Raw genomic sequence first — 144,179 nt, forward strand, 5'->3', positions numbered from 1 at the left:
TAATAATAATAATAATAATTGAAACCTTATCTTTACTTCAAATTCTGCTGGTTATACACCTACCTCATTTACTGCTACTGCTTGTGGTCTCATTTAAACATTCAAACACACAAATCTGTGACTAAGTATTAATAGACATTTTGGTGCTTTACTTATATTTATGTTGTCTCTAGTGATTTGAACGGGTCGTTAGGTATCATTATTATTGATGATGCACAGTGAACTAAAGAACTGACTTTTGTTTTAAAACACATACACATACACACACACATACACATACACACATACACATACACACATACACACACACACATACACATACACACATACACATACACACACACATACACACATACACACACACACATACACATACACACATACACATACACACATACACATACACACATACACACACACATACATACACATACACACATACACACACACACATACATACATACACACATACATACATACATACACACACATACACACATACACATCCACCCGCGCGCGCGCGGTGCGGAAGTTGTAATCCGGAAGTTAAAAAAATTACCACCCATGTATGTGGTTTGATATATTTTCTTGAGCTCTTTGGCTAAGTAGCAGCATTTATCCTGTCTGTAAGTTTCACATTGTCATGTACAGTTGATGTAACATATAGTTTCCTTTCTGAGAGATTTAAACGAAAGCGATAATTGACGTTACATCCATTGAACTTAGCTTGAACTCAGGCACTAGATCTGGCTCGATAGTTTAGCCTTTAGCTTGCTAGCATGAGTGACATCAAGCTGTTTTAATCTCATATCAATCAGTTTTTGTTTTAGTTTTGTTGGTTTGTTGAAACCATGTCTTTACTCGCTAGTTTATTAAACGTCTGAGTTGTTACTATATCATGAATGAACGCGATTTGTGAGAAGCGAAATTGCCTTTAACGTGTAAGTTGTTTCCTTTGCTTTAGCTTTTAAGGGAGCAGATGTTTGCTCTCCTTTCCAAAAGAACATGTTTCCGAGGTCTCCAGGCTTCCCTCTCAAGCAAGGGCAAGTTAATGGGTTATTCCCCCATTGCATTGTACCCCATAACTTCTCACAACAACAAACTGAAGCCAATCTGAACATCATAAAGTGAGACTGTGATTTCTTGTTCATCTTCGTTATTGCTTCAATATATTACACAGAACCACATGTCCTTATTTTACAGAAGTGTTTAGTTTAAAATCTTGCTTCCCTTAGCTTGCTTGGCCAACCTTTGAATGTATTCCCTCATATACCAAAATATCAGTGGAAAGCTGCACCAGAAATTTCTCACAACAGTCAAAATGGATCCAGAAAGTAAGCCTGGCTCTTCATATATATGATCGTTTTGCGGATATATTATATATTCGTGTACATTATTGTTTCGCAGTCAGCCTTTAATGACTTTCGATATGTAATTCATATAGGAGGAAAAGTGACGGAAACATGCAGCATGACCTCAAGAAGCAGCGCTTTGGTTCTTCTCATCCATATGGACACCCAGCCAAAAGCGGCACTTACAGCCCAGTGCCTCGGGGTGAGCAGGGGCAAACCAGTGGGTTTGTGAGGGAGGTCTGTTCTCCTACTCACTCCCCTATACGCCATCTGGTCAGCTCTAAACCACAGTGCAGCGTTCCATTTGTCAGAGAGGAGTACAGTCAGAATTCCTTGCCATCACACGTAATCAAAGATAAGGTATACTCTGACTCACCTTGCTTGTTTTTCACCAAGCCATTTTATGTGATCTTTATTAAAAGCACTGAATTAATGTTTCAGCTGAGCCAGCAGATTCTGGATCTGTTCCACACTTGCGAACAGAAGGTTGAGGACTTGGAGAAGAAGGAATTCTGTCGTGCGAGGTTGCAGACTGACATTCAGAGGCTCTTCCCGTGTATGTTTGCTTCAAACCTCCATCCACTGTGTTGAGCTGCACTGTAAAGACATCATTTTAAATGATGCTGTCTCTCATACAGGTGCGAGGATCTTCCTGGCAGGGTCGACCCTGAACGGTTTCGGTAGTCGAACCAGTGATGCTGATTTATGTCTTGTTGTTCAGGAGCGTCCAGTAAGTTCATTTATTTGTGAGTAGTAACATATCATATTAAGACGACTAATTCGACTTTCCGTTCTTTCATTGCTTCATTATAAAGATTGCCTATGTATTTTGCCTTTTATAGATTAACCAGAAAACAGATGCAGTGTACATACTCAGTCTTGTGCAGAAGCTGTTATACAAACTGTGTAAGTCTATTGAAGTTATAAAGCAGAGCCGGAATATGAGCAAGGATGAAATTTGACATAATGTGCTTCGGTCCACAGCTTACATTGAGAGACCTCAGCTCATCCGAGCAAAAGTGCCAATACTGAAGTTCAAGGACAGAGTCAGGTAGGAAGTCAAACAGCACAGAAACACAAGATCCTAGGGGTCATTAATGCATGTTGTACTTGTTACATTGTAGTAGTCTGCTTGTGACTCTTTTGGATAAGTAATTACAGTTCCGAACAATACTATGACATTTTTGGAATTTACTTAAAGAAGAATCTGTTTTTCGTCACAAATCCTTTTCTTTGCGTATCCCAGCTTGTTTGGAAGCCAGGATAAAAGTGCAGGGTCAGCAATGATACATCACTCCTATAGCAGAGAGGGTTAAGGGCCTTGTTCAAGAGCCCTAGGGCTTGAACTCTTGAACTTCTGATCAGTAACCCAAAGCCTTGAGTGTTGATCCACCACTTGCACCCCAGACCTTAGTGTGTGCCACAGATTACATTGTTGTAGATTACATTATTGTAGTCTATTAATTATGCATCCAGGTAATGCACAACGCCTACTTTGTGCTTGCACACACTGGATCCTTATTAAAGGACAGTTCTCAGCATCACAGTGTGTGCATGGCACTGACATATATGCTTCCTCACGTAGCTTCACAGTTAAACAGTATAGCCCCTGTTTTTAACATCCAGTTTGCATCACTCAAACTCTTCAGTTTTGTTGTCAGCTGGATATGTTTATATTTGTTGTTTACACTGTTCTCAATCTGTACTGACTTGACCTACTTAGTCTACACCTCGGTATAAATGGAAATGATGATGACCAATTAACTGAGCTTTCATACAATGGCAGTTAATTATTTAATATTTTAAAATTGTCTTCACTAGTAATTTTGATGATTGGAAACAAATCCATTATCTTCATCCTACCTACTTCTGTCTAACTGCAGTGGCGTGGAGTTTGATTTGAATGTTAACAACATCGTGGGAATCAGGAACACTTTCCTACTGCGGACGTACGCATACCGTAAGTGCACGTCGAGTTCTCAGAGTGGGTTCTGTGATTGGATCTTTGTTTTTAAATGATGTGTTGAGAATAGAGATCACTTTTTACTGCTGTCTAAAAATATTAACAAATAATAACAATAAGCATTGTGGACCTGTTGGAATAAATTTTATTTGATTCTTGACAACTTTTAAAACCAGGTTTAAAGATCGTCAACTTAACTATAATTAAAATAATCGTTTAATAATTCATTGAAAATGATACATGAATGATTCAAATGTATTAACATGGTGTAACTAGTTTGGGTCCACAGCTCTGATACAAGTCCCCTTTTTTTTTCTCTCCAGCAAAAAATGTTTGTTTTTACTTTCCTGGATTTCATGTTAGTGATCACACAAAGTAATTACATGAGTCTGCACTGTGAATAGATGAGAGTCCTGAAGAGTCCTGTTCAAGTAGGGAAAAAATAAAAAAGAATTTCTTCTTTATCCTATTCACAGTTACAATGCATTTGAATCAGAAATGCCTTTGGCTGAACACACACATCTTAGGACAAGTCTGCACAAAATATGTGGTAATTTTAAACAATTGCAAGCTACTGCAAATTCTGCAATGAGGAAAACATGAATTCCAGGAAAGACTATGACACGGTTCATATTTGCTTAACGGACTTTTAGCACATTAAATAAAATGTGCTGTGATTTTTAAGGCTGTCTGTGAATGACTTCAGTTCTGTAACATAGAATTATAACATATAGAATTATAGTACTGTAAAAATGGTTAAAATAATTCTAAACAGAAATGTGCTTTACTGAACTATCAGCTTCCGTATATTTATTCTGTTCATTTATCTGCATCTGTGGCTCCTGTCATTTAGTGGAGAAGCGCGTTCGCCCCATCATCCTTGTGATCAAGAAGTGGGCTGGTCATCACAGGATCAACGATGCCAGCCGTGGAACCCTGAGCAGCTACTCACTGGTCCTAATGGTCCTACATTACCTCCAGAGTAAGTACCAGTCACAGAAATGTACACAAAAAGCCAATAGTGTGAGGGGACTAGTAGCTATAAACTGAAGATTGATCATCACAAGTCATCACACCTGTCTTCGGTGTATAGCAAAAACAAAAGAGGCATTATGATGAGGCATACTATTCTGCCTTTTTGACGGTTGTGGTCACATTCCGTACTGTATCCTTCACATGTGTTTGTTTATGCAATCCTGGACAGATTTGAATGTTTAATGTCTTTTTTTTAAGCTCTTCCAGAACCTGTCATTCCTTGCCTTCAAAAGGATTATCCAGTAAGCATTTCATCCACATTTGTGTTCTTGTTAAACATAAGGGTCAGATTTACTTGAACTTAAACTAACATGATGGCAAAATGTCTGCAGGAGTGTTTCAGCCCTGTAATGGATATTCATCTAGTTCCAGACGGCCCCAAGAGCATTCCTCCATTTCTGTCGAAGAACCAGTCTTCTCTTGGAGACTTGCTCCTCGGCTTCCTGAAATACTATGCCACAGTTTTCAGGTCAGTACTATTTTTTGTTTTCATGCACCTCTTTAAGGTACCTTTTAACCTTTTTCATATGTAAGTTATCGTAGTGGTATTCGATTTCCAAAATGATTCATATTCAGAGCTCCTGGATTCAAACAGCAGAAATGTTACCACATAAATTTTCTCTTTATTGATAGTCAGTGCAACTTTCATATTGTGACCCAACATCAGGTTTAGTCCTGGCCTTATTAGTTTTTTTTACCTATGTAACTAGCTATTTACTACTTACTTCCCGAATACTTCAATATTCATTTTCATTTAGTTCAACACTCATTTAGTTCACACATGTGTGTTAAAGCTTTTCTTAGTCCTTCATTAGACTGCATGTCCTGCAAATCTGCCAGGCTCTTGTTTCATTGAACTGTTTGACTGACAGTAACAGGTCTGACATTTCCCCCTTTTTATGGCCCTGGCTGAGCCTCTGACATGGCTTACTTTATCATGTTCAGAATAAACAATGCACATGACAAAATAAAGAAATGTATATACCTGCCTGTCATGGTGGCAGGTTTAAATTCCATGCATTACTGTTTGTGTTACAGATGGGACAAGTACGTCATCTCAGTCCGTGAAGCAAAAGCTCTGCCCAAGTCAAACTGCTGGGAATGGAGAAGCAATTTCCTTTATGTTGAGGGTGACTTCACATTTCTTCTTTCTGAGTCATTTTTAGACAGCAAATAAACCCCCTTTGATGGCTGTCCTTTCAGCTCTGTGCAGTTTTGTCTTGGGTACGCTCAATGGGCACTTTTTTAGGAACACCCGTACATCTACTCATTCATGTAATTGTCTAATCAGCCAGTCGTGTGATGCATCAAAACTTTGGTTCTGTCTGACCAAAAGGCTAGAGTAACTTAGATTAACAGATATCAGCAGAACATCTTTAAGATGTGATAGAGTGTGAGATTCGCAGTCAGAAAGATCACTTGTAAAATCTGCAGGAATTCAGTGATTCAGTCGTATCAGCATGGTGCAGAAGCTCAAAGGAAAGTTTCCAAGATCTTGTGGAATCCATGCCACAAAGAATTCAGGCTAAGATCAAAGTTAGGCCCTAGCCAGTGTTGATTAAAGTGTTCCTAGTAAAGTGCTCAGTGAGTGTAATTCTGACAATTTGTGGAATTGACTACAAATTAGAATATTAGCTAATTCAAATTTTTATTTACCATTATATTGATATAATCACTTGTTTCTGTTTTTTAGAACCATTTGACAGCTCGAACACAGCAAGAGCAGTTCATGAGAAAATGAAGTTTGATGCCATCAAAGCAGTGTTTACAGAGGTATTTGTCAGTTAAAGTACTTAGAAGACTGCTAAATACATTTTTCCGTGCACTACTGTTTTTAAATAATTCTAATACTTGTTTAAATGGTCTGTTCTTACTGTGCAACTCTTTACAGTCTTGGCAGGTCCTGCAAGTGAGGAAAGATCTGAACTACATTTTACCCATTAGATAGACCCAAGCCCAGACTGAAGTTATGAACCTTGTTTTATGAAGACAGCTGAACCATTTTCATGATCTTCGAGTTTGGTGGTCATCTTGAACCACTTTTCTTGCAAACCCCATCACCTCTACACTGCAACCTGTTTAAGTTAAAAATAGTGTTGAATAATTATCTTGTCTTTGTTTTCTTGGTTAGTTTTGGGATTTGGGCAGCACTGCGATGCTAGCCACAAGTTCCTTAAGATTCAAGACTAAAAAGCTGTAGTCTCATATGAGCTTCAAACGTGCAGACGAGGTAGTGACAATTGCACAATGTTTGTAGGTAGCTCTTCAGGTTCCCTTCCCAAACAGGTCATTGATCTGTTCTGTATTTCCTTACTGAAATATAATTAGCATCTGGTCTCTCATTCAACACATGATTTTTGACACTTTAATTAATGCCTTAGAAAATAACAGCATTAGAAAATCACTGGTGTATGTTGCCGTTTCTTGCTTTATTGTCACTTTTTGTACCTTCTGTACAGTCTTTTTAATGTTTATTTAATGAATTAAAATTTCTATATTTAAATGTCTTGTTGGCCATCTTGATTAAAATGCATTTCATAAACAAGGACAAGAAAAACACTGATTAAAAGAAACTTAAGGCTAGACACTTGAGATTAACGTAGACGAGTGATATCAGAATTAATCTCATTAATTCTGATATCACTTGTCTATGGTTCAACTCTAGTGTCTAGCCTTAAGACAGCAAGTGAACAGTCAGTTTTTAATGTTACTGACCAAAACAGCAGGCTTCTGGGGTGTTGAAGACTTTTTAAATGGATGTGGGGAGGCTTGTCCATACAGTCCATAAGATCTAATGCAGTGCACGTTGCTAAAAAGGTTAATGCTGTGTATGACATAAAGGTGTCAGAACAGTGAATTACAGCTTGATGCATATAGGCTGCATAGCAGTAGACTGGTCAGCATGACCATGCTAACCAAACATGACAACAGTGTGCACATGAACAACAAGAAGGCAAGCAGCAACAAACAGTGAGATGCTCTGGACAATGTTCTACTTTAAAATGTAAAATGTTTTTGAAAATGTACCACCTATCTAAACACTAAACAAGTGGTATTCTCTAATGCCAGTGGTCACTTCTTTCAGCAGGATGTTGACTTGCTCAGAGCTGCTTTGGTGGCACTTAATATATAATAATAAGCAGGTGGTTAAATAAATGGGGGAACGTATTAGACAGTATTAGATAGATAGTAAGAAAGAAAGATAGAAAGAAAGAAAGAAAGAAAGAAAGAACGAACAAACCTTATTGTCATTTCATAGTACAGATACACAGCAACGAATTGCAGTTTGGCATCTACCAGAAGTACAAAGAGTAGCAAAAGTGCAAATAGACAAGTGCAGATAAATATGTAGCATATGTACAGCATGTAATATATATAGACATAGATGTAAACATATGTACAGTGAATAAATATAAATAAATATATAGCAGTGCAGAGATGTGTGGACATGGCAGTGATGTGTAAAGTGTTACGGTTAAAGTGATGGTTGTGTGTGTGTGACATATGTCCACGCAGGTGGCTAGGACTACTTACTAAGTCCTTAGCTCTAGCACTGAATTTAACTAGCTTGTACAGTTTTTTTTTTTTTTATGCTTGCGTTATGTCCTGAGTTCATCATGAAGCATTTGAGTGAAGAGGTTGTGGTGTAAAATTAGCTCTGAGCTTCAGGCCTCACAAAACATGGAGGTGTCCAACTGGTGTCATATTACACACCATAGCGCGGTTATAGTTTATCATATAAACACGGCTGGACTTCATTTATCTTCTTTTGCTGTCTTAAAAAAAAAGAGAAAGAAGAAACAGTCTTGTAAAGGCTGCAAACTCTCCTGAAAAGGAAAAGAAACTGTTTTTTTCTGGTTTTCTCACTGCGTGCGAGAGCAGAGCTCGACAATCATTTGCATTCTATTTCGAGCGCGCTGAGTAAGACGAACCGAGCGCACTTGCGATGGTCCCGACACGAAGCTGCACTGCTTTCAATAAAAAAATTTAAATCACTTCCACGGTTTAAGACGAACAAAATGGAGTCTCATGCGCAGGAAGAAACTGAGAGTACTTTGCCGGAGATTCAGGACGACGGGACTGAGGCAACCAACATTGACGACGACGAAGTTGAAGAACTTCATAACAGGTGGCTGGGTGTAGAGTTAATGCTCTTTGTAAAGGTTACATGACTAATGCATGCTGATAGTTTATTAAAACTTGTAAAACTAGGAGTATTTACCAAGACCACCAAACAATACCTGGGTTTTTACCCTAGATTTTTATTAATGCATATGGCACAGGTTGGTTTTTTATTTTATTTTATTTATTAAAAAGAAATTCAGTTTATTTCTTATTAAAAAGTTCTCCATAATAAATCCATTTTTGTCCTAGGATATATTTTCCTGCTAGGATAATATCTGTTGCGCTCGAAGAGCTACAAATCTTAGTGTCCCAACAACTTTAGTGTCCCAACTCGTCACGCCTAAGATGTTCTCAAGTTGCTCTACCACGTAGACTCACATACCTTTTCTCTTTATAACTCCTGCTTTGCTTTTTTAAATGTGTTTGAACAGTTTAAAGGAAGTAGTTGACGATCCGGCCGTAAAGCCCAAGTTCCAGTGCCTGATGGTGGACCCGTCGTTTTCCATGGTGACTGTACAGAGCGAGGACAGTGGGATTGTGTGGGAGACTGCGTCAAGCAGGTGCTCAACCCCATGGGCATCAGAAGCCAGCTCTCCATCAGATTCATACAGCCTGGAGGGTTCAGGGACACAGGGTAATATAGTCATCATTATGGATGAAGATAAGGTGAAAAGAAGGAAAAAAACAAGCAGTAAAGGGAAGTTGGGTGACAGGTTTCGCAGACCAGGCTCCAGATTGTCAGGCCCTGCAATAGGAGAGGAGAGACCTGCAATGATTGAAGTCTCTGTGCCAAATATAAGATGTGAAGATTCAGAGAATGGTCAAACAGCAGAGGGAAAACCAGACAAGGATCAAGAGCTATTTAACTTGATTTCTGAGGGTTTTGAAATCCTCAATATTGTAGTACCATCAAAACTTCCTACAGTGGATGAGGAATGCAGTACAGAATTGCCAGACAATTTGTCCTACTTGGAGGACACTCCAAAGATCAAAACAAAGTGCACACATGAAAGCTTAGCTCCCACCACCATTCCTAAGGACACAGACATAGAAATTCAGAACGTAAAAGAAGACAGTCCCACAGACTTATCTCAGACTTCTGCTAATGAGCAGCTCAAGACAGATGAACATGATATGGACTACTTAGAGAAATTCACACTGCTAGATCAACATGCACCAGATGATGAGTCTGAGAAGCCTGGGCCTACACAGGATATCCAGCAAGAGGAGCCTAAGGTGCCAGAACAAAAGGTGGAGGACACAGTTGATGAGAGTTCCTTTGTCATTGTCACTGAGGTTGAATTCGCAGATGATCATCTAGATGAAGTGTTTTATGGAGGAAGTTGCAATGCAGAACCATCAAACCATAAAGAAAACAAAGCACCTGCAAGTGGGAGCTTTAAAATACTCAAAGAGTGTGGTTCAACTTTATTTGGCAGCCAGGAGACTATCCTTACTCCGATTTTCCTTCCCCCTGGCCCACCCAAGATCATAGATCAAGTACTCCTAGATGAGCCACGAGCATTGTCGTTCCATTACTCAGATCTTTATGAAGATGCTCTTGGTGATAGAAAAAATGAGGATGACACCTCAGACATCGAAAGTGTTGTTTCAGAAAAGTCATTTAAAAGACGTTATTCTGATTCAGATGAAGGAGATGGCTACCTGGAGAAATTCATATTGAAAGATGACACTCCAGTGGTTGAAGATGTACAAGAGGTTGACACTGCACCCAGTGACAGAGTGATATGGCCAGAAAGTAAATTTGAAATGACTGGATGTTTAATTCGTGTTAAGGATGATGCTCCCCAAGAAGAGGATGTTGGTGCCGATCAAGCCGAGTTAGAGAGTGAACATGATGTTAAAGATGAATGTCAGCCTTCATATTCGTCAAAGGACTGTGAGGATTGTGATGGGCTGCAAACTGGCTGTGTAACTGTTAAGAGTGTTTCAGAGAATTTAAAGGGATGTGAAGATTGTGATATGAAAACTGGTTGTGCGTCCCAAAAAACTGTCTCATCTGATAAACTTCCTTTAATAAAAGAGCTGCATAAAACAGCAAATCAAGAAGTAGATAAAATGTTATTGATAGAAGATGGAAAACAAAGTGAAGTTCGGGTATTAAAACACAATGACAAACAGGTTTCCGGTGATTTAATAGAAGAAAATGTAACTGGACTGAATGATAAAGTTGAGATTCAAGAAACCATTAGTATTACCAAGGAAGAAGCATTGGGCAAGGGTCAGCAAGTTACAACTACAACACAAGAATTAGGTATAACTAATTTAGTGAAAGATTTTGATATAAAAGATACATCACCAAAAAGTACAGCTGAAGAAATAGGAAGCCAACTTCAAGAAGAAATCAGTCAAAAAAAGCTCTGTGAATCAGAGAAATGTGAAGATGAGACCATGAATTTTGGTGAAAAAATTATAGAATGCCATGTAATAAAAGAGATACCTGCTTTAGAGGAAGTCCTGAAAGATACTGCAGGGAAGCAGGAGCAAGTCACTGACAAAACTCTGGTCCCAGAAGTGGAAGATGTAAACAGTGAAATCAAAACTACGCAGAAACAGAAACGTTTATATGAAGCAGGTACGACTGAAGAGAAAGTTGAAGAATCCAAGGTTGAGGTTACAGAAAAGCAAAAAGAACTGATTGAGACAGACACAATGACAGTGTTTGATAGAAAGACTTCAGGTACAGACAGTGTAACAACAGAGAAGAAAGAATCTGTCTTTACACATGGGAAGAAAGATGAGGAGACATACTTAGAGTTACCAACAGGTGATGATCTCAGAGAGATCTCGACTGATACCAAAGAGCCTGAAAGTGATGTTATGTGTCCTCCTGCTCCTGAGATCACTGAACGGGATCTAGCATCAGAAGTGGTTGATGAGGAAGGTGGCAGGGACGAGAGCCAAGCGTTAGCAGATGTTTTAAGTGATTCACATGCTGAGATTGAGATGATTTCACTCATTCCTGCTAAGGAACCAGATGCCTCATCCAAAATTACTGTGTCAGCCACTGCAACTAAGGAAGAGATACTGGATGTAGTTATAGACAGAAGTAAGTTAGAGACCACTTGTGAGGCCCATAAGCCTGTACACCAAGTAGATATGAACAAAGTAGATGGTGTCTCTAAAGTGTCAGTACAGCAAGTGGAAGGAGAAAGTAAAAGTAAAACCAAAAAAATACTTCTAAAGGATACACACAAAGAAGAGTTCTGGAGAACTCTGGAACCTGCAAGTCCTTCTTCTCCAATGGAGATGCTGGACTCAACAATGAGGGTTTCACCTTTAGAAGATGTAGATTATATTAAAGAAAATGATAAATTTGCCATGGATCGAAACATAAAAAGAGACAAAGTCCCCTTTTCAACTTTACGTAGTTTCAGCCCACTGGAAGACCTTTCTGGCTTTGGCCGTGATTTGACAGAGCCTGATTTGCAAAAGGAAATTTATGAGGAGCTAGATTATGAGATGGTCACTGAGCACGATGCAAGGCAGTCAGAGACCGAAGTAACTGTAGCTAAAGAAGAATATCTGGAACATGGCCAGGATCAATCTCAAGAGCCTACATTTGAGGCAGACTATGAATTTATTGAGGACTTGGATAGTACCCAAATGTCAGAGCTCAGTCAAATGAAGGAAAAAGTAGAAATTCAGCCAATGGATGCATTTTGCCTTGTCTGTCGTTGCCCAATCTTATTGAGTGATGGTGGGCATGGAATTCATGAGGTGTCAACGTTGGAAAAAGCATTTGTAGACATTAAGGTAAGTTCATCTTTATTTTAAACAGTCCTACCTATAAACTCTATAATATTCATTGTGATACGATTATACTGTTGTGGAAATTATGGAGTATATAGGTAGGAATGTTCCTCTATGGTCCCCCATGACATCTTTTCCCAGCAGCCTGATATCTGATCTACATCAAGATTCTCTTAGGAAAACTTGGATCATGAAGTCACCAATGGTTCATTTCTTTTTATGCAGAGCCAATGACTGCTGGCATTTATAACCTTGTATAATGTGACTTTACTGCTTACTTTTAGTTTCAGTGCCTGTTGATAGTTAATATGCATAGAGAAATATGCATATGCTAGAAATCATATATAATGCATGATTGATGTTGTATTCATTTCCTAAACAACAGATCAGTCCTGATTTTGAAGAGTTTGATCTGTAAAAAAAAACATGCACAGAAATGAATAGGTAAAAAATGTAAACGTTAATATGAAAATTAGTAATTATTCTAACATGGAAAGTTTTAAAAACATGATCTATTTTGTGGTTCTATCTTTAGAATCAGTTGAGTAACTGCATATCAGTTCTACAAGAAAGATCAGAAAACATTGAGGATATGGTTTCCGAACTTGAGATGGCGTACAACTCTGTGGAGGTATACTCTGATTTAAATGTAGAATTTGCATTTAATAGCTTTTAATTTTGCCTTGAATTTCATCCAAGATCTACAAAATTACATCTGATTTTGTCCTTGTCTGGCATCACACAGGAGCAATGCGAGGACGGTGAGAAAGCCCTGGATGAGCAAAACAAGGAGATGATGAAGCTGGTGATGGAGAGGTATAATGAAATGTCTCAGGCAATGGAGGAGGAGAAAAAGGCCAAACTTGAGCAGCTTTACGATCAAATAGTGTCTTTCCAAAAGAGCATTGACTCAGCCAAGGAGACGATGGAAGTGACCACAAAAGAGACGGAAGAGACGGATGAGTTAGCATTTCTGTTGGTGAGTTTGGCTTTACTGAGACTTTGTATTCTTTCTAATTTCATATGCTCAAAGCCATCAAAGCCATGCTCAAATGTATCATCAATTATACCAATATTTAATGTATCTGAGGGTGTTATATAAAGAGGCCCATGTTAACACAAAGAACTATGAATAGCTGGTGTCAGCCACATAATACACTTGTACTCAGGCTATGGCTAAAACAATTATTTTTCATTTTAGCAATGACATAAGTCATTGTAATGTGTTATGGTACAAACTATAAATCATGTACTAGTCATAATATAATAAAAATAAAAAACTGTCTAAAAGAATAACATTGAATTAATCTGTGTGAATAAATCATCTTGATCATTACTATCATCACATATGTAAAATTCATTCTTCAGAAGTAACTGTGTTCAATCAGATGTCTTTTTCTTCCATCTACAGTCATACAAAGACATTGATACAAGGTAATAATGAGTGTGTTGCACACGGTGTGACCTTAGTTAACACTCACACAGTTACAGTGCCTGATATATTTTGAATACAATTATGTAAGGTTTGCAGTGAAGAAGATGAAGTGTGTACTGATGTCTTTGCTGCTGCTTTTTTGAAGTGTATAATTATTCGCAAGTTTTTAACAAGTCTGCATGTGGATAAAGCACCGAAGCTAAAATGAATGCGGGGGTTTGCGTTGCAGTTCAGAAATGGAAATGAATGCATATAGGAGCTATAGTGTATAATATACCTATACAATATATAAAATACATTTCATTCCATATCTTATACTCTATGTTTGTGCTATTGATTAATGGCAGGTTAAAAACAGCTTTAGACTCAGTCATGCCTCTAGAGCTTGGCCCACGAGGTTTGCTTGTATTTGAAGATTATGCCAAAGGTACCACAGGAAATGGGAAGAGAAACCGGGAGGTGATTCCAGGTATGTCGTTAATACACCAGGTGTGTAAAGGACCCCTCTTGAATTATTATCTAATTTGAGTAAGATTAAGAAGAAAGCCAAGAATCATTACATGTAAGAAGAAAGAAAGCTAAAGGTCTAGGTTTGGTCTAGGTCTAGGTTTGACCCTACAATCAGTTTATTTGTTCTAAATAGTCATTTCATTTCTGCTGTTAATAGTGCCCCAGCAACCCCATCTTCAGCCGCAGGAAGTTAATTCTGGCACAAGCGCCTCTGTCACTGTGTACTGGACAGTGAATGAAGGAGACATCATTGACTGTTTTCAGGTCTACTGCATGGAAGAACCTCAAGGAGGTAAGACAGGATCATCAGAATCAGATTTATAGGGTTGCACAGTCTGTCATTCACAGATGAAGTGTTCCCAGTGATGTCCGTAAATAATGATGTCCTTTACTACTTTGTTCTGGTCTGGAGAAAGTTAAGTTGGAATTGTACAATGACTAATGTTTCTATTCACTAACACTTCAGTATACAGTACTGTATGTGTGGAGGGTCACATACTGGACATATTACAGGTACGTTTGAATTGAATGTAAAGTGTTACCAGTATATTTCAGGGTTTGAGAACTATTCATACAGTATGAAACCTATTCATAGGTCTCTGTTAAGTTTTAATCATTAAAAGTTCTAATCTGCTATTTTTATTATACTTGGGATTGATTATGTAACAGCTCAGTTATTCTGGTTGCAAGGCAAATCACAGGTTTATATTAATGTGTCCATTCTAATGCGTACAAGGATACAAAGACTCGCGTTATTGATGTTCCACATAAACTGATTTTTAAATGTGTGTAATTGATAATATGGTGAAGTTAGCAGGTTAACATAAGGCTGCTCCTTTATATTTTTCAACACTGCAGAGCCAATAATTTCACTCAGGCTGGTGAGGGAACAGCGGTTTATAGCTTTTATAAAATGAGTAATGTTTCTGGATGAAATGAATCACATGTAACTATAAATGGATAAAAATGATTGTTAGCATTGGTAAACTAAACACATTGTTCTTATTGGAAAATGCAAGATTTTACCTGTGGTGTTTTGTTCCATGTTTTTATTTGATTAAACTAAAGTAGATGGTTTCTTTTAATGTCACTTTTTTATCTGTAGCCATCTCAGAGGAGTACAGAGTGACAGTGAAGGAGAGTCACTGTAATCTGGAAGAGCTGGAGCCAGATAAGTGCTATAAAGTATGGGTGATGGCAGTGAACTACACTGGCTGCAGTCTGCCCAGTGAGAGACTTCCTTTTAGAACAGGTCAGTGTGATGTATAGTGCGGTGCCAAGTTTCACACAATCCTTGAGGATTATATTTTCCAGAGAATTATCTGGATGTTAAGTGTACACGTGTTCAAATAATATATGCCATTTAGATAAATGTAGTCTTAACAAACACAAACACTGTGAAAAGTGCTCTTATCGTAACAGCCAAATCCTTATGGGACATAAAGAAATGTAGTCAAATATTTGTGCTGTGTCTGACAGAGTCATCTGGCAGCAAAGTAAATGCTTTGAGACTAGAAGCACTTATAAAAATGGCCTTGTATGGCATATTTCAGTTAAGAAATCATTTTTCATCATTTTTCAAATGGTAAAAAGCCAGAGAGACCATAAAACATGAAGCAATAACTACAGGGAGACAGTCTTACGGATAACTGAGTCCAAATAAGAGATTCATCGTCAAAGGTACCAGAGGAAAGGCTGATGAGAAGCACACTGATGCCTGTCTGCATGTTTCAGTAAACAATTTATCACAGTGTTTCTGAAGCCAATCTGGGAATACTGGCGGAGAAGCAAGTATACACACTGGGTGGGACACGAGTTATATTCAGGTCACGATGCACACACATTAACCAGCTCATCCACACTAAGAGGACATACAGTACAGTATAGCCAGTCCTCCTAACAGCATTCTTGGGAGGATGTGGGAGGAAACCGGAGAACATGGAGGAAACTTTCTGTCATATTCTGGAGAGTAATATCAACCATGCAGAGTAGAGGATGTAGAATAAATGTACATAGTTATAACAGAAATATAAACATTTTGTTTAAGTTGGACAGGATTACTGAATACATATTTTTATATAGAATATTATATCCATTTTAATGTGTGCATGTGAATTAGAGATACTATGTATCAGGATTAATACGATTTAACCTTGGTATTAAGATTAATCTACCCACTTATTTACAGTACACTTAATCCTTTACTGTGTCTGTTTGTACAGCCCCATCTGTTCCAGTGATTAACCCAGAAGCCTGCACAGTTTTGTGGGAATCTGCTACAATCCGCTGGAGCTTGTCTCAGCCCAGCGCTGCCGAGAGCTTCACTCTAGAGTACTGCCGCCAATACGCCTTGGAGGGAGAGGGCCTCAGGTACATGTCAAATACTGCACTCTCTAGAGATTCTGCCATTCCCATGGGGTCTTTTTAAAGCAATATGTCAGTCTTTTTCAACCTATTCTCTATCTGCTCAATCTGGACAATGTGATACAATGGATAAAAAATTGTTATGCAGGACTGTTATGCAGTTATTGAATTTCATTAACAAATGCATTCATTAAAATATGTGATTGTGTAACGTGTATCTAAAACTCACTGCTGCGGAGGATGATACATGTGATTACTGTGAATGGTAGCACTTAGAAACCATGGAAATGACTTGGCACTGCGATTGATATGAACAGCTTAGCTCTCGAGTCCCCGTCAGTGAAAAGGTGATACGTTTAACAAAATAGACCTCGTGTTTAAACAGGAATGGATTTCCTGGTTACATATTTGCACTTTTTGACCATATAGTACACAATTATGGAAGGGAAATAATTCATAATCACGCTTTCTGGTTTCCCAAGAAAAGGATGGCTGCCCCTTTGAGTCCGATTCCTCTCAAGGTTTTTTCTAATATTGTCTCAGGGAGGTTTTCCTCAGCACCATCACCTCTTGCTCATTAGGAATACATTTATAAAGTTATATCCTGAATTAATATATTTCTGTAAAGCTGCTTTGTAACAAAATGTACAAATTGCATTGAATTAAAACTACAGTACCCTCAATACCACTCTAACTGTAAGTCTTAGTATGAAACTTAAATGAGAAAATGCTTACTAAAGCTGTTTCTACAGGGGTTTTTTTCATCTTTCCAAGGAAAATTTTTTTTACTGAAGCTGCATACACTTTTCCTTATTTGTGATATCAGTAGAGGGTCAGGTTTTGAGCTGTGTTGTAATGCTTAACTACAAACCTTCTGGTTTCTCTGTAACATGACAAGCATATTTTTTTTATCCTATTAACTATAAGAGAGAGAAGAAAGTTGGTATGAGAACATCTGTTCATGACTGCTGTAACGTAAATGATAAAAGAAACTTATGCTACAACATAATATGCAACTATAAACAATTAAAAAGTGTCATTTATTAATAATTAATAAATGAACAATTCCAATCGTTATTAAATCACAGTTGCATAAGAGGATTAAAAGACTTCTGGAAATGCTGTTAGAGAAAAATGGTACATAAACTTTAGATAGAAATACATGAATTTTCCTTTCACGTCATCTATGTTTTATATCGCATTAGGATATAACAGAAATGACACATCTTATTAGCTTATGTATTGCCCATATACATTTCATTTATGGCATATACCAGCATTTTTATACAACTGAGCAATTGAGGGTTAAGGGCTTTGCTTAGGGGTCAAGCAGTGGCAGCTTGGTAGATCTGGGATTTGAACTTATGGCCTTCCGTTTGACCCCTTACCATATATAATGTAATTGACAGTCTGATCTAACAATCTCAAGCAAAACTGTATGACATCTACAATGCATTATTCTCAATGCACTGAACAAGCAGCTACTATTTGCCCTCATGCTCCAAAAATGCAGCGTACAGCACTTAGAGGCTGTATAATAAGATAAAACTGACTAATGCAGGTATCTTTCCTTACAGGTCTGTGTCTGGGATAAAAGGCTGTGAGCATAAGGTCCTCCTTCAATCCAATGAGAACTTCCTCTTTTACATCAAATCAGTGAACAGTGCAGGAGCCAGTGATCAGAGCGAGGCAGCTCTTATCTCCACACGAGGTCAGAGCCAAGACCATCTCAGTATTTCATTACAGCTAGAGAATTGTATCATCTAGGTAATATCTGCATGTGTATTATGTAATAGACAGATAGTATAAACTGTTGTCCCAGGAGTCTCTGTGTTGATGCAGTTGTTTCAGTCTGTATTTTGAACTGTTCAGGTACCAGGTTCCACTTACTGAGTGAAACAGCTAATATAGCGCTGAAGGTTTCTGAAGACAAGAGCTCTGTGCAGTATCCTGTGGAAACCTACAATAAGATGTCCACACTTATAGAGTAAGAGCTTAAATCACAGTAATTTTATTATTTCATTCAGCCACACTTAATTGTCCCTTTAATGGCACACCACTTCACCATGCACTTAAATGAGCACAAACTTGTAACCTTGACTTGTATGATTTTACTGTACAAACTCAAACTGATTTCTCACTGGCAGAGTTTTAGCTCACCAGTATTCTTAGTCCCTGAACTATTTATACTAGCATGAAGATCTAAACTTCTGTGCAGAGCACTTCTGTAAGTCACTCTACATATGGATGTCTGCTGAATACAGTAAATGTAAAATTAGCATGAGTGATTAACAGGGAGAGAAATTTAATGCGTTTTCCTAAAACAGACCTACTGTATATTGCAAATGTTATTATCTAAACGTTTATGCAAAATGCTAATTCGGGTATACTATAATTAAGAGCTACATCTGTAGTCCTAAAGAAAATCTTTCAAGGATGGCACTTTTTTCAGGAGAAAGAACTTGTCCTTATGTTTACCAGTGTAGACAGAAAGATTATTAAAGCTGAATAAAAATATATAATAACAAACTTTTCATCCTAAGCCTTTATTTTGCTATATTTCTACTGTTGTTTAATCCTGTTTTAGGAGAAAAAGCAGCTCTTAGATTTCAGTTATATATTAGATTCAAGGTTACTAGGTGAATGAGAATGTGTGCTTTTAGTGGAAGTTGTTGTCCTTGATAATTACACATGACTACAGATGCACAGGATAGAGAGTACATTGAAAGTGTTGGAGCATTTCCCTCTTTCTTTTTTTTTAGTTGACTGCTGTTTTCTAATTCTAATTCATACACATTTCTTGGCAGATGTCCAGCAGTTAGAGGCGAGCTTCTACCGCGAGTTGGATATCATTACTGGGAAACGGTGGTAACTGGCTGTAAAGCCTACCGCATTGGTGTTGCCTATCAGACAGAACCACAGGACAGCACAGTGGGTGACAGCAGCACCTCCTGGTGTCTGCACTGTGTACCCACCTCCATCAGGTTGGATACTATCACTGTAGTCTAGCATTCATGCCATCTTTATTAACTGTATTTCCATCACCCTCATTCCATGTCACTGTTGACTGTCACAGCTGTAGGTTCGAGCTACTTCACGACAGCGTGGAATCGGACATTTTTGTTACGGACGTTCCTGCTCGAATTGGCGCTCTTCTGGACTTCATACAGGGCCGCTTGGTCTTCTTCAACGCTCAGAATGGCCAGTGTCTGGGCTCTTTCCAACAAGCCTTCATCCAGCCCTGCTACCCCATATTCACCCTGGAGAGACCTGGGAACCTAGAGCTTAAGATGACCACAGAGGTCCCAGAGTTTGCCAAGCAGTGGTAGCTCTAGGATTTCTGGAGAATCTGTCTTTATTTTATTGCCCTTGAGATTGCAATCTATCAGACTTTGTAAATGTGTGTCATATTTTTTAGGTATTTAAAAAATAATTTGACATTTCAGGCTCAAAGGTTTAAACATAAAGTATTTTGTTAAAGGGATACTGCAGCATTTTAATTCATCTCTGTCTAGCATATAGAATTACCGTACTGGGACAAAAATGGGAAAATATATGGCTGGAACTAACAATAATTTAAAGCCTTTTTTTTTTTAAATAAATAAATAAATAAATAAATAAGAAACTCGATTATACTAGAAACTCACTTTTATTTCCTTCCACACAAGTGGAAAGTGAGGCATAGACCACAAATAATGTTCTATACAGATTAATAAGTCACCAGAAAGGTGTGCAAAAAGTTTGCTGATAAATTACAGTAACTGCCCTTAAAACTTGTCACACACACACACATTACACAGGCAGGTACTGAGAATGAGTTACAGAAGTAATACAGGACAGTATTCTCTTAAAGTAAAGATGTCATTTAAAAGAGAATTGCTATTTGAAAGTGTTTTTCCATTTTGTTTTGGTGGTTAATGCGGTTTATGGGTGTATTGATTTATTTACTTTTTGTAAATATTGAAATTGTGAATGCATCAGGTAATAACCAGTAGTGTAATGTACTAAAAGATATGAGATGGAGTAAAGAATGTATACAATGAGAATACTCTGTTGGAGTATAGTGCTGTAATATATAGTATAGTCTTATACTTAGTACAGTAGTGTGAACTTCACCCAGATTTTGAGAAAATGTTACTGCAGTGTTGATCATGTTTACTTTTATCACTCGTTATCATTTCCCTCTACTGTTCACATCATAGCTGACCAGTAGATGCTGCTGTAAGTCTTGTGCAGTTTTCTGCTATCTCATTTATTCTTTCCTTCTGCTCTGTTCAGGGGAAAACCTCTAGATTTTTATAGATACATTAAATACTTAATCTTATCATTGTTATTATTATATTAATCTCGGCCCTGAATAATTACAATCTGTTGATCTTCATTATCTGTAGTTATAGCCCCTCTGATAGAGTGTCACTGAAGGTCATGAAGTGAAAAGCAAATTATTTGGCATTTCAAGTCATTTATTTAAATGCTATTTAGCTTATGGGTTCAACTTTAGTCATCTTATTTTTTAAAAGCTCACTTCAGATCAAGAAAGAATTATCTATATGCTATACTGTTCTTAAAACTGAAATGTAATTGAAAGGTTTATGCTTGGTGATGCCTACTATGCCAAAAGTCAGTCACAGCCTGCGTTTTTTTTTTTTTCCACTTTATATCTCTATACAGTGATTTAATCAAAGATGACTTTATGGATTTACAGAAAACATAATGTCTAAAATGTCAGTATATTTACAACATACAAGAATTTTATCATATTCTTTTTAGTGGTCATCTTTGACCGTTTTGATATATATATTTCTTTGCATACACAATGTATTATATTGTTTATAAACCAAACATTTTTGTCTTTTCTTGTAACCAGCAGTTATTTATCTTCAGTTTGTAAAGGTCTTTTCCTTTGTGTTTAATTATGCTGTTTTTTTGTTGTTGTTTTTTTTGTATGAAGCAAAACCAGACTCAAAGTGATCACTACTGACAGCTTGAGAAAGAGTAGAAATAAATAACAATTGAAATATTATTATAATTGTTTTATATAGATTGTAGATTTAAATATTGTTTGTCACTTAGTGAGCTGCATTCAGAGCCAGTCTGTAGGACCCTTTTTCTAGGTTTTTTCAGGTTTACAGAATTAAAATACACATTTTTCTACCACAAGGGGTACAGTAATGTGAGCCCTTGACTTGCTTTAGTTCACTGTATTTTGTGGACAAACTTTGGATTTCAAATTGTTTGGACTAATTAATATAAGCTCATGTCATATGTGAGCAGAAATTTGAGTTCGCAGCTTAGAGAGCTGTTTACTGGTTTAAAAAGTATTTGAATTTAAAGCATAGTTGGATTTACTCAATGATAGCCTCGCGTAAAATGTGCACCTGAAGCTAAACAGAATAAATCCACACACGCTAATTCTCTTCTTCTTTCTGTTCTTTGTGAATGCCGTTACGCAAGCCCCAGAAATGTACGAAATGTGTTTTTCGAAGGCTGCTACACTGAACCACGGTTATATATTGTTTAAAAGAAGAAAATTCTAATGAAAGGAAAAATTAGACATCTGTTTTACAGTGAAAAACAGTTTGTCCTGCATTTCCAAAACACTGCCAGGCTTTTGAGTAGACAAAGAAATTCCTAACGGTAATCATCTCAGTACTTCCAAAGAGCAGGTCTTCTTGTTTTTTTTTTTCCTTAGAATTGTTTGTACCTTCACTAGATTTACTAGTTTGTTAAATATAAAAATATTCACTGACTCCGTAAATGTAAGGATGCAGTTTAGTTTCCCAGAATCAGTTCACTGCTCTGAGAACCATTTAGTGATTGTTCTGACTGTCTGTTTGTACCTGTCCTTAATGCCTCAATTCTGGTAAAGAACTAAGTTTGTATAAATAATAGAAAAAATGGTTCACAAAGAAAAGCACTGTGGAAGAAAAGCATTTTGTTCTCCAGACAATGCAGTTTCAATTACTGACATTTCAGTGCTGCCCTGAACAGTGGCAAAATACTAGAAACTCTATTTTATTACATTTGTGTTTGAACACTTGACATTCCTCTGACAAATCTTTTCATAACTGATGAAGCTGAGATGCTTTAAAATACATCAGGAATTCAAGACACGCCATTTCATTAATCAGCAATGAATTAGCAGACTTGTATAGTACATGAGCATACAAAGGCATTTAAAGTGCTAACATTGTGAAAAAAAGGAAAAACTGAAGCCACTGGCATGTATGTGGTGAGGTGAGTGCAGCTAATTATGATTAGGATGCGATAACATATGTAATGCATCTCCTGAGCACTTCTGGCATGCTTACAATGTGAAATTATTTTCATTTAAGGTTGAGCATGTTCATAGTCAGGAAATTACACTTGGATACAGAAGGGAAGGCACATGTACGGAAAACATCAACAGAGATCCATTTGCTTTTAAAGGCAGGAGTTTAAACATCATAAAACAGAAAGTGTTATGGGTAAAAATAATCCCCAGAATGATCCATATATTTTTACGTGTTCAGGAGACCAAGCAGAACAATACATTAACCTGAATGAAGATGGTATAATGAGTTATACTACTGAGCTTGGTGTTCACTGATGATTTCCGACTGTCACACACTGACTTGTTGATTAACTGAACGATGTGGTGCAAGCTGTTTAAGCCAAACCTTAATATATATCACACAATTGTGCCACAATTGAAAACGAAAACACAATCAAGATGTTCAACAAAATGAAGCATGATTTAGGTTCAGCACGAACTAACAGCTCCAAAAGAATCTCTATTTTTACACTGCTAATGGAGAGAGATTCAGACAGAGATTGTGTGTGTGTGTGTGTACACAGTGAATGTTATAAAATATCATTTCCCTATGGTGAAGGTCGTTCAGAATGGCAACAGTCATTTTATATATTTAATTGCTGTCTTTAGTATTTGGATAAGCATAATTTTTTATACTATTTGATATGTAAATACAATCTTGTAGATTATGAAAATAATCTAAATCAGTACGAGACATGAAAAACAGAGCTTTCAATAACGGCCACATTTGTTCAACCACAAAAACATTTGTTCAAGAAACACTGATCAGCCATAACATTAAACGCACCGAGAGGTGAAGTGAAGAATTAGTTTATTTGTTGTCTCATTAAAGAGCACCTGTCAAGGGGTGTGGGGTATATTAGGCAGCAAGTGAACGGTCAGTTCTTAAAGGTGATGTGTTGGAAATAGGAAAAATGGGCAAGTGTAAGGATCTGAGTGGCTTTTGAGTGATCTAAGATAGACGACTGGGTTAATGTGGTCTTGTGAGGTGTTCTTAATATGCAGGGGTTAGTACCTACCAAAAGTGGTCTAAAGAAGGACAACCACTGGACCGGTGACAGGATCATGGATACAAAGGCTAATGGTTTGAGGAACATGACAAAGAGTTCAAGGGCCTTATATGGCCTTCAAATTTCCCAGATCTCAATCTGACAAACTAGTCTGATCCATAGAGGCCCCTCCTCACAACTTAGGACTCATCTTAGTTAGGATCTGCTGCTAACTTGGTGCCAGATACCACAACAAACATTCAAAGGTCTTGTGTAGTCCATTCCTCGATGACTCAGAGCTGTTTTGGTGGCACAAGGGAAAAAGTAGGCAGGTGGTTTTAATGTTATGGCTGATCGAAGTAAATATACTGTGTGTGAGAAAACTTGTGACTCCTCCTGCAGTCATGCCCATTTTATTATTTCTTGGATAATATACGCATAAATAAAAAGGTAAGGAACGATACCACTGTGTTGTGTGGGTGAGATTATTAGGTGGGGGACAAGTTCCTATCAGTGGCCAGAGACGAAGATTTGGCTTCAGTTTTATGGGGTCGGCTGGGTCTGTGTTGAGGGCTACTGCGCAGATTATCATCCATCTGTCGAACACACAAAGCCGTCAGTTACAGCAAGACAAGCATGGTGATGTTCAAACAGTCATGTCTGAGTAGTTCAGGTGTGTGTACATCCAGTTGCCACTTTATTAGTACACCTAATACTTTCACTGTTCATTTAATGAAGTGTAACAATAATTAAATAATAAATAAATAAATAAATATGTCCCTTCTGCTGCCAAGATGTTACTTCATTATGTTTATATTATATTTATAGCATTTGGCAGACACACTCATCCAGAGTGACTATACAACTGAGCAACTGAGGGTTAATGGCCTTGCGCAGGGGCCCAGCGGTGGCGGCTTGGTAGACCCGGGATTTGAACTCGCAGCATTCTGACTGGTATTTCAGCACCGCAATATGTCACCTTCTGTAAAAGGTGTGTAACACCATGCACCTCTAACATTCAAACACTTCATTAGCATTATTTTTTTAAATCTGGAAAAGATTTAGCATTAAAATGCATTCAAATCATTTCAGACTGAGATGCCAAACATACATATAATGTGTTTGCATTGTATAAAAGCGAGGCAAATTATGAACGTTTTTACAGTCGCGATATTTAGATTTGCTAAGTTTCTTTTCAATGTGTATTAAATTAGTGTTTAGTTTCTGATTTTTTTTCTATTATTCAAACCATACTGTTTTTGCTGATATTTAGCTGCATCATAAAATCTTAAGTAAAGCAAGAAACCTCCACCATCTTGAAGTTGACTACATAGGGTATTACATGAACCCATGTGATCGACTATAATGCGGAACAGAACTACAGAATACCAACAATTCTGATAAATGTCTGATGGAAATGCACTGTATTATTTATCAATGTCAATAATTATTTGCAAACCTTTACTTATAGGTGACTAATCATGGCCTCTTAAATATTATAGATTGTGGATTTTTTTTGCCCTTGAAAATGTAAATATTCTAAATAGTGTGACCATCATTGTGACAGCTTTAACACGCACATGCATGCACACGCGCACACATACATATATACACACATATATACACACACATATACACACAGTGGTGTACAGACAGTAGGTTGCATCTTTTAAGATAGAAACTCGAAATCTCAGAGAAAACTGCAAGCAGGATTAAAAGCAAGACCTTTTCAATAAGGTTGGATTCTTTGTTAACAAGCTGCGTCAGTTTCTGGAGGTTTGCATCAACTGCGTCCTGGCTAGTGGGAGGAGAGCCTAGCAAGAGGAAGGACATGGGAAGAGAAGACGAAAGAGTAACAGACTGTATACGCTTTATTCACATGGAAGAAATGTTAGTACAAAGAATTCCTAAACAGAGACAACAGCATAAATACCTCAGGCTGGTGTGCTTCGCTAAGCCACAGATAATATTGATCAGTGTTAAAATCAAGTAAAGGATTAGAAGTCAATGGTTTATGGAATGAAGGGAGTGATTTGTGAAAAGCTGATGATCGTTGTGGTTTTTAGTGCTGATGGTTGAGATTGAACAATTTCTTTTCTTTTTTTTTTCTTTTCCCAATGAACACAGATATCTTCCAGAAGACCAGTCCAAAACATAAGATTGTTAAAAAAAGTTATATATATTTTTTTAGTCATTATGCTTCTGAACTAGACTATATATTTTTTGTACTTCTACTAGTTCACTATTTGACCAATTTACTTTATTACAGTTAATGTCCTTATTGTTAGAACTATAAATAATTAGAAAACAAATGGTGATTGGATTTTTAAGCCCAAAAGCTACTGTTTTAAAGATATGATTTGTTTGCAAATGATTCGTTTTTCCTCACCATTTCCCACCAGTTTGTTCACTTGTCATTTCCCACCCACCAGTCAGCTCTCCCTATAATAACAGATGCCAACCATGAGGGTGAAAAACTGGGGCTTCCTCTGAGACACATGAAGTCAGCCAAACATCTCACAGACGTGCTGTTCAGGCTACATGACAGGTCAGTGTCACACGCTTGGGGGGAAAGTGCATGCTATCTGCCCCCGCTCACATACATGAGCTCACAGACAGCAATTTTGTTCCCTTGTCATCTATGGATGCCAGTGGAATAATCAGGTTTTTAACTCACGATTTAATGACCAGAGGGCAATAACTTGGTCTTCTTGAAGAAGTCCCTTATTTGAATTTACATTTACAGCATTTGGCAGACGCTCTTATCCAGAGCGACTTACATTTATCTCATTTATACAGCTGAGCAATTGAGGGTTTGGGGCCTTGCTCAGTGGCCCAGGAGTGGCAGCTTGGTGGCCCTGGGATTCAAACTCACAAACTTCCGACCTGTAGTCCAACACTTTAACCACTGAGCTACCACATGATTCTACAACATGATGCTGTATCAGTCTCTGCTATGCATTGAGTCATTCCTTCTCACGGCTTTCATAACTGACATGAATTATTGACATATTCATGATTGCAATACAGAATCTTTACGCAGGTTTATGTTTCTCTTGTTCTCTGACTCTGTGTGTTCAGTGAATCCTCATCCTCATTTAATCAGATCGTGAAATTAGCTAGCAGTGATTATAAGCTATTGTTACATTACTCAATCTGGCTGCTTTTAGATGGCAAAGTGAATCAGTGAACAAATCTGAATGAATCGTTTAATTGAATTCAAACGATTCAAATCACTGCAGAGACACAACATTTAATAAGTAAAGCTTTTCACAAAATTTGGTGGAGTGTTGACTAAACTGACTGTATGCCTGTCTGATAAAGTGTAAAAGTACCAGCACTAAACCACAGTTTGTTGTCTTACCAGAGGCAGCTTCAGAAAAGTAGTTTTTGATGATGTTAGTGCAGAACTGGCAGAGATTGTGAAGCTGTTTTAGGTGCTGCTGGAGCTGAACACTGGGTAAACTGGCTTTATGGAGCGGTGCAAGGTAGCCAAAAACAAAGGCATCCAGACTTGTAGGCCTACGGCACATAAAACACAAGAGTAATGTGCCAGAACAGCATGTTCTTCTTATTTCAGTAGTTACCACTGACTGCACAAGTCACAGTAAGATGTAAAACTATACGTTAAACTCACGAACACTTTATTAGGAACACCTGTACATTCATGCAATTATCAAATCAGTCAATCAAGTGGCAGCAGTGCAAGGCATAAAATCATGGAGACGTAGACCTGCAGCTTCTACATATCAACCAGCAGAATGTGATTGCAATGATTTTGACTGTGGCATGATTGTGTGAGCCAAATGGGCTGGTTTGAGTATTTCTATTAATGCTGATATCCTGGGATAATACAAACAACAGTCTCTAGAGTCAGAAAAGAAAAAAACATCAAGTGATTGACTGTTCTACAAATGGTAACACCTTGTTGGTGTGAGAAATTAACAGGGAATGGCCAGACTGCTTCAAGCTGACAGAAAGGCTAGAGTAACACAGATAACCACTCTGTACAATTGTGGTGAGCAAAAAAGCATCTCAGGATGCACAACCCATCAAACCTCGAGGCAGATGAGCCACGACAGCAGAACAGAACATCTGGTTGTAGTGGTACCACATACCATAGACAGCTGAGGCTGCAGCAGGAACAGGTTCACCCAAACCTGGAAAAACTTAGCCTGTGCTAATGAGTCTTGATTTCTGCTGAGGCACACAGGTGGTAAGGGTCAGAATTTGGTGCCAGCAGCTTGAATCCATAGACCTGATCTGTCTCGTGTCACAGTCCAGGAAATGTCTTTTTGACACACTTTGGGCTTTAATAAAAATCAATCATCACCTCAATGGGAATGTCCTAAGCCCATAAAGAGTAGTGTTGCTGAGCATGTGCATCTTTTCATGGCAACAATTTACCACCTTCTAATAGCTACTTTCAGCATGATAATGCACCATGTCACATAGTCATCACAGACTGGATTAATAAGTATGACAGTGAGCTCAGTCTTCCTCAGTAGCCTCAGTCACCAGCTCTAAATCTAATAAATCACCTATGGGATGTGGTAGAGAGAGATTCACTGCTGAAGGTGCACCTGAAAAATCTGTAGGATGCAATCAACACGTCAACATGGACCAGAATCTCAAAAAGAAAAGTTTCCAACATCTTGTGGAATCCAGGCCACCAAGACTTGAGGCTGTTTTCAGAGCAAAGACATACCCTAGCCTGTATGACTATAGTCTTCCTAATAAAGTGCTCAATAAGCATATATTAATGAACATTTCAGTCAAAAATAAATAAATAAATAAATAGATAGATAGATAGATAGATAAATAAATAACATGAGAAGTGACGTTAATGGAAAGTTATTTCAATAGAATCTCGCACAGATTACATAAACTCTGTCTAAAGTCTAAAAGCAGATCTGCAGCTGGATTTAAATACTGGCTCGGAACTGAACTTACGTGTTTCCGAAGAAGAAGTGTGAGGACCCCAATCTGTGAGAGAGCAAATTCAGACACTCCTTGGCTTCACTGTAGATCTGCATATAAAATGACATCACTGACAAACCAGACATAATTAACCGAAGAAATACACAGACTGCTGGACTTGTATCAGAATGTGCTCTACAGTCATATGAAGCTGGCAGGTTTTTAGACATGCAAAAAATTTGGGAGCTTTGAGCTCACTGCAGCAGTAGCTAATGGTGATAAACTATTTTCCATCTGCATCCTAAAAAAACGCAGACAGAGCGCAGACAGCCCGGGAGACTGGTTAACAGCAGCCAGCCATCAAAACTTAATGTCACTCGTTTAACAGAGTACATTTAGAACGGAGCCGTTTGCACATTTTTTGTCTCTTTTGCTAATTCATTAAATGACTTTTTAAGCTGTGATTTTACAATCATATTAATATAGTTATCAATCATTAGCGAATTGGACACATGACGGTATTTATAATAAACACTACCTTTCCTTCCACCTCTGTGACTGAATGTAGTGGAGCTTCCGCTTTGGTCAGGAGAATCCTGGACAGAGCCACACTGGCCTGGCGGCTTGGTACAATGAAGTTGAGAGGGAACGGAGAGTGAGAAGCAAACCAAGGCCTTGTCAGGTTGGCGTAGTTCTCAGCGTCCACCCAAAATGTATGGAGCTGTAAACAAACAAACAAAGACACACACACACACGCACACACACATACACACACACATACACACACATACACACACATACACACACATACACACACATACACACACATACACACACACACATACATACACACACACACATACACACACACTCTCTAAAGTCTAAAGACAACAGAATAAAGTTAGGTTTGTCAAATTGTTTCAGATAACTGAACTGACCAAAGCTGGCTTCAGTTTCTCCTCCAGGAGAGCAATGTAGGCCATGGTGTCAGCTCCCTGCTTAGCAGACAGCTCATAATCTGCATTGAATCTCTGTTCGGTGCATAAAGAATACTTAGTGTTAATAAGTTCTTATGAATATGTTATTCACACAGTATCAGTGGCCAAAAACACAATCCTACACACTGTCCTGTGTTTATCCCAGGACTTTTATACACAATATACTCACAGTGTACATCATTTCAACAAATTTAGTGCTATTTAACTTTATATTAGACAATAAGTAGAAGATAAACAAGGTTTTCCTTACCACTGTCCACATCCAGATTTCTGTCTAGCTCTTTTTCACAATTTCTATATTAGCTTTTTTTTTTTTTACCAGAAGCCAAAGAAATTTGTATTTGTTTTCTTGTGCCCATGTCCAGTTGAATTTTTTTTAATATCACTCCACAGTAGTGGTTAGTGTTTCCTATAAAAGTAGAGACTCAGGACTTCAGAATATGGCCCAAGTCTACTGGGGCAATATATTCATAGAAAGTTTCCAAACAAATGTTTCTATTTCTGCTCTCTGAGATGCCCAAAGTGCTTGATCCTAATCATTTAAAGTTTGAAGGTGTTATCTTCATCGGTGTAATTAACATGTCATGCTAACAGCTAACAGAGTCCTGTCTCGTTTAATATCAGCTGAAATAAAATAATTCATTTGTTTATACTGATTGAAAATGCTGGTGGAATGGAAAAACAGTATACTGGTTTAAAAAAAAGGTTTTAAACCTGCTAATCAAATAAATGCACTGAATAGAAGGGATAGCAGGCAGTTTTCCATTTCCAACAACATCTCTTTAACACAAACTGGAAGCAAATGCGTCTGTTCTAAGCAAGTGCTGTTTCAATCACTTTCACATGTGTGCAAATTGTTTTAATCCACACACAATGGTTTGTTTGTTTATTTTTTACAGCTGTTTTGCCCATTTCTGGAGATTTTCCCCCCCAAATAAAATTTGATTAATAAAATCTGTGGAAAGTGATCAAGACAATAAAGATTTAGCTCAAAGGTCTAAATGACACATTGTGCTAATTATGTGACCAAACCCACTGCGATCAATTATTATTAGCTTTATTAAAAACAACAACAACAAAAAACAATAAAATTAATGATTAATGATTTTTATGAATATGTCAGTTTCTGCTTCAACTTACATTCTGCCTGAGAAAGTTGAGAATCTGTGTAGGTTCTGTTACTGAAGATCCCTCATGGTGCAGTTGTGGAACTGTGGCTGTCAAAAAAAAAAGAAAAAAAAAGAAAGAAAGAAAGGAAAAGAGAAAAGAAAAGAGAAAAAAGAGAAAAAAAAGTTTCATAAACACACAAAATACATGGGACATCTTCAGCACACAATATATAATCTCTACCTTTAAGTACATAATTTCAGAAAACAAAGGCAATGTAATGGCAACAATTATTATTAATGAGAAAGAATACACTTTTATACAATATGGTTGATATGCTGAGCAAAATATGAAATGAGTTACTCTGATATTAATAGTTACAAGCAACGGATGTGCAAGATGGTAACAGAAAGAACAAGGAGGTACAAACAACAATAAATTATGGTGTAAATGATACAGTGCATAATATATTACTACTGCAACCCAATCACAATTGACTTGTAATAGTGTGCTAAATAGAAATCCTACTGACGGGTAACACAGCTACATAAAATAGCTGTCAGACTAAGTATGCTTCAACATCACCACTTAGACTGCACCTCAATCACATTCAGATTAATGCTAATAATTAACTTAATGTGATCTTCAACACAACCAAGATTTATTTTGTTGTACTAGTTTTGTAGTACTTATTTCAGAGTTTACACCAGTGTGACCTAGTGTGGCTCTCACTTTATCTTTCTCTGAAGAGAACGATGCAGCAGCATCACTCTCAGCATTACTCTTTTAGTCTGTCCTTCTCTCTCACTTCCCCTTCTATACATGCATCTTCCACATATTCAATGTTCAAGCAATTGACATGTGTAACACCTCACTATGTGTGCTTTCGTTTATCTGTGATCACTCACTAGACACGCTGTGTCTCAGCAACTGTGTTGTGCATTTGAAATTTTTATTTCAATGATTGTCATCTCCACAAACTCTACAGTGGATTTCTTAGTAATATGATGTTTAAGTTCTCCCTTACATACTGTTCATAATCTATATCTTCACAGTAAGCTGGAAAGAATCTCTTCACCCCAGATAGATTTAAAATGTATATATAACCTTTCAGAGAATGTGTTCAGACAGTGCTTTTTAGGTTTTACACTAATTTATAGAGAAAAAAACTACTATATCGACTATCAGACAATATCCAAACATGTCCTATTTTACCTTCGACATGAAAACATAACAAATTTAATGATTTAAATAAAGGTTTTTGAATTCAAAATAAAAATATCAAGAACATCCTGTCATTGTTTAGACTATTGAGCCCTGTCCTCACTGCCATATCTATAAAAAATTCTCTCTGCCCTTCCTCTTTCGTTTGTAAAAATGACAGCAAAACCCGAGCATTATAACTTATGTTTGAGATTTGTGATGATTCTGGTTTTCTTCTGCTTAACTCTGTTGTAACCTCTTAGACTAAAATGCAGCCAACCAGTTAGAACCAGAATTGCAGAATGCACATAAGAAATTTTTCAATCCGAACAAAAAATTAAACATACTTTAAGGTACAATTTTCCTCTCATCATCCAAGCATAAATAATCAGTTACCTGTGATAGTCCTCCACGTCCAGTCCACTAGCTTGACTGTAAGTTTGGCGCCAGCAAATTTTGCATATGCCTGGAGTTCAACAATGATACCAGAGAAATGTCAGATGAAAGGTACACTATAAGGTTCTGACACTATTTAATCAACACCAATCTGACTAAAACTACTAAAAGTATGCACACTGAAATGATTACTGTTTTTAAACAGAACTGGACGTCTGTCTGCATTTCTACTTCCCTACAAGACAGCAAAGCCAAGAAACACAAGCCAAGAAAATCTAATATTAATCTAAACAAATATTCATAAGTCTAATGAATGAAAGTTTAAACCTACCAAGTCTTCAGCCAGCCATTATTATCTGACCTTGATCAGAGAAAAGCTGTACAAAAGGTTTTATTTATACCATAACCTAGTAAAAACTTCGGTAAAACAATACCTAAGGTGTCAAAAGCCCGTCTTTGAGTTATTTACATTCATATCATGGAAGACTCGATATTACAGACCTGTTCAGAAAGAATGATAATAAGGTGATTGTTATTGTAGGTTAGCTATCCAGCTAGCTAAGTAGCAATCTAGCTGAAATCTCCCAAAATAAAATCCAAACTGGGTTGTCGCTAACTGCTCTTTTGCAAATACAAACGTCAGATTTCATAGATAGTAAGTCAGTTACCAGCACTATTAAAGATTCCGTGTGTACAGACGGCAAGTCCCAGTCGCCTCCCCAGCACAGCAGCTCCATGGGTGCCGCCATGTTTGTTTGGCTGGAACACCAATGACAACAAGCGGAGCCCCGCCCCCCTTTTTTCTGCCTCAGAGAATTATATATGAAATATTATACAGATATATTAGTACAATTATACAGATTATTATATTAAAGTTAATATAAACAATATGTGTTAAACAATATAGTGACGTATTCACAGATAAATACTTTAAAATGAAACATTTCTTAAATGAATCCCTACATTACACAATGGACAGTTTTGTCTATTTAACCTTCATTTTCATTACTTTTTTCATACATATCTTTTTGTTTTATATTCTTTTACCTTTTTTCCACTTTAATTTATGGTTATTGACCTCCTTTCTCTTTCCCCTTTTCCTGGAGTAATCCTGTGTACTCAAACTTTTAGGTAGAAAAAGTCATCCCATGAACCCAACCCATATAGATAGCTTATTGAATTCAGTTTAATTTTATTTGCATAGTGCTTTTTTCCCCTGTACTCTGTAGGCACATGGCACGGTAATCCTTATTTCTTGCTCATGTTGAGTTACTCTCATCTACAATCAGAGCATTCTGATGATCAGAGAATGTGCTGCCAAGCTGGTATAAGGCTTCCACGGTGAAATTAACGGTGGATCATCCACAAAACACAACAAACTGAATGCCGAACCTACTTCTGGAAATTTGAGCAGCGGTAAAGGGGAGCTTACTGTCTAGCTTTGCCAGATATGCTTTATAGTGAGTTCAAGTAATTCTCATGATGAGAATGGACACAAGACAAACATCACATAACAGGGACATTTTCACAGCTTTCCAAAGCACACTAATGCAAAGGAAACAACTCTGGTAGTGCACTTTATCCCAGAACCAAGGTTACACACACTCACACACACACACACACACACACACACACACACACACACACACACACACACACACACACACACACACACACACACACACACACACACACACAAACATTAAAAAAAAAAATGTTTTGATGTTTTGAATTAAAAGATATTCAATTCAAATTGAAAGAACATCAAATAATATCTTTCTTTCTTTGTTGTTTTACTATTATAGAATAACAATAATAAATTAAAGCTGCAAGCAGCATTTCCCGGGTTCAAGCGTTTAAGGCCTTAACCCGTTTAAGCGTTTAAGGCCTTTAGGGAGTTTAAGGCCTTAAAGGATTTTCACATACACAAAGTGACAAATAAACAAAGTCATATCGGTGAGTCTACAATCCTCGTGCGAAGCAAAACGAAGTATGAAAACATACTTGGCAATAAAGACCATTCTGATTCTGATTCTGATTCTGAGACTTTGCCTTACGAGTCAGCACAAAATTGGGTTTTTGGACCTATGGGCACAAACGCATTTTGGGGTGCTGACGCGCCCCAGATTGTCCGATTCCGCTGAGATTTTGGCCCTGAGTAAGTGACCAATACTGTCTCATTGACCAGTATTACCATCTGACCAAGTTTGAGCTCTCTATGCCTTACGGTTTGGGCTGCACGACCGTTTCTAGGGCGGAAGAATAATAATAATAATAATATAATAATAATAATAATAATAATAATAATAATAATAATAATAATAATAATAGGGGGGGCACGGTGGCTTAGTGGTTAGCACGTTCGCCTCACACCTCCAGGGTCGGGGTTCGATTCCCGCCTCCACCTTGTGTGTGTGGAGTTTGCATGTTCTCCCCGTGCCTCGGGGGTTTCCTCCGGGTACTCCGGTTTCCTCCCCCGGTCCAAAGACATGCATGGTAGGTTGATTGGCATCTCTGGAAAATTGTCCCTAGTGTGTGAGTGCGTGAGTGAATGAGAGTGTGTGTGTGCCCTGCGATGGGTTGGCACTCCGTCCAGGGTGTATCCTGCCTTGATGCCCGATGACGCCTGAGATAGGCACAGGCTCCCCGTGACCCGAAGTAGTTCGGATAAGCGGTAGAAGATGAATGAATGAATAATAATAATAAAAATCCTAACAAAAACAATAGGTTTCCAGCGCTTCGCGCTTGAACCCTAATGAAAATAGGAGACCTGAACATAGATAATTACACACATTTTTATGTAATTAAAACACATAATTATACACATTTCTTTCTCTTGGGCTAAGTAGAAATCCCACTTCTCTCAGTGAGTCTCCACACTTATCTGTTTGTAACCACAAAGTAATGAGCATCTGTTCCATTAAAAAAGATTCACAGTAGGGGATTTCTCTGAAGCCAGTGTTTTGTAACTTTGCTTGCTCACTGCTATAAAAAAAACTTTATGAGCTAGGCTTTACTTTTACCTGCTAAATGGTACAGAGGGGTAAATCTAACTGTAATATTAGGGGGAAAAAATATTTAAAACCAAAAGGACAAATTAACAGGAAAAAGGGACACATCTGTAATATGCCAGTGTGATCCAAAAATATTGTTTAATATTCTCTCAGGCAACAATACTTTAAGATATAAATGAATTTTAACTTAATGCTTGACTATTAATGCTTTTTATAGTGTGTTAAGTTGGTGATGCCTGCAAGAATAATTCACCTCTTTTAAGCTGAAATGAATTTTCCACCTCCAGGCACACTTTAAATGAAACTTTTAACCCACATTTCATTTGGTGCTAAAAGGAAGACAGACTACAGAGACAAAGAGAGAGAGAGAGCGGGAGAGAGAGAGAGTGAGTGAGAGAGAGAGAGAGAGAGAGAGAGAGAGAGCGCGATCCACCTTTTGAGGTCATTATGCATTTTTTTGTAAGTACCCTAAGTATTATAAGTATTTCCTGTAAGTTGACAGCATATTCATCAACAGAATTACACCATCAAATTAAACTAGTATTACTCACATTTTGATAGCCACTCACTCAACTGCAAATAATAAAAACTGCTCACTGGTTTAGAGACGGCCCTGGAATTGAAGTCCAACTCATATCTGGGTCATCTCTAGCCAACAGTCCTCAAAGTCCTCAAATTTCCATGTTCACATTGTTTCTGTGTTTGCTTGTGCAATGTGGCTGGTGTTTTATTCAAATGAAGGACTATATTTTATACGAAACAACAGAGATGGGTCTTCACATACAAAATAAAATCTAACTGTTACACTGGACTAAAGTAAGCAATAATAGATACCACATGTACCACATGTCAAGTGACAAGACCACAACAATTATTCGGAGATTTCTGTTATATTATCCTGCTTAATATGGTTAGCTGAAACAGAAACAGTGTACAAGGCACATAGTTACCCGATTCCAGTAAATGTGATCCAGAATCCAAGATAGTTTTATACTCAAAAAAATCATCATGCAACACTTTAAGAGAAAAAATTACTTTAATGATCGAATTGTAAAACTATAAGGCCGTCTAGTAAGGGAGCAGCAACATACAGACTTGGCCTCTTCTTTTGCTGTGCTCTAGATAGCATAACCATTATATTCAATTAACCAAGATTGTTCAGATAAATCATGTGTAACTGATAATAACTCTTGTTTTTTGTTTTATAAATAACATTAAGTGATGGTGTACACAAACCAGTAAACAAATTTACATATAACCCGATAGTCATGTGGTACAATTCACAAGTTTATCCAGTTAAAATCCTTTTTCAGGATGCAACTCTTACAGTAAAATGGTTATATTCTGGGAAGAGAGCTGGAGGAGGTACTTGGTCACACCTTCCATGTTGAATGACATCTGAAAAGCATAAATCTCGCAGGCACCTATCTGGTTCTCATTCAGCAGCTGGGCTGCAGTGATCCAAAGGAAAAAACACGACTGTTTTGACTGCTACTCCACATATGCGGATGCTGCTGTAGAGACTTCTGCAGGATCTGCATTTAACAGGTCTAGAGATACAACATTTCTTCTGTTTCTTCTACGTGAAGCATCAAAATGGTCGTATGGGCAAGAGTTGTGTTCAGTTTACATGTGGTTATGCAGCTAACCTATATGGTGACCTCCCAAGGAATTGGTAAGTGAATAACTTTGGCATGGTTACTAAGGCACTGAAATAATTTGTGATTGAAAATAACTGAAAGCGCAGTGGAAAGTTATAGAACAGTCTTAATAACAGTAAATGGCATTAAGAATGACATAATAAAAAAAGCTGTGCTATTTTCTGACCAGAAAATATTTTCTAATGCATGAGTCTAATATTGAATGTCTTGTGCAAATATAGGACAAAAGGGTCTAATCATTACTAGGGAAATGTACAAAAACTTCAGCCTAAATTATAAACATCTCACCTGGCTCTGATTAGTGTCATACTATCTCTGAAAGCAAACCTGGATATGAGGAGTGGTGTTATCTTTTAGCAGTTCTTATGAAAGTAAAATATATTTTTTTTATTTAAAAAAGTCTAACAACTAAAAGATAGTCACTTCAGTGGTGTAAGTATTACTTTATGATTTTCTACTGGAGATTAATCAGCTCTCTGTGTTTGCAGTCTATGATCTCCTGGCATCACCAGATTGTTTGCCTGATCTCCTGCAAGGAGGACTGAAGAATAAGAACGTGAATGACGTTTATATTCTGACGAGCGTTCAGATCCAGAATAAAGCTCCAGTGCGTGTTTTCCGCATCTACAACCCTAAAGACAACACAGATTATTTAGATTTCACTGTACATGGGAAGCTCAACAAAGGTAACTTTGCTCTATTCAAGTTTCTAAAGAAAAGTTGGGAATAGCTAATTGAGTCATTCAGACTGAGATGTTTTCAGAATTGGACTCAATTCCAAAAAATACTTTGATAAGTCCAGATGTCTAGACGCATTCAAACCTCTCTCTCTCTCTCTCTCTCTCTCTCTCTCTCTCAGTCTCTTTGAGGTATCTGAAAAGCAATGGAAAGACAGGCACAAGCACCTTCAGTAATGTGCCGTTGGCTGACGGCCAGCCACACAATGTCTTGCTGCACTTCAGTGGACTGACCCATGGCACACCTCGCATGGCTCTGTATGTGGACTGTAGGCTTGTGGAGATAGTGGAGGAACTTCCAGCTGCCTTTAAAACACTTCCTTCTGGCCCTAATCAAGTCGCACTAAAAACCATGCCCACTACATCAGAGGTATGTGTACACTCTAAGCCAGTGTTTTTCCAAATATTATTGTTGCTAATGACTTATTTGACCTGGTATTAGATTTCTAACAATGTGAAATTATTTCAGGATAGTGTGTCAGACCTCAAGCTAGTTTTAGGTGAATCGATAGAGAATGTTGTGGAGCTCCAAGACTGTTCTCTTCAGCAGGGTGAATCCCTGCAATTAATGGGTGAGTTTTTTTATGGTGCCATTAGTTTCTGATTTGTTGTTATAGCACGGAGAAAAAAAACATTATTATAAGCCAATCATTCGTATAGGCATCTCATCAAAACTGGAGCCAGGCCCCATGTTTGAACTTGTACAGATGATCCATGAACTGAAAGAGAAAATGGAGAAGCAGGTACCAGAAATGTTTTTCAGAAATATATTTTATGACCCTGAATTAAAGAATTCCATAGGAAAGAGGATTTTTCCTAGATCACTTCTAGTAATATTATCTTAACAGATCCAGGAGACTGCAAATTTAAGGAGAATAATTATGGAGTGTGTTCCATGTGGTAAGTCTTTCAGTCACTCACCCACTCAGGCCTGATAGAAACATATGCTCAACTGCATTTACTCAGGCTTAATAATGAGGACAATGAATTATCCAGGCAGGCTAACTGATGTGTCTGGTTGATATATAGATGGGCAAGACAAGAGGACAGACACTCAAACCAAGTGTGCTCCAGGAGTGTGCTTCCAGCAGAGCATGTGTACTGAGACAGAGCAAGGTGTCCAGTGCGCACCGTGCCCTGAAGGCTATGAAGGAAATGGATTCTACTGTGAGGATGTGGATGAGGTAAAACTTACAAACATCAACTTGAAAAAAAAAAAGAAGACATGTTAGCAAGGGTTAATGTCATTTCTACTGTAGCTTCTGTGGATGTTCGGAGGTATCTCCTCAAAGCTTCTTTCTTTCTTTTTTTTAACATAATTTGTTGTGGCCTAGCTGTGCTAATACCTTGGTGTGTTGCTCCTTATCCACTAGCGATGATATGAATATGTTGCTCAGAACGAACAGATAATGTGTTTTAAACTGAAACAAATGCAAGATGCTCTATTTAGGGAATTAAAGGTTCACATGGCATTCTACATGAGTGGGAGGTGTTTACTTTTATGCAGGTGAGTAGTTGGATATGAAGTTTGTGGGAGCAAATTATCAACCTGAATGAGTCAATTTAATACATCTATATTAACAGCCTGTGGTGGTTTAAATTAGGCTGCAAATTTGTTAAAGGTTATATTTTGGGACTATTCATATCCCAGGCATGAAATATCACAGGCATATTTTGAAACAAAATATAACTGCTCACATTTGTATATTAAATAAAAAACCTTCTGGTTTAGGCCACACCTAGTATCAGCCTAGGTCGTCGTACCCACAAACCGTTGGCTGAATGTCTGATGCATACGACATACAAAATTGGAACACTTCAGAGTCTTGGAGTCATCATCTGATTGGTTGGATTTTTCAGAAAATGCATGTGTCGCATTTTTTAACGGTTTAATGGAAACAAATTTGTCATGATGCTCAATTTCCCTCATGGAAGAAGGAAGCCATTGTGTTTACAGCTGCCACAATGAGCACTTATGAAGACCAGGATTTTCCAAATGATGTGAAAGTTAAAGTATAGACTTATTCATTTGCCTGACTTTCTTAAAGGAATGATCTATGATTGCACGTCGGTCTGTTTTTGTATGGACATCGACTTGATATTTTCATGACTCTAAACCTGCTTTAAGTGTCAATAAGATGCCATCTTGAGCGGTCCTTGGCCAAAAAAAGCTGCTGTGGAGTCCAGACCTTCTGTTGCCAGTCCGAGGTCTGGCTAAGCGAGACTAAGTCACATTTATTCGGGTTTAAATTCAAATCCAGATATCATTATTTGAAGCGCCACATAGATACAGATACCGATACAGTGGCATTGTGTTCAACACCTATTATCTACAAATTTGCCAAATCAAATCCATCTTTTAAACAGACGTGGAGAGATCATGCAGTCATAACACACCATTTTCCTTACCTCAAGTTGTAAATGATCAAAAGGTGATTTTCTATTCTTTCCATTACACACAGCAACATGTTCTGCTAGCTCTCAGGGCTCTGTTTTAGTAGGACAAACAAATACTTCAATAAAACCAGTGTAATTGCATTTTATCATGACTTTGTTTGTGCCTCCCTCAGACAGCCATTGTTTTGAGTGGAACAATTTGGTTATAAAAGAGATTTTATGAAGGACTGAGGTAATCCCTCACCATGAGAGCAAATCATTTCCAAACCCAGTCATTCAAATGCTGGCATAATATTATGAAATGGAAATATGCAGAGATTTTTTTTGTGGTGTGTTGTGATTTTTGTGCTTGTAGTGTCAGTTCAACCCATGTTTCCCTGGTGTGCGATGCATTAACACAGCCCCAGGGTTCCGGTGTGAGAGATGCCCCAGAGGGTATAGTGGGCCGGAGCTGCAGGGTGTAGGCATCGCCTCAGCTCAGTTACGTAAGCAGGTGAGGAAATTATTGCTATCTGTTTCTTACATTTGTCTGTACTGATCTCGGTCCTCTGCGGGATATTTTGATATCCTGGTGGTGAAGCAAGGTCTCATAGTGGTGAAGCATAGCAGAAAACTCACATTTCTCAACTGAAACCTTTTGAAGAGTGATGATTATTAAATTGACTAAATTAGTAAAGGATAAATTAGTTGTTTAGTTAGGTTATATTCAATTCACTGTCTATCAGATATCCTGTTCTATTACCCAAATCTTTGCATATTAGGTCTGTGCCGACATAGATGAATGTCTAAGTGTGGACAACGGAGGCTGCACTCCTAATTCCTATTGCCACAACACAAAGGTAAGAGACTTAGATATTTTCTCACTGATTATGATGGTGTCTATATTTTGTTAATAAAAGGAACAAGCTACTTTCAGGGTTCATTCTACTGTGGAGAGTGTAAACCTGGTTTCACTGGAGATCAAACAAGCGGCTGCAAACAGATATCTGATCCCGGACCTGGTCTTGATCCTGCTGGGCTCTCTAATAGGCTGTGTGGAAACGGTCAGCGCAACCCATGCGACCTCAATGCTGAGTGTATCGTGGAGCGAGATGGAAGCCTCAGCTGTTCGGTAAGATGTGCAGATAAATGCATGTCATGGGTTAAGATGGGTTAGAGCATGCTTGATGTAAAACCTTCTTCCTCAATCAGTGCAACATTGGCTGGGCCGGTAACGGCTACGTGTGTGGGAAGGACACGGACATTGATGCTTACCCTGACAGAAAGCTTCCGTGCCAGGATACTTTCTGCAAAAAGGTGACCCATATTTATAATTTTCATTTCATACCACTAAATGTTTATATCACCACTTAGCCTTTTCTTTATCTTTAGCTATTTGATTGATCGCATGCATGTTGCTTCCAGGACAACTGCATGTTTGTACCTAATTCAGGCCAGGAAGATGCAGACGGAGATGGAAAAGGTGATGCCTGTGATGACGATGCAGACAGCGATGGTATCCGCAATGAGAAGGTATACACCATCAATCATCTCACCCTAATACAGGAGATTTTAAAGCACTTCAAATAATGTTCCTTGTACATGTGTAATTAAAAAAAAAAAAAACAGGACAATTGCTGGTTGATACCAAACATAGACCAGAAGAACAGTGACGAAGATATTCATGGTGACGCGTGTGACAACTGCCTACACTTAAACAACCCAGACCAACGAGACACAGATCAGGATGGACTGGGAGATGAATGTGATGATGACATGGATGACGATGGTAATAGCTGCACAATGTGATATTTAGACATTTTAGCTATTTGTAAGAGTTTTTGTGAAACTATACTATGTAGACAGATCAAAAAAGTGTAAGCAGCCTCTTTAAAAGTCAGTTAAATAAATATGGCAGTGAATGCAGACAAAGGTCTTCCCAAGTGGGACAATTTCCATTTCTAATCATATACTAGCTCTTACAATTTCTGCAATGCCTGCAATGATTTATTGATTTAATATTGTTGCTATAATTGTTCTTGTGCATCAGATACATACAAAGATAGTTCAGTTCAGAGTAGAACATTTTCAAGTCGACCTTTGTAGAGGCTGCTACTGAAACACACCTCCTTCTAATTTATTCCAAACATATTTGTTTTGTCTGAGACACAGAATGGTGTTTTATGTGATGATATTTGTTTTGGCCCATTTTTGAACAGATTTGCACTTCCTTGTCATTTCCTATGGAGGAAAAATAGAGGAAATGGTGCAACAGTTCAGCCGTACTTAATACTTCAGTAATTAAAAGCAGCTTTCTTTTTTAAAGGGGCTCCTTGTTAGGTTTTTAGTTGGCCTGAAGGGTGTTCTTACTGGCAACCTCTTTGAAGTGCCATATCGACAGAGCTCCTCTAAAGCACAGTGATGTGTTCCAGTCTGAGAGACATAAAAAACAATCCCAGGCAGAGCTCGACATTTATAGTCTGTTCGTAAAGGCATGACTCCAGACACTTGACTCAATCATTCACATGCTGGTCATGTCTCTGAGGGCAAAACCACATTTCCACCATGAAGCTTAGCCAGGAGCTAATGACCAGTGGAAACTATTTTGCAAGAGTCTAACTGAAACACTGCCACCTTGTGACGCATGGCTTCAAATATGCAACACATACACAAAGGCATTATTGTATTGTGTACATCAAAATTCTTAAATGCCTGAATCCATTTGCCTCACCAGTTAATTTGAGGCTATATAGGAAAAGTTGATCATATTTAACTGTGCTTATGGGTTTACGTAATGACTTTTGCCAGTTACTCATCATGTCCATTCTGTTCTATTGATCAGGAGTGAAAAATATTTTGGATAACTGCCCCAAAGTTCCCAACCGTGACCAGGTTGATACTGATAATGATGGTGTTGGAAATGCTTGTGACAGCTGCCCTGATGTGCCAAACCCTAGCCAGGTACAATACAGCTTAAACAGTGACATTATAAAGAATTCCTAGAAAACTACTGATCTTAAAAGATCTAAATTTGGAAGAAAAGGCAAAACAACTGCTCTGGTCCTACCAGTTTTGCTGCAGGTTTTCAGACATGCTAAGTGACCTGTAGTGATTCAATTCAACAAAACAGTTTTTAACAATAGATATTCCAGCAGTTCCAGTTGTACATTTCAAATTTAAGTGTGCAAAGCAAGAGGCAGCAATAGACTTGAAAAGCTCCCAGAGAACACAGAAGCCTTGAGGGGACCCTCATCTGGGTGACACCAAACAGTTGGATTAAATCGTTATTCTTCTATAACCTGAAAGTACTAATAGTGTTGAGAAGGTGTTCAGTAGGAGCATCGCAAGTTGCAGTTCTAAATACAGCAACGGTTCTTAGATCAAGACAAGTTTATTGATCATTTGCACAGTATACCAGGACATATGGACTTTGAAATGTAAGCAAGGACAGAATAGGCTGCTCATCTAACAACATATGAGGCACGTGAATAGAGTTAGTGTTGAGGGGAGGTAGAGTTTATATAACTCTCTATGTCCATAAAGCCCCATATCTACATACATTTACATTAAGAGAAAAGCAAAAAAAAAAAAGAAACACTCACAGCTGAGGGCTTTGTAAGAAGAAAGTTACACATGCTGCTTTGCTTGCCACCCAGAGTCATTGCATGCGTTTGCTTGGTCTTCTAGTCAGATGTCGATGATGACCTTGTAGGAGACACTTGTGATACCAACACTGACAGGTACATGCATGTCACGCTTCACTTTTGGCTATTGACTCATTCATCCACTGTTCCTAACACTTAATGTGATTGCAGTGATGGGGATGGACACCAGAACACCAAAGATAATTGCCCTACAGTGATCAACAGCTCTCAGTTAGACACAGACAAAGACGGGCTTGGTGATGAATGTGATGATGATGATGATAACGACGGAATCCCAGATAACAAAGACAACTGCAGACTGGTGCCCAATCCGGACCAAGCAGATAAAGACAGTACATATCAGACAATATGGCTTATACGGTATATGGAAATGTGTATATATATATTATACGTTTGTCTTAATACATAGTTCTATTTTTCTGTATGCTGGCTAGACGACAATGTAGGAGATGCTTGTGCTGGAGACTTTGACCAGGACCGGGTGATTGACAAGATCGACACTTGTCCTGAAAATGCAGAGATCACGCTAACGGACTTTAGAGCATATCAGACTGTGGTGCTGGACCCAGAGGGCGAGGCTCAGATTGACCCCAACTGGGTCGTCCTCAATCAGGGCATGGAGATCGTTCAGACGATGAACAGCGATCCAGGGCTTGCAGTGGGTAGGTCTGGATGGTTCAAACCCAAGAACAATGTGAACCACATCAGAGACATTTTATATTAAGCAAAATGGAATAGTGAGGATAGTCAATAGTCTCTAGAAAATGGTGGTAGAATTTAAGCTTTTGCCAATGTTTAATCATAATCTAAACGGTGCATGATACTCGTCACAGGTTATACAGCTTTCAATGGTGTAGATTTCGAGGGAACCTTCCATGTGAACACAGTGACTGATGACGACTATGCTGGATTCATCTTCGGCTACCAGGACTCTTCCAGTTTCTACGTGGTTATGTGGAAGCAGACAGAGCAGACATACTGGCAGGCTGTGCCTTTCAGGGCCGTGGCTGAACCTGGCATCCAGCTCAAGGTTTCACAGCAGTCCATTACTATTACTTCTGTTAGGTTGCGATAAATAATGCAATTATCATTCTGCTGCTGTGGTGTTCATTAGTCTCTGTGATCATCATCATTCTGCTCTTCATGGTATTTTCAGAGCTTGCAGGAACAAGTTGGAGTGAACAATAAGTTTTTACTTGGTTTGTCAATGTGAATGGGCGTAAATTAGCTTAGTGTGTCATCTTTTTTTTACTTGAGGCTGTGAAATCCGTGACGGGGCCTGGTGAGTTTCTGAGGAATTCTTTATGGCACACGGGGAACACAAAGGATCAAGTGCAGCTGCTGTGGAAAGATCCTCGCAATGTGGGCTGGAAGGACAAGGTCTCATACCGCTGGAACCTGCAGCATCGGCCTCAAGTCGGATACATCAGGTGAGAGGGCTCAGGCATTGAGTTGATGGTCAATGATGTGATAAAGATATTTGTGGCAGATGCCAATAAAATAGCTGTTCAAATAAAAATGTCTGCTTTCCGTTAAAAAAAGAATTAAAACCAGCACTCGACCTATTATGTTTAATTGTCAGCCTGTCAGTCATTTTTGTCCATCAATCAGAAAGCTCTGCCTCTTTAAACAAGCATTCAGGTGTTCTAACCCAGCACATGTGTATCTGTTGACTGTTGACTGTAAAACAGCTAGCCTGATGCCAAAATGCAAATATTCGGAAATTAAAAACGCTATTTCTCATCGATGGCTGGTTGTGATGTTAGATGTAAAAGCTAAAATCAAATATCAGAACATAGCATGACAGTGAAATTATCATGGTTTAGCAATGGATTATATAATAAATAAATGTACAGTCTGCACTATAAAGAAATCAGCCTCAGCTTTGCTCCTTGTAGCATTCTGTATATTTTTCAAGACCTTTAGAGGCATTTATGCACTTAGTTCCTTAAGATACTTGTTAACAGAAATGAATCTAACATGAATGCCAAAAAAATTCAATCATATATTGCTGTCTATTTCCTGCTCTCTACTAACACAATAAATGGAACATTGAAAAGCTTTTACATATAGTTTGCTAAAGATTATACATCTTTTATGTACCATTCCTTCGATTGGCTTGGAAAGGGTCCGTTTTTATGAAGGCACCATCCTGGTGGCAGACTCCGGCATGGTCATCGACACGAGCATGAGGGGAGGCCGTCTCGGTGTGTTCTGCTTCTCCCAGGAAAACATCATCTGGTCCAATTTGAAATATCGCTGCAATGGTGAGTGAACTGAACTTGATTAATTCAGCACCACTGATTTCCGGAAGGAATTGAATCTTTCATTTTTTTTTCATTAAATATGTGTTACATTTACAGACACAATACCTGAAGACTACCAGAAGAATGTTGCACAGGATTCACAGGATAACAATACACAGTAACATAAAGGAACACAGTGCCTAGAAATGCCTCACATATTCAATCATTTGAAGGAGAAAGAAGGGAATGGTAATATTTAAAGAAAAAAAAAACCATATTATTGTCCCTTAACATGAGGTAGGATTAAAATGGACCACTATCATATCCCAACTCCACTTGCTTTGTTTGGGTAAAAGTCTGCTTTTATGTAGGTCACAAAATAGTCAGATTCTGAAGGTAGAATGCAGAAGTGCAGAAATGCTTCTTTAGGCTTTACTTTATGTATTCAGTGTTGTAGAAAAACAGTCAGCAAACCCGATAGTAACTAATGACTAACTTTAAGGCCTGACTTGGCTTCTCCTATTTAGTCTTGTTCACAAAATCCCTATTAGTTTCACTGTGAATCATAAGAATACTACATCATTCCTAATGCTTACCGAATAACATGCTTTAAGATGAATAATTAAATAATAAGCCAGAGGTTGAAGATTATAGCTACTGTTAAGCTGCAAATAGCTACGCTTACTAGGAGAAAGGTCTGAAATTGGACAACATGGTTTGGTTTGTGATTTTTTTTTTTCTTTAAGGATTGGAAAGCTTTAAAAATGTCAAGTGTCATAGAATCTTTTCCTAGCTTTTTCCAAAATGCAATTAAAAGCCAACTTCTTTTTCCACGTAAAATGAACACAACATTTATTTCTGCAATGTCTCTCTCGCTTTTTTTTTATTTATTATTTAAAGGTCAAACAAACAAAAGTACAGGATTTCTCTTGCACAATTAAACTTGGGTCTGTAACAATTTTCTCCAAATATTTACCTAAATATTTAAGTAAGAAAACAACATAAAAAGGCCTTTTTTTTTTAAATGAAGCTCATACTTTTTGTAAACATATGTACAAAAAAGTAAGTCCATGCCATGCAAAATTGAATATAAACACAGGAACATGAGAGCATTGTAAATAGCGTAAAGTGGTCCTATTTGAACAATAAAAGAAATCGGATATCGTTTCACAAAAGATCTAGTTTTCATCTTTAGCATATTCTGTTTCATTTCATCTACATACCATGTGACAATATAGAGCACCAAATAGTTCACAGATATACATGTAGACAGAGAATAAAGCAGGTCTGCATTTATCTTGATAGTCAGAAATTGTGTATATTTTTAAATTAAATTAGGTTTGAAACTAAAACCTAAAATGTGCTTTTAATTAAAAATAATTGAAAACGACTCATTTAGACTGTTAAAAAGCAAAGCATCAATATATGTTTAAGTTCCATGTGAACTTTCGGCTCATTTGTTTATACCTCAGTAAGAGATATATTGAATACAGTGTTCATATAGTGGTAACTCAGAGAAGCTCACATGTTGACTGCTTTGCATTTTCAGCTGTACTGATACTTCGTATTTAAGAAAAGCAACACAGGATCACAAATTTTTACTTCCTTTTAATTGTTAGAGGTAATGCCAATGTTCAAATCCAAACCAATATGCAACGTGTGGAACATAAATACAACAACAAAAGAATGAAAAAAAAAATTCCAGTTCAATATTTTGTTTCACGCATGTCCTTCTCACTAGTGACATACACATATACACACACGTCATAAACACACGTGTCAAACAGATAAAGCGAATGCAAACACAACCCTTACAGGGTACTGTTAAGCTGTAAGCTTAAACTAACAAAACACTTCAGTATCCTTCATTAAACAATTTCTGACTAATTAAACAAATTTGGAGCATTTTGCATAAAATGACTTTACATGTAGTGCAGAGTGAAAAATGGATCTTATTTACACTGGGAGGAATCCATGCAAGTCTTGAGCATGAGTACGGCTCTAATATGGTCAAATAATTTAGAGCATCCAAGGCACATTTGGATGTAATGCTAAAGAATAAAGCAATGGAATGACCATGATCACCACCAAGCTAGCTGTACCTGTGAGAACCTTTATCATTTTAGCACACAGAGCCAGTCTGACAATCAATACAAGCCGCTCATCATCATTAGTGAATTAAATGTTCAGAAGCCTAAACTTAAAGGGAGAATGCCCCAGGAATGTTTGCGTTCCCAAACAATTATTTTATTCTGTTAGGCTATTAAAACATATATAATACACTTGGAAATAATGTTCTTCATAGCTATCTAGCATTTTGGTATGAATAGTATATAAAAATGAAAATGGCATATAAAGACAAACATGAACACACAAAATGGATGGAGATTGGAATTAAACACATGCTCTTGGTTGACTTGCATAGAATACTTTATCTATCAAAAGATGCAAATGTAACCCACAAGACAGTAACAGTGAAGAGAGCCTGAGCAATTGGCTTTGCTTTCATACCCTCATGGTTTCTATTTCCTTATCAAAAAAAAAAGAAAACACAATGTCCTCCTGAATACCAAGAAAGCAAAAGAACATCAAAACCCAAACATGTAACAAATCTCCATTGGTCTGTCTTTAAGGTTTCAGGCAGTTTAGAGTACAAGTAAAAACATTTAGATGGAACCTTTAAGGAGAGGTAACAGAAGATAAACAGAGCGCTTTAGTGGTAGGACATATGTGCTGCGGAGCTGGAGACTGCCTTTATGCTTCAAACCTCTTTGGGAAGAGCATAGGGGCCACCAGGGTCCACATGTAGAGGAAGAGACAAACCCAGCAAGATGCCATCTTGATCCAGAACACTGACCAGCTGCCTTCCAACAATCTCTCTATCTTAGCATTGTCATAACTGCAAAGCAACACACACAGGAAGCACAGGAAATCAGTTCAGGTGTGTCAGTGAGGTATAGGCAAGAACTGATTTCGTTATATCGAGAACTAAATCTGTTCGGATTGATTAATAATGCAAACACGACTTTCTGGACAATACATTTGCCCCTTTCTTAAGTCGAACGCTTGATGATTCTTAGAATTCTTAGAAATGTGAAGGTTTTCCCCTTAAAATTAGATGATCCCAGTAAATGTTATTCACAATGCATCTTAACCCTTAAAAGAGCGCTTAAGGTCAAAGTCTTAGGAGTAGTGAGGAGGACTTAAGAGGCTTTTAGCAGATTAGAAAATGGCCAAAAAAAAGTGAAGAGAAGAAATGTACTGTATAATGTACAATATTTAATAATGACAGTGAGTTAATAAGATGCTACAGATTAGATCATGTAGGGATTATTTTTGTGATCCATCATCAAATCAATTAGAAATAACATCTCTGAAACAGAGCTGAAATGCCATAGCAGCAGAAATGATAGAATATGGCTCTATGACATTTCGGCTCGGTGTCGGAGATGTTTTCATTTACATTACATTTGTTATATTTGTAACATACTGATGTCAGCGCATCTTTAAAACACTCGTCTCAAACGTAATCCCTACACGATACAGCCACAAATATCTTCGCATAGAAACAAAGTTAAGGCTTATAACACATTTTAAAAGCACTCTTATTTATGTATATTTTTTTAATCACAGTCTTCAAAAGAACTTGTCATACCTAGCAAGGGAGTCAGCCTCGCCTCCTCTATAAGATCAGAAGTACAACCCCTGGCAAAAAGTATGGAATCACCCCTCTCAGAAGATGTTCATTCAAATGTTTAATTGTGTAGAAAAAAAACACAAGCACATATATGCCACAAAACAATTTTCACTCAACAATCCAAACTTCTGGCTGTATAAAACACTTAAAAAACCAAAGAAAGACAACTATAATCAATTACAACTGTTTTTACAGATCAAACAGAGGCAAAAAAAATGGAATCACACAAATCTGAGGAAAATTATATGGAATCACCAAATAAAAACACTACTAGTACTTTGTTGCACCACCTCTGGCTTTTATAACAGCTTGAATTCTCTGAGGCATGGATTTAACTAATGACAAACAGTATACTTCATCAGTCTGTCTCCAGCTTTGTCTTATTGCAGTTGCCAGATCAGCTTTGCAGGTTGGAGCCTTGTCGTGGACCATTTTCTTTAATTTCCACCACAGATTTTCAATTGGATTGAGGTCCGGACTATTTGCAGGCCATGCCATTGACATTATATGTCTTTCCTGTAGGAATGTTTTCACAGATTTTGCCCTATGGCACGATGCATTATCATCCTCAAAAATGATGCTACCATCACCAAACATCCTTTCAATTGATGGACTAAGAAAGTGTCCAAAATCTCAACATAAACTTGTGCATTTATAGAAGATGTAATGACTGTCATCTCTCCCATACCTTTACCTGACATACAACCCCATATCATTAATGATTGTGGAAATTTGCATGTTTTCTTCAGGCAGTTATCTTTATAAATTTCATTGGAACGGCACCAAACAAATGTTCCAGCATCATCACCCTGCCCAATGCAGATTCGTGATTCATCACTGAATATAACTCTCATCCAGTCATCCACAGTCCAAGATTGTCTTTCTTTAGCCCACTGAAACCTTGTTTTTTTTCTGTTTAGATGTTAATGATGGTTTTCGTTTGCCTTTTCTGTATGTAAATCCCATTTCTTATAGGCGATTTCTTACAGTCCAGTCACAGACATTGACTCCACTTTCTGCCCATTTGTTCCTCATTTGTTTTGTTGTGCATTTTCTGTTTTCAAGGCATATTGCTTTAAGTTTTCTGTCTTGGCACTTTGATGTCTTTCTTGGTCTACCAGTACGCTTCCCTTTTACAACCTTTCCATTTGATATGTACTTGGTCCAGACTTTAGACACAGCTGACTGGGAACAACCAACATCTTTTGCAACATTCCATGAAGATTTACCTTCTTCGAGAAGTTTGATAATCCTCTCCTTTGTTTCAACTGACATCTCTTGTGTTGGAGCCATGTGTTATGTCAATCATCTTGGTTCAACACATCACTAATGTATGCAAGCACTCTTTTTTAACTGCAGACAAATTAGCAGTTGTAATCAGATATAGGTGTTTGTTTTGCAAATGCAAAGTGCATGGTGATTCCATATAATGTTCCTCAGATTTGTGTGATTCCATATTTTTTTGCCTCTGTTTGATCTGTAAAAACAGTTGTAATTGACTATTGTTATCTTTCTTTGTTTTTTTAAGTGTTTTATACAGCCAGAAGTTTGGATTGTTGAGTGAAAATTGTTTTGTGGCATATATGTGCTTGTGTTTTTTTTCTACACAATTAAACATTTGAATGAACATCTTCTGAGAGGGGTGATTCCATACTTTTTGCCTGGGGTTGTAGTTGTCTTTACCTTGCTCAGAGTTAATCCGTCACTGGTCCTGAATTACTCTTAAACGAAGATTCCTAGCTAGAATTTTTTAAAGCTGAATCAGGAGCTCTCTGAGATCATCCATCTGACATGGTGTTTCATTTGAGATGAAACTTAAAACTTATAAAGTCTTTTTCTCTTATTGTTAAAAAAAGTCGCAAACATTTGGGATAATCGGTTTGTAGTAAAATTCCTTGTGTGGAAATGACTTACTGGAACCAGTTTGTGACCGTCATCATGACGTAGAGAGAGCCAAGGAAGAAGACAAAATGGAAGTAGGCATAGCTGTAGACAGTACCCTCTTTCTCATCATAAAAGACATTCTGTCCACCTGCAGCCTTCTCCTCCTCCTCATAGTCATCTGCAACAAATCCACAGTTCCATCAGCACTGACTGTAGAGTAAAGTGGTTAGAGGATCAGGGTTCAAGCCCCAGCACTGCCAAGCTGCCACTATTGGGGCCCTTGAGTGAGGACCTTAACCCTCACTGCTCCAGCAGTGCTGTATCATGGCTGACCCTGTGCACTGACCCAAATCTCCAAATTTGGGATAAGCGAAGAAAGAATCTCATTGTGCTGTAATGTATATATAACACAATAAAGGCTTCTTCTTCTTCCAAGTGTCTGTGTCCTGCATGACCACAGGGAGGCACCATCAAGCTTTCTAGCACAGGCCTTGGCTCAGATTATTTTAAACACAAAACAATTTTTTCTCAATCAGAAACAATCTCTCTATCTATCTATATAATCTGTGCTATTTTTATGTATGTATAAAAATAAAAATAAAATAAGTGAATAAAGTGAGGATAAATTCATTCTTACCTGCAAAGTCAGTGCAGCAGAAGCAGCAACGTGCTCTCTGAAAGGATGATGACAGATTACTTTATCATATATTTCATCTTTTTTTGAAACTTTAGTAATGAAACCAAAGCAGATCATTATTGTATTCAACATACAAACTATTTCAAGGTAAAGAACTCAGACCTCATTTTCTTGCATGGAGTTTCGGTACACTCGTAATGCTGCTGAGCTCCTCTTTGTAGTGGAGGTCAAACTGTACAAAGAAAGAAGTAAATAAACCTGTCACCTTCACCTCAGACCTGCTCGTTTGGGAAGTATATATTTGGTTTCTATAGAGCTAATGTCTACGATTAAAAATAGTCTACACATAAAACTGAACAGAACAATCTCATTTGGTCTTTTAGCAGAACCTTTCTTCGGAATTTAGACCTTTTATGCTAAAGAAACTAAAATATCATTAGCTGAAAGTACCCTTTCTTTTAAGTATATTTCCTACTGCATTCTGTGGGTGGGGGAAAAAAACCAACAAAAAAAAACAACTTGAAACTATGGAAAAATCATTTCAAGTCGAGCTGAGAATATACGCATGTCTCCACCAGTACCGGCTGTGTGTAAATAGAACCTCAGGCCTTAGAGACATCTTGAATAGACATGTCTGCTTTTAATGTGAAACACATGTGAGTCTCCTCCATTTTGTACGAGCTAAATGAAGAAGGCTTTAATCTGTGCTTTGGCTTCAGCAGGGATACCTGTTTTTATGTCCAAATGAACACAGTCTTAACCAGATAATTGCATGTTTTTGGTACTTTTGAGACTGGTCTCTCTACACACCCTTTTAAATGATCTGTTATTTCTTTGAGGGGATTTGCTTTAATGGCTAAACTACATGGGAGTTACTATGGGTGAAAAAAGCTCAAAGGAGACAAAAACATGAGCACAAAATTGTAAAAATGAATGAATGAAATTAAAGGTTAATACCATGAATAAAGCACGCAGCCGAATAAAATTGCCGTTCCTACACCCGTCGCTACATTTCTGTCCACATCTGATCCAGATATTTTAAAGACACAGACAGTTTCGTTCTTTCCATTGTGCTCCACCACTGAGAGAGAGAGGGGGGGGGGGGAGAGAGAGAGTTGAGATGGAAGAATGCGGTAACAACGTCTATAAAACTACATTTGGGACTCCATTTCTGCAACCACACAAACCTGTGAAACAATACCAATACATACACATAGGCACAATGAAAAAGACACAGATACACACACACAAAAACACAAAGACAGATACACACACAAAAACACAAAGACAGATACACACAAACACACAGACAGATACACACACAGACAGATACACACACAAAAACACACAGACAGATACACACAAACACACACACAGATACACACAGACAGATACACACACAGACAGATACACACACAGACAGATACACACACAAAAACACACAGACAGATACACACAAACACACACAGAGATACACACAGACCCACACAGAGATACACAGACACAGTTACTTACTTTCAATGGGCTTGCTGGACAGTGCTGAGAAGGTGAGGTACATGACATAGACACTGATGATTGCAGGCTGGAGCAGGCCTGAGGTTGGCTGGACTGTGAGGACAGCACATGAAACATGTTTGCTTCACATTAGCACCAGACACAAACTAACAGCATACACAATAGTCAGCTACGAAAGAAAGAAATCTACGAAAGCTATGAAAGCTATGAAAGAAAGAAAGCTACAAAAGAAAGAAAGAAAGAAATATATATCTTCTTTCCTTTGTTTTTGAAGGGTATGGAACAGAAGAGAAGCCGCCATTATTTCAGTGTGTTTACAGCACATACAGTATCAGTTTGTTTTCAATCTTAATTGAAAAACTCCTGTAACTATAGAAACATACTGTACATTATTTAATTAACTGTAGCTGCTGCTAATCTATTGCTTGCATTATAATACATGATGTAATACAGTATGTTTCTATAGTTACAGGAGACGTTTTTCAACCAAATAAGGGTAGGAGGGGGAAGGCACACAACCACTTTCATTTTAACACCAAGTGCACCAAACAGATATCATCTGACTGTCTTTATTAGTCATATGGATGTGTGTATTTCTGTCTTCAGCCTTAAAAATTCTCCATTTCTGCTCTGTGCTGTCCCTCTCCACAATGCTATGCAGTCTCAAAACTGTTCATGTGTATGAAATGGTGATCAGTCGCCAGGGTGCTGGTGCATTTCCACCATGGAAACCCATGTGACCTTTACATGTCATCAGATATAACCCAGCAATTAGGTAGACTTTGAAATAACATTGAAAGTTTTTTACCCTAAAAAGTAACAACTTAAGACATCATGGGGCACAAAAACACATCCAACACTAGAAGGACCACTGTAATCTGATCATATATCTGTAAGGATGACAGTTTGCGTGTTTGCGACCCATAACCCTTTGCTACTTCTGGAAGACCTGTAATAAAAGTACTATAAACATAAATCTAGACAAAACTGATCATATGGCAGATATCATTCTTCCTGAGAACAAGGCAGCTGGCCCACGTCTATTTAAATTCCAAAAACAGAAGAAAAAAAAGAAGAAGTGAATGCTGGGACTTCCTGTCACGCTGACTCACATGTCTGAATGCAGGGTGAAATGGCCAGTAGTGAGACGATGATGCATAAACCTGAGTTCACCCCCAGGAAGACCTTGTTGAGGAAGCAGGCCTCAGGGTGTGTGTAGTACATGATCATAAAGATCAGAGCACCCACTGCCACAGAGAAGAGCACCAACGTGGCCAGGGCCAGCGCTGCGTACCACAACTTGTTGTGATCTACACCTGAACTCCTGCAGAGGAACAGGAAGGGGAAAAAAACAATGTTTAATTAACTGGCCATGAAACCCTACAGTAGCAAATCTCACTTTTTTTAGTGAAGGAAAAAAACTTTTTAGAATTAAGAACTAAGGTTCATTTTATGAACATAAAATTTGTCAATGATATTTGTTTACTGAAGCCATTAAAGCTTTTTTTAGTCAGTCAGCTTTAGGGAAGCTGTGGCTACAAGAATGAATTTTAGTGGAGTTATAGTGATTTCTGTTTTCTGTACCCCTCACCAGTGCCATCTTTATGTCATAGCACATCCACAAACTCGTTTCTGACATGATGACACTGATGACACAGTATAGTAGAGCCTTCCTTTACCACAGTGCTTACTGTGAACAGGAAATGAGGAAATGATTCTGCCTTTTGGTTCTACCATGTGCTTCCTCTGGATTGTTTCTCTGGATTGTTTCGGTTTTTACTTGCAAAAAACTAAGCACAGGTGATGCATAAGCATGTGACGCTGCAAAAATCTCCCAACAGAATACTGTGCTTCGGGGGACAGAAATGAAAAGTCTGTTCACGTGATTGAATCACTCTAGTTGTCTTGCCACTTCTCTAAAGCAAACAGGAAACAGAGGAACATGCCATCTGAGTAACGTGGTTCATTTACAGTAACGTGGTTCATTTACAATTATTTATATGGTTGTACTGCTCGTATATGAAAGCACAGTTTAGAACATTCAGAGTTTCTGAAATATAACAATGGACTGAAGGTGTGGATGAATTGTAAATCCATTAGCTTGTGTGCTGTGCCACTGAAAGCTCCAGTGTGTCACCCAGCCCCATGTTTTTGTTTCCTGGAAACCTAAACTAAGCCACAAAGCAAAGCTAATGTGTGCATTTGTTTCCAGAAATGACCATCCTGAACCTTACATGCTAAAAGCTTTAGAAGGCCACACCTACAGCACCATATTATTAAACTCAATGTTCTGAATGCTCAGTTTACAAATGGTTTTCTTTCCATTTATTACCGCTGTACATATTCTATATTACAAACATACAGTGTATAAAAACCAGACCACCCAGACAGACAACTACGCAGCCTCCCTTACTATGGAAATTACAGCTGGACAGAGTACAATACCCTCCCTCTACACTGTGTAATGAATTCCAGTTGTGCTTATGTTTTCCTAAAAAAATTTGGGATGCAGAGATGGGAACCACTTTCCCAGTGAATGATTTTCCGTCGCTGATATAGCATGTCTGAGAGAGGATCAGAAGAACAATGGCAAGAGATTCATTTTACCAGTTCTGGTTCCATCTGTGAGCAAACTGAACCAGGAGCATGAGCTGGATTACTAGGAATAGGAAGCCTCCGGCAGCTCCCACATAACGCCACACTGTAGAGGGAGGGAGATGAGGGAAGGAGAGAGAGAGAAAGAGAGAGAGAACATTGAGCTGTCAGTCTCAACACTTCTTTTATTTCTGTGACTCCCACTTTCTGTGCTGATGGCAGCTTTCCAGACTGCTGCTCGCTTCTACTGACAACAACTACATAACTCACAAAGAAACATGTGAAGGACACTTTTTGCTTTTTACACCATGTAGGATCATAGGACTGTAACAAAAGTGCTGTTGGTTTGATTATCAAACAATCTGGACAAACTTATATAGAAAAAAACTTGAAACCATGAAGCCCTTCACACTATGAAGACTTTCCTGTGTCTGTCGTCTCTGACTGTTACAGAATGCTGATACTTTACATGCCATCCAACATATTGCAAAATAAACATCTTGGAGAAAAAAAGTCCCTGTGTATTAGATAAAGTTTTAGAACCAGTGCTTCAATATAAACCTGGATCTTGAAGATCAAATTATTGTTCAAGTACAAAAATCTTAACCCCCTTCTGACCAATCAGAAATCAAGAATTCAACAGCGTTGAGGTAAATCATCACCACAGTCCTAGGTAACATCATATACTACAAAGACAAGTAAACATAAAACAAACATTTGCTTTCATGCACTCTTCAAGGACATTTCCGAAGTTTCTGCAACTCAGGATCTCAGTTCAGGAAAATGAAGAGTCACCTGCTAAGTCATTACATAGCAGGTTCAAAGCTCATGAAAGGTACAAGTGGTAGCCAATAGCTACGACAAACAGGGAGTGAATAAGAGTGAGAGAGAACAAAAATAATAAAAAGCAGCAATACAATACCTTCGAGAAACTTCTCTTCACCAGGTATGAAGAAGCCTCCTGCACAGCAGGCTAGCAAAGTCAAAAACTTCAAGAACCAGAATCTGGATGGAGATAAAGAGAGTTAGTTAGTTGCTATAATTTACTGCCATGTCAGCTATTGAGGCTATCTTCATGGCAAGAACGGTTAATAAAAACTAAAATACCCTAAAATCACAAAGAAATAAACATAGACAAATATAGACAACTTAGATGAAATTTTTTTACATTAATATATGACAGAAACTCAAACTTTTTCTGATGAAACCTCATAAAATAGCTCTTTAAATGAATTGGCCTCATAAAATAACCTTCTGTGGTCATTATGCGCAGGACAGTGCAACAAAATATGCTTGACAGTAAGGGGAATGCTGCAGTACAAGCACTGAATGGGGTCTTCTCCTTTCAGCAAGTATTCATGAGATAAAGAGATGATGATGCTAAAAGTAATCAGGGCACAACCACATGCTAGTGGACATGGATTATTGAAGGCAAAAAAAAACATTCAGGGTAAAATATTTCCAAAACTTAGCTGCATGGCTTATCATACACAAATATTACTTCTCCATGAAAACCTGTCTGATTCTGAACATTTCTCTTACTTGTTTACTATGGCATGTATTTTAGAAAAGTGTTTAGAAAGACAGGGTTCTATTCTGGATTTATTGTTTGAAGACAGCAGGCATTTACTCTGTTCTTTCCTGCATGCCTTTGACCTCAAGCCACTTCATCTTCTCCTTCACACCATTTGCATACAACACAAAGGTCCAATTATTGCAAAGTGTAGAGCTCTTGTCAGGACCCAAGCCATTGCGTATGAGGAGAATAAAGCTCGCCTCCTAATGAAATTTCCTCCGGACGGGCGTTTAATTAATACCACTATTCAGTGCAGTGGGAGTGGGCGAGTAATGGAGTTGAAGGAGGAGCGTGAAACAGAACATGTGGAGTGAATGAAAAAGCCAGCCAAATGAGACATGGCCTTGTGGACCTCCGGTGACTCTGAGATGGCTGCAGAGGGTGACAGAGAAGGCAAGGCTAGCTTGTAAGGTAAATAAACTATACTTCTTACCCGTTGTGTACAGCCGCCCGACACCCTACGCTGCTCTGTATTCGGATGGTGAACATGGAGAAGAAGAAGAAGAAGCACGCCATGCCAAAACAGACTTTGTAGACGGCGGAGTAGCCGACCAGAGCGCTGCAGTTCTCTCCAGCATTCAGCTTTTTACAAATCTCTTGATAAAAGGGAATCTATAACAGATTGATACAGAATTACTGCTTGTGCGGAAAATAAACATTGTAGATAAGAAAACTACTCTGTATGGAGAAGCCAATCACTTTACTTATGGAATTACATGAAATACTGTTTCAATTTTTTAAATCTTAAAAAAAAAAAAAAATGAATCTCAAATATCAAAATCTTTCAAATATCCATAAGATTGTACAGAAGGAATACCGAGTAATGCTACACAAAAAAGCACAATTCCCATTTGTGTCAAAATGCTAACAAACCAGTGACTAATGTGGCACGTACATATCAGTATTACCTTTTAAATATTCATTTACATTATTTGATAATGAAATGAATTGGATGAGGACAAAAAGCTTTATCTGGCTCCCAAAAGCAATTGTTCTTTGCACAGCAACCACACAGGACAGAGATGTTCACTTGAAGACAGTGAATGATAAATGAATAATGGATGAGCATGAATAAATAATCCTCTTCCCTTTGATCACATGCTTACATTAAAACTGGTTCAGGGTAAATGAAAAAGTTAGACACAACCACACAACTGGCATTTTTTTAGTGTCTGGTCTTTAGAGAGAGCAAGTACAACCATAAACGGTTTTGTCTAGAAGAATGCTAAACTGGGTGCAAGCCCTATATTTTTGCTCCTTGCTTGTGGTCTGTGAAATAAAACATTCTCTAAAAAAGAAGAAAGGTGTTCAATCCTAAGTTTCCATCACATAAAACAAGCAGTTCTGTGATATTTTACTGTTTAGATCTGAACAGTTAAGGGAAAAAACACATTCAGAAGATCCATTTCTCTTTCTTTCATCACTCTAAGCTCATTTAATGCTTTTCACAACAGGCAGCCTTGGGTTGAGCTCGACTTTTACAGGCTCTTGTTCTTGCTTGGCATTTACACAGCGGGCATGCAAAGGGCGAGTGGAAGGACAAAAAGAAAGGTTTGGCCAGAACATAATGGCTGGGTCCACACTACACAGTGTTACAACATTCCTGTTTGACCATCTCTCTGGATCGCATGGATTCATCCCAATTTCAGTGAGGAGAAGAAAATAATAAGCAGTCTGTTTTGTGCACTTTGTAAAGTCTAAAAAATCCTGCTAGGGTTGTTACGTAGACGGCACAGCAAGCGTCACCATGCCTATTATTCTCCCGCGGTGCTGCACTGTTCTCTGTATGGCTGTGGTTTGGACTAGTGTGCTGGCTGACTGTAGATAGAGACTTCACATTTCTAAAGCTAGTCTTCCTCATGAGTAAGTGTCTGAAAGACCACAGCAACAGTGCTTGTTGTTTTGTTGTGGTTAAAAGATCTTTTTCTGAAGAAGGGCTGTAATCTTTGCTTTTGGACAGATTTTCCCACTTGCAGATCCACGAGTATGTGAGAGAGGAAACTTGCAGTTAATTCAAACAGTTTCATATATATGTCACAATATAGAGATGAAGAGATAAAAGGAGCACTTTGAAGGACAGGTTACCTTTAGCTCTGTCAACTGTCATGAGCTGTTTTCTCCGACATGGGAGAACACAAGGACTGATGTGTACGAGGTGAGTAAAAGAAGGCCGTATGACAACGGTAACAAATATTACATCATACTGTCACTTTATGACTTATCAGCAATAAGGTGCCCAGGTGACTGACAGTCAGCAGTTAGCTCATTTTAGTCTTGTCTACTGTTACATTAAGAGATGAGAAAACAAATTTAACTCGATTAAAAGATACTGAAAACCCAGCTGTGTTTATCTGAGACTAATGTAAGCCTTTCTAATAACAACTAGTAAATACATATGGTGGAATGATGGAAGGACATGAGGAGAGGTGCAATTTCATATTCATGTATATTTCATCCAACTTAGGGGGAAAAAAGGTTGTCACTAGGAAAGCAGGTGATATTTCAAAAGCTTGCAGTAATCATGGGTAAGGCTACTACATGATGAGAAAGTGATGAGTGGCATTATGAAGTAGGCAGAAGACCTGAAAAATCTCACATTATTGCGCATTTGCATCTCCACGGTGGGTGACATCATGATCACGCAGATGACTGTGACCAGCATGAAGTAGAGAGCGTACATGAAGCGTGTCCCTGTCGACTGCTTGATCTTGGGACAACAGGAGCAGCACAGTGAGCAGGCAGCTGAACCGCAGCAGCAGGCCAACTATGGGAGGAAAGGAACAAGACAACATTTCAACATGGTCAGCTTTATATATACAAATGTATAATGGCTGTTTTTGTTACAGGGACTCTTTATGACTTAAGCCATTTTGATTTTAATTGTCATAACAGTTAGATCTGCTTAGAGTTAAAAAAAAACTAATGAGAAATGTATAGTCTAGTCTAGGATAGTCCATGTCTTTGGGTATATTTTGCTCTCAAAAGACAGACTATTACATTTCTTGTCAGCTAAACCAGTGAGCAAATTCAGCAGAGGAATTACATGCTGCAACTACAGGCGCGCGCGCACACACACACACACACACCTCATTGGTTGATTTCGCTCCTAGCAGCAGAAATGATGAGCTGCTATTGGACAGCTGAGCTACTCTAGGACAAGGCTGTTACTATGAATCTGAGCTCATCAGCACAGAGAGTTTCACGCACAACCGTGAATGCCTTCAACACCATTAAACACCCTAAGCGCACATATGAGCAGTACACACGGTCTGGGAGAGTCTTTATCTTTTTCATTTCCTGTCTGCAGACAGGGAGGGGTGCAGATAAAGCAGCTACATGCTGTTTAGGGGCTGATGAAAGCAATGTTAGTTAGCCATAATGTTGTGTAGAAATGTAGTTAGGAATGAATTTAAAATAAAAAAAAATGCTTGAAAGTCTTACAAATGCTTCAAATAATTCCTGCTTTATTTTCAAGGTTTGAAATTCAGAATTTCAATGAACAGCTGAAAGCTATTTTATTAAGATTTACACCTAATAATTTAGTCACGGTTGATTTGTAGACACTAATTTATTCACTTATTATTCAACATGAGGAAAACAGACCATCCGGTTATTCCGCTGAGACACGTGAACTCCAGCATAGCACCTCTGTTTGATCTGCTGTTCATGTTACATCACAGGGCAGCACAAATCTCTCAGTAAAAACCTCTAACCACACTGTTTACAGGGGCCTGTGATTGGCTGGCACCGCTGAGATTAATACGCAAACACACCAAGTCAACAGAAAAATATTTCACTTTTTAACAAAAAAGCAAAAGGAAACTGTGACATTAAATGCTATATGCACAACTTAAATAAAATCCACCTATGACACGTCCTGTTATCATCTAAATGTTCATGAATATATATACAGTTGTTCCAGCATCAGATTTTTTCATGACTTGAATTAATAAAAAAAAAAAATGCAGCAATGCTTATGTCGTGGACTAACAAAGTATAAAGTCCTTTCCTAAAAGTGGAAAGCTTAAACTCGACCTGAATCCAACTGACTCACACGGAATCATTTAATGGAGATGTGCATTTTATCTTCTGAAACAGATTCACACGGTTAACATTGACTGTGTTTTCTGACGGATTGTGCTTTCATTGTTACTTTCCTGCAGACCTGCACCTAACCTCTAAAAGACCTGCTGCTAGGAGACTTTACTGCAGAAATATTCCCATTTACATTGAATTTGATAGAAAAGTCATGTATGTGATTAACAGGTTTCTGTATGGATTGTGTTTTGCCACACTTGTAAAGTCCAACACTGTAGATGAATCAACAAAGGGATCGAAATGAAATTAGAACAAGTGTTTGTGCTCAGAAAGGCTAGAAAAGTATTTGTCTGTGACTTGTGAGCTCTTTTTTGCATAAACAATTACAGGTTTATTTGTGTGGTAAAGGTCTAACCCATGTGAGACAGAAATCTACAGAGTGACACAAAGGACAAAAGAAATTCCAGTAATGTGATCTAGACAGTGGTAGAAAAGCTGATAGTGACTCGTTCTGCTAAAGATGACAGGTGGCTGGTCTGAAAGCCTTCATTTCTCTGTGGCCTTTCAACATGCAGGTGCTTGGGTTCATGCTTGTAAGAAGCTCCTTCGTCCTTGAGAAAGCCCATCCCCCACTACCTCCAACTGAGACAGTAATAAAACCCTTCCAAAGCCCTTTCCCAAAGCCTCCTTTTTGTGCTTTCCAGCTGTCCAAAGAGGTCTGGGTTAAAGGTGATGTGGACACTAACCTGCACCATGAATCCAACACAATAAAGCTTGAGAGCTTCTCAAGTCCAGAAGTCCTCTTGGCTTTGTATCGTTCACTTGTATTGTTGGGAAACTCCCCCAGAGTGGAAAACGCAGTGGATGAGAATTTTTACAACTACATGGAAAAGTTTCAGCTTGAGAAACAACAGTAATTTCCACACTGAGACCAGGATTCCACAGTAAAGCTTTCATTTGAACAATTTCCTACTCTGATCTTTCTGCTTTGAAGGATTACATTTGTTGTTCTTTTTCTCAATCAGCTCACATGTGCTTATTTTCAAAAGCAGTACCATGTTTATGATCCATAATCCAACACAAAAAAATCCATCTTGCTGGAACAATTCATCGATAAACAGAATGGAATGAAAACGAAAGCACAAAGCTGACCTTCTCTGGAAGCTCATCAGCTGTTTAGCACCACACTGCGATGGCAGATTCAGATGTTTTGCAGCTATTAATGACACTTTTACCCTGAGAAAGCTGCTACTGGCACGTTGTTGATGAGGCTGATGGCAACTACTGTATTTAGGGGACAGAGAAATCAAAAATTCACTGAGATGGCAAGTACAGGCCCCAGTGTGCTGTTCAGACCCATGTTTAACTCAGTCAGGATCATAACTGAGGAAGCCAAAAAGTGGGAGCTGACAATATAATATTATGATGTATGGCAATCTAAATAAGTCCCTTAATGTTGTATTAGGTAATCAAACTAACATGACTTAATACCACTGTATTGTAGAGTTAATAAAACACTATCAGAGAAAAATTCCCATAAAATGCGACAGTGGTTACAAAAAAACAACAACGATGAAACGTGATTTTTTTGTTTATTTAATATTCATTGTGATTTCAGTAGACACAAATTTGTTATTTAACCTAAAATCCATTTGTTTATTGTAGCACTTTTCCCACACAGGCTCACAAGAAAGCTGGAGTCTACCCCAGGGCAGCCCCCCATGTACAGGATGCCACCACACACACACTACAGACAATTTGGGTATCAAACCACCAACCCAAGAGGTGTGAGGCAATCATTCTAAACACCATCACCTTGCCGTCAAACAATCTTTGCATATGAATCACGGCACCTTGAAATGCATTTTATCTTATGCCTGGAAACAACAATACTGACAAACCTCTTCCAAATTCTTCAAAACAGTCACTTACTGTTTACTGAAAGAATGGCCTGAAGACAAACCACATAAATACTAAATATCTTTATTAGTAACGGTCCACAAATACACCATTCTCCCTGTAGAAACGTGGAAAAATTTTACCTAGTGCTGAAACAAACCCTTCTCTGACATGTTCTCTGGGAAAGTGCACGGCTTGGCTTGGTATTACTGCACTGTTTACACACACACACACACACTTTTCTTTCTTTCAGAGACCATAGTTACACTAAACATTCAAACGGTCACCTTCAGGCCCGGATCAATGGGTTAAAGACGTTGATGGATGGATGGAGATTGTTCTGCAATCATTTGTCTGATGAGCGAAATGTCTTTTTCAGTTGCAAATGGGGAGCATTAGGGGGAAAAGACAGTAAAAGAGTAAACGATTTTCCTTCAGCAGTAGAGTTCAGTCTGTGGCCTCTCACATACATGAGATGAGATGAGATGTGATGGCGTGTGTGAAATCCAAAACAGCCTGACAACAGATAGCACTTCCCACAATGCTTTCCCACACCACTGCTTGAAGAGGTGCTACTACTACTACTGCAAAAGTGTGGATCATTCAGTCACAACCTCATCATCCTGATAACGACTCTGATACCTAACTTAAATATGTTACATACACAAACCAGTGACAAATGGTCATACAATACACTACAAACTATGTGTTAAGGTTGTGATATAATAATAAAATGTAATGCTGCCACCAGCCCTGCTCTCTTATATAAAAGTGCTGAGGAGTTTAATCAAGTGCTGAGATCTCAGCTGTGACAAGGTATCAAAACAATCTGCTGTTTAACTAAAGGGAGGATCCGCTCACTGTGCTAAAAGTCTGGGTGTATGGGAAAAAAACTGGCCTTAGTTCAACTTTGCAAAGTGTGCATTTGAATGAGACAACATTTCTCCAGGACAATGGTGCTACAAAAAAAACACAAAGCTACATAAAACAACACAGAGCCAAGGACTTAATTGCTAGCCACATTCAGGCCTTTTACTCCCATTGTAAACAAGAAGTTTTCAATAAATTTCCCTACTCTAGATAATTCATACAGTAATACATGCTATCTTTATCTACAACAATTATTACACTATAACTATAAATGTAAAAAAAAAAATCTCTCGTAAATTCACGGATTTCACATGCCAGTGAGGTCTCCTAGTTGCACACAGATTACATCACTCTGTCTGAATCATGAAGCAGTCACCAACTTATCACCAGCAAAGCACTACTCAGACACAACCCAGTCAGGCTGCTTACTTTATTTAGATAAAAATACCCTCCAAAGGACAACAAGAAATGTTTCTTTGTTCTAGATACCGGAAAATGCGCATCTCAGAGGCTGTAATGTCTCAGTCTAATCTAAACGACCCACATCCTAATCTCTGATGTATGGGGTGTTTTTCTTGTTCCTGTTGTTTTTGGCTTTAAACATAGGCATTCATCTGATTCCAAATCAGTATGCGTGCCTTTTAACAGTCCTGAAAAGCTTTTTCTGGATCTGAAAGACACCTCTAGACTTGTTTTCTCCTGATTCTACAAAAGAAAGTGATCAGGTGAATGGGCACAAAAGGTGCGGGTGATCCGATCATGCCCTGTGGAGAGGTTGTCTCCGGCGCCTGTGGGCCAGTGACTCCTGACAGACTTATCCTTTAATGAGCCAGGCCTGCCAGCCTGCCGTTCTCCACAGCTAATCTTATGCAAACAAGCAGCCTCATGGACCCAACAAGGAAATGAAAAGACCACCCGTGGATCACGCAACACACAAAAGGGGGCTACAAGGAAATGTGGGCCACTTGAGGCAGAAATTAGCACACTGAGAATGTGTTAGAGATCATGTTGACAAATGTTTTGTTCTCCTTTTCCACAGATCAGCTACATTCTACTTTAACTGTTGCCTAATTGTGCTACCTGTGACTAAATTTGGTCAGTTTGGACTCGTTTTGTGCTGGAACAAGGTTCCAATTTCTGTAAAGGATGAAATAGGGAAGAATATCACATCTAATCAATGATGATTTCATGGCACAGTAATTAGGTCTGAACCTAAAAGTCGTGTTCGTCTAATCAGTGACATGCAAGTTTATGGTTTTGTGACTGGTGTGAAAGAGATTATTCCTTTATATTAAAGCTAATGATGCTTTACGGTGGTGTATTTTGGGACAACAGCAGTCACAGCTGGCTGTAAAGACGTACATTCAGTTTAACGGTGTTGACTGAACTCGAACTCTTATTGTAGCTTATCAAAAGTTCCCACACCATGAATTTAACAAAATTAAAATAAATTGAATACAAAGTCAGTGTAAATATATATATATGATGATCTTTGATCTTTGAGCACTGATATCTTTCCATTAGCCTGTTTGCTAACAACCGAATAAACCCGTCGCTTCTTTTTACACACGGACAAAAGATTCGTGAGACAAGATAACTTACGAAGAATAAGGTTTGTTTTGACGTTTTTAGATTTTATCCGTATTTACAACACCTAAGCAGTTACTTAGCGATAGTTTTGTAAAAAAAAAAACAACAAAAAAAAAACGTCCAAAACAAAACCAGCCAAATAAGACAGTCGAGTAAAAGCTACAGCTCTTTACCTCAAATCTCTCCCTCACACGTTTAAACGTCTCCGACACTCACCTGAGATAAACAGCAAGGGGAACACATCTTTAAAAACCCGTCCGAAAAATCCGTATTTACATGAACAGCTCCGAACAGATGTTTTCCTCAGAAAGAGGAGGAAGAAAATCCCTGCCACACTGCACCGTTCCCCCGCGCGTGTCCAATACACAATAAACGACGGTCTCGATTCCACTCTGTGTTCCCTCTATAGGCGCCCTCGATAACATGGCTCCTGCACCCTATCTAGGAAGCTACACACCAAAACAAGGACACAATCGGAACAACCACCACAGAGCTCGTGCTACATAAATGCTAATTTGATACTATAGCTTACTAGACATTGTTAGCGGCTAACAATATACGCAAATGTTAACTACATACTAAGGACCGTTTGCCTTCGTAATGTGAGAAACAAGATCGATTGCTAGGAGAATCTTGTGCATTTGTGCGACATTTAGTGCAACAGGCTGTGTTTTAGAGAGACATAGGAATCGCCTGAAAAAAAAAATATAGAGAGAGCTATGAATATATGGTTTGTCCTGTAGCCTATAACCAGAGTTATTGGGGAAAATAATTCCTGTTCGGGAACCAGAATGAACTTTATTGCGAGGTTCAGTAGCGTCTATCTGCATGTACAGTCTGGGTGTGACGTCATAATAATAATAATAATAATAACTAGATTTATAAAGTTCATCGCAACAAACTTTGATGTTGGCTTTGACGAGGCAAGTATTCGCAAAGGCTGGTGCTTTTTGGAGGCAAGTGGACATAAACCTTGTGAAATCTAGTGGAGCGCTAGGGTGCCAAAACATTTGGAGGCAAGTGGAGACGAGCAGGTGACGTCATCCGAAAACCTGTGACGCAATTCCACTCCTTGAGCTGAGTGTTTTGATATGCCACATGTCCATTTTGTGCTAATGTTTTTTGTTTTCACGTGACGTCATCAGAATACCCGTGAGGTAGGTCCCCTTATTGTGCTGAGTGTTTTGATAAGTCACATGCCCATGTTGTGCAAATTTGTTATTTTCACGTGACATCACGTGACGTCATCAGAATACCCGTGAGGAAGTTCCCCTCATTGTTCTGAGTGTTTTGATGTGTCACATGTCTATGTTGTAAAAAGTTTTTTGATTCTGTATATTTGGGTGCGGGGCTGCGGCACAACCGGAAGGCCAGTCGGTACACCAATTTAAAAGTTTGTTCAGAGTATCACCGTAAAGGAGCTGGCCGAGTTTGGTGTAGACAGTTCAAAAGCTTGCCGAGTTTTAAACCTCCAAATTTTATAATGGGAGTCTATGGGAAAAAAGGCCACTTTGAGACCCGGTAACGGAAGTACCGGTACTCGGATCGCCGCGCAGATGGTCTAAAGAACCTTAAGGTTAAGGTGTTGGACCAATCGGAAGGTTGAGAGTTCTATCTCAGGTCCACCAAGCTGCCACTGTTGGGCTCCTGAGCAAGGCCCTTAACCCTCAGTTGTACAAAAATGAGATAATGTAAGTCGCTGTGGATAAGGGCGTATGCTAAATGCTGTAAATGTAAATCTGACAGTCGGCTCTTATTTAGAGAAAAGTATAGTATAGTTATCTACTGTGACAGAGTGTACCATGTACCTATATGTTAACTATATTAAATCATAATTTAAGCTTTAAATTGAGGTACAGTAAGCTAAGATTAAGGACTAAGATGTCGTTTCGAGTTGTTATGCACATGTAACTGAGCTGTTCTCCATTAGTCCTAAAGTGGACCCGTATTATTTTAGTCACACACCCATTTCAGATCTAGTGCCCTTCAAAAAAAAAAAAAAAGTAACGCTGGCATGGCTGGATGCCAGCCACAATAGCGTGTACTTTTTGGATGCCCTTCACACCAGAATGTGATGAATAATTGCGTCAAGCACAACACTTACCTGCAAACAAGCTTGTGTAAAACAGCACCTCCTTCCCAGCTTGATTGCCAAGAAATGAATCAGTGTAAAAACGTTTACATGAGAAGTAGTGCGACAAACATTTCAGACATTTCTCAGTTTCCAGAGAAAAAATTCCAACAGAGCTTGAAGCTCAATTCATACTTGTAATAACTAGTGTTGACTTACCGTCATGCTGTACACTTGTACCTAAGGACAGATGTTGTGATCATGATCTCATAAGACTCATTGGCCATATACTCATTATCCTTTCAACACACTTCAGAGCAGGTAGAAGAGTACTGATTTATAATCCTATCTTGTCCAACCAGAAAAGTGTGGGTACAATTTTGAGTCCAGATCTTCTCAAGGCTTCTTTTTAATATAGTCTCAAGGTGTCTTTCCTCACCACTGCCACCTTTGGTTTATTCATCAGGGTCCAAAACTACATCAGGAAGCTTTGTCACAATGCCTGCTACTAAAATTCCTGTACAGCATGATTGAATTGGAGTCAAAATTCTAGAAATCCATTATTAAAGTTAAGGAAAAATGATTACAGACATGGACATCATGAAACAATGGACGTGTCTTTTGGTGAAAAACTTCAGAAGTTCTTGGGCTGCTGATCGGACAGCTGAGAGTTCTTTTTCCCAAGCAATGTTAACGTGTCTACATGTTTTAAAAAATAAAAAGAAGGTTTCTTGAAAGGTTGGATATTAAATCTGCCAAATGAAGGAAGCAACTGAATTTTCTTTGACCTGAACTTTGAGTCTAAATGAACGTGTGCTCTAAAAGTTTGAAATTCAATCAGTACACAAATTTAGCATTTTTTCACTATAATTTAATTACATACCATGTGTATAAAAATAACTGAAAAAATATGATTGATCGAATCAACATAAATATGCCCGTTCCAGCAGTCACAATTAGTTACTTGAAAGGCTGACCAATGTATTTATTAGAGGACGTCTGCAGCAGCACTAGAGGCCGTACGGCTCAAAAGCAGACGAATGTCTCCAAACCACATGACCTAAAACACCAGCTTTTTCTTCAGAGTGCCTAAAGAGTAAATAACACAAAAATCTATAATCAGTCTAAATCATAGTCCAAGCAAACATTTACTGAGTTCTAAAGATGACTGAAAGTTGGACAGACATAGATCACACTTGGCATGTACCCGGTTCACCCCTGCAGTTATTCTGCTTGCTGTCTCACTTGATTCTATCAGAACCCCGGTGTATGTGTTCATCTTACATCACAAACGCACATAGAGAACACAACCAAATAGACTGACCATAATTTATTTATTTATTTTTCTTTTACTATTTTGGCGCTATTAAGGCAGTTCCCTTGCCACTTTAAATTAGTTTGTGGGAACTAATGATGACACTGGTTAAATCTTATGCACAGGTTACTTAACTTACTGAATAAATGCAGACCTGAGTACAGCTTTCAGAACAGTGAGTTTCAGGAAAGTGTGAAAGCCTCCTTAATGACCATTATAAGTGCTCACCCTGAAATTTGCTTCTTGAAATGTTACATAAACCTTCACTAGATAAATGATCTTGGGTTGGTTTTTTTAATTAATTAAACAAAAATTTTTTTTGTGCTAGAAAGTTGATAAACAGCCACTGACCAATCAGATTTAAGAATTCAAAGGTAAATGTCAAACACACTAAATTGCACTACAGCTGCTTCAGTCCTTCTTTACATTACATTATGTTTTGTACATACTGAATGTTTTGTATGGAAACAAACCTTTTAAACCGTTACACGTGTTCTCACCTTGTTCGATAGTGTCCCGTTTTCTTTTAATGCCGATGGTGAGATTTTCTTTTTCTTTTAGAGCTTCTGCTGAACAGTTTGGTCGGGGAAGCTGAGGGCCTGGGGTAGGTGCTGGCTTCTGGCTGAAATACTGCATCTTCAAAGCCTACAATAAACAAACATGTAATTGTGAAATCTTCTAGAGTGAAAAGAAACACACACACACGCAGACACACACACGCAGATGCGAACACACACATGCAGACGCACGCACACGCGCAGACACGCGCGCAGACAGACACGCGCAGACACGCGCGCGCGCAGACACACGCGCGCGCAGACAGACACGCGCAGACACGCGCACGCGCAGACAGACACGCGCAGACACGCGCGCGCGCAGACACACACGCGCGCAGACACACACGCGCGCAGACACACACGCGCGCAGACACACGCGCGCAGACACACGCGCGCAGACACACGCGCGCAGACACACGCGCGCGCGCAGACACACACGCAGACACACACGCGCGCGCAGACACACACGCGCGCGCAGACACACACGCGCGCAGACACACACGCGCGCAGACACACACGCGCGCAGACACACACGCGCGCAGACACACACGCGCGCAGACACGCACGCGCGCAGACACGCACGCGCAGGCACACGCACGCGCAGGCACACGCACGCGCGCGGACACGCACGCGCAGACACGCACACACACGCAGACACGCACACACACGCAGACACGCACAGACACACACGCAGACACGCTCACACGCAGAGACATTCATGAGACTTGTTTCACAGTTTAGATGTGAAGGTGCTGAACAAGCAGGATGTAACTGCAAATCGACTGCATAATGATGCAGGATAAAGAGGTTTCCATTTTCAATTTGGATGAAACTCTTCATTCCTCCAGGGTAAGAGAGAGCTCTGGTGTGAACTCAACCCTGTTAGTATCACTTTCGCTCGCTGTGACTAGTAATTGACTTCTTCCTGCACCATTTAGTTCTGATAGTCATTAAACTTTTTTTTTAATCTCACCATCCAGAGAAGCATCTTCACACGGTGAACATTTCACATAGCATATAAATATGAACCGTCAGAGGTTCGCTCAGTATATTAAACGGTTCACAATAGGGTCAATGTTCCCAACACATCTTATCTGGGAATTTCTCCCAAATGGCACTAAAACCTGCTATCTGTCTGTTTCAACACAAAACTACTGAGAGGAACTCCAATACAACCTATTGAAAATATTCGCTTGTTTCTTCAATATATACTTTCAATACGATGATTAAATAGACTTCAAATAATTAGAAAAAAAATAATTAGAGAAATAGATTTGACTTCAAATAATTGAGAAAGCATAACAAAAAATGTTTTGCTGATTCACATCCAAAATGTGGAATTTCATAAATATCTTGCAATGCCATTAGATCTGTTTATAATCTGATTATACATGTTTACTACACTTTTCTATGATTTGCAATAACTTTCTTTAGGAACAGCCCAAAAAAAGGGCAACATTATTCCATTATTAGACCTAATCCAGTTCTCTTTGCAAAACAACCGATTCTCATCACCTGCATTTTCCCAACCAATATTTCCACAACAGTGTTTATTTCCTTGAGAAAGTGTGATTTGGTGATCGAGCACAGGGATCGGTCGGAATCTCTCAAGTGAAAAATTGTACGAAGGTTTTCCGAAATGGTTTCACTGGAAAGCGAGTGTGGGTCATTAATCCTGTGATTGTAAAGGCTGTGTAGTCTGCACTCAAGGTCACTAGACACTAGAAACTATAATTTAGAGTTTGAATTGATCTTAGTTAAGGAAAGCAGCTGTGTGTTGGTTACCCCTGATGCGGTTAGGCGGGTGCAGGGGTTATAGGTAAACAAGCCCTTCAGGAGCTCCAGGAGGTCATCGCTCGCTGCGCTGAAAATGTGCTCTAAAGGTGTACCAGGAAACGGTTTAAAGGAGACGTAATCTGGGAGATTGGTCATGCCCTAAAAACAAACCAACACAAGCAGTTAGCCTCTGATTTATATCAGTCACTGATAAAAAAAAAAAAAAAAAAAGAATTATAAAAGTTTGTGGATATCTGACCATCACACTCGTATGTCCTGACTGAACAAGAGTCAGTGACCCAATTGATCCAAAATCCCACTTGGATTCTTCCGTTCCAACATTGACAACAATGGAGCTCGTTTTGTACACAGATGCATTGTCATGCTGGAACAAGTTTGGGCCTCGTGGCTCCGGTGAAGAAAAACTGCAATGCCACAAGATAGTAGAACATCCTACACCCCAATTGTATGCTTCCAACTTTGTAACAACACTTTATGGAGGAACCACATATGAGGGTGATGGTCATGTGCCCATAAACATTTGGCCATATAGTGTAACACAGTGAGGTCTAAATGCATTTACAGGCCAAGTTTCTTCTGTTGGAGTCCCAAGAGCTTCAAAAATCTTTGTCAGCTGATCCAGGTCAGAGTCTCCAGCCAGAAAAGGGACCTTAAAACATCAAGGTCATCAAAGATCATTTTAATACACTGAATAAAACATGTTAAACACATTTAGCTGCACATACACACAAAAGTGCATCTAATGACATGAGTAGCATCATTAAATGCCTTGTAGGATAAACTAATGGTACAGCTAAAGTTCTTGAATCATACATTATGTAACAATTAGCCTTATAATGACAATGTTACACGTAGGTCCAGATGTAGTTATATAAACTTTAAGGAAAAAAACAGGCTGTGATACAAGGATCCATCATGCCAATGCTTAATATGTTGTAATTTGGTTTCTACTAAAAACTATTATACACTGATCATGTGAGCACTGAGATGGAACATTTATTGAATTGGGGAACCTCTGTAGGTTTAATACTTGTCTGTTTCGCTTAAGTAATAGAGCCACCATGAGCCACATGGATAAAGCAGTTAATGTCCATAAATGCATTGTGACTTACTCGGAGTAAGAGTTCTGCGAGGATGCAGCCCACTGCCCACATGTCCACACCCACCCCATACATCCTGGCTCCGAAGAGCAGCTCGGGGGCACGGTACCATCTGAAACAATATTAAATGCAATTCCATAAAACACTCTTTACACATCTGTGTGGAAGTAAAGATGGAATTTTGCATAAAATAAATAAGAAATGTTGTAGTTAGTCTGTAAACCTGACTTGGTCAGATGAATACCTGGTCACAACTTGATGTGTATAAACTCTGTTAGGACTCCCAAAGGCTTTGGCCAATCCAAAATCAGCTAGTTTCAGAACCCCATATTCATCAAGCAGTAAATTATTTGGCTTCAAATCCTAGAAGAACAGACAGGAATGGTTACAAAAGTGATTCATTGTAAAGTGTAAGGTATAAGTGAGAGCTCATAACTGAAGAATAAGCAAGTAAGTAATGTTGTGGTGGTGTGAAGAGTCCTGACATGAAGCAGCGTGAACTAGCAGCCTGAAGCTGATCGTTACTGTAGAACACACCTCATGGTGTACATTATTCTCATGCAGAATCATACATTTTATTGAGTTACAGTTACATTATCATGTAGAGCATCTACAAAATAAGTTAGTCTTTTATTCCTCTTCCCTGCCCTTTCTCTCTCTCAAAGAAAAACCAAAAATCACAAGATCCTCTCTGCTGAAGACCTTCCGCTGGTGGGAAATGTCATGGAAGAGCTGTACATCTGACTCACAAACGTGACACCGGAGACGAACAACAGTGTGTAGAAGCAGTTAGTAGAGAAATGACAATGTATTAGAACGAGCGCTTTAATATTAACCTGTTGTTCATGTTACAGCCAGAACTACCTGTGTCTCAGATTTGAGCATTCAAGCATGCTGTGTTATAAACGATTACATGGAATATAATAACGGTTTTATTTGTCTTAGGAAGTAGGATTGTCTTGTGTGCAGCGTTTACTACTGTCAGAAAATTAATCAATAACTTCTGGCAATGGTGACATGGTATATAACGGAGCTTGAATCAACTTTTGTGCTGACCCTGTGTAGGATCCAGTGATGGTGCAAGTACTCCAGACCCTGCAGCGTCATCAGGATGTAGGCTTTAATGTTGGCTGGCGTCAGTACAAGACTTGTATCCTTTATGATAACCTGAAACAGAAAAGCATTTGATGATATTCTGCACGTGCGTCATTAAAGCAGACAGAAAACCACAGTTTGTTGAAAAGCATTAGAACCAGCTAAAGTCTTCTTTATTATGAAGTAGTAGAACACAGTAAGGGAAAGTTTCAGAATTTACCCAGCAACTACCAAGATTTATGATTAGTAACCATTATATATGAAAACATTTTGAACAATAGAACGATACGACCAATGTGTAATTGATAATTAATAATAATTCAGCGGACGATCAGAAATAGGTATCGCACAAACCATTACTTTCATAAAAACAAAAGATCTAACAAGTGAGGAGAAGATAACAGTCCATTAAAGAAAAAACCCTCTCTAAATAATACATGACCAAATGAATAAATGAATATTGTCCTCACACTATTTTCCTATGAACAACAGGTTAAAAAAACTAACTAAAAAAAGCAACACTTCATATTTTGCAATCACATCACATGGTTTAGTCTTTTGGTTCAGTTTGTCCTCTAGAGTCATAATAAGGACTTAGCTGAAGTGATAAAGGTGGCTACATTGATTTTTAAAGTGCTATTAGGAAACTCTGCTTGCCCGTGCAGCCAAAATTCAATTAGTTCTCAGGCTGACGTCTGAGAAGGTCGCGTTCCGATAAGTTTATAGCAGACCCAGAGATCTTGAGGATGGGAAACTGGCTATATTGTTTACCTCCAAGTCAGTCTCCATGTAGTCAAACACGAGGCTGATGTTGGATTTATGTCCAAAGGCATCGAGGAGCTGCAGAAATGGCAAAAGATTATAAAGGTTTATAACATGATGTATACTGTACAAAAATACATCCTTAAAAACCCAGGAGCTTTGAGATGACCGAGTTACACACAACAGTGGTTGATTCTCTAACAGCACAGCTTGAGGAATAAGTCTGACTGTAACACCGAAGGTTCACATTAATGATTAATGCAGTTGTTCTAACCTTATTAGTTTTAGTCATTATTATTTCTATAGTAACTATTATTCAGAGGGACTGTGTCTGATGCTACAGATAATTAAACCAATTTAAAAAGTGTTTTTATTTTTAACAAAACTTATCACTGATATTGCAAAGCTTTCTGTTAGGAGGCATTGTGTAACTTTTACAGAGGAAGACTGATTTCCAACGATTGATGTGAAAAAGCTGGAAAGTTGCTTTGTGACATTCATTTTTTAAAGTTCTACACAAATAAATTTGAACTGAATGAAGTCTGCCTCATGTCAGTCTGTATTCCTGATAAACTTTGGTTAAAGCCACTGAACAATTCTACATGCACTTACTCCAATAATATTTGGATGACTCAACTCCTGCAGCAGCTTGATTTCTCTCAGGGCTGTTCTGTTGATTCCTGAAACGACACAAATGAGATCAAATTTAGGAGGAATAAACAATAAAAGATTTTTTAAAAGGTTTTTCTTATCTATTAATTATATTAACCATGAGATTGTTCTTTCAAGCAAATAAGCTAGCTTTGGGTACAAACCGTCTTTTGCCTCTGTTCTGTGTCCGACTTTAATCTGTTTGGGAATAAAAACAAAGAAAAAAAGGAAAGACAATGAAATGATCACAATAATCATTTCACTATGCTCACAGATTACTTACTAGATTAATTACTAATTCTAGTACACACTGCAGGGGGGCACGGTGGCTTAGTGGTTAGCACGTTCGCCTCACACCTCCAGGGTTGGGGGTTCGATTCCCGCCTCCGCCTTGTGTGTGTGGAGTTTGCATGTTCTCCCCGTGCCTCGGGGGTTTCCTCCGGGTACTCCGGTTTCCTCCCCCGGTCCAAAGACATGCATGGTAGGTTGATTGGCATCTCTGGAAAATTGTTCGTAGTGTGTGATTGCGTGAGTGAATGAGAGTGTGTGTGTGCCCTGCGATGGGTTGGCACTCCATCCAGGGTGTATCCTGCCTTGATGCCCGATGACGCCTGAGATAGGCACAGGCTCCCCGTGACCCGAGGTAGTTCGGATAAGCGGTAGAAGATGAATGAGAGAGAGTGAGTACACACTGCACATGCTACTTTAATTCAGGACAATATTCAAGATGCAGGGATCATTTGCTGAAAGCTTATGAGTCTTTGATTAATCACAGTCGGGACTTTTATCATCAGTGATAAGTTGTGTGAAAAAGTTTGCATACCATTACTCCAAAATGATAAAGGCAACAAAGCAGGTAAGGTTTTTGTACAAGCTGCTGCATTATCATGAACTAAAAAAAATTGCCTAATCTTCAGGTTAAAATATTACAAATATATTAAATTGATCAACAATAAAAAGAATGTTTATGGTTGTAGATTTTTAAGAAAATAATTTTCGCCTAGTTATATTTCTTCCACAATTTGTACTTTCTTGCTATCCTACAAAACTAGGGAATATTCCACACTATCGTTTCTTGTGAAATGCTGTGACCTGCTTTAACAGGACACTAAAAGGCCACGTTCTTCCTCTTTCCTGCTCTCATATTGTTAAGAATTAGGATTCAAAGAAAAAGATCTGATTCCTTGTTGCTTGCTAATTTCCTTATTGTTAAAGCAGCTCCATCAGAAGAGTGCGTCTTGACAGTGACAGTAATTATGAGCTTCATTATTCTCTTGCTCTTGATGTTTGACTGTCATTAGAACAGTCACGTGGCTTATTGTTTGTATCAGCATGCAGCAGTGTAGGAACTGTAGATAAACAATAACCGGACTCATTCAGGGCAGGATGTTCCGGTATATTTCAGGAACCTAAAGAGTTGTGGACATGACGTGATCAGTGCCAACATCGGTTATGACCGTAACATCTTTAACAAGCACTAACAGCAAGGCGTGATGTGCACATCTCAGACTGTTGGACTCAGCACGGCTGACTGTTCATCATCCTTCCTCTAACACAGGTGCAGAAGTAGCCACGGTGGCAGACTTCTCTGTGGCCCACAGCCACCCCATCCCACAATACCCATAATGCAATTACTATGCAGTTATACACACACACACACACACACACACACACACACACACACATATATATATATATATATATATATATATATATATATATATATATATATATATATATATATATATATATATATATATATATATATATTCATATTCATATTCAACAATAACACTGGATTTAGCAATATAATATGTAGAGATTATTGTTGTATCACATCAAGGAATCGTTAAAAAAGTGAATCATGAAGTGAATTATCAGAGAGTCAGCTGACTTCTCTGTAACTTAGCAACACTGAGCTGTGCCTCACTTTTGAACATTTGCGAAGGAACACAGAGCTCAGTGTTTACATACCGATTATACAGATTTTACAGATTAAATGGTCTGGTGAGTTTGAGAGATTCTTATCCTCAGTAGCGAACAGGATCCTTAAACATCAGCAGAACAAGGCATAATCTGAGATCTGAGCAGCTTTCACAAAAGAAAGCACCCTGAGCTTTAGGAACTTAAAGAACACCACAAGGAAAAAAAAAAGATGTACAGTAGGCAACCAAGTGAAGGACAGACCAGTGACTTTGGGATCACAGTCACAAGGTGAAGACTCTGCTGTTAGTCTTGCAAAAAACAGTTTTGCATTGAGGCAGAGTCTTACCCTGACTGCTTACAGCAAACTGGAGGAAAGTTTAGGCATGACTGAATTACTCACATTTACAGTGAGACTTAAACTAAAAACATCCCACAGCCATTAAAATCACTAATCGACGTCTTACCTTTTTAATCGCGACGATGGTGTTTTTTATTTTGTCTCTTGCCTTGTAAACTGTGGCAAACTGCAAAAGACACAGAACACCAGGCACTGTATTATTATCTATTAGTATCAGAAACGGTGGTAAAATAGTGGTAAAAATGTCAAAGACATGGGGGGGGGGGGGAGAGAGAGAGAGAGAGAGAGAGAGAGAGAGAGAGAGAGAGAGAGAGAGAGATTATTTACAGGTTTTGTTTTGGCTCGCTGTATTTTATTTGACTGTATTTTTCAATTAATTGCAATAATACAAAGCAAACGATTTACACAAACATTTTTCTCAACAAGCTGGATTAAGTTCTATAACTCTGGATAAGAGTGACCACTAAATGCTTAAATAAATAAATAAATAAATAAATAAATAAATAAATAAATAGCAATTTAATCTCAACAGTATATTCCAGAAATGTAAGTGCAGTCAGTAATCCATACAAATGACATGCTTTGAACTGGAGGTTTTGCACACAGGAGCACAAGTAGAAAGTTTTTTTTTTTTTTTATTAATAACAAATTTACTGTGCATATCCAGGTCAAAGAGGGCAGTAGAAAAAAGAAAAAGTTTTGGTTATATTTACAATCTTGTGCAAAGACACTTCTGTACAATTTATAGTCAATTTGCTATGTTTTCATTTTTATCACCACAGTATTGAGTATTATATTATTATGAGTACTATATTATATTATTATGAGTATTATATTATATATTATATTATATTATTATGAGTATTATATTATTATGAGTATTATATATTATATTATGAGTATTATGAGTATATTATATTATTGAGTATTATATTATATTATTATGGGTATTATATTATATTATTATAAGTATAATATTATATTACATTATTTTGAGTATTATATTATCTTATTATTATTATAAGTACTATATTATATTATTATGAGTATTATAAGTGATATTTCTATGTTTATTATTATTATTATGTTTATATTATATATTATTATGTTTCACTGCAGAACGTAATGAAAGCTGAAGCTCCCAGGCGGAGCTGCTGATCTCTGTAACTGCAGCACAAACCTACACTGGTGTTGATTATGTGGCTACATTGCTAAGCTAACTGTGTTCTATTCACACGAGGTCTGTTGTGAAACGCAAATTAAAGCACATACTACTCCTAACAATGTAATTTACCTGACCCTCTCCGAGAAAGTCCAGTTTTTCATATCGTTTAGCTCTGGACTTGACGTCCAAAGCCATGTTTTCTGTTTCAGTCCTTTGTTCAAACGCCGACTTGCAGCTGAGTTAAAGATCTCCAAATACTTCCGGGTGAAACAAGAGTCCTTAGGAACACGAGGGCGCGTTAATAATGTGTTTAAGGCTAAATCAAAAAAGAGGATTATTAAAAATAAAAAAAATAAATAAAATAAAAAAACACGGAAAATGATCATTGTAGGCATCTTTTAAGTCACAGCTGTAATCTTGGATATAATTTCCGAAATTATAGTTAGAAATGTCATAAATTCTAATGTCATTTCCTGTAACTTAACAACAATTCTTATAGTTTAGATTTTCTTTAAAATACATCAAATGTCCCTAATAATAATAATTATGAAAACTATATATATATATATATATATATATATATATATATATATATATATATATATATATATATATATATATATATATATATATAAATCTTTTAGGAAAAAGCATACTAAAAAAAACATCCCGCCTCCACCTTGTGTGTGTGGAGTTCGCATTTTCTCCCCGTGCCTCGGGGGTTTCCTCCGCGTACTCCGGTTTCCTCCCCCGGTCCAAAGACATGCATGGTAGGTTGATTGGCATCTCTGGAAAATTGTCCGTAGTGTGTGAGTGTGTGAGTGAATGAGAGTGTGTGTGTGCCCTGTGATGGGTTGGCACTCCATCCAGGGTGTATCCTGCCTTGATGCCCGATGACGCCTGAGACATGCACAGGCTCCCCATGACCCGAAGTAGTTCGGATAAGCGGTAGAAAATGAGTGAGTGAGTGAACTCTAATATTTAGAAAAATTTCATTCATTCATTCATTCATTCATTCATCTTCTACCGCTTATCCGAACTACCTAGGGTCACGGGGAGCCTGTGCCTATCTCAGGTGACATCGGGCATCAAGGCAGGATACACCATGGACGGAGTGCCAACCCATCGCAGGGCACACACACTCATTCACTCACGCAATCACACACTAGGGACAATTTTCCAGACATGCCAATCAACCTACCATGCATGTCTTTGGACCGAGGGAGGAAACCGGAGTACCCGGAGGAAACCCCCGAGGCACGGGGAGAACATGCAAACTCCACACACACAAGGTGGAGGTGGGAATCGAACCTCGACCCTGGAGGTGTGAGGTGAACGTGCTAACCACTAAGCCACTGTGCCCCCCCAGAAAGATTTCACTCATTTTTATTTACAATTTTGTCATGTAAGGCGAAAAATGTCTACTCTGTTAATTATTATTAAAACATGGCCAGTAATATAAAGTAATATGGCTGACATTTTGTAATGTAGGTTATGATAAATAAAAAAGCATTTGTAATTAAACTGTGAGATTGAATATATTAGAAATTATATATAACACATGGTCTTAAACTACTGAAGGTTTTGAAATAATCAACAGTATCAACTCTTATTCAAAGATGTGGTCAATATAGGTGACTTATGTAAAGTTAATACATGTGAAAAGAAATGTTATACTTACTTTCTTAACATGTATGAATAAAATTAGAATATAATAATGAAGTCTAAGTCTCCAGTTACACAAATCTTTTAATAAAACAATTAACTGAATTCTGAAAATAGTAAATGTAATTGTAAATGAATCTAGATTTTTTTAAATACCTACTGTGTTAATTAAACATTTTGAAATAAAATTAGTTGTTAAACAAATGAGCCAGTTTCCTTTTCTTCAGACGAACCAATAGAGAGAGAAGGTTGATTCTCTCCTGGAAACAACGTTGTCCTGGTACAATAGTGCTTAAAAATGTAGTGAATGAAATGTTAAACTGTGACTGAAGTGGTGATCTTACCTTTATTTCCTTACCATCATTCTATCTTCATGAGATTTGATGTATATTTATAATGTAATTTTATCTCTTTATTCATATTTTCATGTAGTTACTAATGAATAGATCTTAATGCACCTTCATATCAATAAAGTAGGAGTCACTATGAAGTAGGAAGGTAAAGTGTACTGTAAAGTTTGTGTTTGAGTCCTGTTTTTAAAATGATCTCAATATCAGTATAAGGTTTCTTTTTGGTGCCTACGTTTGTTTTACTTGTATTTAACTGTCTCATTATTTAGTAGTTTTGTGAATCCAAGTGCAAGAGCCCTAACAGTGGTCACAGGAGAAATAAATGACATGGTATGAAGGCAAGGCTGTGAGTTAACAATAACAAGCTCAGAGCTGGAGGTTCATGCAGCCAGTCAGGGACAGTCATGACCAGTGTTTACACAGAATGACATGCCCTCTAGACTGCATCTCCATATGTATTTCTTTATATTGTAGCCCACTGCAGTCATGCATACAGTATACAGCTGTTGTAAGAAGTTTTGAGAAAATTGCACACTCTTAGGAATGGGCAAGAATAAAAAGGTTCACAATTTCTTTGTGCTGCTGCTCCTCGTGAAGCATGAGAAAGGAAGGGCCCTGATTATTCATTACATTGACATTTTATTTAGCATGATTCAACACCCAACCGAACAACACTGTCGATCACTGGCTGCATTACAATGCCTTTTTAGCTGCTGTATTTATTTTCCCTGTTGCTATTTTCTTTCTTTCTTTCTTTCTTTCTTTCTTTCTTTCTTTCTTTCTTTCTTTCTTTCCTTTACCTCTGCACGTATAATGTCTATGATACAGAGGTATTTAATAGAGTTTATATTCATTAAGTGGGCCATAAACTTAAGACTGAAGCTGTTGTGATCTTGAAGAGATTTTCGTGCTTTATGTTCATTACACTATATTATATTTGTTTTTAAATTTCTATATTATATTTAAATCTGAAAAAGGGAGAAAAAGATCAGATATTCCTCATGTCTAATCTCTTTTACTGCAGCGTGTCTACAGACGACTGATGGATTTGATCTAAAATGGATTATATGTTTTTACACAAACACGTAGAGTTTGTGTCAGCTCAAATGCACGCTTTCATTAAAGCACAAAGGGGACTAAGAAGTTCATTTCAGTTGTTCATTTCACTCAAGCCTCAAGCAAGAAGGAAAAGTAGCTTAAGCTCAAGTTTATTGTGATATTTAACACGTACTTCCTGCAGATGGCGCTAGTGTCCTTTTGAAAAATCAACGCACATATACCTACATTCATATATATATATATATATATATATATATATATATATATATATATATATATATATATATATATATATATATATATATAGAGAGAGAGAGAGAGAGAGAGAGATAGATAGATAGATAGATAGATAGATAGATAGATAGATAGATAGATAGATAGATAGACAGACAAGAAGCATACTAACCTGTACCTTCCCTTTTTTTCTGAGGTGGTCCCATATATATTTTTGATATTTGGAATGTGTTTATATGTTTATATAAATATTTACATTAAAGCTTTAATGGTACTGTATACAACTGCACATTTTTACATAAAGGATGCATAGTACTGAAGATACTGAAAGTGTACATTTGATGCTGTTGCCCCAACAGGGAACAATTCAGTTTAGTGCCTTTTTTTCTGAGAAAGCTGTTCATTGCTACAAGTCTTCAGTACTTCATCTGGATGTGATCATGTATGTTTATGTGAGTAATAAGTAGAATTTAGGACACAAACTTGCAGATGATTTGTTATTACACCTCGTTAACACATCTCAAAAGCCATATTTTCCCTGTTATTATGATTTCAAATATATCCATCTAAATGGAAAAATATCTCAAATGAATAAAATGATAAAATTATATTCTTTGACAGTTACATGAAGCTAATTAGCAAACTGACAGGCGATAAGTGTGTTTTGTTCATAGTTTTTTTCATCTCTTTTTAAATTCATTGAGTGTGAAATTCAGTGCAAATTGCCTTTACAGCAAGTGATACTCTACTCTGAAAGGAATTAGAAAATAAAACATTTAATGTAACACAATAAGGTCAAATATGTTTATCTGCAAATTGATTACTAAAACCATTACTAAAGGATCGTCCTCCTTTAATCTTAGTCTTGCTTCCTTTTCAATACCTTTTTTGTTTGACTTGTTTACTGTACATTTTATAACACCATCAGAAGTTTCCCATCTTAACAGGAAGTGGTTGGCTTAGGCTCTTTTCTTTAGAGAACGCCCATTTCCTCTGACTTTGATAAACACATTTGTGGTTTGGTGCACTAACCCCATCAGATAAATTTCCCCAACTGCTGTTCGATTCTGCGTCCTCAAATTACAAAATGATTTCGGTGTGGTTTCATGACACAAATGCATTTTTGCAACCACTTAATTGCAAGAAATCTGTTAAACTAAACCTAAATGAGATGTTTCATTTTCATGTACGCTTTTTTGAGACACCAGGCCACATCGTTACAAATATTAAACGAAATATGATGCAACAACTTTGTAGTGTTACCTCCATCATTCGCACAATGCATAATAATCCATCCCTGATCATAAAACCTATCTTTGTTTGCATATTTTTAATCTCACACCAATCACCCTGTTTTGTGTGGCTTTTTTAATTTGCACAAAGATTAAACCAAGCTTTGGTACAGCAACCTGACTCAGATCAGTCAAGCTGGATGAACATGTTAGTCATTTCACTCACTGTTCAGCTTTAAAATGATTCATTCCATGACTGTTAGGTGTGTTGGTGAGCGAGTAGATGTTAAACTGTGAAACCAAATCAACACACTCTGGTGTTGCACATTCATTCCAGTGATGAGTAAGCAGTGTCTTAAAAAAAAAGCTGACTGCTGCCAAACAGCTGTCTAGTTTAGACACCAGAGTCATTATTTCTCTGATCAAATGTGCATTGCTTAACTCAGACTGATTAACATGTCATCATGCAGTGTCAGGTATGAAAACAGGGTTATCTAAATTCATTCATATCCAGAGTAATTTAGAAACTGCTGACATTTTCAAAACATCAGCTAAACATATCTAATAGGCTCTGATTTCATAACTGAGGAGTAGATGATATTATTTCTTTTATATGCTATAAAAGGAATGCCAATCTGGATAATTATGATATAAACTCTTGCACTGCATTCAGACTATTGTGTCCCAACATTAATTATTGTTTGTATCACTGACAATGTATGTATAGTTAGCAGAATGTCTGACTCATATCAAATATTCACTGAAATGTCACTTGAATACTCAATTATTTTCTATTTTAGTACAGGAATCGTTTCCAGGGTAGTTGAAATAAAGACAAGCAAACAACACCCTGCTGAAATCGATGTGTCTCTTTGTGTTGAGTGAATTAAAAATGTATAGTCTTATGCAGAGAGTCTCTGAACTCCTTGCATGTGGTATCCATGGCAACATTTGCAGAGGAAAAATTGGCGGACTTCTTTGCATCACTGCCAGTCTTTGTGATTTCCTGGGTTTGACCTATGAGGATTATTTACTAATGCAGTCAACACATTGATTGGCTGTCAGGGGAACAGCAGCTGACCTCTATATTGAAGAGGTCTCAGTGTATCATTACAAAACCCTCCTAATCAATACACAGCTCAGCTATAAGCCCATATGAAGTCTGAGAGAGGTGAAGCATGTAGAGCGGCATGAAAATAGACGATAGAAGAAAATTAATTACCCTGTCAGCATTCATTCTTTTCGCGTGAAGCTCTATTACTCTTGTTAAGTGCCTGAAATTGCATTTGTATCCACATTGCGTTAGTTCTGCAGGCAAGGCCTTCCTCATGACTGGATGTTAACCAATATTATTGACTAACTTTTGAAAGGATATATTGTGCGGAAAGCATCTTACACAAAGAGCATCAGAAGAATAATATATATTCTTACAGGGAATGTGCCATACTGTATATCCCTATATTTACAGAGGCATGCAACCCTCCTTTGAAGGTTATTAAAGGGAAACTCTACTCTTAAACATAATAAATATGTTCATATTTAAACATTCTGCTGACAATTAGTTGGCTAATGCTGTATTTTTGATGCTGTGAGATGCTACTGTTAACTCAACTGTTAACTGTTAAGTCAATCCCTTATAACTTTAGCCATCACTGACTTTCCTCCAAGTCTCAGTTTCTTTGCAGACTACTACAGCATTTCCTTGTATTGTGTTCTTGTTCTGCTTCTTTCACTTTCAACAACATTTCATTTCTCCTTATTGATAAACATTGTGCCAACTCCATACTTTACTTTGGGAATGTTGTTTCTTGAAGCATGAGGATTGCACCACACACAGTACTTTGAATTTTGGCCAAAAAGATTTATCTTGGTCTGATTTTGACTACAAGAAATTTTCCCACATTGTAGCTAGGTCACACTCTCACTCACTTACTTTCTTACTTTCAGAGATACAGTACTCCAGATGTACATTCACATGACTCTTTTTGAGTAATGGCTTCTTCCTGGCACCCTCCCACACAGGCCAGTTTCACAAAAATCTCTTACTTTGGACTGGTGTACTTTACTCCTTTTTCAACCACTGAAATGACTGAAGCAATTCTTCAAATTGTTCAAATTCTTATTGTTGGCATGTCTATGGTTTCCCCTCATGCATGGATGCTCAGTTTTGTGGGTGGCCTTTTTTTTTTGGCAATGTCTGTGTTGTGAGATACTGTTTTTGCTTCTTAACTATTGATTTAAAAAAAGCTGGGAAATGATTTTTTATACTTGGGTGGAATTGTATGTTCTTTTCTTTCTGCTGATCACATTTTTTACATTTTAATGGTCCATAGGTAGACCCCAATTACTGTATGCCCAACATAGCGTGTGTCCTTGTTAGAGAATTTTTCATCCGTATAAACATGAAGCATGGGGTTTGAGGACCTGAGCATTTTTTTTTTGTTGCAGTTTTTCATTTAATAGAAAATGACATTTTGGCTTTGGCTTTTACGAACACATATTACTGATATTGATTTGTGATTTAGACAATATTGATAACTTTAAGTGACATTAGATACTTACACAAGTTGTTTAATTATATAGTTACACTATACTAGTACACTTTTGAAAAAAAAAAGTTTTGGATTGCTTTCTATGCAGTTCAATGTAAAAGAGACACTCATTAGTAAAGAATGCTTCAGGATTAATGTCATTCATTCAATCAGTCATCTTGAGTTATTTTTATTCGTTATCCTTGTTAGGGTTGTAGTGGATTCAACACACTGAGTGTGAATGTGGGAGAATTTACCACAAGTAAGATGCCAGAAAACAATTTTTTTCATAATCTGTAATGGATGACTCGTGAAAAAAAGGCATTTCAAGCATGAGATGTTAAATGGATTGCGCACATCAATGCAAAATTAATAAGATTTCAAAAGTATTTGAATGATTATATTTCAAGGTATAGTGGAGTTAATGTGGGTTGGAACAGTGCTGTAGATTTTATTTAGGTTTTATCAATGTTATTTTTATGTAACAGCTATTATGACTCATTGACAAAAGTTGTTATGACTCATTGACACTTTGATAGCAGTTTTTTTTCAACTTTGCTTTACTATATATTTGTAAATTTAATATCAGTAGGAGGGGGCAGGTTGGCTTAGTGGTTGGTACGTTCGCCTCACACCTCCAGGGTTGGGGGTTCGATTCCCGCCTACGCTTTGTGTGTGTGGAGTTTGCATGTTCTCCCCGTGCCTCGGGGGTTTCCTCCGGGTACTCCGGTTTCCTCCCCCGGTCCAAAGTTATGCATGGTAGGTTGAATGGCATCTCTTGAAAATTGTCCGGATTGCGTGATTGAAAGAGAGTGTGTGTGTGTGTGTTTGTGCCCTGCGATGGGTTGGCACTCCGTCCAGGGTGTATCCTGCCTTGATGCCCGATGACGCCTGAGACGCCCGTGACCCGAGGTAGTTCGGATAAGCGGTAGAGAATGAATGAATATCAGTAGGGCACGAATAGCTGGTAAAACAAAAAACCAACAACACTCTGAATTTTATGTTAAAACAAAAGGGTCTCATATTGTTCTAGTAATAATTGTACCATGTTAATTTGTTCAAAGTTTATCAAACTATGTGCATATTTGCATATGCTATTTTCTCAGGCTCATTCTTCAGATATCATCTTGTGTGTTTGGATCCTATTCTGGATTTTCTGGTTTATGACTCAAACAGCAGTGCATTTGTGCACAGTCCTTTTGTGCATGTCTAAGGACAATTTTCTACCTGCAACGAATAACAGGTGACGTTGAAAGGAGAAAGCAATATTCTTTAATCAGCTCAGAAAGGTTTCATTTAGTCATCAGCCTGTCTGTTGTTGTTATGCTCATCTTTGGCACCTCTAACAATACTGCAACAATGGCCTGGTGCCAGGGATGGAAATAACAAGGCAAGGAGCCATAAAATGTTATGCACTAAAGCCTCTTTATGAAAGGGCAGAACGACAAAGCAAAAGCTTGTAATAAGTGAGTAGTGAGACTCTGCCTTTGCCAGTGTTTATGTATAATCTCCCACACACACACACACACACACACACACACACACACACACACACACACACACACACCTCTTTTAAGAAATCAAATAAAACCGTTAATAGTGTTGGTGACACTTACAAGTCTATCATTAATAACAAGTAGATATTGAATAAGGGCTAATGTTACAGAGCCTATTAATTTACTCTGTTATTGTCCTGTAAGTTAGTTCAGTGCACACATGGCTCTAAATATATATATATATATATATATATATATATATATATATATATATATATATATATATATATATAATATATATATATATATATATATATATATAGTTTTAGAAAACGTGTAGCTAACGATACTAGCTAGCGACTTTATTAGTGACAGAATGTCATTAGCATCAGGCTAACGCTGTGCTCCAAAGCGGACAGGAAGTGGCGCCACTGAGCAGCGCGCGCGAGGACTCGCGCTTCAAACAAAATCCCAGCGCGTGTTTCTGCAAGATCATTATCAGAAAAAAAAACCTGCTGCGGGACTCGACACGCACACGCACGCACGCGCGCGCGCACACACAGACTACACACACACACACACACACACACACACATACATACACATACAGATGGAGTCCAGAGGAGCTAGACGCCATACCTAAGTCCGATCGAACTCATATAAAAACTGAGGAAATACCAAAACCAGGATTTTATTATTATTATTATTATTCTTTTATTTTATTATTATTTTTTTTATTTTGCATGACTGCTATTCAGTCGTGGCGCAACACGAGCAGGACTTTGGATATTACGTTTGTTTTTTTTTTTTCCTCCGCAGTGGAAAAGGATCCAGTCGATCCACCCCCGAGTGTGTGTGTGATTCGAGAGAAGAGAAGAGGATCAGTGCAGTGCAGTAGGACGGTGTTGTGTTTTTCCCCCCTGCAGTTGAACTCTGGGTCCAATTGAGGAACACAAACCCTGCAGCTCGTCGCACGTCTCCTCTGCTTCACTCTTATTTCGTGCTGCATCCGCGTTTCAATTTCCTTCTCGATCGATTCTTCATTTATTATTATTTTTATTGTTGTTGCTTTTGAGCACGTCGGGAGATTTCAGTTGACGCCATTTTCCCCTCATAAACACCGTTTTTATCCGCTTGCAAACTTGTCATCTGTGATCACGTTCATGTCACCGAATGGATTTGTTTTTAAGGACGTGACCGCGCGCTTCGGAAATGGGTAAGTTTCCCTTTCAGAGACTAAACCTTCAGTGATCGTGTCTTATTGACATCCACCCGGTCCGAGAATCCTCAAAGTCAGCGCCCAAAAATGTGGCCCGAAAGTTGTATTTCATGCAGATTGGCACCGGATCAGAGTTCTGTGCGCGTCGGCACGAGCTGTTGATGTTCTGTGATACTGTGTTACTATGAAGCGGCGTGTTTAATATGTAACAGGGAGTTAGTTAGGAAATGCTGTAACACTTTGAAGCGATGATCTTTATGCCTTTGGCTCCAGCACACAGGGTTTGCGTCATGCTGTGCCACAGGACTGTGTTTATAAGGAGGATCTCTTGGTAATTTACTGTCATTACGCGTAGGCGCGCAAATACGACATCGAGTGTAATTTCCACTAGAAGCCTCGATGTGGGCTGAATTTCCACATTTGCATTTCTGGTATTTATCAGACACCTTTATGCAGAGTGACTTAAAATGTATTTCAATTTATAACGCTGAGCAATTAAGGGCCTTGCTCAGGGGCCCAGCAGTGGCATCTTGGTGGACCTGGGATTCGAACTCATGACCTTCTGGTTAGTAGTCCAACACCTTACAAATTTATTTCAGTTTATAACACTGAGCAATTAAGGGCCTTGCTCAGGGGCCCAGCAGTGGCAGCTTGGTGGACCTGGGATTCGAACTCACGACCTTCTAGTTAGTAGTCCAACACCTTACAAATGTATTTCAGTTTATAACACTGAGCAATTAAGGGCCTTGCTCAGGGGCCCAGCAGTGGCAGCTTGGTGGACCTGGGATTCAAACTCATGACCTTCTGGTTAGTAGTCCAACACCTTAACCACTAGGCTATGCGTGGAGGAGGTTAATAGCTCTTTAGGATGTTATGGACATTCATCCAAATGGATAGTTCAAGAACTTACAATGAAGAACAATAATCTGCTTGTTTTTCTTAAATCACTATGTCATAGTGTTTTATTTAAACCCCACCCATTCATTATACTAAATGGGAAGGAGCAACAACCAGGTGTGGGAACCTAATATATGTTAATGCAAATTTGGCAATTTTTGGGCTATGAAAATCTCTTGTAGCAATAACCAGGTCTGGTAACATTTCATTCATTTATTCATCATCTTCAGTAATGTTTTTTTTTTAAACCCTGGTCTAAGTTATGGTAGATTTAAGGAACAAACCCTGAATAGAATTACAATCGCAAGGCACCATGCATATACATTTGTACACTCATTCACAAGAAGGGGAAATTTAGCATACCCAATCCATGTACAGGCTTGTTTTTGGTAGCTGGGAGAAAACCTGAGAACCCAGAGGAATCCCATGTGGATACCTGGACAGCATGCGAAACTACACACAAGCAGTAAGCCAGGATTATCCCGGCAATCCAGGAGGTGTGATGCAGCACCACTAAGCCATATATGCTATTTGATCGGTTATTGTAATTATTGGTTGATAATAATTATTAAAGTGGTGGAGTCAGGAAGCAGTGCTTTGATTCATAGTGGGTTTTGACTCTTGTAGTAGCTGATGAGATATTCTGGATAAAGTGTGAGGTAAACTATGTTTAATATACAGCAACACAAATATCTAGGAATATTCTAAAATTGAGTATAAGCATCATAGATGATACAAGCTTGCAACACTGGATTGGTGTCTGTTTTTCCTTGATCCAATCATGTGTTTTTATGCTGAAAGGTTCTAAGCTGTTGACAGACAGGACACACATAAATGCACAGCACAGCAACTTATCTTAACCCACCCACACTAACATCATGCTTTTGACATTTTGCATATTGAAGCAACAGAAGCTTGAAGTTAGTCGACTCCAGGACGAGGATGTAAGTATCAGATCAGGTATATGTAGCAGTTGCATAATACTGTATTTCCTGTGGTCACTTCTGTAATATGGTTCAGTAGAAGGTAAAAGTTTAAAAAAAGAGAATAATACAAAATACAGCTATTACACATACATTAATGTATCCTTGTTGTGATAGATTTCTCTTTAAAGCAGTGAATGCGCTTACTGGAGTAGAAAGACTGTGTAAAATATGAGGCAGTATATGAACATCTGGTTCAATATTCACTCAGTGTGTTACACTAGTGTTAAGGGAACGTTGTTAATTAAGCATTTGGTTAATGATGGGGAGGTTTTTTACCCCTCAGATTACCCCAGAGCAGTGAGAGTCCTGCTGAGATGATTCATCCAGTTCAAGTAACTGGAGTTTTATAAGCTATGGTTGCCATAGTCTTGGAGATGGAGACTAATGCTATGTATTAGCCTGGGGCAGGACTGAGGCATGCATGAGAATGATTTACATTGTTTGCCATAATTTTAGTTGCCATGACAACCTGATTTTCTGCAGTACACATACAAGGTTTAACATGACTGGGACATGTGGGGCCTGTTAGTGAATGCAATAGAGACCCTCATTTTTCTGTAAGCATTCAGTTTGAGGTAGAGGTGTGTTGAGTGTGCTGTGGTAATTTGGCAGTGGGTTAGTGAAAAAAACTACTGAGATTATTTATTAAACCCAGTCACAGAATCCATAACAAGAAGATTTCTAGTAGCGATGAAACCAAATATTGAATATATTGTTCAAAATCAACGATGTTCTAAACCAATATAAGTATAAATAAGAAGTGTGCGGCTCATTTATTATGATAGCTTGTCAGAAAAAAATCTGTGGTTCTGAAGGATCCAGAATTCAGACGATGCTTCCTACATTTGAGTTTTACTCAATTTTCCAGGAACATAGTTCAAATTAAAATCTGAAAAGAAAGCGAAAACCTCTCCGGTTTAGTCCCCGCCCACGTTGTTCTGGTTTAAATCCGAATACAGATACTGATATTTGGTGCAGTAAACTGGTGTAGATATCGGCATTGCATTTCACTCGAGTTCTGCCCTCCTGAACGCAAAGCTATATATATATATAAATTTTTTTTCCACATATAGCATATTTGATTTGAACTACAGGAATGCAGCACTGTTTGACTAAAGCACAAATCCAAGTGATGTTTATGTATGTGGATAGATCTCCCTCTTTCCTGGCTGGGATGAGTTTCACTGGAGGACGTCCAAGTCCTGACAAGAGACAAAGGAAGAGCGGGAGATATCCAAGGACAAATCTCATTTTTGGCAGCCACTCCAAATAGACTATCAGAGCAAGAACACCTTTTGGCAGTGAGACGCGGAGGAGGAGGGGGAGGAGGACTTTTTTTTTTTTGAGCCATTTTGTTTTCCACACTGTGGTTGAAATTCCTGTCTCATCAGATGAAAAAAGATCTAGCTTAACAATAATACATTAGTTATTCTGCTAAAAGAAAAGAAGACCACAAGAAAAAATAAGGCTCTGGCTATTAGATAATGGCACCACAAGAGAAAAATAATGACATGAAGGCATTCATGCGTTGCTGGATGTATAGTGGATGTATAGATTGTTCTGCATCAATGGATTTGTTACAGGGTAATTAGGTGGTTATGCTGAACAGACACAGTGAAAAAAATGTTCTTATATTTTAACCTCTTTGTCTAGAAATCATTTTATTTCACAAAGTCAGACAAAAATGGGTTTGATGGTGAACGGAATTTGCTTTCATTCGAAGAATCGCCATTGGTGTTTTACCCACCGGCACCAGATGAGATTTCTCTTAGGACAATATCCCAGCTGTTTTTGGATTTTTTTGTTGACAGATGTTTTTTGCTGAGTTAGCTTGCTCCACTCATTCAAATTCAGCACTCATTGTTTCTTCCCAGCACCCTAAATAAAGCAGATTTGTATTGTACGTCATTTCCTCATCCATGGCTAGTGCTTATCCAAGCTTCAAAAGTGAGAGGATGTAATCATGGACACTTACAGTGGTATATGGTAGCCATGTCTAACCCAACCAATGTCATCCTATCATGCAACAAGAGATGGATTATATGTTACTCTTCAACCTCTGACGCATTGTATACTGTATTTAGCTGGCCTAAGCCACAGACTTGCATCTGTATTGCATTGCCTTTATGGCCATTGAGGTCTGCCTTGAACAACTGTGGTGAAGGGAGATGAATTAAGTAGTTTGTAGAGGACTTCCAGGCATTTGTTTGGCTTCACTGGGAGAGCTGTCAACCCTGCCACTCCAGACATGCTGATCTGTAGACGGGGAAAACGGTCAGTTCTCCCTAGGTGGTGAGCTGTGTATTCTCTACAGCTTCTTTCTGGAAAGTTCTCATCTAAGAGCTTATGAATATGCCACTGGGCTCGTAGCTGACAAGTGTTTGAACGCTGGCTCATTGATTCTGCTTGTGATGAATAGACTGTAATGAGACAAGTGCTGAATGGAATTCGTGACTTGCCATTTGTAAGAGAGCTTCCTGTATTATATCATCTTCTCGTCCTGTTAATAGTCATCAGTTTTCATGGATATGTGTAGTTAGCTGCTAAAATGTGAGCAATTCAATAGCAAAACGGTTTAAATAGTGATTTTGTTTTTGGCTTTGGAGACTGCTTCCTTTGGCATCCTAAGTTCAAAGGAGTTGTTGTTACACCTCAAAGGTTTCCCCAGTATTTATTACTGCACTGGAGCAAAGTGTGAACATGTCGACTTTTTGGCAGGGCTGTTTTTTTTGCGAGGCTGTCTCAGTATGCTCTGTTCATCGCCTTAAAAGGGGCTGAGTTACTGGATGGAATCTCTTCACACTCACAGTATGTGTGATAGCCAGGCCCAGGGAGGAGCAAACACTGTTAGTCTGCTTACTTAATCAGCCCAAATCTTATGTTTACTCCTTTATTTACTGTCAAGGATTTCCAGAGCTTCCGTCGTTCACCATGCAGCAAGGGCTCGTCTTATTCCAAGCCTGATTTTCACATTGCGTTAATATTGTTAATGCTTGTTAACTTGCTAAAACAAAACATCCATTGCATAGCGAGAATGGATTTGTTATGATTGTACCGATTAAAGGCTATTTTTTTTCCCTTTGGTGCAGTGAATGTACATTTCAGATAATTGCAACACAAAGCTGTGATTGTCCTAATTGAGATGCACCCAGAAAGAGGATAGAGCAGATCAGTGCACAAAGGCCCTGAAGGACAAACGTCTGAATCTGTTCCCTTTAGAAGCAGCCAGAGGCGACGTTGCTGACACAGAACTCTTTCGTGCAATTAGCAGAAAATCCAGCATATGCCTCTGGCATATTTGTGAAAATAATAAACCTATTTTTGAACAGACTGTAGTCTTGGACAATTAGCTCACAGTTGGTTTGCCCTTGGGGCCAGATAGGGGTTATTGTTATATAAGCTTTGGGCTTAGATCTGATTGAAATTGTGGTTATTATCAAAAAAAAAAAAAAAAAAGAAAGATGAATTTCAAGACTAGTTTGGTTTGTGAGTTTTTAGAAGAGTCATGTCTGTCTCTGTATATAGTAGAGGGTTATCTAGGAAGAAGCTTATGGTGAAGAATTAGTTATTTTTCTGTCTAGGAAGATAATTTTTTTTCCAAATCAATAATAACTCAATTGTTTGTTCAGTACAGTCTATCTGTTTTGTTTTCAAATCCTGTTAATACGACAGCCATCCCTAGCCTAGAGTCCTGTAGAGCAGTTTCTGTGCTCATATATGCAGAAGAGTGGTACACAGCTGTCCTGTGATGTAGCATGAGCAGAAATTCATAACGATGCAATATTCAGTAGCTTCATGTGTCTCTGAGGAAGCAAATACTGTTCAATGTGGTAACATAGTGGTAGCAAAGAAATGGGAATTGGGGTCATTGGAGTTAACACGAGAAAAAGGAACGCTGGTGTTTGGAAATGCACAGTAGCTCACAGTTTCTTCCCTTTCATTTGGCCAGGTTTGTCTCCGGAGCCTTGGGATCTTGGGAACACTGGTTGTGAAGCAAGAATACCCCAGTGCATTGCAGGGCAATATTTTCTTCTGTTAGAAAAGACAATGATTGTATTGTTAATAGCCACGTCAACCCACCGCAAACAGCTCCACCTAAACTATAATTACAAGCTTTTTTTTTGCTTCAGCTAACAAACAATACATGCAGTATTTTACCTAAATGTGTTCTTTGAAGTCTAAACCTACCAAAACACCCAAAACTCCACAGGAAACGCCACAGTAATAGACTTAATTGCCCGAAATGATTTATTAACAGTAGTATTTGACTCATCTTGGAATTGTCCAAGCGTTACACCATTACAACTGCCCCCATGTGATGGATAAACGAAGACGTTTATTCTAGTGTGGATTCAGGCTCTCAGGTGATGGCTGTTGTTTTCAGTAGCTTTTCATCTGTCACCTGTCAGGCAGCCGTAAGGGAAAAAGATGCTGAGAGCTGTCAGACAGCTGGCCAGCAGCAGTTAAGCAGGATAAAAGATTGAGCTCTGCCATTGAGAGGAGTAAAGTCCCGAGTCCTTGGTCAATACCCATCAATGCTCACACAACATGGGCACCACTAAGGAAATCACTTGAGAGTATTAGGTTCTCAAACAAGTATCATCATGGCTGTTCCTGCAACAGTTTATTGTAACTAATCGAGCCGTTATTGAAGTGAACTGCCGTGACATGCTTTGGCTTGTTTAGTTAAACTCAGAACAATTCAAGATGTTGCCTTCTACATTTTTTTTTTTTGCACGTTCAAGTATCTGGACTGAGAAGTAACAGGCAGGTGGAAGAAGAACAAACGATTCCATGTTATTTTAGAACCAGGTAGTTGGTACCACAAAGGCTCAGAATAAAGGCTGTTAAACTACACCTTTCATTTCACTGGCAGTTGGGGGGTAAAATGTATGGATACACCTTTAGGATCATTAGTATGTATCTTAAGCTAAAAAGCTTTCTTTTAAAAACGAATTCCAATCCATTCTCGATGAACAGGATGAACAATTCTTGCACTCGAAGGCACATAAATACATTTGACAGAAACTTCATGCGCTTCAGCATCTTCCACAGCAGTCCTCCACCTTGCAAATCAAACATACTGAAGCATAGTGTTTTCTCATTACAACACACCTTCCAAAATATCTGTCTGTATTTTCACTTTTCTCAGCTCTTCTGGCCATTTCTGGCCCAGCAAGCTCCTGGTTTGTATCTGTCTCATCACTCACGTTATAATTGGCCCAAAGGAAATGAGTGAAGCTCATTTATGCTTCCCTTTTGATGCTTAGCAGCCTGCAGCGGACATGTTGTGTTCAGGCCTAATTGGTTTTTTTCAGGTCTCTGACTGTGCAGGTTGAGGTCTGTCTGATGTCTGAGAGGTGTTTATCACTGGGCTAGAGGCCTCATTTGTTCACTTTCACACCAGGACTAGGGTTACTCAACTGACCACCAAAGCAAATGATCTGGTCAGTGATGTAATTATAGTGTCTGGGAGTTTGCCCAGGGTGAATGGTGTTCACTGTTCCAGTCGTTTCAGTGTAAGTTATATGCCTGGACCGCCATTTAGATTAATTTGTTGTTTTAACACAGAGGCATTTGTCTTATTTGGCTAACTGATGTTGCTTGGTTAATGGGAAATGATTATACAGTGGGACATTTTCACAGCTGCACTTCCTAAAGCTTTATTCAGCAATGAAGCCTGCTCTGTTATTAATTGCACTCATTACAGAATTGATTAAGATTTAGTCCAGTCTCTTTGACTACTGTGGATTCTTTTTTAGCCTTTTTTTTTTAACAAAAAGGTACATTTAAACTGCTCATTTTTGTCTTTCTTTTCTTCACAGTTTCACACCAGGAGATGCATACATTTGCAAGATTTGTACGATTCAAGCAGCAATAGACAAGATCCGTCACATCCCTTACTGACTGAACACGATCCATTGTCAGCGGCACCCCCTTTGTGTCATCTTGGCTCCCTTCTGGTTCCCACGTCTTGAACCAAGTCTTGATGGAGCAAAGGGACTTAACTCGGCCTTCGCGGCCCAAAGGGAACGAGGAGTTCTTCACTGTGACCACCATCAACAGGGCTGATCTCAACGAGGTGGGCCTTCTGGCCACCCCACTGAAGGGGCTTGGTCTGGCCGGTGAGCAGCAAGAGCATGAGGAGGATGAAGACCTCGGCCTGGGTAAAGACATGGACATCACTTCCAATGCAGACAGCGAGAAGTGGGTGCAGGGGGACAGCCTGGAGGAGCAGGAGTTCTCAATTAAAGAGGCAAGTTTCTCAGAAGGCAGTCTCAAACTGAAGATACAAACCACCAAGCGGGCCAAAAAGCCACCCAAGAGCCTGGAGAACTACATCTGTCCACCTGAGATTCGCGTCACTATCAAACAACCTGGGGAGCAGAAGACATCCAAGCATGGCAAGAGCACTAAAGGTGGAAAGGAAGAAGACAGGGGACCCCCCAGAAAAAGGGTGAGTAGTGTCCAGCAAAGTGGGGAAGAAATGATCTGCTTGTTTCTTATCATATAATCAACACCAATGCATCAGATACCATTTTTTTCAGATAGACTACAAGTATGAGTGTATGGTTTTATGGTACACATCATACCATTTTTTGGCACATCATAACAATACTGAAACTGGTACAAGTAATTTACTCAGTATTAAACAATCAGTGATTTTTCTCAGAACATTGCATTTTATTGCTGATAAAGATTATCTTTACTAGAAAGCACGAGTTAATTTGATAATGAATTTGATACTTAATTGTGAAATACATCCACATCACTGTCATTTGTATTGTGTGTTCACTAGGCTTACTTTGCATATTAAATGAACGATACCTGAGGCCAGTCTCGGTATCACTAATCTCCATTCCTAATTACCATCTCCTCTGTAAAGATTACGATAAGAACTCAAATTTAGTGCGTGAGTAATTTTTTAACATTTTTTCGTGGTTTAGCAAGTAATTTCAGAGAGGATGATACAAGCTGTTCTTGTTTTCTACGCTTTTATCTCTCCACATCTCTCTGACCCTCTGCTGTGGCAGAACTCATTATAGACCAGGAGAACGTTTGGCTTGTTGCCAAGGCACAAACCACTGTTTTCTGCATGCTGTCATACTGTCTCTAACTGTTCAGCTGGCTGCGTGTCAAATGAAGGGTGTCCAGCTCTGCTGTGGTGCAATGCAACTCTGCCGTTAACCTTTTGTGGCATTTAGACTCAATGAGTTCATTGACTTACATGTGGATTAAGTAACTGCAAGCAGACTCTTTTTCAGGGATTTTAGCCTTTTGAAATATTTATGATGTCCTGAGTTATAATTTAAAATATGTGAAGCAGAGTGTTTCATTGTGTCTAGTCTACATAAGGATATCTCCTCTAAAGTCTAATCGATTTTTTATAAGACGGTATTTCAGACAGTATGGTACATGATTAACTTTCAATTTGGTTTATAATCAAAAGCTCACTTTAGTGCACCACAGTGTTGCTTGTACAATTTTCCAAAACATACATTTTGTTGCTCCTTGTTGCTTCTCCTTGCCAACTCCATGGCAGTAAAATGGCAAGAGTGAAGAATTCTGGGACAGAAGGGGAGGAGTAGCTGGTGCTCCCACAGTCGGAGCCTGTAATTTGACCATAATTAGGGAGAAAATGCATGCTTACTGAATGAAAGTCGAAGTGCAGGCATCAGCATCTTTCAGTGAGCATACCACAAGCTGAAATCGATTGCCTTCTTTTTATTTGATAACACTGAGGAACTGCTGGTGTAGAAATGCTCTCTGATGGTGTATTGTTTCTACCGATAGTCTTTCTGTTTTCTAATAATGTGCCAGCCGATGGAGATCTATGCTAGGTTTTGAGATTTCTTGCAATCAGATTATTGTTTACATTTGCAAAATGTAATCACGTGTAAGAGTTTGAGCTTTAAAACTGAAAAATGTTCCATATATATGGGTTCTCTGCAATAGGAGCTTTATTGTCTTCTGTAGATTATGATTATAGGTATAGTGCTAAATACATTTAGGAGTATGAAGGTTTAATAGAGAAATGTCACCACCACTAAAGCCTTGGTGGTCAGTTTAGCCTTCAAAGCATTTGATGCGCTCAGAGGGGAGGGAAAGAGACTGACCAAGAGGGAGAGGGGCATTAAAAAGGGAGAAAGGCTCGAAGAGCAACAGGGGCTGGAGGCGGGAAGCCTGAAGTGCAGCTGTCTCTTTTTGGCAATCTCCACATTGACCACAGACAGAAGGTCAAAAAGGGCAGAAGGAGGAACAGAGGAGGTGGTCCCTCTAAAGGATGGCCATGTCTATAGAAAAGCGTTCCAAGGAGGTGTGAAAACGCCAAGCCCCTGCCCCCTTTTACAAACACACACACACACACACACACACACAAACCCCCAGTCCCTCAGCACAGATGAAACCCCATTTACTACACTGACAGACAGAGAAATAAATTCCTCATTTGGAAGCGCCTTGAGTCCCATCCTGGTCTTTTCTGTTTCATGGGCTTAAGGCGTAGAGGCCACCACCTCCTCACATCTCACAGTTCCAAGCTGCGTGGGGTCAGGGGTTAGTGCGTAATTGAAACCGGCAAAGGCTTGCTGAGAATAGGGCTTTACCTCAGCTCACTTGGCGCGTGACAGCTGCTACCCGGAACAACCTCCTTTCCCTCCCCTTGCTAATGAAATCATGTTGCTGAGGCCCGCGACCGTTACTACAAAACTGACCCTTTTGATGAATTAGACAGATTAGTTATTTCAGGGATTATCAGCATCAATACTCTGCTTATCTGCAAGGTTTAGAGAGTTGTACATTAGGGTGGCTTGGAAAATGAGGATAATATGACAAAAATGTTCTTTGCCCACACAAAGGTGCCCTGTGACTGCAAGGCCAGGAATAGAGCTGTGCTCTTGTTACTGGCTTTGTGAAAATCCCTGCGTCTGGATTTGCAATTAGGCATTTTGAATATGCAGAGGTCGGAGTGCTCTCTGTTTGTCATTTTCATTGGCTGTACACAGGGTGTTACAAATGGCCTGTGTGTTTTTTCCCCTTTGTATTTTTAAAGCTAAGGAGAAGAAATGTTCACTGGCTACTAACTGCTCCTGTTTGTTTTGGGGGGGACATCATTTATGGCTTTAAATTATGCTGAAATATCAACATTGTTGATGAAGTTTTTCTAAAAAAAAAAAAGTGTATAGGATAAGTATCACAGATCAGGATAATAAAAAATGTATGTGGATGTCCAGCGAGACCCACTTGTGTTGAAGTGTATCTTGTATTTGTCTCCAGTATCACCCCTGTGGTTTAACACTGTAGAGGGTTCATTGCGATGACAAGCCAGATAGAAACCAGATCGATATGTGTGTGTGCTTACTATATATAAGGCAGAGAGGGGGATGTTAGCCCCAGTGCTGCTCCGTGTTTGACGACAACGCTTTGATTGTCAGCCGTTTCTGCCGCTCTGCCCGTGCTCAGTGGTGCGCGTTTTGTCAAAGGGAGGGTGAGATCGAAACCAACTGACCTAATGCTCCCAAGGCATTTTGATAAGAAGATGAGTGGGTCATTACCTCTTTCCTACCTGTCAGTTATGGGTAGGTCAGGTTTATATCATGCTTCTGATCCAAGTGTAGCATTTTCATCAGTCAGTTACAGCAGTTCCTCTTGAGGTTTAGTTTAAAGTGCTACATGACTGAAAATGTTGCCAGTTACTGAATGTTGGTGGGGATCAGACTAAGGTGGTTTTCACACCAAGCACGAATCAGAATCCGATTGTTCCTCTTGGTGCTCCGGTAGCAAGGATCACTTGATTCTATAAAACCCTGGTGAATTTTTCATCTTACACATATCTATATATATATATATATATATATACGTGTATAATTTATTATTTTGGTGCTATTATATGCAGTAAAACACCTCACCTCTTATGTGTTGTGAATACTAATGATGTCATCATTAGCTAAAACACACATGCAGGTTACTTTACTTCCTGAATAAGTGCAGACCTGAATACGAGTTGTGTTCACAATTACAGAAATCACAGTGCTACCAAATTTGCATCACCTCTTACAGGTAGTCTGGGGCAAGTAAGAGTGGTCTGATTCCTGGTCCAAATGCTCTGTTTCAGTCTAATCTGCCAGTGTGAAAGCCTCCTAAGCTGCTGTGTCTGCAATCTGGCTGATATGTATTAGACACTCATCCTGCAGGCTACAATCTCGTATGTTGTATCTATGGTCTGTGGGTGAAAGAAAAAAAGCAACAAACAACATTCAAGATTTTCTTAATTCCATGTGAATAATATATTTCAAATTATTGTACCAAATCCAAACTATTGCCTCGGATGATTCCTCTGAATCTAAAATCTTTTCAGATCTCTACTCACAACCTTAGTTAATACCTTTAATGCCTGTTTGAAGTCTTATATATCTTGCAAATAAATGGCAGAATTGGTTTAATCTTAGTCTCATGTATATTAAAAAAAAAACCTTAGTAGAGAGTGACAGGTATTGTTGATGAGTTTACATAGCTAGAACAGCTGGCTTGCTTTGCTAATCTGGCACTGAAGCATATAACAACACTCACACACACACACACTCACACACACACACACACAAATCTAGATCCTAGAGTGGTATAGAAGTTTAACTTGTGAGGCTAATACGAAGCTTCTGGTTTTACCCAATTTAGCATTTTCATGTCAGTATTTTCAAGTGAAACATTTCTCTAAGATTACGATAGGATATAGTTAGACCTATATAAGGAACCTAGACCCAGGTGACAATAGTGGATAGAAACAAGTTAAAGAAATGTTTTTTTTTCTACTGGGTTAAATGTTGCTTTTGTGTAGTAATGATTGAGCAGATGGGCTAGCTTTCTCTCATTGTCTCTCTCTCTCTCTCTCTCTCTCTCTCTCTCTCTCTCCCCCTTTTTTCATTTTGGCTGAACTAATATGCCAGATGGTGGCAAAGAGGAAAGGCCAACAAGTGAGCCTGGGCATATGGGGAGCCTGGTTAAAATGGGACCCCACTGTGGTGGGGGATGGGCAGGAGATGTGTGATACAATAGCAGGTAATTAAGGGAGGGACTTGACTTCACAGCCGAGCCTTTGTGCGTGGAAAATATTTTTCAGAGAACCTGCCGTCAGTATCAGACAACACTGCTGTACGTTAAACGATTTCACTGATTTTGCCCAGTCGAGCGTAATTACTTTCTCAACACTCACATCTGTGTTTGTCTCCTCATTACAAAGATACCCTTTTGAACTGAAAAGAAGTCAAACGCCTGACAGTAGCAGGCACACTGGTCAGTTTTTTTTTGTCTTGTATTATTGTTGTACTCCACTTTGGAACATGATACATATGGCATCCTTCTGTTGTGCAGCAGTTTAGTGGCGTATTAGATATGTTTGATTTACTGTGATAGGTAGCCATATGTTTACTAGACTGGCTGGCTGGGTTTGAGTGATTCACTAGAACAAGGATAAGAGAGATGGATTTTGTGTGTGGGACCACAGATATAAAACCCTATGTTTTAGATCTGGGAGGTGACAATAAAACATTGATCTTGTTCTAAAGTGCTTTGTTATACAGTTTTCTGAGTGTGATTATTGTTATTACTTTTATAAAACCACACTCATCCCCACACTTCACTCTAGCAAGTAGCTGATCAGGCAAGTACTAAATGTTTCTTTTTTTTGGGCTTTATCATGTTTAATGGTTTATTTTTGTAGATATATTGTAGATATTACCTAAATGTTGTGATAAATGTCTTGTATCACACAATGTATCTCTTATAAAGACTAATGATTATATAACACAGAACTGACATTACAGTCAAAATAAAGGGGAACAAATTTTGTTTTATTTGTTTTTGACTAAAAAGATAAAACTTACTTATCTTTACAATAAGTCGGTAATCTTGTGCAAAATGTACTTTGTAATGAAATTCTGAGTTGATAGATTTTTGATTTAATCTGCTTTTTACTGACATGTTATTCCATTTTAAATTTGATTAATGGTTTCCTAGATTTCCAACAATGCCATTTAGTGGCACTAGTAGGATTTAGCTCTTGCTTTATCTCTGCCTGAAGAGAGTGATGCAGCAGCACTTTAATCCTTTACTCTGTCCTGCTCTCCCATCTTCTGATAAGTACACTCTGCTCAAACAGATAAGGTTGGAAAGCTTTAACTTTTAAGGTAACACCGTCATCTTCCCCATTGTGTTTGTCATTTTGTAGCTTGATAACTAACCCTGCTGAGTGTCTGCCATAATTCAACCCAGCTGTGGTAGATAGCTACATTACATTCTGGATGTTTGAGTCAACTTTGTCCTGTTTCCACTGCTTCTTTGCTGAATTCCTCCTTAAGAGGACCTCCTTAACTGCACGTCTAATGTCTTCTCAGCAGCTGTGTCTTCATGCAACCTACAAATCCATTAATAATCAGACTGATAGCTCAAGTGGAGTAAAAAGCATTAATGTATATTCCTTAATCAGAAGAAACAGATTGATTGCATAAAATTTCTACCTAATTGACCTAGATGAATAATCATTTAATCAATTAAAGAAGAAGAATGGAGAAACTGTTTATCTGCTTTGCAGCATGTAATCCTGGAGCAATTAAACAGTCCTGTCGGAAACACATTTCATCTTACAGACTTTAATCTATTAAATGGGCAACGAGATGGGTGTCATTTTGAGGCAGATGTGGGATACATCTCAGTAGACTTTGCTCAGCGTCAGACAGCAAGAATGCAGAACACACATGAGGATAAAACTTTAATAAAGCCTACATTCCTTGTGTAATTATTCACAGACGTTGGCTTTTAATGTTGGTAACATTAGGATAATTTGCACATTTTATGTTATTTTCAACAACCAGCATCCTTGTTGGGCAAATCTGGAATGCCAAGCAACTACTGCGGTTACAAATTCTTCTTCTTCTTGCTGTTCAGTAATGACACTTAAATAAGGCTTTTGCTGAGACATTAAAAACATAAGCTATTAAAAACGTTGAACACACTGACACACTTTTGTAGCTGTTATGGTAACATTGACACTAAATCCTCTTGTGCAGGTGTATTAGTTTGAATTGGGGTCGATGCAGAATACCATGCGTATATGCCCTGGTTAGGACCCATGTTCTTCATTCAGAATGTCTATAAACAGCGGTCCATGTAAAGTCTCTAACATGATATAAGTCTGAGTCTACCTCCATGGTCTGATGTGCCTGACATGTGTATCATAACTTCTTCTAGCCTCACTGACCCATGCCTTAGCTACCAGTAATGCAGGGTCAACAATAATTACAGCCTTTTTACCACCCATATACATATTGTATTCTACCCAATCACCTCTGCTTCTAGCTTTAGGAGCTGTCAATTTTTTTTAGTTCCTCATTACATGTTCATCTACCTCCCCATCAGTGGAAGCCAAATTTTAAATCCATTTAAGCATGTGCAAGGTGCGATAAGGAAAGCCCCCTTTTAAGTGAGTCCTAGCCCTGCTGCCCTTGTAGGCTGGACGTTTTTTTTTTTTGGTGAGCTGATGGCGTGTGGCCATGAGCTTATCTCTCCGTCGCACAACCCCTGCTCCTAAAGCAGCACTCTGCGTCCTATAATAAATGCGGTGTAATCATTAAGAGCTTGTCTGTTGTAGTCAACAGAATATTAATGCAGCCACGCTCGCCAGAGTCGATATGGGACTCCCACAGGCCCTGGATTCGCGGTATTTATAACAAGCCATTTGTCTTTGAGGGAGCGGCGTTGGTGACTAGGGAGGAAATTGTAGGCAGTTGAGGGGTCAAAAAAGTGACCTTTGTGTGGAGGAGAGTTACCGAGCAGGGCAGTGGAATGATCTGAACACGGCCTTGCCACACTTATTTATTACTTCCCACGGTTTTTAGTCAGTAGATTTGGAATTACCTACAAGAGAGGGGGAGAACATTATTCATTTTATGTCTGGCTAGTGTAGCACAATCTGGAGATAAATTCTTGAAAAACTGTTTCAGTCAGATTAAAGGAGTGTAGGCATGATACACAGATTTAAAATACCTCTGAAGGGATTTTAATCTTGGTAAGGTCTTTACTCTTAGATGGCTGATTCAGATAATTAAATCAGAATATGTCAATAGCTACTAAACTACAAAAATGTTGCTAGATATTTCTAATCTGCATATTAAACTAGTTAGCTTAGAATCTTATCAACAACATTTCTTAATTTTATTGTTAATAAAATCAGTGAGAATATGATGAGCTAGATTAAGACTCAAATGCAGACGTTTCACTCTTGTCTAGCCATGACAAATGTGAGCATTTAGCTAATTTATATTACAGGGCAGTCCAATGCCAGGATGTTTCCAATTTGACTATTTATGTATATTTGCAGACAGTCATCAGTTTTTATTTAAAACATATTGTATGATTTTAGTGGTTTAAAATGTCTAGTCATGTGAAAATTATCTAGCCATATTTTAATGTGACTTTTCAGACACTGATAAAGGCAGGTGCCTGTTTGTTTTCCTCCCTTCCTGGGTTTTAGTAGAGCCTGGCTTTATTTTTTGGGCCACTGAGCTGGAAGGAGGCTTTCTCTTTTTCTTTTCCTCTGTGAGATATGGGGGTTAGGATGAGAGAGTAAGAGAGAGGGATTTGAGAGAAATGGGGGTGTAGTAAGGGCTGTGTCTGTATGATTTACTACCACTGAAAGACCAGCTGTCCCCCTGTGTCTGTCCAGCCTAAACCCCCTCCACACACACCACACGCACACCACACACGCACGCACGCACACATACACACACACACACACACACACACACACTCACACACACACACTCACACACACACACACACGGCCTGTCCAGGCACCCTGCCATTCCATGTGTTCCTCCCACTTGAGCAGACACTACCACTGCTCTGTAATAAAGCCATATCTATCAAGCCTCTTCATTACCATTGGCTAAGATGTTGAGCATGGTGAACTGATGTTAACATGGTGTCAGTGTCTTGTAAAGGTTAGCCTCACACACACACACACACAATGAATATCATATTATTGTATATTAACCCTACTGGCACATACTTCAATATTTACTGTAAAAATCAATGAATGTCATTTAATAAAAATCACTTTAAACTATATAATAAGACATTTGGCCACAGATGTACATGACGGTTGGAACTGAACAACATAATTTTTAATGTGTTATTTATTTATTATTATTAATGTATTATTTATTTATTTGTTTGTTTGTTTGTTTATTTATTTACAACTGTGGTCCTGTCATGAATATAGCCATTGATGCTGGCATGGCATTAAAAATTAAACACCTAACCTAAGCTTAACTTACTTACTAGATACTGTGGGAAAATGAAACACACACACACACACACACACACACACACACACATATATATATATATGTGTGTGTGTGTGTGTGTGTGTGTGTGTTTTCATTTACCCTCAGTATGTAATAAGTTAATATATTATAATATATCATTTTTTTTAGGTTTTAAAGAATGGAAACCTCAGAACAAAGATACACTATATGTACATTTTTTTCAGCATGTCATAAATCTGTTTGTTGTATGATTAAGGTGTATACATGAATGCTCTTTACTCCAACTGAGCTATCATTCTGAATGCAGGTAGAATAATCCCCACTCAACTGAGAAGCATTTCCATCAGATTTTGGAGTGTGGTGGTAGGGATTTCTGCCCATTCACCCACAGGAGCATGAGTGCTGTTGATGTTTCAGTTCACCCCAGACTGGTTCAGTATGGTTTAGGTCAGGGCTCTGCACAGGACACTTGAGTCCAAAATCGGTGTGCTACATCTTCATGGAGCTCCATTGGGCTCAGGAGGTTTGTGCCTCCTAGTTTCAGTGAAGGGAAATTGTAATGCTACAGCATACAAAAACATTACATACAATTATATGCTTATTCTTTCAATGTTTTTGGGAAGGCCCACATAAGGGATGTGATGGTCAGGTGTGCATAAACTTTTGGCCATAATGTGGCCTAATATGTAAGTGGAAATTTGACGTTTCCAGTGTGACGTTTCGAAGTGTACAGTGTGTATTTTATAAAATAATATTCCCATTTTTTAAAAGATAAAGGATGCTAATCATTCTAGAGTTCCCTCAAGGTTCTGTTTAGAGAAACTCTGCTAGTGGGCTTACCTGATGTCTGTTCAGCTCTGTTCAAAAATATCTTCTGATGTCTTTAATATCTTTGGATGTCTCTATGAAGGAGACTGACACTCGCAATATTGTCTGTATTGTAGACTGCACAATGACTTCCATTGAAGCATTTTTGTGCCCTTCAAGCAGTATTAGCTCAGAAAGAGTCTGCAGTGGACCTATGTTGTTTATTATCTGTGCTCCATCAAGCAAAAAAAGCCTGTTTGGCCAGAGTTTCAGCTAATACTGCACAGATGTCAAATTACAGTTCTGGTACCAGAGAGATGCCTGAGGAATGTGGGAGGTTCACTGGATTGTGGAATGTGATGTTATTGGTGTTTTCAGGAGGAGTGGATTTAGAGAGTTTTTTTTACCGAGAACATATCACGTCTTGTTATCTTTTTCAGCGGGAGAAATGATGTTCAAACCATTACTGTCCAGGAAGTAAATCATGCTTCTATCAGAAAAGGCAGGATTCTAGTTAAAAGAATGGTCATTGTTTATCATGAGAAAAAAAAAAATCTGCCAGAGCTGTCTTAAGTGATCCATCCTTTAAACATCCATCCATCCATTCTTCTTTTTATTCTTGTGCTTGATATTGCTATGACATGTGTGTGAACAGCTTGTTGGCTGATCCGTTTTGAACTGAAGGTAGAAAACTGGCTGTAAGAGAGCACTTCAGACCCACAAGGCCCCTGTACTCTAAAGCTCGTCCCACACTTTCGTGTCAGAAAGGGCTTAAGTCCCTCCTCATTGGTCTTGATCCCGTCTCAAATCCTGTAATCTCCTGATGTCGGCCGGCTTACCAGGCTTTCCAAATTGGACCTTGCTCTGAGGGACTTTCGCCTGAGCAGTGTGCGGGTCACTCAGCAGTCAACGTTTGGAAAATGGTGGCACTCAAAAACCCTCCTGAATTGTTCAAAAAGAGTCTTCTTAAAACCAGCTTACTGCTACTACAGTTGTCTGATTTGAAAGCAGCCAATAATATATCCAGGTAATGAAATTGGTTGAGCTGCTTTGAGACATCGTGAGTATTCCTGTAAGTCAAGAGCTATTTCTGAAACGTTTTTTTCCTCAGAGCCCACCACGCTGGTTTTCAAATAGATTCAGTTTTAGATGTATTAATTTGTCATTTGGATCTAAACTTTGTTTTTAAAAATGTTAACTGGATAACTTATACACTAAATATTGCTGTGCAATGCCAAAAAAAATGGGTACAATATAAACCAACACACACTATTACTACATGTTAGCAGCAATACATTTTTAATGTTCTTGTACAGGAATAGTGGATACATTTCACTGGCACACCATAATTAGTTAATAAACCTTGCATTGTTGAAGTGTGATCAACTAGATCCTTGAAAACAACAATACTTGCAAGACAACTTTATTGTCATTTATAACCTACATAGCATTAGCTCTTGCAAAAATGCAGAATGATCATTTTACTCAAAGCAAACATTCTTTGGGAAAGAAATAGCTGAAGTGATAATAAAACAATTTTAACAACAATTTTAACAATTTTAAGTTGTCTGGCCAATATAGATGTAACACGAAACTAGCTATATAGGAAATGTGTTGTAAATAAGGATTTATATGAATTTCCTGATTAGCTGAACTTCAGTTGCAAAGGCTATATGCCATTTCTGGCAAGCCCTCGTATGGTTTATTAACTTCAACTCAATTTCTAAGGACTATTTTTTTTTTGGTTTCTTCAGAATGAGAATGAATAAAGTCTTGAGAAATCTATGGTTGTGTAATTTCCTTTATTCACTCAAAAACCAAGTTTGAAATGAGTTGCTTAACTGTGAGCCATGCTAAGGAGCTTCCTTCCCATTGCTTGTCATTTGGGTTTATGTCAGGACTATGGCTTATTAATTGACTTCGTTTGTAAGGGACAAAGCTTGGCATGTTGTGTAAATGTGCTTCCTGTCTGCGGTGCTGCCTGGTGGCAAAGGTCTCTGTTAACCACAGTCTCTCCTGTGAGGTCTTTTAGATTTGGGTGGGGGGACTGGTTTGAAACAGCCTTTAATGTATTTAATTCAGTGTGGTTTGGGTTATCTAGCAATATATGTAATTTATGTCTAGGTAGTCAGTAAGTCAATAAGAATAAGTAACAGCCGAAGATTGTTTGTTAATGGGCTCTGCTTAGTAAGAAGCTTTTATAAAGCTTGTAGCATTTAGGCTACATCAGTGCTGGTAGTTCAGAAGCATATTGTGTACAAGTTCTAATAGTTTATCAAGAGCTAATTGTTTTTTCACTTAGGAACCAAAACCTAGTGGTTGGGCCACATTGGAAATATAATGAATAAATGAGTGGCATCAGTGAGGCCAGATATCTGGTCACTGCGGATGGACCCAGCAGGCATGGGGACCATGTGGCATATTGACTTTCACTAGATCTCACTTCAAGCGCAATTGAGTTTGTCAGTGAAATGTGATCAGGCCCATCAGCTGTCTCCTGGAGATGCTCCCTGCCGCTGCTGCCGAGATGTCGGCAGACCCAGATACCTTTTCACCAAGCTCATTTCTGTCTCATTCCCCAAACGAACTGCCATTGAACAGCAAGTAATTAATTGTAGCAGACACAAAGGACATTGCCTTCCCAGAGTCAGGATGCAGGGAGTTCAGTTACTGAAATGAAAGCTACGGGTCACCCAAGGTAGTGGCAGGTACCTTGAAAGAGGAAAATTGCCAACTGATAATGATAGAGAGTTTAGCACTTTGAAATGTTTTCTGTACACTCAGTTCTGTTCAGGCAGTTCATATTAAAATAATCAGTGATGCCTATTAGTCCTGGATTTTTCCATAAGCAATTGTAGGTGCTTACAATAAAAAGTTCCAGGAGCTAAAGACCTTTTGTACCTCTCTACCATGGGGGATGTTAACTATCTTAAAATGGTGTCACCAGCACTAATGGAGGAGAATATCTATGGGCTTGATTTGCAATAAGTGAATACTTTCAGTTGAACTGAGCCACTTTATATGCAGGATTTGTCCCCACAGATGATCAATTACTCGCCAACCCTAAGAGGAGGCAAGAGCTTGGTGGACAAATGAAGAGAATTGTGTTTGTGTTGAGCATTGTGTTGGACTGACACCAAGAGTGACCTCCCAGAGTATTCAGTGTCAGTCCAATTGTAAGGATAAGACAGTGAGCGCCAACCAATGCAGTGGCCCTCTCAAACAGCCCAAAGCCATGAATGAGCTCCTTTCTTCAGCAGCCCGTACCCTGCTCATGAGAAACTACTACCGTGCCTGGGAATTTAGATCAAAGATTTTCAAGAAGTCACAGCATGTTTTGATTCACAAACTGACAAAGAAGGATATTGTATAACACAGCACTACGATGTTATGATGCAATGCAGTGTGCAGACGTGTTTTGTCTTTGAATGCAACATCGTCTGGCTCGCAAAGGAGTTTGACCACACACATAATAGAAGCCATGGAAAGAAGGTTATCCGTTTATTTAATAGTACGGTTTGGTCCACTATTTGCAAATCCTCCAGTCCACAGGATTAGGGACATGAAGCACTTTTCCCGCTTCTTTTCACTACACTGGGAGCTACAGACTCTGTGGAATGCTACTTTTCCATGACCTTTCACCCACCCACTGAATGCAGCGGAGTGGGGGAGGGAGTGTGTGTCTTCATGATGGTGTTCGAAGAAGAGTGTGTGTGTCTGTAGAATGAGACTAGTAAAAGTGTGTGTATATGTTGTAGCATGGAGGGTCAGGGGTCATAAACCTCATGTACTCAGGTGAAAGTACAGTTTCTTCCTAGGCAGTAATTGTCACTCTGATACCACATTATAGCTAGAGGTAGACAAAAGATATGGAAATTCCCCCCAGGACTTGTGGCTTATTTAATTCAATCCAGACATAAAATAAAAAGATTTATGCTTTTACTCATGAAGCTGTGGGTTTGAATGTGTTTATCGGAATGTGTTATTTCAGTTTCATAAATACCATATACCATATATTAAAGGAATGTTCAATGTTGTATTTCATTGTCTAAGCAGTAAAGACACTTGTGTTTCACATTATCTTGTAATTGCACTTTCGCTGTGTTGTCATTCTAAACCTTGCAGTAAAATTGCTAGTTAGGTGATTTATATCAGTGATTTACAATAAAGGAGATTAGCAGGATGCATCCTAACAGGAACATCAGAACACGACCCTTGAATTTAAATTAGCAGTGATGCAATACGGACAAACGCCAAGAGTTCGATGTAGGAGCCCGAGCAGCCGTTGGCGACCAAAAGTAGGTATGGTGAGGGTTGCAAAAGGGTTGGTAAATTCTCGTAAATAAATTGCCAACATCTTTAGCATTTACAGTATTTGGCCTATTGCTACAGAGATATTATAGATACCTAAAATGGCAGAATTTACTAATTATCTAAAGGGAAATGAACGCATGCTTGTGTCTCATTGTGGTTGCTTACACTGTGCAGTGGCTTTATCTAGGTAACCTTTGACCTGTCAGTTCACAAACCTCTTGTGAGTCAATAAAAAAAGAAGAAGAAGGAAGTATGGTCTCTTCAATCAGTTAAATCTTTTTATTATTAGGGAGCAGTTACACCAGACATGTGCTACAGGACATGGCCATATTTGAGTATGTTGTAAATGCTGTAAACATATCAAAATAAACAAATGGAATTTTTTTCTTTGCACTGGAAACTACAATAAACTGTACACAGTGTTTTTAGATTTGTGATTTTTTTTTAGCTGTGATTTTATTTCAGAAAATACTTTAAATGTGTACAGAAAACTTCCACAAAACTGAAGCAATGCTGTATTCCAGTTGGAAATATGTCCATCTGTCCACCTGCGTAACATTAGCAGCACCTCTTCAACTCTGAATTAAATCGAAAATTGAACTCAAAACCACATTGTTGCTATTATCTGGGAAGGATTTTGGAATATCATTTAATCCAGGTTTAAAGAACTGTTAATTCTGTCCATTCTGTGAATAAAACTAGTAAGGTTTACACTGCAAGAGCCGTTTTGTTTTTTTTCCCCCGGAAGTGAACCCCTCAATCTCAACAGCAATAAGTGAGTAATTTGCTTTACTTTTTCCTCAAAATTAAATACAAATATTTATAACCTATGCAAAATTCCAGAAAAGAAGAAATATACATGTGAAATATGTCTTTAAATGTAGAACTGCATGCCCATTGGACTCGGTGCGTAGATGAACGTAAGGACTGTTTTGTACACAGGAGTGAAGAGATTTCTTGAGTGAACATTAACGCTAGACCAAAGAGGGTTACGAAAGGCCAAATTTTTAAAAATATTTTTTTTGGGCCTGGTATGAAGTTTGACATGAACATTCCTTTTAGTGAAAAAAAATAAAAAATCCAAGTAAAAACGCAAATGATAGATTGTTTTAGATTTCTTCAGAAAAATTGATTGAATCATTTTCTAGAGAATATGCTATCAGATCTTTGCCTCACTTTCTTTTCTTAACTGCTCCTTGGTGTAAATCTGGAAAACTAGGCTCCATGGCCAATAACGTATGGTAGGTGTTTTGTGGTAAAATTCTCTGCATGTGATATAACCACTTTTGGTGCAGTAAATCAGAAATAGGAACCCCATGATGTGTTTTTTTCAGATTAACCTTCTTAGTCACAGCTTCTGAATTGTAGCTTCTGGATGCATGCTGTTTTAACCGCACGTTTGGTGGATATAACACAGAACAAAGTGATGTGCTACAAGCATTTTTACAAGCAATGATCACGTTATAAATGTAATGTAGAACATATAATTGATATTTTGAATTTTTATATTTCTATTAAGCTGATTTGTGACAGTCTCAGTTGTTTAGCTGTGTTGTGTCGATAGATTGGAGATTTCTATTTCCCGCCAGGGAGTCCACCATTTCTAGTGGTCAGATTGGTGTTTTTGTGTTCTGTAACTAGCTATGTAATTTGTGCGGCTGTGTCAAACAAGAAAGGTACTACCAGGGAACTGGCAGTAACTCAAGAACTTCAGCATTGACAAAGTTAGTGATTCAAACAGCATGAGGTCATCATTCCCGTCTGACGTGAGCATTGTTTGTTGTGTGGTGTCGTCTTTTGATATTTGGGAGGACACAATGAAATTCAGCTGTAAACTGAGCTGACCACTATGGCCCATATATTTAGTCAGCAAGTTTTGGATGCTGGTGAGTCCAGTGGTGTAATCCAAAATGTTGCCAAATCAACTGATAAAATACAAATGATTGGGTCTGAAGCATGAGCTATATTGTAAGGTCATCTCTGTGAGTCAGCTGAGACCTCAGCCAGATTGTGGAAACAATGTTTGTGTGATGCGACGTGCAGAATGGCCTCTTAGTCATCATTTGAAGGCACTCAAGCTATGGCGAAGCAGGTTGAGCATTGATCCACCCACGCATTAGTGCTCAGAGCATCTCTTTGGAGCAGTCAGTTGTTGATTCAATCATGATTGTGGTTCTTTCATGTCTCCTGCACTCAGAACACTTGAGAAAACATTTTATTTTGTTCAGTGGCGATCAGTTTGTGCGGGCAAAATATGCACCCTGTGTGTGTGTGTGTGTGTGTGGTTTTTTTTACATCAACCCTTGCTTCTCCATCAGTCTGTATTCCAATGTACATTTTATTTTTTCATCCTGCATCATTCTTTTTTAGACTGGATCGATATCGAGTGGAAAAACAGCTGCCCGGGAGCCAAGTGCTGCCCTTCACAAAGAATCCATTGTTCAGTTACTCAAGTACCAGAGCTGAGCATTCCTTTTTAATAGTTTAAGCTATTGTGTCCTGGGTCATCTCATCCTTCCGGTTGAAACTGGGAAAGTGGCATTTGTGTGTTTTGTTACTACAATATTAAGGAGGTTGTTATAGCTAGCTTGTCACTCAGCGTTTGTCATGGAGACTAAATGGGAAATGCCTCTGAACAGAGACCCAGTAGCAGGAAAAACCAATGTTCTCTGCTTCAGATTTCTGTTTAAACTATTACAGTAGCAGCTCTAGCTGCCAGTGCTGAGCTCTTCAATAATTAGAGCAGAGCTGTATTTTGAAATGTGGTCAATGGCCAAGACGTTCTCTCACCCTAGTGACATATTTTATTACATCATCTGTCTGACTCTGTATTCTACTTTCACTGTGTTATCAGTGAAACTTGAGTTTAGGCTATGAATGCAGATTACTGTACCTGTTGTTGTCATTCAGTAAGCAATCTGGGGCCATGACTGAACATAATCCTCACTGGAGAATATTTCATTTTGCTAATGAGGCATAAGGTGCGATAAGCTGTGCTCTCAGGGCGCATTTACTGTAAAAAGAATCACTTTGGGTATTAAGTGCTCAGTCAATGGTACAGTAGATTTGTGTAGCTGCCGTTCACAGAGACCTAATAAAAGCTGAAACCTCAGGGAGAGGTTATCATGCTCATTCACAAGATCATTTTTTCAGGATGACCAAAATAGATTGCTCTTTCTCTGAAGGAGGTTATTTCCTCCAAAAAAAAAAAAACGGCTTCTCCGAGTTCCTCAGCTGAAATTAGAATGGTCTGTAATGAATTAAAGAGGGAGCAAGAGGGAAGGATAGAGAAAAGAAGCCCTGACAGTAAATTGCTTCCTGCAGTACTTCTGTAATCACGGTGCTTTAATTACACGGGGTGTTTGGCTTGTGGTGATGCATGCATTCCACTAATACTTTGTTGTGCTTTTTATTATCTTGACATTTCACTGCCTGAAGCGTTTCCACAAACTGTGGTGACCCAGGCTCTTACAGACCTTGAATCACTTCCTTTTCTAAAATGGCTTCTTGGCCTTTTCACATTTTGGCCCTGAGGACATTGTGGCTTGAGGAAAAAAAAAACGTTAACCATTTTAAGTCAAGTCAGCATGCTTGGTAGTAAGCATGCAAATTCAAATTCTTAAAAAATAATTTTTCTTCAGGAACAAAACTGTGTTTTTTGTGTCACTGTTGGTGAAAACACTTTGATTCCGGTTCTAACATCTGCCTTGGTCAATTACTTGCATAGCCATTATTGACCAAGGAGAAATCACTGCATCACCAAGCCAAATGTGTTATTAACAAAAAAAGGAGGTAATTACACATACAAAAGAAATGTAGAGTTTCATTGTATGTGCTGCATTTATCAATCCTGTGGGAGGTTTTGAATAGAGACTATTTGCAGTCATTTGGTGTAAATTGCCATTTGGAAGGCTGCCACTGAAAAGTAATTATAGTTATTCACAGCCATGTTCTTCATGGAGCTTACATCATTTTTCAGCTCACGTCAGCGAAGCAGCTCTCTTGATACATGCTTCAAATGTGCTCCTGAATCTGATTCGGGCAACCGTCTGAAGGTTTCCGTAAAAATAAACTTGTCAAGATGCCACGAGCCCCTGAGCCACGCACCATCTCCCTCCTGCAGGCAGCTGTTGAATGGGAGTGTGGGTCCGGAGCAGAGTTGAATGGAAGCCTGTGGGACTGCAGAGGTGTGGTCTGCTAAACACACTCATATTCTGAGAGGCCCACTGCAGGCCCAGAGCCATCACCCAGACACACATCAGGCCAGGAACACCTTAAGAGGCTGCTGCTTGCTGGTCTGCTCAATAGCCTTCTTTATACTCTGTGGAGCTTCTGGGAGGGGAGACTCACAGGGAGGATTTGGGAATGGGGAGGTGGGGGGTGAAGGAGCAAGTGGCTCAGGAATTAAAACTGAGTTCCATCCCACCCTCTAAGTCCCACCCTGCACCCCACCTCCATCCCATACTGCACACACACACACACACACACACACACACACACACACACCACCTCCCCCCTTAAGTGCCTGCTTGCCGGGAAGCACACACAAAGCCGTGTTAGTATTCATTTTGTTTGTTTGCTCTGGACCTGTCAGCCGGTCACACAAAGCTGGGCCTGATCAGAGAGGGGAACTCGCTGCTCAATGGAAGCCAGGGGGGTCTGAGGGGAGAGGGGCACAGAGCAGCGTTCCCACAGGGGAGGGTGGTTCACTGCCAGAAAAAAGGGAAAGGGGGGGAGAAAAGAGGCCAAGGCTTGAGGTGGCAGGGCCACAAGGGCAGGCCCAGGACTTGCTGGGGCAGAAAAAGGGGGGGTAAGGGTGAATGTTGTCTCAAAGCCAAAGGAGCTGTGTGAGGATCATATCAATCACTTTGGGTTTTGGAGGGAACGGTTATGAAAGAAAAGTGGGGATTTTTGAGAAGCTTCTTTCTTTCCCCCTCCCCCTTCCTCTCTCTTTTTTTTCCTCTCACAATCTCTCTCTCTCTCTCTCTCTCTCTCTCTCTCTCTCTTCTTTTTCTTTGTGCTGAGGCCTTCCTGGACATCTGCCCAGACCTATACACTGGGAAGAATGAAACACTCAAACCACCAGGCATCTTGCCAAATAAAAAGCTGCAGATAACTATTTGAAGGGTGGTGTGTGTGTGTGTGTGTGTGTGTGTGTGTGTGTGTGTCTTTAGGTAAGACAGCTAGAGAAATGTATAGGAAAAAAGGAAGACTACAGAAAGTCATGGTACATTTAAAGGAGCAGTTTCCAGCTTTTCATCTTTTTTTTAAATAAAGAAATGTCTCTGATTTCCAGTTTGGAACCACAAAGTCAATTAAATCCAGAGTTCTGCCTTTTAAACCAAACAAGATGCTTGCCAAAAACTAAAGCCGGGGAATGTGGTGTGTCGTTTCAGATTTCATTTGTAAATAGGACGGTTTTGCTTCACTAGCATTTTTGGCACAGATAATTCTGATGGAAGGCTGGTCTTTCTTTCTTTTTTTTTAAAGATTCATTTATAACAATTTGAACCTCCACCAAAATCACATTATTCCAAATTAGAGTTTCAAATTACATCAGCCTTCATCCGCAGCCATACCTAATTTTTTAGGGGTGGGGGAGTCTTCATATCTCTCGCTGGTCCTCTGTGTCTATTGTCTGGAAGCTGCAGTGGTTAATTTGCCACTTGCCCCTCTCTTTAATAGGGTTCGGTTTGGCCGGCTGTGCTCATGCAGGTGAGGGGGAGGTGAACCACAGCTGCTCCAGGCGCACTGTCCTGGGCACAGTGTTAGCACTGAACGTTGACTTAAGTCTAGCTTCTTTAAAGGACTAGCTTCTTTAAATCCCTCCTTTAAGTTGACACTGACTACACAATCTATAAAATATTTCAGATTTCAGACATATACTGTACATATCAACTGACAGACTCTTTAAAAGAACCCTTTAAAAGAACTGTGATTCAAAATGTTGGCATGCAAGGAATGTGGCTAGATTATACATCGCATGCTACTGTTTACATTTTCTGGCCCTGAAATTAGCTCTGCTCCTTGTCTAAAACACCACACATGGATCAGATGCTGTTTTACCAAATGAAGACATACTGATTTTTTGTTTTTATTAAAACTGCAGTTCACGTTGTAGACAGAGGTAAGCTTTAATTTGATTTGCCTTCACATATGGGTAAAAAGTATGAATTATTAACCTATCTTCAGGGTTCAAGCACTAGACAATTAGGGTAAGACAGGATGTCACACACAAGAGTTCTGTCCATGGTGTCTAGGCCATAAAAAAAGACTCTGAATTAAATAGTGAAAGAATCACAGCAATCTTGTTATCGTGTCAAAATAAGAAAAGACAGAGCTGGGCACACAGCATCTTGTCACCCTTTATGTGCCTTTTATGCACGGTTAGGAAGCGACAGAAGTACAAAAAGAAAACGGTTGCGGGAAAAGACAACTTCATTCATCATTCCACGAGCGTGTCATCCATCTCAGCAGTCCACTGAACACACACGCACAGTGTTGAGACTTTCTGCTCATTGAGAGAATTTACATTCATGCAAAAAATCTGATTGTTCTATTATTTTTCAGTAGCTAGCTAGAGCTTTTTTCATGGGTTTGGTTTCACAGATCTTAGATGTACTTTCTCTGTGACTTTATTTATTTATTTAACTAAACTTGTGGAACATTTTCGATCAGTATAAACAAATCAATTATTTTATTTCCGCAAGTCTGGTTAAAATGATTCAAGACACAGTTGGTTTTCAGCTTGAGATGTTTTTCCCTGTGTTGGGATAATTTTACACAAAATTTGTAGTGGTTGTTATATAATGCCTTCAAATTATATAAAAAGTATATAATGCCTTCAAACTTCTTATGAACAAGCACTTGTGGCATCTCAGAGTGGAACTTGGTTTGATGTCATAGTTTACTTTGAAGATAGAAAACTTTGTGTGACATAAACTAACCATTTTGTGGTTTTTTTGGAACTTTTCTATGAATAAATTCCCCTTAGTAGGCTAGCTAAAAACAGTAATACTTATTAATACAAATAATACAAATCCTTAAAGGCATAATGTCTACTTTCACTACTACAAGACAATCAATGCTGAACATACAACAACAGACTCAACAGATAATATTTTTTGGCCTCTGATTAAAATAGTTACATTTTTTTTTAAGAAATTGAAATCCAAAGCAATGTTGGATCTGACTATTTTGTAGACCTATTTTGGTGTAACGATGTACGTAGTAACAATGACTGTTGCCTGTATCAGTCTTTCATTGCTTTTCTGTTCATCTAAGTCTTTGTTTCCCAAAACGCAAATCAAACATTCATTCTTTCATTCATTCAGTTAGTCAATAAGCCGCTTGATTGTTCATTCATGCATTTACTTTTTGTTCATCTTCAGCTGCTTCATACTGGTCAGGGTTGTAGTGCACCTTGAGCCAATCCCAGGAACACTAGCTATGAGCCAGTGGGTGTGTCTCTAGTCCACCGCCGGGCAACACACACACACACACACACACACACACACACATTCACACTCATTAACACCTATGGCAATTTAATATCACCAGTCCACCTACCAGTATGTTTTAGAATGTGGGAAGCGATTGGAGAATCTGAAGGAATCCAACATAGACACATGGAGAACATGGAGAATATGTGAGATTATAACCCAAGCTCTGGATCAACCTGGGGATTCTGGAGATGTGTCAACAGGGATGCTAGCCTTCATTTTGTACAGATATTTGCATAGGCAGTGTTGTTGCTCATGAGTTTAATCTGGTGTGCATTTATTGCTTGTTGAAACTTGAAAATCAAACATGTTTGAAAAACCGTCTTTCAGGAGAGGGATTGAAAGCCTCTCCCATCTCTAGATCCTGTGTACATGAGAAGCCAATTGGTAATGTCCAAGCCCACACTTAAATTCAGAAGAAATACAGCAAAATTAGCCTCAGATCAGACAGGGAGAGCAACTGCCATTTACAGACATGCCTGCTGGTTGTGTAGGAGGGAGGAACAAGGTTTTTTTAGCAGCCCTGCCCACACCACCTATCACCATCCCTCGACTTCCAGTGCCAAGGCGACCCCCCACCCCTCCAACACACACACCAACACACACACACCTCATTGGTACTTTCAAAAGCTCTGCCAATGCCACATGAGGGAATTCTCCATTCTCTGAGGTACAGGGGCTGTGAAAAATTGATCAATTGCAAACTGTCTGGAGCTGTAACTGATCAGTTGACTTAAAACATTCTTCGGTATGTGAAAGGTCAGGGGCTATGTGTCAGAAAGCCGTGACATCATGTGAAAGCACCAGCACACATGATGTAAAGGCAAAAGGTCATCCTGGATCTGCTTTGAAGGTCAGAGTGGAATGTTTGCCTACGCACACCTCAGACATCTTGAAATATCACTCATCTTCGACTTCCTCTTTTTCTCAGTACAGTAGTCATTTAGGTATAGGAAGCTTAAGAAGAAAGACTGTAACAGAATTAATAAGTTTGTTTGATTCGATGATTAATTCAACATCCCACCTCTCAAAATTGTAGACAGTTGCTATTTCGAGCAAATTTCTACGTATGCACTTTGCCTCGTAGTTACATAATCTGTCAACACTGATACATGACACGTACTTTGCATTTCCATTTATGTCTCACATTTCAAATAACTGACGACATTATTTGAAGGCAGGAAGATAAATGTTGTAATTGGATCTGCAATCTGAAGAGGTTTTCATCACTTAAATGTTTGACTGAGGCTAATGACCCCTGCTGACTGCTGAGACTAGTGCAGGGGAAAAGACATGCTCTTGCAGTTAACATGTTGACATTGCTTTCTCAAAGCAATTTTTAGCCTGTCACTTTGTGTTAACATATCCCTTAACCTGTTTTAGCACATTCACTCTTCTGCTAGAAATTACACTATTTTTGTTTCAGGCTCTTATTTTTTTTGTTTGGAAACAAAGTATTTATGGATGCCCTGTTAATCCAGTTCAGATATTTAGGGCGTCCACAAGCCTGGGAATTTTTATAAGCAAACATGCTGCTTAATGTCTGATTTGAACAGTTAACTTCACACCAGGATGTGTAGCACTGAGTAGGGTTGGGAACCGAGAACCGGTTCTTATTCAGAACCGCTTCTGTTTTTTTAACAGGAACCGGAACTGCGCGAAATTTTTTAGTTACGGTTCCAAACGCGGTTCCGATGAGATGACGGGCAAAGCGCTGTGAGCGGTCACTTTAAATAGCCATGTCTTACCTCATGAATATTAATTGTAACCAAATTAACGCAGCTTACCACAGAAATCAGTCACTCGCGCTGCTGTGCTGAGGTACGCTTTGTGTTAAACATGTCTAAAAAAAGTCTAAAGTGTGGATTAATTTCCAAAGCTACGCCAAGGAAGCAAATCTACCCCATCATAAAAAAAAAACAAACAAAAAAAAAAAAAACAAATTAACACACATTTTCCAAAAATAAATGTTGTAGTACAACACTCAGGACATCAGTGATGTGTGATCTGAGTTTGGTGACAGTACAGTGTATTACAGTAAAGCTATTGATTTTTTAATATTATGAAAAATCATAAAAAATAAACAAAAACACATTTATCCCAAATAAGTGTTGTAGTACAACACTCAGGACATCAGTGATGTGTGATCCGAGTTTGGTGACAGTACAGTGTATTTACAGTAAAGTTATTGACTGTTTTTTGTATTCGCTTTTCGGGTTTTGCACTTTGCAGACGGTCCCTTGGAATCTGTCTCTTAGGTGTTCACACATAGAGACTTGTGTATTTTGTCCAACGCAGAGGAAAGCTGATATTGAGGAAACTTGGGTTGTAGCTGCCTCTCTACATTACTATAAAAAAGAGGCATTATTTGTGTAATAAGAGTGTTTAGGTCAGGAGCTATTGACTCGGGAAATTCGAATCTGTGAATATGGAGCCAACTTTACTCAAGTCCCTCTGAGAGGGTTTTCTCCACAGCTGGAGATACAATAAGCCAGGAAAGGTCTCGTCTTCTCCCAGAGAAAGCAGACGTTAATTTTTCTTCAGAAAAATTGCTAACTTTTTTGCTAAGTTGTAATTCTGTATGTTAAATTTGATGTTGGATTTATTTAAATTGATATGAATTGAAATGCTCTGTTTAAAATATTTAAAGAGTGATTAATAAACACAAATTGAATTGTTTAAGTATTGTGCATTATTTTTCACATTTCTTTTATTATGGAATCGGAATCAGAACCGGGAATCGTAAGGCAGAACTGGAACTGGAATCGGAACCGGAAAGTTCCTTTTGATACCCAACCCTAGCACTGAGAGAATCTCACTCTGCCTGTTTAACTTCAGAAAAGAGACAGTGTTAACCTGCTGAAGATTGTGTCAGGTATAATATTGCGTAATCCAGATTAAACAGACTAAAGCCAGTTTTGCACTTATATATTTACACCAGATGAGGATGGTTTCCTCCTCATATAGTCTCAAGGGGTTTTTCCTCCCCACTGTTGCTTCTAGCTTGTTCCTTAGGGATAAATATAAATTGCATTGATTTATATAATCTTTAGCCAGATTTTGCTGATGCAGACAAAACCCTCAAATTGTCAATGAATTCTTCCGGTCTGAGATCCGAGGTCCTAGAAAGCATAATGTGGGGTTGTCATCAGTAGCCGACGTAGTGCTCTCACGAACAAAGGAAGCTGACGAAAAATTACAGAAGGTGCTAGAAACGTTATATTAACAACCTGAGATTGTGTTGAGCACCACAGTGCACATCAGTAGGATGACGCAACATTAGCATACATGCCAGTGGCATTGCAAGTAGACTGAAAAATGATCTCAGGCTTAAACTGAAGTATGGTGTTTATACAAGCCCATTTCCTGCATAACCCAAGATCATTCTAATTGTTGACAAGTGGAATATAGTAAAAAATTTTTAATCACAGGTCTGTTGTTAAAAAGGTCTTTTATCCTAAATAATCTGATATAGAGAGCAGGTTTCCACACAGTGGTTTAAACATTTTATGCAGTCTTACAAATAAACTGCTGAAAGTCTGCATTAAGATGGCTTCTGAAACCTTCTGTATCCAGAGCTTGTTTTAACTGTTAAATAAATCACATAGAGCCTCACAGACCAAATATCTTTTATGAAAATTATTATTTAAAGATCTACATTTTTTCATGAACTTTCTACCAATGAATCACATCAGACCCATGTTATTTATAGATTTATTGAGGTTTTATCCAAACTAATTAATGCTAAAGTTCTTGAAAAAAAAAGGAACCGTTAAAACAGAGGCCAGTCTAGAAACATGGCATTTTCTTTTGTCTCTGCCTCTCTGCCACATGTCAGCCTGGCATCAGACTGCTGCTATTTCCTTTTATGCTCCACTCAGTCGCCCAAGTGCCACAAATGTTTTATTATTCGTGCTCACATTCACGCAGCCTCCCTCGTACAATTTTGCTGCTCCATTTTGTTTGTGCCAGACACATTGTCAGAGCAACGGCTTTACATTTCCTTAGCTCTCGGCTCAGACATTTTTTAATGGGCTTGAAAGTGCAAGCTGCCTCTTTATTTTCTGCCTTCCAACAGTCATCAGCCAGATGTGCCTCCATTTGGGAGAAGTTGCACATATTGTAACTTGAATGAGCCATCATGTAAGAAGACATCTTACTGGAGCAAGCAGCGTGATCTGTTGAAGGATGATCTATCATGAACAAAATCTACAGTCAGTTACGTTACTGTGTTTTCAAATCCGGTGGCTCAGTTGTGAGCTCTTGCTTGGAGTAATTTAATGCAAGCAGTACAGTCTGTTAATCATTCAGTACAGATAGTATGGATGAGTTTGTAGGGCCTGTTAGGGCAGCTCGTTATTAATTAGTCCCGATGGCAACAAACACCCAGCGTGAGTGGAACTTTAAAGCCAATCATGGCGATTACAGAGGCTAATAGTATAAAGAGCTAATGAATTGCAGAGCAGAGCTTTAGGTGGTGAACCATGAGAGTTCATTTGCACTTGACTCACTGCCTCCTTTTCAAATCAGCTAAACACATTTGTAACTAAGAGAATGGGATTTGTAACCTAATTTCCCACCAGTTTAGTCATAATCAGTTCCCAACCACTACTTTATTGTCTTTCCTACTGGACATCACCTAGCATAGACTTTTTCTGAGATGCATGAAGCCACTAGAAGTTTTGGGTCATAGGATAGTTGAACACGCTTAGAGGGGTGCGCTAGCTGTCCTTTTCTGTATGTAGAAACTAAGAGACAATCATTAGGCTAGTGTCGCCTTTATCGACGAGGGAAAGATAAATGCTTTGCTTTCCACCCAGAGGGCAGGACTGCCATGCTACCCTTTCTTCGATGTCACTTTGTAACAGTCAAGTAAATTCTGTAGCCTGTTATGGTGGAAGCTTTAATCAGGATTCATTCTGCCCTCTAGGATGGCTAAGATACAATTTGGATTTGAACTTCTCTGAGCAAAGTTTGAATCCTTGGAACGAACCTGTTGACTGTAATGGAATACAACTAAATATAGAAATAGTTTGAATGCTTTTTTTCATGATTTCTTAGTCAGTGGAGTGTTTCTGCTATCGTGGATAGTCCCACATGGCATAAATACCCTACAAATGTTTATTAACTGATAGCATTGCCAAAGTCAAACACTTCCTGTGCTTATCCCAGAAGTCTATCCCACTCAGAAGAGAACTGGTTTCCCTCTCAAGGTCACTCAAGTCATCTCAATGAGTGTTAAACTCGCCACCGTCTCTTTGAATTGCTCATTAGATATCTAAATCAATGTCGTAGGATTTCTGTAAAGCTGCTTTGTGGCACTTGTTTAAATTAAATGAGATAGCAATACATTTCAACAACTTCTAAAAAAGGATACTGAAAAAACCTATTATGAAAAAGACAACAAATAGCTCAGAGCAGAGGACAGGGCATCAGTGTAACTAATAGCAATGATAGGACATTTGTCATGCCTTAACAAAGGTGTAACTGTTTGCACGTGTCTCAGTTGTCAGATCAACTTAAATACAAAGTTCCAGAAACCTTTGAAGTTTACTGCAGTTACTTGTAGCTAATCAAATACATTCAGAGACTCATGTGGAAGAGTTAATGTGGCAAACACTGAAAACAAATGTAACTGCTCTCTTATTTTATATATGTGGTAAACATCAGAGTCTCACAAGATGGATTCAGTTAGTTACTGAACTTTACTAAAGATGACAAAATTAAAGTTTTGTTTCCAGCATGCACATATAAAGACGCGTATGGGACTTACTGTACGATATGAAGTAAATTATCTTATTTTTAATGAATTTTTGTTATAGTGAAATAACTAATAATGCAGCAGAAGCAGCTTGGATCTGTGTCTCTAGAGATTGCAATTGGCTCATTGCCACATTGATCCTCACTATTAAAACTGCTTGGCATTTTGTCCAGAGGCTTGAAATAGTTTCAAACAAATGCCTTGAGTAATTGGAGATAGCATTTCCAGATCAGGTAAGTGACATCCTATCCAGGTGTGTGTTAGTGAAGGCGACAGGGCTGCTGAAGTGTAAGGGCTATCGAACAAGTCAGCACTGGCTTTCAGCAGAGCAAACGCTTGAAATGTTACCAGACACTGCCTTACAAATGCTGTAACTTGAGCAATTAGCTCTGCTTCTTCAAGCTACGCTGAGACAAAGTCGTCAACATCAGAGCTTGTTTTTGGTCCTACAGATACCACAGGCACATGAAGCCATTCTGTGTACTTTGATCAGTACTTTAGACCTTTCATCATTGTTAAGTCAGTTCAATTCATTTTTATATAGTGCTTTTGGATATCTGAAAATAGATATACATTTAGATTTATCCTTAGAGGTGGCATGTGATTCTCAGGTCATGGAGGCCCCAAGCAGATGTAGAGTATCATGATGGGCCAGGCAGGGCTGAAAGGCAGGCATTTCATCAGGTAGCAATAGTAAAATATATAGCGAGAGAGAGGACATGGTACTATGCAAGCTCAGAACCCTCCAGATATGTGCCTTTACCTCTTGATCGTTATATATGGGTGGCTTTGTCAAACCTTCTACTAATAGAACATCCAGACATAACAGAAGTCGAATCTAAAAGTAACCGATGAAGCCGTTAACATTGACACATATACATTACAAAACAGTTTAATTCTTTCTTTTCAAATCCCAGCTTCAGAGGTTGGATCAGCCATGATGCAGCTCCCTTGGAACAGAGAAGGTTTAAGGGCCTTGCTCAGGGGCTCAACAGTGGTAGCTTGGTGGTGCTAGGCCTTGCACCTCAATCTTCCAATCAGCAACCCACAACCTTAACCACTTGAGCTACCACATGCTACCAGCTTGACCTAGTTTTTTTGCTTCTTGTAGTGGCATTATATTTGTTATTTTCCCAATGTCTCTGACATAAATTAAAAATATACTAGTTAGATTATGTGTATGAGCTTCAAATGAGAGCCTGGAGTCAATAACCACACTAAAGTCTTTTACTGCTGCCCATGATGTAACTGAAAGGCCATCCAGAGTAACTACATAATCACAAAGCTTGCTGCAAACGTCTACATCAGAGAGCTACCTAATAAACACTTATCACAAATAAACCTCTTACTAATGATGGAAGAAAGATGACTAAACCTCTTCAACACAACACTCAATCTTTGCCGTGTTAAATGTACCTTAGGCAGATTATTAGGCAGATCTGATGTGGATAGCTTCTATTTGCTAAAAATAAAACCACTGTTGTTCTTTGGGCTTCTTCCTGTTAGGACTCGCCAAAGCGGATCATCTGGTCTGCATATTTGATTTTGCATCTGCTAAACACAAAATTAAATACCGGATAAAAAACAAAAGTTCTGTAATGAATAATAATAAATGCTGACTCGGGAGACCCTTCTAGTAAACGATTAGAAAACAGGATTTGCCACATTGTCTGTTCCGTATAGTTTGTCGGATATCACCTGAATGTCAAATGAACACTCTCAATCTGGTGTCTGCTTTATCATGAACATCTCTGTTTTTTTGTCATTCTCTGTTTTGTCTCATTGTGTATTTGAAAAAGGTCAGAACTTGGCTGGGGATGATGTGTTATGAAAGCAGACTTGTTGACTGCTCGATTGTCGGTCTGAAATGCAAAAGATTGCTTCTCCTGGATAGGATTTACGCAGAGGCAGACCAATTTTGGCATGACTATCAGTTGGGGAGGGCTGTGTTGGTTGGCTCAGTATGTTTCTGGCTATTTTGGGTGGCTGTGACTCATGGTATCCCTTAGTAACCAAACAGACAAGAGGCCAATGAGACTTTGGCCAGCTTCTTGGCTGGACAGAGGAAGGAGGGGGGGAATAAAGTGAACAACAAAACTGACAAGAAACCAAGGTTTTGCGGGAGGGGGTAAGGAAGGCATCAACAGCATGCCAAATTCAGCTTATTACATTGAGAGTGGCTGTAATCTCAGCCGCCTTTTCTCTGTCTGTTTATGTGCTCTGCGTCTGACTCATCTCCCAGAGATGGGCTTAGAGAGAAGCAGGGGGCCGCTACGATTTTGGAGCACATTGAGCCAAACCGCACAGTGGCACTGCCAGAACTGCCTTTCTGTCTGCCACAGATAGGAGGTCCTCTCTTTAGGGAGTGTTTTCTCTTTAGAGAACACATAAGTCATTTATGATTGTAGTTTATTGCTGGGGAGACATCTTTGACATCTCTGACACAACGTGTGAATGCGCAAGCTCATCACAGTCCAAAACCTGATGCAGCATCTCAAAAGACAATGGATAGACAAAAAAAAAGACAAAAATATTTATGAAATTGTTTTTTTGGGGAAAAAAAAAAGATTTTGTATTTCTAATTTTCCAGTCTACTAGTCTGTGAGAGACATGTTCTCACATTTTCTTCTTCTTATTATTATTCCCATCCGAATAACATGCTTTCTTTTTGGTAGGGACTAGCAGTGTCAGATTATGAATGAAAATTATATTGTCAGTAAGAGGAAAGGGAAATCATCATCATCAGATAATACGAATGACAGGGACAGGCTTTAAAAAATCTGTTGTTCTTCATCTCATGTCACTCTCCTCACATTGATGCAGCTTTAATGGAGTTTGAATAATAGGCCTGACATCTTCAATGTAGACATTATGCAATCCTACTGATATTGCTGTGGAAACGTCGGGTGGGAGGGATATAATGCCATTTAGGCAAATTAAAGGGCAGCCAAGAGACTTGGCATGCTGCAGTCCGAGACTGTATCCTGTGAGGCAGGGAGATCACAAATTCCTCCTAGGATTACAGGATTAAGAACCTGAAAGTTGATGCAGTTTCTCACAGATGGGGAAAATAAAAAGGACATGGCTGGCAGAGGGGTGAAGCACCAATAATGCATGCTCTACTTTAATTAAAAGCTACTGATTGAATGATATTGGAGATGATTAGACTGAATGACTCCTGAAACACACACATACAAGCCATTTTTGGACTGTTTCCCATAGCATGCTGAGTTTATAATAACTGAGCATGATTGCAACAGCTGCATAAGGTAGATAAAGGCCTGCCTGTATTCTTTTGATGAGGGGGAGGATGAGGAGTTGCTGCTTGCTGATTGCAAATGTGAGGAATGGCAAAGAAAGTAGCTGCAGATTGTGCAAGTTTTATTGCTTGAGAAATAGTTTTTTGAAGGTTTTACAGATGGGCTGCCAAGTTACCTGTAGTTGGCTGCCTTTGTCAAAAGCAGACGATATTGCTATCTCTTAAATGTGCAAAATCTTGTTTTAAGATACTATGTCAAATTTTATGTTCATACCATTCTTCCACTTTTTTTAACGTGCAACCTGGAAATAAAATGGACTTAACTGGGATCATTGTGCTACATGAAGTAGTTCATAAATTTGAAGTGTGGGGTGCAAATTGTAAAAAAAAAAAAAGTTTTTTGTTTGTTTCTTTGTAAAAGTTGTGATTGGTCTGAAACCATAACTCAAATAAATAATGAGGTGTCACACATAAAAATTCATGTCCACCAGTCAATTTGGTTCGGCCCAGGTTCCATTCCTAGGCAGGGTGCTAACCCAGCTACCGAAGACCTCTCACTGCTGTTCTGAAGCCCGAATAAAATGGGACGGTTGTGTAGGAAGGGCATCTGGTGGAAAACCTGCGCCAAATAAAATGTGCGGACCTGATGATCCGCTTTGGCAACCCCAGACAGGGAGCAGCCGTAATAACAACAATCTCAATTAAGTCCATTTCTGTTCTGTGGATGAACACTTATGAAAGGACTGTAATTTAAGACTTCATCTCAGTTGGTTGTCAACTCTCAGGACTGCTTACATAAACATGATCTCACTCCTGCAAGCATCAGGAATTAGGCTTATCAGTAATTTTTACAATGAAGGGACTTCAACACACAAGACTCCACGATACTAAATGATACTCTTGTGTTGTAATCTGAGTCGTGCCACCAGTGACTGTGCCAAAGATTTTAACCCATGATCACAAAAGACTTTACAAAAGACTCTTTGTACTTTTGTAGGTTTGTAGCTGGAGAAAGTGAGACACTTTTGCCTGCTTGTTTGTTTATCAAACACCTTCATTTTTGTACCTTAATGTAAACACATTAACAAAAAACACCACCTTAAAAGTTTCTTAGAAAATACATAGTTTGTTTGCTCATGTTTTGAAGGGATACTGTAAGACTGTGAAACTCATGTGACTCCAGATGTAAGCTAATTTGTAACCACAATACAGACTGCTAGATGTCAGCTGCAGTAAAATGGAAGCTGACCTGCTGAAAAACAAAGTTGCGGTTAAACTTCTTTACCTCTTGTAGCTGTTGGCTTTGAAAACAGGAAGGCTTTACAGAACATATCGTTGTATCAAGATGCTGATCTTGCAATACTTTATTTCTACCAGTCCAAACCACAAACTCTCACAGGCTTGCACAATAGTGCAAAATATGTATATGCTTTTGTTTAGGTGTGTCCCACTAACGGAGGAATGGGGCACAAGTGCACTAGTTGTTATGGTGTTGACTTTGGTTATGGGGCTGATTTGGTTATTGAATGTGAATATTTAATTACACTAAAAAACACTAAAATACATTTTGTTTTGCTATCCATGATTTCAGTTTATTTCACTATTACACATTTTGGCAATATAGCGTGAAAATAAATTTAAATTGTTGTGTTGTTGAAATATGCAGTCTGTCATTAGAACTAAACCTAAAGATGTTCAGTTGTTATAATTATGTATTTAAAATGTTATTTTGTACTAATAATTTTCCCTGTATTTTTTTTTAGACCTATGAGAGGCCTTTCAGAGTTGTGGCTCAAAATGACAACAACATGATGGATGTCCTTGGGGAGAACCTAAGACCAAAATATGAGCCAAAATCTGACATTCACCAACTGGATTGGACAAAGCCAACATTAAGAGAGTCAACATCCCAAGGGGACCAAGCGAGAGATCCGGAATCAAAACAAGAATCAACATTCAATAACAAGAGCCTTCTGTCAGAGGTCAACACCCCCTTCTCAAAGGCACAAGTTAAAAAGGTCACAGAAGGTTCATCTGGAAGTCTGTTTGCCTCGGAAATGACTTGTCCAGGTTCTGACTCACAGGCTACTTCTCCAGCTGATATAACAATGAGTGCACTAGCAGAATCAAATATGTTGATACACTCTTCGGTAAGCAAAGATAGAGGTTTGCAGGAGGTCACTGAGCAAGTCTTTGGGAACATCAAACGGAAGTATGGCAGAAGGGCTTTGACCACCAATACTGGAGACCTTCCCTGGGCAAAAAAGATGGACAAAGAGAGTGAAAAAACCGCTCAAGACAATACAAAGAATAAACTGTTTAACTCTGAAAAAACTGAGACTCACAGGGAAGATGCAGAAAAATCAATGAAGAGGATAGAGGATGACTTTAAAACATTACCGAACTGTGTTCCACATCACACAGATGAACCTAAAATCAGAAAAAAGAAAAGCAGAAGATTAACTGAAGATAACTTTGTGGAAGAAATACACACCACACAGACAGTAGAAGTGAAAGATAAGGTTGATCAAGGTGCTACAAAACCTAAAGTAGCAAACAAAATGGAATTGAGTACAGGAAAGCAATTTGGGGTAGATTCACATAAGTTGGGGGAAGAGAGTGCAGCAGCAGGGCCAACTGTGGAAATTTCTGAGAATAGACTCAAGAAGAACCCAGTTGGGAGACCACAATCGTTGTTCGATCCAGAGAAGCAAGCAGATGGGAGGCAATCAAAGTTCAAGGACAGATGGGTTTATTTGAAATCTAAGAGCTCTGTTCTCCACAAAGATCTTAATCCAGCGTTGCTCATTGAAGAGCCACCCTCTGCTTTCCCCATAACGCCATCCAGCCCACTATACACCAACACAAACAGTCTGACAGTCATCACCCCAATAAAGAAAAAACGCGGTAGGCCTAAAAAACAACCACTACTTACCGTGGAGACAATTCATGAAGGAACATCAACCAGTCCTGTAAGTCCTATCAACCAAGATTCACCTAGCACTTCAAAGAGGAGGAGAAAGAAGCGTAATTTGTCAAAAATAATGCAGCAGGCCTTAAATAATTCTCCAACTTTACCAGAGGTGAAATGTAAGAGAACAGTTCAGGTTGGAATCCTTAAAAGGAAAATTACTAAAAACGTGAAACTGGTTAAAATGCAGAGCATTTTGAATGAGCTTCTGTCCTCTTCTAACACTGGTAACCTGGCTTTGAAATCCAGTGTTCCGGTTTCCAGTGCCGTGTCGAGTGTGGCATCGACAATTGAGGCCCGTTTAGGCAAGCAAATCAACGTCAGCAAACGTGGAACTATTTACATAGGCAAAAAAAGAGGGAGGAAGCCCAAAGCTGAGCTTCAGACTCAGCAAGATGAGCACAAAGCCAATGATGAGCACTTGTTGCCTGTTTCAAGTCAGTTTGAGAACCTTCTAGTGCCTTCTACTTCATCAACAACCAGAATGCCTTCTCCCAGGGTCATGCAGTCTCTCTCAGCTCAGTCCTTAGCAGGTGGACTAGCACACCATGCCACCACAGAAACCAGCCAGCATGACCTGAAGACCATGCCAAATCTACAGCCTATCAGTGCTTTGCCCACAAAAACTCAGAAGGGTTTGCTCAGTAGTAGCTGGAAACTCTCTCCTCCAAGACTTATGGCCAACTCACCGTCTCATCTGTCTGAGGTGGCATCCATCAAAGAGGTCACTCTGTCTCCAGTTAGCGAGTCCCATAGTGAAGAGACAATCCCAAGTGATAGTGGCATTGGTACTGATAATAACAGCACATCAGATCAGACTGAGAAAGGTCCAGCATCTCGCAGGAGATACTCCTTTGATCTTTGTGGTTTTGAAGCAGCAGAGGCTGCTGTGCTGGAAGCTACAAATAAAACAAACAGAGGGCACTATCAGAAGCATACAACATCAGTGGCTATGGAAAATTTCCTTGCTCAAGAAAGCCTCAAGAAACAGAAACACAGAAGGAAGCGAAAAGGTCTAACAAGTAGGGATGATCTTCAGTTTCTGGCTGACCTTGAGGAACTCATTAGCAAGTTCCAGGTCTTCCGAATTTCCCACCGCAGCTACAAGTTTTACCATGAGAACTCTTACCCTAGCATTTTTCGCCTAAACTTTGACCACTACTACCCTATGCCATACTACCCCTATGATCCTGTGCACTATCTTTGCAGGAGTTCTGAAAAGTCAAAGAGAAGACGTGGCAGGCCAGCCAAATCAGCTGAACCTATAACAAAGATGCCTTTCATTCAAGGATTTGGCTACTCAGCAGCCAGTGGCAATTACTATGCACCCTACGCAATGCCTTACACAGCCATGCCTCTTGCCACAAGTATGATGAACATGGGGTATTATGGGCAGTATCCTCCTCCTTTGTATCTGTCCCATGCACTCGGATCTTCAGGCACTCATCTCATGCGGCCTCCTGTTCCTCCACCAAAGTTCCACTCTGGTGGGTTCTCTAGCCTCTCTGCTGGCAGCAGACATAGGATGAAGAACATGCCCAATGAGATGTCATCTCCCAGGATGGGTGATGCTCATCATCCTTCAAGCAGCTGTTTAGCGAGTGTCTGTCTCCACAAACGCAAACACAAGCATAAGCACAAACATAAGGAGGACCAGCACTCAGTCCCACAGAGAGAGAACCTGGGTGGACTCTTTAGTGGAGCCCTGCCCCTTTCTAAGATAAAGGATAAGCAGAGGAGCCAACAAAATATGGAAACTTCATCCAAGACATCCAGGAACTACTTTGAAGTAGACACACTCTCATCGTTGTCTTTATCTGACTCTCAGAACTGTAAACATCCTCGAGAAGAGCCACTGAACAACTTCCTGAACATGTGCACTAAGCAACCGCATGAACGGCTGCGAGCCAACCAGGATCAGCCACTGGACCCATTCAAGGGCCAGCACTTACAAGATGAGGGTTCTCACATCCGGAGTAGGAGGCATAGTTTGGAAGACTTTACAACATACAGTGAAGGGGGCATGGCACCTTTCCAGAACGAAACAGAAGAAAGGATGAAGCAGATGTACCATTGTGGTAACACAGCCATCACAGGTCAGGAAATCTTAGGTTTTCTTTTCTTTTCTTTTCTTTTTTTTTAAATTAGACCAGAATATAAGAATTATAAACAAGTTGCAGACTAACAGTATTGTGGTGGTTTGAGGAGTGTTTTATTCTGCCTAAAAAATTATTTTAAAAAAAATGCCCATTTGAGTATTTTAAATATTGTAATCGGAACATCTGGTAAACCAAGCGTAATGCATGGATGGAGACAACTATAATTCACAGATTTCTCCTTCCTCCCTTTTCACCTCTGTTGCTTGCCAATGGTTTTCTTAGAAATATATTATTCACACATTTTGATTTACTTTCTACTGACATGCAATAAAAACCCTCTCCCCATATTAAAAGACTTGGCCAGCAGCCAGCGTTTTAATGAATCCAGCCTACTCGAGTAGAGGGGAATTGCAAGCCCAAGGCTCAGTTAGATTACATTTTTGCTCCTTGGGGAAAATAGGAGGATGAGTCACATACTGCCTTGCCTGTACTACCATCCACTTCTATGAATTAACACTAAATTTCAAACACATTGCAGCAGTAATAGAACATTAAAGTGCTCATCATGCTCAGGTTTACATGTGATTTGGTTTCAGGATTTGTTTTAGTGTGTTCTGACAGTGCAGCCAATTACTAAACTTGCCTTTTGTCTGCCTTGACATGAGTGATACCAAATAATTTATAGAAACAAAATTTCATCTATGTTCATCACTTAATTAGAGTTAATTAGTTCTATTTGCCAGAGTTTCATCATATTACTATACATTCCCCAGGAAGACAGTCAATCGTGTTTCTAACTAATTGTTCGTAATCTAAATTAAAAGCATTGGTAAACCCGACTGTGGTAAACCAAACACAATTATTACTAGTGTCTTTAGTCACTTACTCACTTTTAGCAGGTAATTTTCATGTTTGGCAATGGAAACTGTGGATGTAGTCATTTCAGTTCAGTGAGAAATATGACCCATTGGCAAGCTCTTGAAAGCCTCCATGTGCTTCTTGTAGCACTTTCACATATGGCCCAGATTGAGCTGATGGAAACTGAATGTAAAGATCTTTCAGTGTACTAAACCGTGCTTACCTGGGGCCTGCTTGCTCTTTTAACTTTATGTATCCTGATTTCCTTGGACATGAATTAGGCCTGTACTCTGCAGTTTTTTAACTAGGTCTTCATGAACTGTAATCTGTATAATGGATTTTTATAACAATTAATTTCCTAACTCTGGGAGTTTGCAATATTTATTTACTCTCAGCCATTTCCTGTTCTTCAACCACAGTAACTATTAATGAAACAAAATGAGGCAAAAGCATTATACATTATATTTCTTTTAAACATGTTTAACTTAAAAAATAATAGAAAATGGAATTTTGTTAGCATGCTGATGGGAATGGGGCCTCCTCCAGTGTGCAGAGACTGAAGTAGTGGGACAGCAGCAGGGTGAGGCCATAAATTGGTTTCACTAATGAAAACAGTGTGTGCAGGATGCAGGTAGAGGTTTCAGAGGATAAATGAGTTGTGACGCTCCCTTTGAAAATGAATGTCTTTTTTTTCCTCCCTTCTTGATTTGTTGGCATTTGGAGAGATTCATTGAGGTTCCCAGTGATAAACCAGGGCCAGAGAGGGAGGGTTCTGCCATTCATGCTGACTGTTTATTACTTTATTGAAACCAAATGAGCAGCCTCCTTGACTGGGTTATTGACCCAGAAAAAGGTTTTACGATTTTGCTTATTTTTGCAATGTGACTTTATCCAGGGTTTAGACTTAGAATTATGAAGTTGATTTAGACTTTAACTTCAAGACACTGGTTGATTTAAATGTTGAGAACAAACAGTGAGAACAAATGTTATACTAAATATGAGCAAAATAATAAATAATGAAAATGTACAACATTAGTCAGGCTGTTGGTAACTTTTGTGTATTTTTTTTATATTGTATGTACTCTGTTTTCAAGTGTAAGTTGAGGCTTTCAGACCTTTTATAAGGAAATAAATACATTTGTGTTGAACCCAGTCCGGCAATGTAAACTGCTAGCAAAATATCTACCACAATTGTCTTATTTGTTTCCTTGGATGCCTAACCAGATGGACTGGCACGAAGTAGAAAGTAAATGAGTGCATTCTCTAGAGATATAAGGGTCTAGGGGAGATTTTTTGATGCGGAACACACATTTTATGCAGCTTTACGCTGTCTGAACTCATTTCAGACGAGGCTGCCAGAAACCCAACATTTCCTGTGCTCTGGGCTTCCTTCCAGGGATCTGACGCAAAGTGGAGAGGCAGTAGATTAATCACCGATGTATCTGAGGCCACCTAGTTTATTACTCACACTTTCAGAGCTGTCTCTTCAGTACAGAGGTGAACTCTGGGTGCTTGCTCATAGAGAGATTAGAGGGATGGCTCCATGCACGCTAATTAAACGCATGGATGTAGTTATGCACAAGGCAAGTGTTAAGTGCTTTGTAGTGCTATAATTCTTTCTGCCTTAGGGATGCAATTTAAGTTTATCTTTGTCTTTGGTCATTTAGATCAGGTCTGGTAGTGATAAGGATTTTGGATGCTTGTCATAAATTTATATATAGTTTGGAAAAGCAGTATCTAATGAAATGCTGTTGTGTACGTTTGGCAGTGCGGATGTGTGACTTCTACTATCCATCTTCTTCTACTTTTTTACACAACATTCCATGTTGCATTTCATCCTAACTCTTTACTGCAATTTTAAAAATCGCAATTCTCTTCTTAAACAGATCTGGGCTCCTACAAGCAGAGGTACAAGCAGAAGGAGATTGAGGAGATGCAGAGTAATGTGCGGAAGAAGCACGCGTTCTCCAAGATCCTCACCAGCAAGAGAAGCCTAGACCACGTCAACAAGATCCTGAAGGTTAAGCGGCTTCAGCGGCAGGCCAAGACGGGCAACAATGTGGTGAAGAGGCGGAGGGGGAGGCCACGAAAGCAGGCACTTGTCCCCAACGAAGGCTTCTTGCCTCAGATGCCAGTGCTGGAAAAGTGCATGGACTTTCCAGGCAAAAGGAATCTGCACGGCAGCCCGATGCTCACCCAGCCAGATTTCACCCACCACGACTCTATCACAGATGCCATCGAGGCAGTGGTACACCAGGCCCGTGCACAGCCCAATCCACAGACCTCACAGATGGCTAAACCCTATTCTAAATATCAGCCAGAGGAGCAGCTAGAGCGGCCAGTACGGCGAGGAAGGGGAAGCAGAAGGGATGAACCGGCTTCTCATTAAGAGTTTCATTAACAGTGCACTGTGAGTTCAACTTGCACTCCAACCTTTGGATAATTTCTAGGCATTATTGTTGTCTTTTCTTTTTAATCAGCTCTACTGAACTGTACTTCATGGGCATTCTATGAGAATCATGAATGTGGTATAAAAAGTGCCCCACTTTCACTCTGTATATGCCATCACCACATGCTTTTTTAATGGAAATGTTCTTGTGTTGAGCTTTTTATTCTCCCAAAGCCCATAAGGATTTTGAAACTATGGCTAGAGCCATGATCTTACCAGCAAGTGTAAATGACATTTTTTTGAACTTCTAATACAGTACTGTGCACTTTTGGGGTTTCTTTGCCTTTTTGGTTCTCTCAAGTCAAAGCACAGTTAAAGATCAGTATCATGAAACTGGTCAGCTCTCTCTCTGTCTCTCTCTCTCTCTCTCTCTCTCTCTCTCTCTCTCTCTCTCTCACACACACACACACACACACACACACACACACACTTTCTTGCCTGCGCTCAGGTTTGTTCCGGGCATGAACTAATGGCAATACCCTTGAATTGAATGAGACTCTTCTACTATCTTCGATGGCTATAGTTTAATTGTACATAGCAACGTAATCTACAAACATTACAAAGTGAAAGTATTTTAGATTTACCTGTACTGTCACCATATCAACTAGAAACCTGTACAATATTCAAATAATGTTTTAACCAAATATTAGAAATAGATGTGACATACAAAAGCTTGTGTTCAAAATGCAAATGATACCTACAGTATTTATAAATCACACCATAACGAAGTGGATGCATCACAGATTGAAGGATTGTATTAGACAATGGCAGTGTGTAAAGTCAAACCTTCAAAAAAAAAAAATCCCTCAGCTATATACATTATACAATATATACGTCGTTCATCATGCATGAAAAAAAAATCCTATTCTTGCATTTAAAAGCAACACAGCACTTACTCCAGTCTCCTTTCACGTATTACAGAATAGTATTACACATTGTCCGTTGATTATTTTTCATCTGAATAACCAACAATATCTGGAAAATATTTTTAGTAATATCAGTTAGTTATTAGCAGTGATTTCAGTCAGTTGCTTGACAAACACAGTAACTGAGATGCCTTTCCAGAGTCTATTCGAGAACGTGCCTGCTCATAGTAGTAAAATAAAAATAATATTACTTTATTACTTATAAAGTAATTGAATATATTGACCTAATGGTCAGTATTAGATATCCACACAACCAAAGGTTCAGTCGTGTTGTAGTTCAATATTCTAGGTGGATTTTGGTTTCGGTAGGTGCTTGTAGAAAGTGTAACGAATGGAAATGTGTGGATCTGAGACTTTAGGCTTCATTACTGTATACAGTTTAGCATCTGAAACCAGGCTTCAGTATAGTGCAGTGGTTCTACGCTCTTTTTAGAAATGTATATTCAAACGGTCTTAATGCAGAAAGTTGTGTGGTTTATTTCTCAGTTGTTTCATATATGTGCCTTATGTTTGTCAATAAGTCCATAAACATTTCAGCTACAGGGAACTATGAATGACAAGAAATAATGTTGAACTTACACATATATTATTAGTATCCACACATGGACATGAATGTACATATGCCTGCTCTTTTATCCCTGCTCCGTAGATCTGTTATTTGTTTAGACGCACTTACGCAGATAAGTTCAGATGGGTCTTATTAAAACGATTCGCTCTCTAGGTAGCTTTCTGATGTGAGATAACGGTTTATTGATTCAAAACCGAACGGTCTGTGTTGGAAAATGGAGATCAGACATGCAATGAAACAAGGCCAAACTGTGCTTGTGACAATTCAAACAAGACCACAACACATCAAAAAAAAAAAAAAGAAAAAAAAAACAACAGGTACGAAATGTCCAAACAAACTTTCCAGCACCAGTTAAGGGTTATTACCACGTGTGCGTTCTAAATTACTATGCATCGGGTTCTACCTGCAAATTGACAGACAAGAAATGACTTTTTTAAGACTTTTTTTTTTTGCTCAGTTCACTTCAATTTGTCAAAAAGTGGTCTTACTGAATCTAATCTATAACCTGTATCTTTCTTTCGTTCTTTCTTTCTTTCTTTTTTTTTTTTGCAAACAAGTGACTATCATTTTATTTTTATTATTATTTTTTTTTATTTTTAATATTTTGCAAATCATAATGCTGCATAAGGCAGAAAGAAATCAGCCACTGAGCAGCGGAGCCTTAATCATGTTACATTACATTCAACAAAGTAAACTCTGTAAATAGTAGAATCACCTGTCTGTTACTGAACAGCTCACAATGTGGACTAGCTCTTCTTGTTAGGAATAATGCCGGAAATTAGGACATACCTTAGCCCAAAGCCTATTTCTACACAGTTTAAATGATCATATTGTCAGAGCAGAACATGGAGTCAGAGAATGACGTATGGTGCATAAGAGCCAAGTCAGATTTGGCAGCTATTCTCTTCTGCCTGTGGAACTACATTGGACACTTCATGTTTCTCCTGTTTAGGACTGGCACCTCGAACCACCTGGACACTTTGCCAAAAAAGAAGACATCTATCACTCAGAGCTAAAGTGAAAAAGTAAACCAAATTGTATTCAGTAGCAGTATTCCAAAACAGTACCATCAGTCTTTAGTTTATTAAGGAGGTGTTAATAACAAGGTGTTTGGCAGCTCATATTTTTCTCTACCAGCTGATTAAATGGTGCCTTGTGAAATTAAGGTGTTTTATTATTTGATGATTTTTTTCCCCCTGACATTCTGGCTGTTCAATAATCGTAACTCATTAGACTGTTTTGTGTCATGTAAATATTGTGACCTGAATAGGTACAAAGGTTTATTCTGTTGCTATGACTTCATTATCAAGATCACATCATAAAAACCATCGGTTTCATCCCAATATTAGCTACATCTTCATGTATTCAAGCTATTGAAGAAATTTCCAGTTCAAATGAAGTATTAATTGAAGGGTAACATACTCAAAAAGGGCACAACATGAGCTAAATTCTGCATTTTTTTTTAAATAGGTACTATGACCATTTTTGATAATGCTTTACATTTTCTGAACCTGCATGCCCTAATTGATTGTATGCACACAAATTTTGAAGATTATCGAATTTCAATTTGAGATCTTATACATTGTTTGATAAGTTTTTTGAATAACTAATTTTTAATTCATAAAACATTTTTGTAAATTGTATGAATATGAAAAAAAGGAAGCAATTAAAGGACATATATAGGAAAGAATAAATATTGTGATACGCAAGCGTATGCATTGTACATAAATGTATGTAGGAATACGCCCTCATGTTTTTGTGTCCCTGTGTATACACACGTTTAAAGATATGTATACTGCACTGTACATATGTACATACATTTAAGCTCGCATGTGTTTGGTCATCTTTGTTGTTCATGATCTTGTAGAGAGTTCTTTTTTTTTTTTTTATTATTTCTCTTTCAAGTTCAACTTTCTGTGCAACCATCTCAGTGCAGTATTGAGCACTTAAATACACTTGATCTTGCTCATGTCATTCATTGTGCAAAAAAATAATAAAAAGGAAAAGGAATTTATCAAATTTATCTAATTGTGTTGTTTTATTTAATATATATATATATATATATATATATATATATATATATATATATATATATATATATATATATATATATATACATTTGTAGGTACTAGGTCTTAAGCAGATATTGTGTCCAGGTTATTAGGGTGTTTTTTTTTTTGGTTTTATTAATTCGTACGTTTTTCCTGAACAACAAGTAGATCTACAAACAACAGTCTATAAAGTACATAAATAATAAAACCTTCCTACTAGCACAATATCCACATTACAGCACCTCACTAATACATGTAATGCACACACATGTAATGCGAGAACAGTACACCATATTTCATAGCCTAATAAATTTTCCATTGAGGTGCAAATATGATGCACTACACAATTGTTCATTTTCCTTATTCCGTAATAATACACTTAACTAGCAAACAAGCCTCACCGTATGTTCCTATATTACATTAGACTCTGTTTCTTACCCAAGTCAATTAGATTTCTGGGCAACCAAACCATGGACCTGGACAGCACGCATGGTAATGCTTCCACTTTCTCAGTTTGCTTGATAATATATTTATGATTTCTCCAATTTATGAATTGTAGCTTTTGCATATGTTGGAGTTAATGAGAACCAGTTACCTGTTTTAGAATAAATAACATTACAGGATTTAGATTTGTGATATAAATGCTTCCTTTGATTAGCAGATTAGATTAATCAAAAAGCTTAGCACCAGCCTGTAGATAACAGTAACAGATGCCTGATTTCTTCATATTTTCTCCAAATTCGATTGCATTGAAAAGGAAATCTAAATGAAGCTTTATTGTGGCATTTTGCCGAGTACATCAGGCATGTGTCAGTGAAATGTGTAGTGGTGGGCAGTGTAGTAGAGGGAATCCCCATTCCCCAAGGTCTACGCCTCATGCGCTCCCCGTCATTGTATTACTCCAACACTGCATAGGAGAGATAAATGGATTGGGCCGCGTCCCGGCCGTTGGTTGGTGGAGGCAAAGTGAAAAGTGCTTCACCATAGGCCTGTGCCTCTCTGTAAAATTCCTGTTGCCATGGCAGCTGGGTGAACTGCCCAAATATTCTGGTGCAGTGCTTGGCTCGGATAAAATGTCTCAACTCAATCTGGTGACTGCATAAAATTAAAGCACAGAGATGAGCTGGTGCTCCTGGGATTGTTGTTACTATTACAGTAAACAGCAAGAATAGCATCATGATTAAACATTTTGATTTAAAAAAAAAATAGTAAAAGTTGAGGTTGATAGTGTGTGATTGTTATTGATTATTACAGCCAATCATTTGTGCTAATATATTGAAATGACTAATAATTGGTGATGTAAAAAAACAAACAATGTAAAAAAGGCAAATACAGCAAAAAGTGACACACATGGCAATTTTAAAAGTAAGATGAATTAGACCCCTGTTCATTTGTGCAGTATGCCAATCATGTGGCAGCAGCAGCATGATGCAATATTATGCAGATACAAGTCAACAGCTTCAGAATATGTTCATATACATCATCAGAATGGGGAACCAACCTGTTCTGACATTTGACCGTGGCATGGCTGTTGGTGATCTGATAATCTCCTGGGAATTTCATGCACAACAATCTCTTTACTGAAAAAAAATATCCAGTAAGCTGCAGTTCTGTAAGGTGAAACACTTTGTTGAAGAGGAAAGTTTAGAGAATAATGACTACACTGATCTGAGTTAACAGGAAAGCTGTGATAAATAACCACAAATTCATACCATCCCGAAAGGAAAGGCATAACAGATTACAACACGTCAAACATTGAGGCAAATGAGGTTCAACAGAAAGCGATATCAGGCTTCAATCCTGAATTGTAGCTGTGGCTGCAGTTACATGCAAATAAACTTGTGACCTTCATGTATCACATGACCTTAAGTGTAATCATTTTCCTCACAGACTTAGCCAAATGCTAAAGGCTTGTCGAAATGGATTTTTTCTCAAATTCTGAGCAATGACACTTGACTCAAACATCATTGCAGGAACATCTACTCCAAGAGCAACATAATTAATTACAGTCTAAAATACTTAGGTTTCCATGGGCTCGAGGTGCTTGGCTTGAAAACAGATAGACCCACGAGAGTCTCATAGATATGCAAATATTGCAACAAGCGCTGACAGAAAATCCCTTCACGAAGTAGAAATATTCCACAGTAAATCATTTCCTCTTCAAACCCCATCTATTAACACAGCTTGTGTGGAGCCCAGCCTTCCATCTCCACCCTCTTATGGTGCTCCCATTGACTCGCACCCCTCAAAGCACCACTTGCTGTTCGGGGCGATGCATGGCAATCAATTGGTTTGTGTCGTGGGACAGGAAGGATGCTATTCGTTATTGACAGCAACTGGTGGAGCGGAGGCTGTAGTTGCTACGGTGACAGCCTGACTTGTGCCAATTTGATTACTGAATGAAGCTGTTAGCATGTGGAAGGCTGTTGAAGGTGTGTGTAAAATGGTCTCCCATCTCCAACACATTCTTTTTTTTTGATGGAAGTAACGACACAATCAGAATATCAATTTTCTTCCCCATGCTGCTTTTTTTTTCTTTTTTCTTTTTTTTTTTTACCACATGCAAGGTAAATCATAGCTCTTGAAAGTGACAGGCACAACAAACATTTGTATGCACAGGCTATGTTAGGGGCAAACACTCAACCGGAAATATTTTAAAATATATTCATTGAGATGTTTCTGCTATTTTAATATATATACATACTTGCATTTGTTTGACTTCAAATAAAATCTGTTAAAAAAAGATCACAGCAGTCCTACATGGGAAAAGTGTTTAAGAGATTAAGAGATTTTGTTAAAATATCTTTTAGAATGATTAATGGCTGTGGCGGATGAGGGATGTATCTGTTGAATGTTTTAATCCTTCTCTCTTATGTAAAAATGATTTTATTTTCCTGTCTGTTTCTTTAAGAGTGCCATTTCTACACAGACATTCACACTTTCTTTATGTTTCTCTCTTTCTCATTTCTCTCCCAGGACAAAATCAGTGTAAACTGAGATTTACATTCTCCACTTCTTATTTCTGTAACTCCAGGTGTTTGATAGATTTTTTCCAAACGCTACTTACAGGAACGCGGTCTCAGTGGAATACTCCGGTTACTGTTTTGCAAAAAAGGTGCTTTTATTCCTTGTAATTAGTGAAGCTAACCCAGGGCTCAAAGTAGGCGTGCAGGTTTCTTCTCTCTCTCTAAACAGAAAGTGGTTTGTGAGTCTAATTTCTCCTGCTATGAAATGAGACTTTTCCCTGAGACCACCTTTTAAAAACATAACTACACTGTTATGGAATGCAGCTTGTCAGCTTTATTTTGGAGCACAGCATTCATTCTCACTAAAGTTCTCCTTTTCCTGAAAGACAATCGATTCCTTACTTACAGTACATCTGACCACTGATATACTATTGTATTTCTAAAGAGCTTTCATCACGTGATGTTGATGGACAACATTAACATCTGACCTTATTCTTTATTTATCAGTACACCTCTGACAACATCACACTCATAAAGCTGTACTTTACTCATGTTCACTCACAGTTGTTCATTTGGGTTGCTTGTGTTGACATTATTCCCTCCACAGAGAGCAAGTGTTCTTGTTTTTCTTTTTCTGTTTGGAATTCAAGGACCTCTCATGGCAAATATTTTATATAACTGTTAAATTTTTCCATGTGCACTCTGGCACTATTAAGAACCACAAGATACAAAAAGCACATAAGGACAATAATGTGGAAATTAAAAAAAGAGAAGAAAAGCTCCAAAAAATGGCAACCTTTTGGTGCCTCTGAAATTTCAACAGTACCAAAAAACTGGTCCTGACCATTTGCAGCTGGTTCAGCTTTCCCTCTCCTTGAGAAACTGCACCCCTGTGTGCCCTAGCTGCAGCACTTTATTGTAAACATATAATTTCATCGTGAACGCAGCTCAGGTTGTTGGCTGTTTGCCGCCATTTCATTTGGAGCAAAACTGGGGATGTGGCCAACATCTGGTCTCTGTCAGAGCTAAAGGTTTCGAGCCGTTGCTCGTCAAACTGGACTCCACTGGCAAGGAGTGGATAGAAAGCAGATCGGGCTTTAATTAATCAAAGGTGGAGCGTTAATAACGGGGCCCCATTTCCAAAATTTCCTGAAACAGGCTAGATTAAAGGAGGTGATGGTGGTTTAGGGAGACACATATTACCTCAGCATGTTTCGCCTTCTAAGGTGAGCCTGATGCATGCACATAAAGTGTAAAGAAAAAGAATTCCAGGCCTGTGTTTCCTATAGCCCCTGATAATTACTCTGCTGTAACATATTATGTTTTCCAGAGGTTACTTTCAAAGAATTCTGGATTAGTCTTTAGTTTCATGCTGTGA

General features: G+C 38.6%; 7 protein-coding genes across 9 annotated transcripts; 4 read left to right on the forward strand and 3 right to left on the reverse strand.

Annotated features, from left to right (window-relative positions):
- Nucleotides 1-508: 508 nt before the first annotated feature.
- Nucleotides 509-6,853, forward strand: tent2 (terminal nucleotidyltransferase 2). Its single transcript, XM_060883820.1, has 15 exons — nucleotides 509-626; nucleotides 965-1,127; nucleotides 1,236-1,334; nucleotides 1,445-1,712; nucleotides 1,794-1,908; nucleotides 1,991-2,082; nucleotides 2,195-2,258; nucleotides 2,337-2,403; nucleotides 3,236-3,312; nucleotides 4,169-4,297; nucleotides 4,549-4,592; nucleotides 4,683-4,819; nucleotides 5,389-5,480; nucleotides 6,044-6,123; nucleotides 6,242-6,853. The coding sequence occupies exons 2-15, from the start codon at nucleotides 1,006-1,008 to the stop codon at nucleotides 6,296-6,298; spliced, it is 1,443 nt and encodes a 480-aa protein (XP_060739803.1). The 5' UTR covers nucleotides 509-626; nucleotides 965-1,005; the 3' UTR covers nucleotides 6,299-6,853.
- Nucleotides 6,854-8,277: 1,424 nt separating this feature from the next.
- Nucleotides 8,278-20,148, forward strand: cmya5 (cardiomyopathy associated 5). Its single transcript, XM_060883011.1, has 13 exons — nucleotides 8,278-8,479; nucleotides 8,907-12,252; nucleotides 12,785-12,880; nucleotides 12,995-13,228; nucleotides 13,661-13,683; nucleotides 14,032-14,153; nucleotides 14,352-14,486; nucleotides 15,300-15,446; nucleotides 16,417-16,564; nucleotides 18,136-18,269; nucleotides 18,431-18,545; nucleotides 19,366-19,542; nucleotides 19,635-20,148. Exons 1-13 carry the CDS (start codon nucleotides 8,370-8,372, stop codon nucleotides 19,885-19,887), a joined length of 5,040 nt encoding a protein of 1,679 aa, XP_060738994.1. The 5' UTR covers nucleotides 8,278-8,369; the 3' UTR covers nucleotides 19,888-20,148.
- Nucleotides 20,149-20,188: 40 nt separating this feature from the next.
- Nucleotides 20,189-33,260, reverse strand: mtx3 (metaxin 3). 2 transcript variants are annotated; one of them, XM_060883012.1, is made up of 9 exons: nucleotides 33,153-33,260; nucleotides 32,485-32,554; nucleotides 30,919-30,995; nucleotides 29,719-29,811; nucleotides 29,319-29,501; nucleotides 28,814-28,890; nucleotides 27,225-27,382; nucleotides 25,586-25,674; nucleotides 20,189-24,456 (listed from the first exon to the last, which is right to left on the reverse strand). In XM_060883012.1, the coding sequence occupies exons 1-9, from the start codon at nucleotides 33,231-33,233 to the stop codon at nucleotides 24,349-24,351; spliced, it is 936 nt and encodes a 311-aa protein (XP_060738995.1). In that variant the 5' UTR covers nucleotides 33,234-33,260; the 3' UTR covers nucleotides 20,189-24,348. The 2 variants fall into 2 exon arrangements, with proteins under 2 accessions (XP_060738995.1, XP_060738996.1); XM_060883013.1 differs by lacking the exon at nucleotides 25,586-25,674.
- Nucleotides 33,261-37,094: 3,834 nt separating this feature from the next.
- thbs4a (thrombospondin 4a) lies at nucleotides 37,095-46,879 on the forward strand. Its single transcript, XM_060883110.1, has 21 exons — nucleotides 37,095-37,173; nucleotides 37,648-37,845; nucleotides 38,019-38,266; nucleotides 38,366-38,468; nucleotides 38,557-38,639; nucleotides 38,745-38,796; nucleotides 38,926-39,080; nucleotides 40,649-40,786; nucleotides 41,055-41,132; nucleotides 41,210-41,404; nucleotides 41,485-41,589; nucleotides 41,698-41,805; nucleotides 41,902-42,061; nucleotides 43,115-43,233; nucleotides 43,960-44,012; nucleotides 44,088-44,269; nucleotides 44,372-44,599; nucleotides 44,771-44,967; nucleotides 45,195-45,367; nucleotides 46,065-46,204; nucleotides 46,301-46,879. Exons 1-21 carry the CDS (start codon nucleotides 37,095-37,097, stop codon nucleotides 46,363-46,365), a joined length of 2,859 nt encoding a protein of 952 aa, XP_060739093.1. The 3' UTR covers nucleotides 46,366-46,879.
- A 361-nt stretch (nucleotides 46,880-47,240) lies between these two features.
- On the reverse strand, nucleotides 47,241-66,839 carry serinc5 (serine incorporator 5). The gene is made up of 12 exons (XM_060883167.1): nucleotides 66,701-66,839; nucleotides 60,684-60,851; nucleotides 58,521-58,699; nucleotides 57,434-57,516; nucleotides 56,524-56,617; nucleotides 55,029-55,240; nucleotides 53,917-54,009; nucleotides 53,359-53,482; nucleotides 52,564-52,633; nucleotides 52,402-52,438; nucleotides 51,795-51,942; nucleotides 47,241-49,082 (listed from the first exon to the last, which is right to left on the reverse strand). The coding sequence occupies exons 1-12, from the start codon at nucleotides 66,725-66,727 to the stop codon at nucleotides 48,938-48,940; spliced, it is 1,380 nt and encodes a 459-aa protein (XP_060739150.1). The 5' UTR covers nucleotides 66,728-66,839; the 3' UTR covers nucleotides 47,241-48,937.
- Nucleotides 66,840-69,404: 2,565 nt separating this feature from the next.
- cdk7 (cyclin-dependent kinase 7) lies at nucleotides 69,405-79,549 on the reverse strand. Its single transcript, XM_060883883.1, has 12 exons — nucleotides 79,411-79,549; nucleotides 78,223-78,282; nucleotides 75,997-76,030; nucleotides 75,794-75,861; nucleotides 75,191-75,259; nucleotides 74,381-74,491; nucleotides 73,569-73,687; nucleotides 73,337-73,436; nucleotides 72,787-72,873; nucleotides 72,213-72,362; nucleotides 70,371-70,515; nucleotides 69,405-69,644 (listed from the first exon to the last, which is right to left on the reverse strand). The coding sequence occupies exons 1-12, from the start codon at nucleotides 79,474-79,476 to the stop codon at nucleotides 69,616-69,618; spliced, it is 1,038 nt and encodes a 345-aa protein (XP_060739866.1). The 5' UTR covers nucleotides 79,477-79,549; the 3' UTR covers nucleotides 69,405-69,615.
- Nucleotides 79,550-88,368: 8,819 nt separating this feature from the next.
- setbp1 (SET binding protein 1) lies at nucleotides 88,369-139,807 on the forward strand. 2 transcript variants are annotated; one of them, XM_060883762.1, is made up of 4 exons: nucleotides 88,369-89,064; nucleotides 96,776-97,407; nucleotides 129,677-132,980; nucleotides 135,728-139,807. In XM_060883762.1, the coding sequence occupies exons 2-4, from the start codon at nucleotides 96,940-96,942 to the stop codon at nucleotides 136,228-136,230; spliced, it is 4,275 nt and encodes a 1,424-aa protein (XP_060739745.1). In that variant the 5' UTR covers nucleotides 88,369-89,064; nucleotides 96,776-96,939; the 3' UTR covers nucleotides 136,231-139,807. The 2 variants fall into 2 exon arrangements, with proteins under 2 accessions (XP_060739745.1, XP_060739747.1); XM_060883764.1 differs by lacking the exon at nucleotides 88,369-89,064 and adding an exon at nucleotides 96,326-96,469.
- The last annotated feature ends 4,372 nt before the right edge of the window (nucleotides 139,808-144,179 follow it).

The sequence above is a fragment of the Tachysurus vachellii genome, chromosome 12, assembly GCF_030014155.1.
Source record: "Tachysurus vachellii isolate PV-2020 chromosome 12, HZAU_Pvac_v1, whole genome shotgun sequence".
NCBI lineage: Eukaryota > Metazoa > Chordata > Actinopteri > Siluriformes > Bagridae > Tachysurus > Tachysurus vachellii.

Coding starts and splice junctions, on each gene's coding strand:
- serinc5 (XM_060883167.1), bottom strand. CDS start 66,727: ATGTGTTCCCCTTGCTGTTTATCTCAG. Junction 57,517..58,520: donor CGGGCGGCTGTACACAACGG/GTAAGAAGTATA, acceptor ATCTCCATCCAG/ATTCTGGTTCTTGAAGTTTT. Junction 49,083..51,794: donor ACGGTCACAAACTGGTTCCA/GTAAGTCATTTC, acceptor GTTGCTTTGCAG/TTATGACAATGCTAAGATAG.
- cmya5 (XM_060883011.1), top strand. CDS start 8,370: ATGGAGTCTCATGCGCAGGAAGAAACTGAGAGTACTTTGCCGGAGATT. Junction 12,253..12,784: donor AAGCATTTGTAGACATTAAG/GTAAGTTCATCT, acceptor TTCTATCTTTAG/AATCAGTTGAGTAACTGCAT. Junction 14,154..14,351: donor AAACCGGGAGGTGATTCCAG/GTATGTCGTTAA, acceptor TGCTGTTAATAG/TGCCCCAGCAACCCCATCTT.
- mtx3 (XM_060883012.1), bottom strand. CDS start 33,233: ATGGCGGCACCCATGGAGCTGCTGTGCTGGGGAGGCGACTGGGACTTG. Junction 32,555..33,152: donor CGGAATCTTTAATAGTGCTG/GTAACTGACTTA, acceptor GTTGAACTCCAG/GCATATGCAAAATTTGCTGG. Junction 28,891..29,318: donor TCACAGAGGTGGAAGGAAAG/GTAGTGTTTATT, acceptor TTTTATATGCAG/ATCTACAGTGAAGCCAAGGA.
- thbs4a (XM_060883110.1), top strand. CDS start 37,095: ATGGTCGTATGGGCAAGAGTTGTGTTCAGTTTACATGTGGTTATGCAG. Junction 39,081..40,648: donor ACTGTGAGGATGTGGATGAG/GTAAAACTTACA, acceptor TTGTGCTTGTAG/TGTCAGTTCAACCCATGTTT. Junction 44,600..44,770: donor CGATCCAGGGCTTGCAGTGG/GTAGGTCTGGAT, acceptor TACTCGTCACAG/GTTATACAGCTTTCAATGGT.
- tent2 (XM_060883820.1), top strand. CDS start 1,006: ATGTTTCCGAGGTCTCCAGGCTTCCCTCTCAAGCAAGGGCAAGTTAAT. Junction 1,713..1,793: donor CACACGTAATCAAAGATAAG/GTATACTCTGAC, acceptor TTAATGTTTCAG/CTGAGCCAGCAGATTCTGGA. Junction 2,259..2,336: donor GAAGCTGTTATACAAACTGT/GTAAGTCTATTG, acceptor TTCGGTCCACAG/CTTACATTGAGAGACCTCAG.
- setbp1 (XM_060883762.1), top strand. CDS start 96,940: ATGGAGCAAAGGGACTTAACTCGGCCTTCGCGGCCCAAAGGGAACGAG. Junction 97,408..129,676: donor GGGGACCCCCCAGAAAAAGG/GTGAGTAGTGTC, acceptor ATTTTTTTTTAG/ACCTATGAGAGGCCTTTCAG. Junction 132,981..135,727: donor TGGTAACACAGCCATCACAG/GTCAGGAAATCT, acceptor CTTCTTAAACAG/ATCTGGGCTCCTACAAGCAG.
- cdk7 (XM_060883883.1), bottom strand. CDS start 79,476: ATGGCTTTGGACGTCAAGTCCAGAGCTAAACGATATGAAAAACTGGAC. Junction 72,363..72,786: donor CAACAGAAGAAACTTGGCCT/GTAAATGCATTT, acceptor GTTTGTTTTTAG/GGCATGACCAATCTCCCAGA. Junction 70,516..72,212: donor CCCGCCTAACCGCATCAGGG/GTAACCAACACA, acceptor TGTTTATTGTAG/GCTTTGAAGATGCAGTATTT.